This window comes from Camellia sinensis, chromosome 7, assembly GCF_055761805.1.
Source record: "Camellia sinensis isolate YWXY chromosome 7, ASM5576180v1, whole genome shotgun sequence".
NCBI lineage: Eukaryota > Viridiplantae > Streptophyta > Magnoliopsida > Ericales > Theaceae > Camellia > Camellia sinensis.
In genome coordinates this window covers 38263070-38407248 of record NC_138967.1, presented here as the reverse complement: position 1 = coordinate 38407248, position 144179 = coordinate 38263070, and the positions used below count along the sequence as shown (strand labels likewise).

General features: G+C 38.6%; 1 protein-coding gene across 3 annotated transcripts; it reads left to right on the top strand.

The window, feature by feature from the left end:
• The first annotated feature begins 68050 nt into the window (after positions 1 to 68050).
• Positions 68051 to 131801, top strand: LOC114283033 (uncharacterized). Of its 3 annotated transcripts, XM_082877785.1 has the most exons (7): positions 68051 to 68673; positions 79107 to 79256; positions 80033 to 80110; positions 86086 to 86268; positions 115864 to 116064; positions 130215 to 130531; positions 130684 to 131801. In XM_082877785.1, the coding sequence occupies exons 1-7, from the start codon at positions 68178 to 68180 to the stop codon at positions 131416 to 131418; spliced, it is 2160 nt and encodes a 719-aa protein (XP_082733911.1). In that variant the 5' UTR covers positions 68051 to 68177; the 3' UTR covers positions 131419 to 131801. The 3 variants fall into 3 exon arrangements, with proteins under 3 accessions (XP_082733911.1, XP_082733912.1, XP_082733913.1); XM_082877786.1 differs by lacking the exon at positions 80033 to 80110; XM_082877787.1 differs by lacking the exon at positions 79107 to 79256 and having other exon boundaries at positions 68057 to 68673.
• The last annotated feature ends 12378 nt before the right edge of the window (positions 131802 to 144179 follow it).

The following is a 144179-nucleotide window of genomic DNA, read 5'->3' as shown; positions in this document are numbered from 1 at the left end:
TTCATGTTTAAGATGGCTAATGCACCACATGCAAAATGCAACTAAGATAGACTCGGCTATTCTAAGATGGCATGTGAGATGCTACAACTAACACGTATCCAACTTGGAATTGAAATACAATGCAGTTAGTATGATGCGTCGAGCCCGGTGCATGCAATACGAATGAATGTGTGCAAACATGCTATCATAAGTATGCTAATTGAAACGTGCCCTAAAACTAACCATTGTAAGCTAGTAAATAAAAGGGAGAAAAAAGTGGGGGTTGGAAGACATGCATCACACACAAGCACGCTTATTACACAATTTGCCCTCTCTCAGAGGGACAGAATGAATAATGCAAATTAATCAACTAACAAGCTAATTAATTAATTACAAAACCACCTAACTAATTGACAAATTAATTAAGCTACTAAAAGCAGTAAAATAGCATCGGGAAGAGGGATGAATGTATGCATGCTCGGCTCCGCTCAGAAATCCATCGCCATGCCACAGTTGCCTCTGTTTGTACTGCTTTATGCCTCTGAAAATTGCATGAGTCCCAAGGACGGTTCTGGAACACTCCCTGAACACTATGGAAGGTCACCGGCCAAGAGGAATGGTCACCAGCCATGGAAAAGTGGTCATCGACCAGTTGTGAGGCTCTCGGCCAACAATGGATAGCCAGTCGGCACTGAAGATGGCCGGCTGGCCATCTCTTCCTGAAGAATTCTGTTTGACAGCAGCAGAGGGCAAACAGAGCATGGCAATGCATTTTCAAAGCAATGTATGCACAACCACCCTTCTTATCAAGTTTAAGACTCATGGGAGTATGGTACTCGACTCTCGGGCCACCAATCTCACATTTCCATGCATGATGGCCAAAGAGTCAAGTGTGCAATTCAATATGGAATGAAATGCACAAAACACATAAAGGGCCCCAACCTCTATCACGATTGATCAAGAGGCAAGGGATGCATGCTCAATGCTATGCAACCTAAGCATGCAAACAAACTAATGCAAAATGAGTATGCTAGCAAGCAATATGCAATAGGCATACAACCTAAATATGCAAACATGCAACCTAGCATACACAATGCTATGGACTATATGGCACACACAATACTATATGAACTATGGCATGCTCAATGCAACTAACCACCTAGCATGCACAATGCAAGGAGTGACATGGCATACACAATGCTAACAACAGAACATGCACAACACATTGTAACATGGCATACAAGCACAACTCTCAATAGCACTTAAAGCATGGAAACACATGAGATTATGGCGCAAGTATAAGCTCTGAAATATCATACCCAATGATGCCAAAACATGCAAACACCTCAATATAAGCATGCAATAGGCTTCAAAACTCAAGACTAGGCATGGCTATTACACTACAAGCATACATGGCATGTACCATTCGACCATGGGACATAAAAACAGAGCTAAGGCAGTCCAAAACATGCACAAAATCAGTTTAAGGCATGGCCAAAATATACTAGAATGGAGGGCCAAAATAAGATGCAATGTAAGCTAGTAAGCATGGTTTACACTACAAGCATATGGAGCATATGAGGGACCACCAAACCAGCCAAAAAAAAATTCATGGCACGCCAAAATATGACCAAATTCCCACTGAAATGTGTCTAATACATGCAAGAATGAGGTGCTCCTTTGAAAGGCCTTGAAAGGAGTTGTTCTACACATGCAAGAAAGACATCTAATATGGCAAAACCAGCTCTGGACAGAGCATATGCAGGTCCTAAAACTCACCAAAAAGGGCCTGAACCATGCTTGGGATGCATGGAAATATGGGCTCCTTTGCAAGGCTAAAAATGCAAGTAAACAAGACAATAAGGAGAGGGGATGGCCCTCTCCTTCTTAGGACCTCAAAACATCATCCCCACCACTTAAATCCCTCTAGATTTCAGTGGTGATAAGACCAATACAAGGTGGTCCCGAAGCTCACAAAAAAGGCACAAAAATGAGGCCAAACAGGGTCTAAGAGGGGGTAGACAACCCCAAACACAAAAGTGGTCTGAATCAAACATCAAAAGGAGCTCAAAATAAGACTTTTTTCAGTTTATGACAAAGCTCAAAAATGCTTGCAAGTGTGGCTAAAAGATGAAGCAAACTAAAGACCAAAAGAGGGTAAAGTGTGTTACCCTTGTAGCTTCAGCAAAACCAGCAGCTTTGAGACCAAAAAAACCAAACCTTCAACCTCTGAAAGTTGCCTCCATGATCCTTAGGTTGATGATGGAGGTGTTAGGCTAAGAGTTGGTGTGCAAAGGGGCCAAGAGCTTCACTCTTTCTAAGCCTAAGTGTAGAGACAAAGAGAGATATATGTGTATGCCTTAGCAAAATGTTTTGGAACCTTTTCAAATGAGGGAGAGGCTCTCTCTTATAGAGGAACAAAGGTCCAAGCTTCTCTTAGAAGCTAAAGCAAAAAGGGTCAAGCTTCTTGAGGAAGTTAGAGCAAAGGGGTCAAGCTTCCTCAAGAAGCTAAGAAAGGTTCAAGCTTCTCTTAGGAAGCTTGGAACAAAAGGGTCAAGCTTCTTGGAGAAGCTAGGCAAAGGTTCAAGCTTCTTCAAGAAGTTAAAACAAAGGTTCAAAAGCTTCAAGCTTCCTCAAGAAGCTAAGACGTGGGGTTCAAAAGGTTCAAGCTTCCTCAAGAAGCTAAAACAAAGGTTCAGAAGGGTCAAGCCTCCCCAAGAAAAGGTCTCGGCCAGAAAAAGTGGCCGATTGATCAAAACAATGGCCGGCCGACCAAAAACAATGCCGACCGACTAACACCTTTGGCCGGTAGCAAGAAAACAGGGCCGGTAGCCTCAGGCCATGGCCGGTGAGGTGTGGGGATGGCCAACAAGCCATTCCCTGCCCTTAGAAGCAATCACACAAGTGTTTGGTCTACAATCAAGCACAAAACAAACAAGTCGAGAGATCTCGAGGCAAGGCGCGTGGCCGAAACCTCTGAGAACTCAAGACGAACACGAATATGGATAATCATCGAGTGTTCAAACTGTGACGTCCAAGTCTTGAGGACAGTCAAAAATGGGGTGTCTACAGTTGCCCCTCTTTGACAAAACTCGAAAGTCATAACAATGACGGGAGTGATTGTCAAAGCCCAGAGATGACCCATTTTTGACGAGGCCGAAGACTTAGACAAAGCATACAAGCTACAGACAAAGATATGCGCCTGAGGGCAGGGGCAAAATGCAAGACAATGCACAAAGCCGAGCATAACTTATGATCATGCAAAGAAAGCTATAACGAAGCATAACATGCGACAGTTTTAAGCTAGAAAAAACCAAACTACATTACAATGCAGAAAGGATGTAAGAGAATTATGCAATTCTCGCTACGTCTCACACGGAGAATGCAATACCTGTCCGGCTCGTCTGGTCACGCCAGCCTCAAATGAACCGTACATACAATATCGTGCCTGTAAAAGAAAGAAACTTAACAAGTACAATATCGTTAGCAATATGCATAACAATGCAATCTAAAACTGCGTGACAACGCGAGTGAAATGTGCATGACAATGCAACCTAAGGGCGACGCATAACAATGCGGTATGGATACAAAACAATGCAACCTAGGTGTGACGCATAACAATGCGAGTATAAGATGCAAAATGATATGCGATATTACAAAACAATGTAATAATATATAATGTATTGAAACAATGTAAATGATATGCAATGCATTTGAGATGATCAAACCACAAGCAGTACAAAACCACACAAATATCATGAAAAGGATGGAGATACAACATAAAACTCCGTCTACCATAGAAAAGGTGCCGACACCCTCAAACCATAATCCCATCAGTGGAATAGGCGCGTACACATGCAGAACTATGTGTGTGTAGACGGAACACAAAATACAGGTAATTGGGTGGCATGATATAAGTGAGGAATGACCTGCTGAGGAAAGATCGTGATCCTAAATGCTGGATGCAACACACTGCACTATAATGCAATGAATGCAATGGATAAGGCGCGCGGCCAAACCGTATCTTGCCTAGGAAAGGCATGGACACAAACAAACCATGTTTAACACGGAAATGGTGCCGTCACCCTCAACACTAGGTGTGTACACATAATATCATAACCATGCTTCAACGTGAAAAGTATGGGCACATACCAACATGGAAAGGCGCAAGCCATAGATGGATAATGTAATAAATGCATGCAAACTACAATGCAATATATATTCTATATGCAATGCAATGTAATAGCTAAATGCGATGAATGGAATGGATAAGACACGAGGCCAAACCATATCTTGCCTAGGAAAGGCATGGACACAAACAAACCACGTTTAACACGGAAATGGTGTCGTCGCCCTCAACACTAGGTGCGTACACATAATATCATAACCATGCTTCAACGTGAAAAGTATGGGCACATACCAGACCAAGCTCAACATGGAAAGGCGCAAGTGATAGATGGAGGTGATGCAGTAAATGCATGCAATATGTGCTATGTACAATGCAATATACATGCAAGCTAAAAATGCAATGGATGCAGTGGATAAGGCGCGTGGCCAAACCAAATCTTGCCTAGGAAAGGTATGGACACACATAAACCACGTTTAACATGGAAACGGTGCCATCACCCTCAACACTAGGTGCGTACACATAATATCATGGCCATGCTTCAACGTGAAAAGTATGGGCACATACCAGACCAAGCTCAATATGGAAAGGCGCAAACCATAGATGGATAATGTAGTAAATGCATGCAAACTACAATGCAATAGATACAATGAATGTATGTAATGTATGCTATGTAAAATGCAATATACATACTAGATGATGCAGTAGAGAAATGCATGACAATGCAAATGAGATATGCATGACAATGCAAGATAGAGAAATGCATGGCAATCCAAATGGAAGCGAAACATGCGTGTCAACGCAAGTGAAGAGTGCACGACAATGCAGGTGGTATGCATAATAATGCATGTAAGGAAATGCATGGCAATGCAAGTTATTGGAATGTACGACAATGCAGGTTAAAGTGCGTAAAAATGCAATGCACTAACAAGTGCAGGTAGACTGCGCAGGACAACGCGAATGTAATACATTGCAATGCAAGTGCATGTGGGATGCGCAAGATAGCGCAAATGAAATAATGTAATGCACAAAACAGTGCGATACGCAAAACAGCATGAATGAAAATGCAATGAATTAACAAGTGCAGATGAGGTGCGCAAGATAGCGTGATGCGCAAAATAGCGTGATAATATGCATACACGATGCAAGTAAGGTGCACAAAACAGTGCGATTGAGGTACGCAAAATAGCGCGACTGAAATGCAATGCACAAAACAGTGCGATTGAGGTGCACAAAATAGTGCGAATGATGCAATGCAATGTAAGGTGCACAAAACAGTGCGATGCGCAAGAGAGCGCGATGTGTTAGACAACGCGAGTGCACAAGACAGTGCGATGCACTAGATAGCGCGATGCGCTAGACAACGCGAGTGCACAAGACAGTGCAAATGCACAAGATAGTGCGATGCGCGAGACAGCGTGAGTGCACAAGACAGTGCGAATGCACAAGATAGTGTGATGCGCTAGACAGTGCGATGAGTTAGACAACGCGAGTGCACAAGACAATGCGAATGCACAAGATAGTCTGATGCGCTACACAGCGCGATGCGTTAGACAACGCGAGTGCACAAGACAGTGCGAATGCACAAGATAGTGCGATGCGTTAGACAGCGCGATGCATTAGACAACGCGAGTGCACAAAATAGTACGAATGCACAAGATAGTGCGATATGCTAGACAGCGCGATAAGTTAGACAACGCGGGTGCACAAGACAGTGCGAATGCTATGAAATGTGAAAATGCACAAGGCAGTGCGAGAGAGATACAATGCACCAGAAAGTGCGAAGAAGGTGCACAAAAGAAGTGCGATAAAATGCATCTTCTGTGTAAGTAAGGGGGCATTTTCTATGCAACATGGAAAGCATATTCTATGCAATATTGAAAGCAAAGCATATTCTATGCTGAATCGAAAGTAAGCATATTCTATGCATGAATCATAACGATGCGTGGCACGCATGCAATAGAATTGTATATAAAAGTGCACATTCTATGCAATAGAGGGGCATCAAACATGTACTCTGGTGCCTCCGATTTATCTCTCAAAGGGCTTTGCAACACACTCAGCTCGAAAAGGGTACACCCTGTTTATATTGGCAAGAGATAACATCTGCATGTTAAAACCACATGTGCTACTTGGACTGCCATTCTGACTTGAAGTAGGCTTAAGCTTGGGGTAAAGATACACTCATACTCTAGAGAAATGTGAGGCCTGACAAGATGCACCTGGAATGCAGTCTCGGAATTTGCTGAAGTTGAAACATGCTAAGATGCTCCAAGTTTTCCCTCTTTTCTCTTGCTTTGCAGCCCGGAACCTATATAGCATCAGATGGGTCCTTGTTCTACTGTTCTCTCATGACCTAGGTTGAACCCTTGCGGTTTATGAAAGAAAGAATCTTATTTTGCACAAGTGTGGAGAATGGCACGGCACTCGGAGCACAAAATGATTTTATTTTTGAAATTGAGAGATGAGTTCTTAACCGGGTATTGAGCCTACAACTGAACACAGCGCACTACGACTCAACAACGGAGAATAAAAGGTAAACAACCTAAACACATCGACCAACACTCGAGATGACTCAAAACAAGAATCAAGACAAAACAAAAGACACGACACTCAGACGTGCATAGGGAGCCTATTTCTCCGGGTATTGTTTCCCACCCTTTCTCATTTGTGATTCTCACATCACTCGGTCCTCAAGCTCGGTTTTTCTCTCAAAACCTTCTTCTCACTTTCTCTCATCGCACATCTCTCTATTCTTCAATCCCTCATTTTTTTATCCCTCTCTTGGGTGGTTTGATGGATAAACAAAAGGTTGTGGGTTCATGCCCAACATTATTAGCTCGCGGCTATCTCCTCCGGTGTCATTTAGTCAAGGCCCTAGAAGAGGGAATGGAGTGACTTGATCCACTCGAGTTCGTGTTTCGCACTTGGCTTGATACCTCGTTGCTCGGAGGATACTAAGAGCTTTCGACCCTTTGTTGTTAGCTTCAACTGTGCACTTTTCTGGCAGGTAGAGTGCCTTTTCTGGCAAACGCATGGCTAATGGGGAAAGACAGGAAGCCTGACTCAACTGTGCCCCTAGTTCATCATTTTGACCCTTTTTTTTGTTTTTGCTTTCTACTAAAACAATTTTGACCAGAATGAGAGTTAGATTAACATGCTCGTTCAATTTTTGATTTGAAATCATGCAAGTTAGGCTATGAGCACTAAAAATTTTCCTTTTTTGGGTCTAAGAAATGGACCAGTTTTGGAAAAATGGGTTAATTTTCAAGAGAATCAGTCAACCTCAGTAAAAATTCTCAAAAACCATTTTGGCAAATAGCCACTGCTCAACGAGCACAGAACTTACTCTTGAGATGCACAACCTCAGATCGGAAGGAAAACTGCCCCTTGTCTAAAGGACACTGCATGGCAACAGAAAGTTGCTCCATGTTTGAATGGCACCGCAGCGCATTGAATGGCAACGGAAAGTTGCCCCTTGTTTGAATGGCACCACAGTGCATTGTAGTCAGTCCTCAGAGTGACGAACACAACCAAACTCTTGGATACAGATAAGGCAAAGATGACCAAAACCATTACATGGACATAATCAATTTGGAAGTGTTTGTGGCTGGACTTCAGGATGAAGTTCCCTATGAATCCCAAACATGGGAATCAAGCCTTACGTAGTTCCGGTTAAGGTACACTCGGGTATTAACCTCTTTTTACACTCTAACTTTTGCCAGGGCCGCCCTTTCTGGGTTTTCAACCTTGCGAGCTTTGTTTTTCTTTTCTTTTTAATTGTTTTCTTCTTCTTTTTTTATCTTTTCTTTTCTTTTCATTTTTCGCATTTTCTTCATTTCTTCTTTTTGCTTTTTCTTGCTCTAACTTTTGCCTGGGTCGCCCTTCCGGGTTTTCGGCCCAGCGAGCCTCTCAAGGGTAAAACTGTAGCTTTGTCCATGTCAAATGGTTTTGAGATCCTGAAGTCATCTGAATCCAAGAGAATGGCTGCTGTTCGCTGACGATGTAAGAGTCCATCCAATGGGGGGCTGAATTTGCCCCTTAGCGTTGCGGATAGGAACTCAGTTGTTCTTCAGCAATACCTTCTTCTTTCCTCCCTTCTGGGATTTGTCACTGTTGCCAGTCTTCATTGATTTGCGGAGTGATCCATTTTGGGCTCTTCGAGCGCGCATCTGACATTTTTGCCCCTAGTTCGAGGGGTGCTTCTGATCTAGCTTTGCAAGCTTCTTTTTATGGCATCTGATCTTCTTGGTCTGACTTCCCTGCCCCTAGTTCAAGGGCTGCTTCGAATCTGGCCACACAAGCCTCCTTTGATGGATGACCATTGAACATTCTGGATTTAAGTCCAAGGTTTGAAAATGAGGGGTTGAGTCTCGAGGCTGAGAGCGATCCTAGGCTGCACAATCTCAAGAGGGATTCCACACAAGTCTTCGCAGGACCACGCAAAACATTTTTTTTAAAATTTTTAAGAAAGCGACGAATCGCTCGTACTGAAGACAGTGCAGGACCAATCTGAATCAAGCCAGGATCCTTCTTAGTACTCACACCAATAAACATGATTTCATTCATTAAGGGCTTAGCATGCCTCTCTTTCTCTCATATGATCAAATTTTGCAAAACCCGAGGAATTCCTTCCTCTTCGTTTTCATCACAATGTTCAAAAAGCTTTGAAAAACTCAGGTCAATATAATGATTTCAAAGCACAGAAAAGACAGTTTTTAGTCAAATATTGACATCTCATTCAAAACTTCTGGCACAACAAGCTCAAAGTAGAAATAAGCACGAAGTATGAAAACCACTGCTACTTCATTCAGATCTTCTGGTGTAACTGGCTCCATCGTAGAAACAGACTCAAAAAGAAATCAAAATGACAAACAAAAAACAAAATAGTGGCATCCGAGGTAACATCCCCGGAATCACCCGACTCTAACAAAAGAGGACTGACTCGATACAACAAGATAGACCCAACTAACTCAGTATGAAAAGACTGGCTCTATACAACGGGACAGACTCAACAGGACTGACTCGATACAACAAGACAGACTCAATACCCAAGTCAGAAAGTAGAATAAACAGCATTCGCAAATTCTCAAAATAGTGCGTGCCATCCATCACCTCTGCAGTAAACTGAGCACCGATAGCAAGTGGTTCATCCCCTGATCACATAACAACACAGGTCCAGAGTACTCGAGGGATATCAGACCCTTCTGGAGCTATGGTTCCAAGACTACTTAGCAAGAGAGAAAACAGACAGCACCTCAGCCTGATTTCACCAAAACAGATATGAGCAAAGTTTAATGACTGTGCTCTCTACTGAATTCTGCCCAAAATTCTGCCTGTAAACTGATACCCTCAGGTAAAACTAATTCCACCAAATATTGATGCCCGCGGGCCTGATACCCAGACTTGGGAACTGATACATGCATTCCCTGTAGAGACACACTCTAAAAGCACATAGCAAGCAAGTAAGAGCCAAAACACCCCTATGTTGGGGTAGGGTTTCCCTGTCCTATTTTCTCAGGAGCAAGGGTTTCACTACGCACGCAGTGATTTCAAACAACCTAGAATCGGGTAAGTAACCTCTCCTAGTTTGGAATAGACATTATGGATTCTGAATATGCACTAGGTCGAATGGTCAAAAAGGGTGCCCTGGAAAAAATCGAGGTTTGTGTTCCCATCGTGGCGGAGCCCGTAACCGGTCAGCCTTATGGCACACTTCTCAAAGCGAGCCTCCGGCAAACCATTCAGGAATAGCAGACGGCAAACACGGTGTCCTAGGCGCACCGATGCAAATGCAATGTAAAGAAACACATAAGTGTAGTCCAAACAAGATATCATGAGTTCAAGTCAAGTTCTCTAAATCCCCAGCAGAGTCGCCAGAAACTATAGACGCGCCGAAACGTCCTGGGAGGAAATCCCGTTTTGTTCATTTGGGCTTACTACAGTTCAGGACTCAATGTTACGGTCCTGTATCTAATCTCGCAGAGTGCAATGCAAGACCGATGAATCATCAAAGAGTCCAAATTCGACTAATCGTTTTGAAAAATCAATTTTTTAGAAAGAAGTGCCAAACATGGACTGCTTTGCCAGATACAGGGTCGCCACTTAAATATTTATTTTGGGGGAATTTAGGAAACCCTGACTTGTTGCCTAAGGCCACGTGTCCGTCATCACCAAAGTTGCCTCGGCTCGGGAACTTGGGTACGATTGGGGAACGTCAGCTATGAGCACCCCTGCTCGCTCGATCAAAGATCAGCATCTACTAACCATGATATTGATTTTTGAAAACATTATGTGCTCTTATTCCGGTTTATTAGCCTAGAATTACTACGTGATGAGCACAGCAAAACAAGTATAGACTGGATTGCCTAAGTTGGAACAAAGCATCGTATATACGTTTGTTTCGAAAAATGGATTGAAGTTTGCTACTCGCAATTAGGCTAAACACGGGTTTCGACAAATTATTCCAACTCAAGCAACCCAACCTTCACCCACAGGCATTCAGACAGTTATATCACATAAGCATATAGCCTCATGGTAAGCATGCTATCATGGCAATCACTCACACGCATGCAAGGATGCTAAAGCATAAACACTTACCGAGTACTCCGAGCCAAAACAAAAACTAGTTAGAAATCAGTGTATGATCCTAGTTCATGTTTAAGATGGCTATTGCAACACATGCAAAATGCAACTAAGATAGGCTCGGCTATTATAAGATGGCATGTGAGATGCTACAACTAACACGTATCCAACTTGGAATTGAAATACAATGCAGTTAGTATGATGCGCCGAGCCCGGTGCATGCAATACGAATGAATGTGTGCAAACATGCTATCATAAGTATGCTAATTGAAACGTGCCCTAAAACTAACCATTGTAAGCTAGTAAATAAAAGGGACAAAAAGTGGGGGTTGGAAGACATGCATCACACACACGCACGCTTATTACACAATTTGCCCTCTCTCGGATGGACCGAATGAATAATGCAAATTAATCAACTAACAAGCTAATTAATTAATTACAAAACCACCTAACTAATTGACAAATTAATTAAGCTACTAAAAGCAGTAAAATAGCCTCGGGAAGAGGGATGAATGTATGCATGCTCGGCTCCGCTCAGAAATCCATCGCCATGCCACAGTTGCCTCTGTTTGTACTGCTTTATGCCTCTGAAAATTGCATGAGTCCCAAGGACGGTTCTGGAACACTTCCTGAACACTATGAGAGGTCACCGGACAAGAGGAATGGTCACCGGCCATGGAAAAGTGGTCATCGACCAGTTGTGAGGCTCTCGGCCAACAATGGATAGCCAGCCGGCACTGAAGATGGCCGATCGGCCATCTCTTCCTGCAGAATTCTGTTTGACAGCAGCAAAGGGAAAACAGAGCATGGCAATGCATTTTCAAAGCAATGTATGCACAACCACCCTTCCTATCATGTTTAAGACTCAAGGGAGTATGGTACTCGACTCTCGGGTCACCAATCACACATTTCCATGCATGATGGCCAAAGAGTCAAGTGTGCAATTCAATATGGAATGAGATGCACAAAACACATAAAGGGCCCCAACCTCTATCACGATTGATCAAGAGGCAAGGGATGCATGCTCAATGCTATGCAATCTAAGCATGCAAACAAACTAATGCAAAATGAGTATGCTAGCAAGCAATATGCAATAGGCATACAACCTAAATATGCAAACATGCAACCTAGCATACACAATGCTATGGACTATATGGCACACACAATGCTATATGAACTATGGCATGCTCAATGCAACTAAGCACCTAGCGTACACAATGCAAGGAGTGACATGGCATGCACAATGCTAACAACATAACATGCACAACACATTGTAACATGGCATACAGGCACAACTCTCAATAGCACTTAAAGCATGGAAAACATGGCAGTATGGCACAAGTATAAGCTCTGAAATATCATACCCAATGATGCCAAAACATGCAAACACCTCAATATAAGCATGCAATAGGCTTCAAAACTCAAGACTAGGCATGGCTATTACACTACAAGCATACATGGAAAGTACCATTTGACTATGGGACATAAAAACAGAGCTAAGGCAGTCCAAAAGATGCACAAAATCAGTTTAAGACATGGCCAAAATATACTAGAATAGAGGGCCAAAATAAGATGCAATGTAAGCTAGTAAGCATGGTTTACACTACAAGCATATGGAACATATGAGGGACCACCAAACCATCCAAAAACAGATTCATGGCACGCCAAAATATGACCAAATTCCCACTGAAATGTGTCTAATACATGCAAGAATGAGGTGCTCCTTTGAAAGGCCTTGAAAGGAGTTGTTCTACACATGCAAGAAGGACATCTAATATGGCAAAACCAGCTTTGGACAGAGCTTATGCAGGTCCTAAAACTCACGAAAAAGGGCCTAAACCAAGCTTGGGATGCATGCAAATATGGGCTCCTTCGTAAGGCCAAAAATACAAGTGAACAAGACAATAAGGAGAGGGGATGGCCCTCTCCTTCTTAGGATCCCAAAACATCATCCCCACCACTTAAATCCCTCTAGATTTCAGTGGTGATAAGACCAATACAAGGTGGTCCCGAAGCTCACAAAAAAGGCACAAAAATGAGGCCAAACAAGGCCTAAGAGGGGGTAGACAACCCCAAACACAAAAGTGGTCTGAATCAAACTTCAAAAGGAGCTCAAAATAAGACTTTTTTCAGTTTATGACAAAGCTCAAAAATGCTTGCAAGTGTGGCTAAAAGATGAAGCAAACTAAAGACCAAAAGAGGGTAAAGTGTGTTACCCTTGTAGCTTCAGCAAAACCAGCAGCTTTGAGACCAAAAAAACCAGACCTTCAACCTCTTAAAATGGCCTCCAAGATTCTTAGGTTGATGATGGAGGTGTTAGGCTAAGAGTTGGTGTGCAAAGGGGCCAAAAGCTTCACTCTTTCTAAGCCTAAGTGTAGAGACAAAGAGAGATATATGTGTATGCCTTAGCAAAATTTTTTGGAACCTTTTCTAATGAGGGAGAGGCTCTCTCTTATAGAGGAACAAAGGTCCAAGCTTCTCTTAGAAGCTTGGAGCAAAGGGGCCAAGCTTCTCTTAGAAGCTAAAGCAAAATGGGTCAAGCTTCTTGAGGAAGGTAGACCAAAGGGGCCAAGCTTCCTCAAGAAGCTAAGAAAGGTTCAAGCTTCTCTTAGAAGCTTGGAACAAAAGGGTCAAGCTTCTTGGAGAAGCTAGGCAAAGGTTCAAGCTTCTTCAAGAAGCTAAAATAAAGGTTCAAAAGGTTCAAGCTTCCTCAAGAAGCTAAGACGAGGGGTTCAAAAGGTTCAAGCTTCCTCAAGAAGCTAAAACAAAGGTTCAGAATGGTCAAGCCTCCCCAAGAAAAGGTCTCGGCCAGAAAAAGTGGCCGATTGATCAAAACAATGGCCGGCTGACCAAAAACAATGCCGACCGGCCAATACCTTTGGCCGGTAGCAAGAAAACAGGGCCGGTGGCCTCAGGCCATGGCCGGTGAGGTGTGGGGATGGCCAACAAGCCATTCCCTACCCTTAGAAGCAATCACACAAGTGTTTGGTCCACAACTAAGCACAAAACAAACAAGTCGAGAGGTCTCGAGGCAAGGCGCGTGGCCGAAACCTCCGAGAACTCAAGACGAACATGAACATGGATAATCATCGAGTATTCAAACGGTGACGTCCAAGTCTTAAGGACGGTCAAAAATGGGGTGTCTATACACCCAATGATGAAAATTATACTGTGTAATCTTTTGAATTCTCAGCGAAGAAATTTGGATTCAAGCTCTAATCCCAAACCTTGCACCCCATTTTGGCCAAAACTATTTTAGACCTTAAAACTCTTCTTTCAAAATATTTTTCCAAATGCTTCTACAATGTTCCGAGGCTCGCATTTCATTTAAAACATTGCATCTTTTGGTAAACCAAGTAAGGAGAAAATGGAAGGGAGGTGAACGCTTTGAAAAATATTTAAAACACCTTATTTGAAGGTTTGAAGTTGAAGGAAATAGGAGGGGAGGGAAGAAAACTAGTTTGGAGAAAGGTTGAGCATCAAACAGTTGAGAAAGAATGAGCAACCTTCACTAAATTAGGCATATCTTTTTGCATACTTAGAATTTAGATGTGAGGCCACCACCATTTGAAGTCGGGCCTAAAATGCAGATTTTTGGACCCAACCGAGTCCATTTAGAACCGGTCGTGCCCTATTTGGACCCAGCTGGGTCTCAATGAAAACTTTTCCGGAGTTCCTTTTTAGGCCTGGCCGTGTGTTTTTGGACCCGACTAGGTCTCAATGGCGAGAAACAGGACAGCTGGGGGGAATTCGCCAGCTGTTGTTTTTTGAAGATATTTTTGACCAGTTTGGCTCAAATTCTATAAATAGACCTCTTGTATTCAGAATTAAAGGTTAGAAGATTTTCGTAAGGGCTTTGAGGGAGATTAAGAGCTAAAACCATCCTCCTTGCTTCATTTGATCTTCAAACCTTCTTTATGAATACACCATTAGAGCTTGTTCTTGAAGCTTTTTGATAGAGTTTCAAACCATATTTCATGAACTTGACGGTGTTTGGAATCAAGTTTGATCAACAACCAAAACTTGTTCTCTTCAAGAGGCATAAGCTTGTCACCTTTTCCCTTCTTTTCAATTTTTTCTTGTGTTTTCCTACTGTTTTAGATCCATTCCAAGTGTTGGAACTTGGGGTTGAAGAGCTACCAAAGGTAGAGAGGTTTAACACCCTTTCTTACACCTTATCCCATAGCTCATGCCCTTTGTTTTTGCACTCTTTTCTTTGGTTTTTACACTGATTTTCAGAGTTTAAAAAGGCTGAAAAACATTGTTTAAAAGTCTCAAAAGTGGAGGGATTAGCCACCTCTCCTTAATTTTGCTTACTAGTTTTATATCTCTTGCTTTTGTCTATCTTTTTGTGCTCTTTAAACACACTTTTAGACACTGTTTTTGGGTTGTTTTGGGACTGCTTTGGGGCTGAAATATGTGATTTAAAATTGCAAAAAGTGGAGGGGTTAGCCACCCCTCCTTAGGCTTTGTTCCATAGCTTTTTGTCTACTTTTTTTACTTACTTTCTCTTGCTTTTGGCTACTTTTTTTTTACATTTTAGGGGCTGTTATGGGCTATTTAATTCATTTAAATAGTTTATGCTTTGAATATCATACTTGTTGTGTTGTAAGTCCTCATGGCTTCAGTTGTTTAGGCCTTAGACACCGAGTTATTTGAGTTGATAACTTTATTTACATGGTTTTCATGCGAAGAGTTTCATTTTAGATAATCAACTTCGCATAATCATTTATGCACCCTCCCTCCTTTCTTCTTTTCTTTTGTTCGAGAGCTATTTCAAACAACTGCTTGTTATTCAAGGGATGAGAAAGAAATCTATGCTCAATGGCTTAATCTCTACGGAGGTTCATCATCAATGTATAGTCTCTCTTTCATGCTATGGATCACTTCTCGTTTGACATATCTCTTCATTAAGTGGACTTAAATATCACCTTGGACAAATTGACTAAGAAATGGAAAGGTAAGTCAAAAAAAACTAAAATTGGCTTAAAATCAATGAAACCAACATAAAGAAGATGAATAAAATTGATTGGATTCGGTCGGACGTTATGTTGAGTCCATCGCTTCAAGAATTGTCACTTATCAATTCATGATATTTGGACGAAACTTGAGGCATGTCTATCTCCCTCTTTGATCCTCCATGATGAGAGAGAGAGAGGTGGTCGTCTTCATTGCATTTATCAATTGTTTTGTCCAAATTGTGCTTGAAATCATCAAGCCATCAACTTGTGCCAATTGATGGTTTCAGACTCAAATTCACTCTTGTCTTGAGTTTCATGATAAAGGAGAGCAGAAAGGACAAAAATGATTTAAAGTTGCTCTATACAGTTTTCACCCTTGAGCGCAAAAATAGATTTTTGCAAGAAACAAGGGCACGACTGGCCTCATTTGGACCCGGCCGGGCTCCAATGCTTGGTAAACAAAATGCTTTTGGAAGAAACAAAGGGCAATGGCTGAGGGTGAAACAGAGCAGTCTGGGCAGACAAAGTAGTCTCTGAACACTGTCTTCATTAACGCACATATGATCTTTATGCATTCTTATTGTTATTTATCTTAAATATAATTGTTGTAATTATGCTTGTTGTTGTTATAATATTATTGATGTAATAAGTTAGATATCTAGTTAGTTATTTGTAATAGGTAGTTTATTTCGAACACTTGGACACTCATTTGGACCCTCTTGTACGAGGGCAACATATGTAATAAATGTGTATGTCTTCCAACACTTATTTCTTTCTCCCTTTTATATAACCTTTATGATAGTAGCATAGAGCATCATGTTTACTTAGCATTCTCATGTTTGCATACACTCGTCTCACATGCATTTGGGTTCGGCTCATCATACTAACTAATGTCAATTTCGTTTTCATTGTTTGAACAGGTGATTTATCACATGTCTTGGAATTGGATCATATACCATGCTCATAGCCGAGCCTATAAAAATTGCATAAATGTATGCGTTGCGTTAGTCACATTGCATTGTTTAGGAACATGCATATTTTCTAATTATTTTGCTTTATTTGGCTTACCTTGGAGTACTAGGTGAGTGTTTATTACTTTAGCATCTTGCAACGCGTGTGATTGTTACCATATCGAGCATGCTTTCCATGAGGCTAAATGCTTAAGTGATATAACTCTTTGAATGCCTATGGATGAACGTTAGTTACAAAAATTGGGATGCATTGATTAGTGTACATACAAACTCACCTTTTCCAATTGACGAGTATCAAAAACAATTTTCAAACAAACACGAAATCAAAGTATTCTAATTTTTGCAAATTAGTCTATACTTGTGTGCAACACATAGTAATGTTAGTCTAATAATAGAAACAAGAGCATATAATGTAAATAAGAATCACATCATGATTAGTAGAGGAAGATCTTTGATCGGGTGAGTGGGATGCTCAATTCATGACCTTCCCCTCTCGTACCTACGTTCCCGAGCCGAGACACTTCGGTGATGCTGGAAAAGTGGCCTTTGGCACGAGGCACAAGTCACGAGTTTCCTAAATTTTTCAAAAAATATTTAGGTGGCGACTTTGAAATCTGGCAATGCAGTTGATTTTTGGCATTTTTTATTCAAATTGATTTTCCAAAAGAATTGCCAGCTTTGGACTTTTTTTATGTTTTCACTATTTCACATTACACTTGTGAAATCAAATTCAGAACCAGGGGTGTCCAAACCATAGGGTGTAACTCGACTTTTTCGTGCCCCCTTTTCGGAAGTCCAATAAGCCCTACAGTATCGGACTCCCACGGTTCCGAATTTGATCTCACAAGTGCAATATGAAATAGATATACACCAAAGAGTACAAATCTGATAAATCTTTTGAAAATTTGATTTTGAATCAAATTGCCAAAAGTGGACTGCTTTGCCATATACAGAATCATCACCTAAATATTTTTGAAAAATTTAGGAAACCCATGACTTGTGCCAAAGGCCACATGTCAGTAATCACCAAGATTGTCACTGCTCAGGAACTTAGGTACGAAAGGGGAAGGTCATGAATTGAGCACCCCCGCTCGCCCGATCAAAGATCAGCCTCTACTAATCATGATATGAATCTTATGTACATTATATGTTCTTGTTCTGGTTTATTAGGCTAGCATTACTATGTGATGCGCGCACACACACAAGTGTAGACTAAATTTGCAAGAATTGGAACATTTGATTCATGTTTGTTTGCAAAATCATTTTGAATATGTACCACATGAAAAAGTGATCGCATATGAACATTTACTCAAATTATTTCAATTCAGGCAATTAGCCTTCATCTACAAGCATTCAGGCAATTTATCATTTAAGCAATTAGTCTCATGGTAAGCATGCTAGACATGGCAACATCAACATGCGATATGCTAAAGTAAGTAAAGGCTCACCTAGTACTCCAAGCCAAAAGAAAAATGAGTTAGAAAAATGCATGATTTACTATGCAATATGACTAATGCAATACATGCAATAAGCAATTAATAGGCTCGGTTACTAATATGGCATATGAAGCAATTTGATAGCATGCGGTCTAAGCACGTATTCAAAGAATGTTTTACTAATAATGCAAGTTAAAATGATAAACCGAGCCTCGATGCATGCAATACAATTGGAAGCAAACATGAGATATGCTAAACAAAACATGATGTCCTAATCTAACCATCATAAGCAAATAAATAAAAGGGAGAAAGACGTGGGGTTGGAAGACATTAACATTATTACAATATTTCGTCCTCACATAAGAGGGTTCGAATAAACTAACTAGCTAACTAATTACCTAGCTATTACAACAACGAATGAATAATTTAGTTAAACTACTTAACTAATTATTAGAAACTAGATGAACTAATTAATTAATCAATCTAGCTAATTAAAATAATTACAACATGAGACGAATTAGCTATTCTAACTAATTGATTACAAAGCCACTATTTTATGCACAACACTAATATATTTACAACATGGATCCTGAGGATCGATAGAGGGCTGATGCATGAATGCGGTTTCCACCCGAAAAAGCCATTGTTTCTGCTACTGAATGCCTCTGTTGAACAGTAAAACATTTGCATTGATTTCCATCTCCAAACCAACTCTATTTTGCTTCAAGAGAACACTGCTTGATTTTGATCTGGTGGCTGGTAGAGGGCCTGCTGTCCACTGATGATGGCATGCCGGCCACTAATGATTGAATTTCCCTGCTGCAACAGAGAGTAAATAGAGCAGAGATAGTGTATTCTCAAGGGTTTGTTTGCACAATTTACCCCTCCTTATCATTTGAATAGCTCAAAGGAGTAGTAGGTTTGATTCATAAACCACCAATGGATGCAATTTCATTGCATAATTGCTCATGAACCAAGTGTGCAAGTTCATTGAATGCAACAAAACAAGACTCTCAAAACCACCTCCCTATCATGGAAGATCAAGAGAAGTAGTTGACAATGAATCTTGAACCGTTTTCATCACTAATGAATATGAAACAGCTCAAGACTCAAGGGTTCAATTAATGTCCGATTGAACCCAAACAAACTATTATCTTGTACATTTTTTAGCCTCAATTTTATTACTTCATTTTAGATTACCATCCATTCTTTAATCAATTGAGTCCAAAAGGTGAATTTAAGTCCTCTAATGGCAAGAAAGCTCAAACCAAGTGTTGCTTTGGGAATGAGAAAGACATCATACCATTGGTAATGAACCCCCAAAGGGATTAAACCATTAAGTATGACACCTCAATCTCATGCCTAAACAAACAAGTAGTTTGAAACCACTTTCAAAGCAAAACAAAAAGGCTAGAAAGGAGGGAGGTTACAGAGGTGCTTAAAGGTAAGAACAAGTAAGAAAAACACTAAATAAATGCAATCAACTCAAATAAGGTGGGATCTAAGACCAAAAACACCAAACTCATGAGGACAATTACACTACAAGCATGCAATATAAGGCTCAAATGCAATGAATACTTAAAAATAGCCCTAAAAAAGTGCTAAATAAGTCCTAAAACATGCTGGAATTAAGACAAAAATAGCTAGGACAATAAGCTAAAACATGGATCATGCTAGGCTAGTAAGCAAAACACAATGAGGGGAGGCTAACCCCTCCAATTTTGGACTTCAAACCATGATTTTAGCCATTGAAATAACTCTAAAAATTAGTGTTTAAAAGCTCAAAAAAAGATAGTGTAAAGGTGGGAAACCACAAGGCAAAGGCCTTGAGAGCAAGGTGTAAAGAATAGTGAACCATCCCTCAACCTTTAATGGCCTTAAACCATAAGTTTCAACCCAAAAATATAGGTTTTAAACAGTTCAAAAATCAGTAGAAAAGATGGAAAACAAGTGGTGTAAAGATGGTACAAAGGCAAGAAAAGGTATACCTCTTGAAGAAGAATGAACCCTTCAGTCATAAACCAACAATTTCACACTCTCAAGTGCTTCAAGAACTCAAATTCAAGCTCAAATCACCTCAGCAAGAAGCTCTCTAAGTTTGGTTTAGAGTGTTTGGGCAAAGGCTATGCAAGTTACAAGAGAGAGAGAGAGAATTGTGGAGAGAGAGGATATTTTTGCTCCCAAAATTTTTTCTAACCTTAAAACCAAGAGAAAAGGTCCTCTATATATAGAAATATATGAGCTTCAGTCGAAAATATCTATATAGAGACAGGTGAAACAATATGGAAACAACTGGCACAAATATATGCAAAAATCTGATTTTTTGACACTTGTGGCCGGCAGGCCACTAATGGTGGACGACAAGACACAAAAAAGGGCAAAAGTTTCACTACTGGCCGGCCAGTAAGGGTCGGCAGGCCACTAAAATCTATTTTCAATCCTGATTTCAAATAGCCATAACTCCATCATACGAACTCCGTTTCAGGTCATTCCTATGTCTAAATTGAATCCCCAAAGTCTAGTTTCCAATGGTGGTGGCCTCACATCTAAATTCTAAGTGTGCAAAGAGATATGCCTATTTTAGTGAAGGCTGCTTACTTTTGTCCTAACGGATTGATGCCTAACTCTTCTCCCAACTAGGTTTCTTCCCTCCTCTCTTATTTTCTTCAACTCCAAACCTTTAAATAAGATGTTTCAAAGATTTTTTCAAAGAGTTTGCCTCTCTTTGATTTATTTCCACTTTGTCCTTACTCGATTTACCGAAAAGTGTAATTTTCAACAAAATGCAAGCTTCGGAACATCGTAGAAACTTTTGAAAAAAATATTTTGAAAAAGAGAGTTTTGAGGTCTGAAATAATTTTGGTCAAAATAGTTTTGGTCCAAAATGGGGTGTAAGGTTAGGATTTAGAAGCTCTTCTTGTTGAAGAAATCGAACATTTGCACAACATAACTTTTATCAGTGAGTGATCAATCAGTGGCGCCTAAGTCTTAAGGGTGGTCAAAAATAAGGTGTCTACATAGGGCTAGTTGTATCTGAAATGAGGACGAAAAGCACGCTATAGTTTCACACGAGTGAAAGAAATCCTAGCTAAAAAGCATGCCTAAGTGTAGACGCGCCCGCGTGAGGCCCTCGTGCTACAGTTCGGACTCGATTTGTGTCACGGTTCTTAATCTGAACCAAAGAGTCCAAATCCGGCAAATCGTTTTGAGAAACAGATTTTTGAGAAGAAGTGCCAAACATGGACTGCTTTGCCAGATATAGAGTCGCCACCTAAATATTTTATTTTGGGGAATTTAGGAAACCCTGACTCGGTGCCAAAGGCCACGTGTCCGTCATCACCAAAGTTGTCTCGGCTCGGGAACTTGGGTACGATTGGGGAAGGTCAGCTATGAGCACCCCCTCTCGCCCGATCCGAAGATCGGCCTCTACTAACCATGATATCCAGTTTTGAAAACGTTATGTGTTCTTATTCCGGTTATTAGCCTAGAATTACTATGTTATGCGCACAACAAACAAGTATAGACCAAATCGCCTAAATTGGAACAAAACATTTCATGTTTGTTTTGAAAATGGTTTGCTACTCGCAAGTAGGCTAAAATGCAAGTTTTGCCACCCTCAAGTGGGCTTTTAGAAAAGGTGGTTTTGCCACTATCTAGTGGGCTTAAAATTCACAATTTTAATGCGTTATCCCAATTTAAGCAATTCGACCTCCATCCACAGGCATTCAAGCAGTTATATCACATAAGCAGCTAGCCTCATGGTAATCATGCAATTATGGCAACACTCACACGCATGTGGCATGCTAAAGCATAAAAGCTCACCTAGTACTCCAAGCCAAAACAGAAACCAGTTAGTAATCACATGCATGATCCTAGTTCATATTTGAAATGTCTAATGCAACACATGCAAAGATGCAATCCAAACAGGCTCGGCTATCCTAAACATGGCATGTGAAACGCTGCAACTAACAAATACTCAACTTGGAATTGAAATACGAGTGCAGTTAGCATGATGTACTGAGCCCGGTGCATGTAAGACAAATGTATGGATGCACGCATGCTAAGCATAAGGTATGCTAATTTAAATATGCCCTAGTCTACCATCATAAGCGGGTAAATAAAAGGGAAGAAAGACGTGGGGTTGGAAGACATACACACACTCACGCACACTTATTACACAATTGCCCTCACTCGGAGGGTCCAAATAAATATTACAGTCCGGATAAATAATACTAAATTAAATATTACAAAATTTCTAATCTAATTAACAAATTAAATGCAAAGAGAAGATGGTCGCAGCCCCCGCCTCGCGATGCGTAAATGATGCATACTCGGATTTATCTTGCCCCGAAAGCCCATACCATACCACTGCTGCCTCTGTTTACACTGCCCTGCTTCTCTGAAAACTGCCAAAATCTTGGGACAGGTTCCCTGAACCCTGTAGAACACCATCGGCTGAAGGGAATACCCACCGGCCATGGAACTTACCCATCGGCTGGGGTTTCACATTATCGGCCACCAATCCATGGCCGATCTGCACTCTACAGTGCCGGTCGGCAGAAACTCCCTGCAGAAACTGGTTTTTGACAGCACCAAGGATAGACAGTGTATGGCATGGAATTTCAAACAAATGTATGCGCGGGCACACTCCCTATCATGCAAGGGACTCGAGGGAGCATGACCTTTGACCCTTGGGCCATCAATTATGCATGATGGCCTAAGAGGCCAAGTTTTGCAACTTCGATATCAAATGAAATGTAAGCACAAAACACATCAAAGGGCCCCAACCCCTATCATGATTGATCAAGAGGCAAGGGATGCATGCTCAATGAAATGCAACCTAGGCATGGAGGCTAAGTATGCAACATGAACATGCAAATGAGCAATGTATACTAGGCGCGCAACCTAAACATGTAAGCAAACATGGCATGCAGCAACATGCGATGATGGACTTAAACTAACATGGATAGCTTGCAAGCATGCCAAAATCAGTGGCCATTAGATGAAAATGAGACTCTCGAAACGCGTGCACGCATGCACGCAAACCGAGGACCAAACCTAAGGCATAGTATGTAACTCTAACAAGGCATGGCAAGGCATGAAATATGGCATACAAGCATGTAATTCCTGCACTGAAATGTGATACAAAACAGCCCCGAATCATGGAAACATGGCACCCGATGCATGGAATGGCCCCGAAACACAAAACTAGGCATATGCATTGGCCTATAGCTATACAAAACATGCATTATTTTATCATGAAGAATGAAGACAGATGCAAGAAATTCCCAAAACATGCATATTTCCAGTTTATAACAAGCCTCAAAAATGAACACAAATAGGGCTAATCTATCATGCAAAAATGGCCCTAAATGAGAGGTTAAACACAAAGGGACAGCAGCTGGCCCCAAATGGCAAAGATCCCTTCAACAAAGTTGAAGATGGGCTCAAAAAAAGACACTTTATAGTTTACATCAAGCCACTAAAATAATCACAAATAAGGCCAAACTATCATGCAAGAAAAGGCCTAAAAGAGGGGTAAAGAGACAAGTGGTAGCTTCTGTTCTCAAACAGAGGAGAGCCCTTCAACAATGTTGAAGAGGGGCTCAAAATAAGATATTTCATAGTTTATGGCAAGGTCCAAAACAGCTCACAAGTAAGCCTAAAATACTATACAAAAATTGGCCTAAAAGAGAGACAAAGAGGCAAGTGGTAGTAGGAGACCTCAAACAGCAGGAAGTCCTTGATCAAACATGAAAAGGGGCTAAAAATTTGACTATTTCAAGTTTGGGTCGGAGCCCAAAAATGTAAGAAAAAGGGGCTAAGATATCACGCAAGATAGAGCTTCAAAGAGGGAGAAGAGGACTTACCCTTGTAGCACAGCAATGCAGCAGCTTTTGGTCCCAAAAATCAGTCCCTTAGCCTCTGAAAATGATCTCCAAGAACCTTCAAGCAATGGTGGAAGTGTGTGGTTGTGAGATAGTGTGTAAAGGGCCAAGAGTAATGGACTTTTGAGCTTTGGAGAAGAGAGTTATGGAGGAAGAAGGGTGTATCTATCAGATATATATATATATATATATCTCTGGTTTTTTGTTCAACCCATCAACCCTTAACAATGGAGGAGGAGAGGCCCTTAAATAGGCAATGGAAATGGCTCTAAGCTTATAAGACAAGCTTAAGAGAAAGGGTCAAGGGGGGCAAGAGGGCCAAGGCTTCTCACAGAAGCTAGGACAGCTGGTAAGCTTCTTGAGGAAGCCAAGATAAGGGGAAGCCTTGAGCAAAGGGTGCAAAAAAAGGGGTCAATGGCTCAAAACAACCACCTATGTGTATAGGGGGACGGGTTTGTGCATCCCAGCTGGCACAGCTGGCATGCACCATGCCTGGAAGGTGCAAAAAGGTCAAACCGGTCAGAAAAGGAGGTCGTCGGCCAAAATAAATGGCCGGTCGGCACAATAAATTGCCGGTCGGCTAAATAGATTGCCGATAGATGCTGCCATGGTCAACAAATGGCCAGTGGGTGTCCAAATTGAAGCCCCGGAAGTTAGCTTTCCAATGCCACAAACCTTGCATTAAAATTCCTCCTGTGAAAAAAGTTATGCCCTTTTTGGTGAAGCCACGCAGATTCGATCCAACTGGGATGATGCCCAACTTCAACCAACTATATCTCCCCCACCCAGACTTGGCTTTAGGAGATTCTTGAGTGCAAAACGAAGCCCCGGAAGTAAGCTTTCTGACGGTGGTGGCCTCATAGCTAAAATCCAAGTATGCAGATGAATAAGGCTGATTCAGCGAGGGTCGCTCGACTCTCTTCTACCCGGATCCTTGCCGAACTTCTTCTCCAACTTGTTTTCTTCCCTCTTCTCCTCTTTTCTTCAACTTCAAACCCCTAAGTAAGGTGTTTTGAAAGATTTTTCAAAGATTTCATCTCTCTTTCATTAATTTCCACTTTGTCCTTGCTCGGTTTATCGAAAAGCGCATTATTTGACAAAATGTGAGTCTCAGAGCATCGTAGGAATTTTATTTCAAAAATGTTTTGAAAGAGAGGGTTTTAAAGTCTAAAAACCATCCAAAATAGCTTTGGTCCAAAATGGGGTGTGAAGTTGAGATTTGGCTCTCTCCTTGCCGAAGAAACTGAACTTTTGCCCTGCACACCTTTCTCCACCAAGTAAACCATCAGTAACGCCCAAGTCTTAAGGGCGGTCAAAAATAGGGTGTCTACACTAAGCATGCCTCGCATGGAAAGAAAAAAAGGTTTAATAAAATGAATCTAGATCCAAATGCATTTCATACGAGAGAATAAAAAGTGTGATATAATAGATGCAACATGTTGTGCGATAAATGCACGAGAGTGGTACAATCATGCAATATATGCATGAGAGCGATCAGATTGTGCGATAGATGCACAAGAACGGTGTGATCATGCGATAGATGCATGAAAGCAGTCAGATTGTGCAATGAACTCACGAGAATAGTGTAATTGCGTGATAGATGCATGAAGGCAGTCGGATGGTGCAATAGATGCACCAGAACGGTGTGATTGTACATAGATGCATGAGAGCGGTCAAGTTATGTGATAGATGCACAAGAGCAGTTGGATTGTGCGATAGATGCGCAGGAATGGTACGATCGTGCGATAGATGCACAAGAGTGGTAAGAGTGTGCAATCGATGCACAAGAACAGCGTGATCGTGCGATAGATGCATGAGAATGGTGCGATTGTAAGGTAGATGGACAAGAATTGTGTGATTGTATGATAGATACACGAGGGCGGTGCGATTGTATAATAGATGCACAAAAGCGGTTGGATTGTGCGATAGATGCATAGGAACGGTGCGATCGTGTGATAGATGCATGAGAGCGGTTAGATTATGTGATGGATGCACAAGAACGGTGTAATTGTGCAATAGACGCACGAGAGCGGTGCGATTGTGCGGTAGATGCACAAGAATAGTGCGATCATGCATAGATACATAACAGTGGTCGGATTGTGCAATAGATGCACAAGAGCGGTTGGATTGTGTGATAGATGTACAATAATGGTGCGATCGTGCAATAGATGCACAAGAGTGGCTAAATTGTGCAATAGATGCACAAGAACGGTACAATCGTACGATAGATGCACAAGAGCAATCAAATTGTGCCACTATAACAAAATTGATTTTTTACGGCACCACATCAACGGCATACAATAAATGCATGCCATAGTTTCTCACTTTTATGATTTGCTTTTTTTACACATTGTAAATACTTTTCTAACCACGGCGTGTCTATTGCGTAGGCCGTGAATGGCAATAATGATGATTTTTTTACGGCTTGCAATGAACACCATAAATAATAAAACTTTCGACGACGTGCATATGGCGTGCCATTAATGCATCAATTATACACGACGCACATGCGCCAGTCGTGAAAAATGAATACTTTTCCTAGTACAGACAATGCCCGTCGTTAAAAGGATTACACTTTTTACGATGCACACATCGCCTGCTGTTAAAAGGATTACCTTTTTACAACGCACAATGCATGTCGTGAATTGTATGATAAAAATAAATAAAAATAAAAAAAAGTGCCAAAATAAAATTTGGGGCACCAATCACCAAAAAAAAAACAGAACAAAAATATTAGAATTTTTTTTTTTCAAAATAAGTATGTTGCTTTCCTCTAATTAGAATAGAACATCACAAGGGTTTCAATCTCTCTCTCTCTTTCTCTGATGATGATGAAGGCTGAATCAATTGCTAGGGTTACCAGGATCATCTCATCTCTTCTCTTCGGTTGTGTATCTGAAATCAAAGGTATCTATCGTATTAGCATGCTTCTCTTCTCTTCTTGGTTGTGTATCTGAAATCCCTAATCCATTCTTCACAAATAGGTTCTCTCTCTGATCTCCTTGCTCTCTCTCACAGAGTCACTACCGTCGTTCATCTCTATATCGCATAGGACCACATAGTATTGGTCAATCTTCCACCGTCGCTCGTTGTCACACATCATCACATTGCTACTGCCGCTCACCCACCATTGCCCCGACGACCACCACCACCATTGATATCACCATCGCAAACCAGCAACCATTCTCTTCTTATCTTGTAGCACGATCCACCACTGGAGCACTACCCCCAGGTATGCCCTTTATATTTTTCGCTCTGTGTGTGTATCTCTCTCTCTTTCTCTCTTCCCCCAATTTTGGCGTCTAGGTTTTTTTTGTTCCATTCGCATACCTTCACACAAACCCACCCCCAAATTGACCCATCCACTGCCATTGACGAATGATTGGAATTTTGAATTTTTTTTTTTTAATGATATGATGATCTTGATTCATGGATTCAAATATCAAATGGGGTTTATTAATCTTGTATTTGGTTGTGTTTTTTTACAATACTTCACACATGTTTGCATAAATTCCCCACTCAAACTACATATTATTTTTCTACTTCTGTTTATTTTGGTTAATTTCACTCACTATCTTCTTTAACTATTTGTATTGTTATTTCCCTTATGTAAAAAATTATTTGCAAAATTAAACCCTTTTTTTAATATATACAAGTCAACTAATTATACTAAATCTTCATATATACATATATAGTATATGAATTCTTAGCACCCAAAATGGAAAAATGTTGAAAGCATTTGATTGTTGAAGATTTTTATGGTTGGATTTTTTTTATTTATTTTTTTTGGGGGGGGGGGGAGAGAGGGGGTTGAAGTTTGTTATACAAAGAAGTTGCAAGAGTTTTGGGAGGAAAAGGGTGTACATACACTTATATATTATAGTATTCTTAGCACCCAAGAAGGGAAGAGGTTGAGAGCATTTCAGTGTGATGTATTAAATGGTTAAATTTTGTTATACAAAGAGCTTGCTAGAGGTTTGGGTGAAAAGAGTACTATTGTTTTCTCTGACGTAGAGCATGCTATTCTAAACAATAAGCCCATTTTGGTATTTGTAATTCACTGTTGACATTGTAATTCTGATACTCTTTCTTTAGACTTATGCTTAAAACTCCTTTTGTATTGTAGATGACCATTCACTTCAAGAAGTGTTCAAGTTGTTTGATCCGATCCACATTGTTACTACTGACCACAAAATCCTTACCAGAATTACTCAAGAAGTATGAAAAATTCACCTGTCCTTGTATAAAAGTTTTAATGCTCTACTCAAGATCTTATTCACTATTTTTTTCATGAGGTAGGTTGTCGAAGACTTTGCTGCAGAGAATGTGGTTTACTTGGAGTTAAGAACAACTTCGAAGGTACTTACTTACATCAGACCATTGGTGTTAAAAGAATTGCTTTTCATACTAAAATGTTATGCTAAATATTTATATCAAGTCACTAACTGAAGTAACTATGTCACTTATGAAATTGTGTAATAGTTGTTTTTAAATAAAGTAGATGAATGATGGTCATGTCAAGAAATTATGTTCAGGGCGCCCAAGTTGTGTGCGTAAAAAAATTTTGAGTTAATTTTAGGTCATAACTAACATAAAATAATTTAGTACCAATGAAAAGGAAAAAGAGATGTGATTGTTTAGATTGTTATTTGTAATGTTTCCAATGGAGTTCCTTTGATTTGACCATGTAATCTGGTTGTATTCTTAATGCAGGAGCCCCTCAAAGTTTCTAGACTTCTCAAGGAAATTATTAAAGCTTCTTCTGGTTATCATCACTCCTTTGCCATTACAGGTTTATATTTCTTGCTGGATGCTTCATTTATCATGGTTTCATTGGGCTCGAGGATATTTACATGTTTTTCAATCTATATTCACTGTTTAAGCTACTTTATAGAGTATTATAGTTAACATCTAATCAGTGTTTTAAGCTTGTGTCTTGTTAATATTATTTTGAACTCCCTTTCCTTCCACAATGTAAAATGCTACATATGCAAATTAAATCGATTTTCTAGTTTCAGTTTTGACTTCTCATTTATTCAAGTCTACTTTAACACTTAACAGCTATGCATCTTTGATTATTAAATTATTTTTGTATCTCTTAATGCCTAATGGATTCCTGTCATAGGAGTCATGATTCTTGTTCAACTTATAAGAGAAGATCTTGAAAATTTCATGTACATTTGGAAAGTGTTATAGTTCTTCTGTAACATATATTGTATAGATAAAAGCTTTCAAGAACTCTTTCCACAAGTGATGGCACTGATTATTGCACTAGAATGTGATGGCACTTAACTTTTAAATAGGAAGTTCCTACTATTTCTGAACTTTAATTTTTTTTATTTTTTTTAATTTTTTTGGTTTTTGAGTTCTTTTGTGATGGGATTTAATGCTTGGTTTGGTTTTCTGAGCAAGGGATCGAAATCTAATCACGTTAATGGTACTTTGAATGACAATTTTCTCAGGTTTCCTCTATTTGGTAAAGATTCTGCTATTTCTCTCCAACCAGAGCTGGTAGACAGAGCTGCTATTTCTGCTATTTTCAGTCCAAGAATTTCATACTTGATGAAGTGTGAGTTGAATGGATTAATTTCGTACTAAAGAATATGAGTTGAAATCCAACATGTAAGTATGATATAACTTTCGTTCTTTAAATTGCTAATAAACAATTTCTTTAGTTGGTTAGTTTTTTATTTTGTTGTACACTGGGGTGATCCTCCTGTTGTTATCATAGCAGCCACAAACCTACGGTGTTCCTCCTGTTAAAATTAGAATTGGATTTTTTTATGATGCTTCTAAAGTTTTTTTTTTTAAAAAAAAAAAGGAGGGAAAAAAAGAAAGACTCTAATTTCTTCTATAATAGATTGAAAGTTTCTTTTTAAACTTGTAAATAATATAGACTCTAATTTGACTTGGATTCTTTATTTTGAAACTTTCTGAGTTATGTTCTTGATCTCTGCTACCCATTTCCCAGAAGGCCTTTGTCTCACCCCAACAAACTTGCTTTTGTTGTTGTTGTTGTTGCCACCTCTATTTTTGAATGTCCTGCTGCTCTGTTTGGCACCTAAGAAACCTTCTCTTTGCTGTTTTTGGAACTGAAGTTCCATTATAGTTAAAAGTGTGTGTACGTATTTGCTGATGAAGAGAAGAGAATAAAAGAAAGGAAAGAGGGGAGAGAGAGAATTGAGGAGTGGGTGATATTCTACTTGAAAATTTAATTCATGAACATAAAGATGTTTAATTATTGATAAAAACATATTTGCATTAGTTGAATCTCCAATTTGTGATCACATTTGCTTACATTTGTTAAGTTATTTCTTATATACAATTTAGCTTGATAAATTCTTATTTACATACCATTTGATGTTTCTAATGGATGTCTTAATTACTTCTTAGTTGAAAGATCAATGATAAAAATAGTGGACTTATATTTAGAGATAATTTATGCTGAAAGTTGAGACATAGAAGAAAGAAAAAAAAAAGAACAAGACAAACTCCAAGATATCGGTTATCTTTAGAATAATCATCTTCCCGTACTGTGGCAGGTGCGACCTGTGGTAGAAACTGGATATGAAAACCAATTGCTTGTAAGGTTGCTGTTGGAGATAAGAGTTCCTTCTAATCACAAATCGTTGGTGTGTACCCACTCACTAGTAACTTGTATTTTGTTAGTTGAATTGATTAGCGCAGATTAAAAACAAAAAAAAATAACAAAAAAGTAAATAAAAATTAAAGATCAATTTGGGATATTTATATTCGCTTCTTTCAAATTGTTCTGGACCTGACTGCTGTGGTTTGAGATGTGAGGCTGCAGAGGGACTCACAGTTGAGGGAATATTGGAGAACTGGTCAAAGATAAAAACCTGTTATTCTGGAAGCATGGGATGAGGATAGGGATGCTTTAATAAAACTTTTTGGAAAGGTAAGGGATGAATGGATGGACAACGACTTAGCTACTTGGATTGGTACAAATAGGTAACTTACCTTAATTATTTGCATTGACATTGAGATACTATCAAAATTTACAATAGTTCTAATAAATCCGTTTGAAAATTCTTTTCTTGAATGTTAATTTCCGAAACTCTTGCAAACGAATGATTTTTCTAGATAAAATGAAAGGGATAGTAGAAGTAGTAAGTCTTGGACCGAAAAGTCTATAACCAAGTCCTAACTATAAGTACCATAGGATTTGGTGATTTATTGTTTTCCCTTCTAACATGCTAAATATGAATCATAAGAGACAAACAATTCTTCAAGGGATATTCTGTAAGGCCAATGTTAGTAATGGGCGCCCATGTGGCATGACCATTAAATTTGATTTTGAATCCTTATCCAAATAGGTTTTGATTTTGAAATCAAACCTATTTAGGATAACCACTCTTGAAACAGACGTTATCAGTTTGAACTGATATAGATAGATATAATATATATTAGATATTATCTGTATCTTAACTGATATGGATAGATATTATAATATATTAAATATTTGTTATATGGTTATGGGTAATCTAAGAGAAAAACAACGTTGAGTCTGTTTCAACCCATACACTGACTCTCTCCCAAAAACACAACGATCAAGTCTTTGACACTGTGGTTAGTGTGGGTGATATTCAATCTGTGATATCACTCCACTGCTGGGTTGGTTCATCAAGAAGTTTCCTGGAAGCACGTGATTTATCCAAGAAGGTTCTATCATCAAGAAGGTATGATCTGATCATTTTAATCCGCTGCATATTCTGTGTTTTTTGTTTTGATTTACATTGGTATCAGAGCCAATAATGGATAATTTCGTGCTTTCTTTTATCATGTGTATATTTATAAAAGATGTGGAGATCCAAAATATTTTATTTTTATGATCATTAATGTCATTTTTAAGAGCATAAATGATTTTATTTTGGAAAAAGGAGTCCGGCAGTACAAAAATCGGAACAGTCAGCACACTGGAAGGCGGCGCGTGGCTTTCACGCGCCACCACGCCGAAGACACGCGCGCCCACGCGCTTCCACGCGCCTACACGCGCCGGATGCCATGCTGACGCGCCTGCACGCGCTATCACGCGCGCGTCGGCGGTGCTGTCCACGCACGCGCGCCGCGTGCTGGAGCCGCGCGCCGAGCCGAGGCTGAGCCGCGCGCCGAGCCGAGGCTGAGCCGCGCGCCGAGCCGATCCTTGAGCCGACTTGCGCTGAGCGGCGCCGAGCCGAGCCGAGCCGTTTTTCCGCGCTGGCTTGGCTCTAAGGCTCTGTTTGTTTGTTTTTTAATTCTGAATTGCGTTAATTGGCCATAATTTATTCGTTATAGCTTTGTTTTAAGCATAGTTGGTACCCTTAGACTCAGAATTAATTTTTCTATATTATGTAAAATTTTGAAAATTTTACAAAAATATGTAATATTTTTCCTGTGTTAATAATGCATTTTTTTTTTGCTTTAAAATGCATCTGGTGTTGCATGATTAATTTTCTGGGGTTGAAATTTTTATTGTGGACTTCTGAAATGTTTTAATATCTACTGGTAATATTGTCTCATTTTATCAGTTTCTGGATTTTTTATTTCTAATTTTATGTGTATTTATTAGTCATTTAAAATTCCAGAATATTTCAGAAAAATTTCAGAATATTTCAGAACAATGTACATTTTAATTATGGCATAATCTGAATATTGTTTCTGTTTACTAGTTTCTGGATTTTTTATTTCTAATTTTATGTGTGTTTAATTAGTTATTTAAAATTCCAGAAAATACCAGAAAATTCCAGAAAATTTCAGGATGATGTACTTTCTGTTATGGCATAATTTAAATATTGAATACAGCATATTTTTTTTTTGGGTTTGTAATATGTTGTAATTAGAAGAGCATGATTATTTATTTATTTATTAGAATTCCATTATTAAATAAATATAGCATGAGTTATTTGTAGATTTACATTAAAATGCTATTGTATGGAATTTATCATGCTTTGTATATGCCATAGTCAGTGGGAGGTTATTCGGTTGAGAGAAATCTTTGTAGATTAACTCCCGAAAACCAATATTTTGCGCATAAATTAAACTAAATTTTGGATAATTGTCACTTGTGGCGCAAGAGATGATTACGAGCATAGCGGATTTTCGATCTTGCGACTTGTGTAATATTGTCACTATTTAATTTAGATTTTTGCGGCAAAATTATATTATGCTAATCAAATTAATCCCAATGCGAATTTCTCTCTAAATTGATTTAGCTTATGGAAGTTAATTTGGTTGACCTAGACTTAGTAGAGATGTTCAAATGTGAACAAACTAATCCCATTCTTTAGATGAGAAAAAGTCTTGGAGACTTTAGGTCAAACCTTAATTGAGCCAAAGTAAGGAAACATGACTCAAAGTCGCCGTGTTTTTGTTGCCTTGTTTGGCACAATAAAAACTAATGTGTGCGCTATAGTTAGCGGCACGCTACATAGTTTTGGTTGGCGAGTTTTGGAGTTATGAAATTAGTAAGCCCTCAATAGATCTGTATATGATCTTGACTAATGAGCTGCGCGGATTGACTTTGTAATTTGACTTGTAAATAATGTTACATCATTGGATGAAGTAACATTCAAGAGTCACGTCATCCAAGAAATGCGAGCTTAAATAAATTAGTCATTAAGTGTAAGACGAGTAGCCAGTACGAGCAGTGTTTTGCTCTCTACCCAATTATTGGGAGTGGATTGAGCGAAATTTCATGCACTATAATAGTGTGCGTTGAAATATCACGTGAAGTTAAAAGATTAGCGCTTAGAAGCTGCAAAATCTATTAACACTGAGTGAAAAGATTAGCGCTTAGTGGCTGCAAAATCTATTAGCATTGCCAACTTGTCTAAGTGTGGACACTTACTGTTTCCACACTTGAGTGTGAAACATGGATGAGGTGCTTCTTTGTGTGATTCCTTTACTAGGCTAACGTTTTGAATAACATTTACCACTAAGCGCAAACGTTGCAGCATAGTAATGAAAAGGTTAAGGCAGACAAGGTTGTTATGACTCTAAGAATTTAACGCATCGCTTGTAAGAGCATTGTGTTGAATTAGACTCTTTAGCCTAATTCGCGCTTAAGTTACTTCAGGAGCTATCATAGTTGATAGCTTATTCTCTCCTTCTTGTGGATAGTAGAATTAATTGCAAGTAACTATGAAGCGAGAAATAGAGATGGCAACAGGAGTATCGTCATCTTTCAACTAGATGTATTAAAGTGTATGGAGAATAAAATTGACTTGAAGGTGCAGGGGATTAGCACTTACTAGTTAAATTTGCGACTTAGGCGCAGTTGATATCTCCATGACATCTTTTTTATGATCTAGTGAATATGACTTAGTCGTGAGTCATTACCTAGTTGGGCCTAAACCTTTAAAACTTGTCTTCGAGAACTCACACATTAAGATGATTGGAATTAGTTTATGACATTGGTCATGAACCAGTGGCTTATTATACTTAATCACATTAATGAGATGATGACACGATGGTTTGAGTAGGCCTTCTCGGGCCCACTCGCTTATGACATCCTGCTCTCATGTGAATGTGTAACTTTGTTCGCAATGGGTGCGCACAAGTAAGTAGGAAAGCCGCAGAAGGTCATTTGTTTTGGCGCATTTAGTCCACTATGATATTTTGTGACTAGATATGTGTGAGGGTACAATAGCTAAGCCTCAATCTCGACACATTTATAGATTACGATACGCATCTGAGTCAAGACTATTTGATCTCCCATAAGTCAAAAGTTTTGAGATGATTTTTGACATTGCACATATGAGGTCGAGATCAATTAGATAAGAGTTTTTTGTGCTTTTAGTTTTGACCAAGGTGGCGAGTATCTATTTGAGTTATTTTTTCAGAAAAACTCTGTGAAGAGAGATGGATGCTTAGAACATTGATTATTCCTAGTACTCAACAACACACTGGTGTAGTAGAGATAAGGAATTAAATATTGTTAATGTTAGGTAGATAATGGCGCAAAATGTTTCCCAATTGGGAATTGCACTAGTTTGTTGCCTATATCCCTAACTAAGTGCCCTCCATATCAGATTTTACACTCCATTTTTGAGTAATGGGTTAGCAGAGAGCCATCTATGGGCGATCTGTAACCATTAAGCAGCTTATCTTTATTCTACTTCTCATAAGATTGCGAAGTTAAGACCTAGGGTTCTATAGCGCATTATTGTATGCTGTCTTGTAAACACAAAGGGTCGTGTGGCGCATTATTGTATGCGGTCATGCAAACCCTCCGGGTCATGTGCATATAGGTAAGCAGCTTTGTGGTAGTGTAACTAAGTCACATAAAGTTTTATTAGTAAAGGTGACGTGAATAGAGTTTTCGGAACTCTATAAGATGGAGAATTCCAAGCATAGCGCTCTATGTAGCCTAGTTGAGAATGGAAAGAAATTTCCAATATCCTAGGGACAGTGGGAGCGATGTGTCTACTAATGGATTACTCCATTAGAGCAGAATACTCTACATTCTTAGTTGCGTGGTAGCAAATGTGAAAATTTTCCACGTCATCACTGGGTGATTGAGAGGGAAACATTCATGATTGCTCCGCAAGATGATAAAGAGCCTAGGATAATGCCAAAGGCTCTAGTCCCCTGTTTTTAGAAAGTGGATCAATGTTGCGCAGTTTAAGACAAAGTCTTTGAGGATTAACCATTTTTATAATTTGGTTGACTTTCCATTATGACGCAAAACTGTTATAAAGTTATGCGTAATTTGGATAGTCATTGTTGAGGCATAAGGCTCGCTAGATACCGAATGGTCGCACCATTGAGGAAAGTGTTGACCATGAGAAGACTTCCTCCTGGGGAGTGAGGTTATTTTGACTTAGGCTATGATTGACATAAGTTCGGAACATTGATTTGTGGACATTGTGACCCGTTTTTTCATTAGAGAATTGGATAAGTAGATCCGTAAGGATTTACCTTCTGCTTTTATGGTGAAAAGTTAGGAGCGCAAAAAGGTTGCTGGTTCCAATAAATCTTTTACAGCCTAAAACAGTTATCCAAACAGTGGTTCTTAGATTTCGTCAAGCCATGATAGGGCAACGATGATCGATGAAGACCACTGAGGCATGATCAATGGTCCAAAAGAAGTTTTTCCTTACTTAGTCATTATGAGCCAGGAATTTATAAGGTAGTCGCCATCTAGGGTGGGCAGTCCTCTATTTTAGATATGATGGACATGGGTGATGTAATTTATATGCTCGGATGTACGATCCTTAGGGATTGTTTTAGGAAAATTCTCGGTTTGTCTTCGATGACTTACATAGAGAATATCCTAGAATGATTCTAGATGCAAAATTGCAAATCCATTGACTTACCTATCGGTAAAAGCCAGAGCCTTAGCTATTGAGTGAATCCTCGGATTGTCTTTGGGAGGACCTATATTCCTTGATTTTCTTTGTAATGGGAGCCTAAAGTACGCTATGTGGGCGTATTCGGCATGATAAGTGTTATCTTTGGTAAATGGTCAACTGAGTTGTTTAGACATTGACCTTGCTCATTAGACTGTGGATAAAATGCTATATTAGAAGCATTTTAATTTGCTCCTTGTAAAATTCAATGCGCTAGTTGGGCGCATCTGCGCTAGTTGGGCGCATTAAGAATAAACGCAAATTGGTCACCAAAAATATCTTTAGAGAGGTTATTGCGCAAGAGGTAGTGATCTTAAATCATTTCATGTGAGGCGCACATGGTGGATTCCGTTGTGTATACTTATCGCAAGAGGTGCTGATAAGGCTTATGTTTGAAATCCATAATTGCGCAAGCTGTGGTCAATTTTTTTTAAAATCGATCACTTATTTTGAGATGATGGGATGTTGACACTATTATGGTTTGTGTCATAATGATTAGCAAATGATGATGTCAGCAGGCAAGATTGGCTCACTCACACGAGCAATCGCCCTTGGCGCTTGGGAGCGAGCAAGGATGAGACTGGTGGTTTATTTTTATTTGGAGCCAAGAGAGGCTTAAATCATCCACTATGTATGTCGCCTTGGTTATAACCAAGATGAGGTCGTGTTAAGGACCAAACATGGATGTTAGTACCCACTTTCCATGTTGTGCCTGTTATGATTAGCCAGATGCGAGATCTCATTTGGCGCCTAGAAGGCGAGCAAATAGAGAATTCGGGTTAGACGCTAGAAAGCGACTAGACTAATATCTGTACGGTGTATCGAGTATGACGTCACTCTTTATGGAAGAGTTACTCCACCGTAGCATGTATTCATACTATATGTGCTTGGCGACCGAGTAATGAGGTGAGAGAATGGATCCCTGCTTCCTCACCGTGTGAGTCTTACGTGTCATTATTGATATGACTTTCATTTATGTACCCTTTTGTGACTTTTGACTATGTCATAAGGTAAGGGGTTGATGTTCTGCTACTTTGGTATGTTGCCTGCGGTCATGCATGATTCGGCCTTAAGGGACATCACTGGGAAAGCGGTCAATTCTAAACTAAATGGCATGAGTGCAAAGGGAAGATCATCTAGTATTACACCACTGTTGTATATTCACTGCCGGCAACTCATATCGCTCTGTATGGGAGACGAATTGAGTGTGAATATATTGCAAGAATTGAGAGGGTCAAACATGCTCTTTTTGAGGGATTAGAGATGTTTTTTGGACCGGTGTAATTAGATGGGTCTGGGGTATATGAGACACTATTTCTTTTCTTTTTTGGGTTGATGTCTCTATGCTGGCTCATTTTGAGTTTCTAGTATAGAGCTCCCACATGCAGGTGTTCTCAGCGGTCGCACGGTGCATTGGCTAGTATGAGATTGTTCGTTTTTGGGGAGATTGAGATAGAGATGTGGCAGTGTCATGCCAACTCATGTGCGAGTGGGAGATGTTAGTAATGGGCGCCCATGTGGCATGACCATTAAATTTGATTTTGAATCCTTATCCAAATAGGTTTTGATTTTGAAATCAAACCTATTTAGGATAACCACTCTTGAAACAGACGTTATCAGTTTGAACTGATATAGATAGATATAATATATATTAGATATTATCTGTATCTTAACTGATATGGATAGATATTATAATATATTAAATATTTGTTATATGGTTATGGGTAATCTAAGAGAAAAACAACGTTGAGTCTGTTTCAACCCATACACTGACTCTCTCCCAAAAACACAACGATCAAGTCTTTGACACTGTGGTTAGTATGGGTGATATTCAATCTGTGATATCACTCCACTGCTGGGTTGGTTCATCAAGAAGTTTCCTGGAAGCACGTGATTTATCCAAGAAGGTTCTATCATCAAGAAGGTATGATCTGATCATTTTAATCCGCTGCATATTCTGTGTTTTTTGTTTTGATTTACAGCCAAACTATATCTAGATATATTCTTAACCTAGTTTCGACGAAGATTGGTGCGACCTATAATGGCTAATAATCTAGATTTAAACAATTTAGCTGGAAGCTAATGCATCAATATATTCCTTAATATAGATTTTTGTATCGGAATTGAAGTAAACATGTGATTTGGGTTTTAGCAGTAATTATTTTGGGCTAAAGAGACCAAAATGATAATGATAGTTTGTGAATCTGCAAATTTTCTCATCTTTTTACTTTATGCGATATACCAAACCTGAAATATGTGTGTGTCACATGCTAGTTAAGAAAGAAATGATGTGCACATTGCTTGCTTGTTGCTATGAAGTAACAAACAGTTGAATTAGCATACTTGAAAATTCATCTTTGAGTCAAGCAAGAGTGTTGAATGGAGAAGTATATTACCATGTGCTATATATATAAGAGCATATTAGCTTAAAATAAGTAAGGACCTACTTCAAAGATTCTAACTGACTAATGCACCCTTAACTTGTTACTGTGACCTGTCCAACATTGGTTAGTTTCAAATTGATGAACATATTGTAAGCCAACTACGAACTATCTGAGGATAGCATTTGGCCCAATAGCTTGGGCCCTTGGTTGTTTCCTCACTAATCGGGATTCGAAGCCCGCCAATCCCCTCTTCCCTTGGAATAATTAATATATGATATTATGTCTTGTAAGAACAACCCCCCCTCCCTCCCCAAATATATATATATACATATATTTGTGAATTGTCTTGTACACAAGTCCAACATATTAGTTTCATTGCAAAATAAATCATCAATAAAATACACAATAAATACTTTCTTGAATATGTAAAGCTGGTTACAATCTTTTTTATTTTTTTGGGTACATTGGAATCATTAGCCTTGGGTAAGAAATCTGGTTACAGTCTTACAAAGTGTTATTTAGTACATCAAATAGATATTTCAAATATTGATACTTGATTGAATCAATCAACTCGATAGTACCAGTTAAAGTTGGCACCATCGTTTAGAACATCGTAAACCTTCTATGGAGTAGAATCATGGTTACTTTGATAGTTTGGTTCTCTTGTCAATTCTATGAGACAGTATGATACTATGATGCTGATGTAGTTAAGTTAATGTGAAACCCACAGAAGATGATAAATATTAAGTGATTAGTCTTGGTAGAGCCCTTGATTTAATCTTGCTGAATTTTCATTTTACTAAATCTTTTAGATGCCCAAGTGGTAGCTGGATAATCTCAGGACGTCGCGGTGGCAAATTCTAACCCAAGCCCAAGGTTCAAATTGAGAGAGAGAAACTGGGTGCTGACACTTCTCATCTAGATTCAGTTGAGTCCATTCCATGTCCACAACAAGCTCAATCAATTCCTTCTGAAACTGAATACATGAACGAGGGTTCAAACCTTGCATTCCCATCTATCAATATTGTTGATTTCCCATCCTTAAGGAAATATCCAATATTTTTTTGGATGATTTAGAACATTTTGGACGGTTTAGAACTTAGCGATAGTTTTTTATATTTAGAAACATAGTTTTTGGATGGTTTGGAATGTATAGATAGTTTTTGGATATTTAGAACTTATGGATAGTTTTTTATGGATGCTTGAAATAACATTTTGGTGTTTGATTAATGCTTACATATATATATATATATATATTTGTGAAACTTGTTTGTAATGGTTTCTTAAATTATAAAAAAAACAGGTGAAATATAACCTGTTGATTTTTTTTTTTTTTTTTAAATTTACATATTCTATGGCATGCAAAAAAATGCTGTGAAACTTGGGCTATCTACGACAAGAAAAATAGGTCATTGTATTAATTATTCAATGACCAGTAATGAACATCGTGGTTTGTCCCTTGAATTAATGGCATGAAAAAGTTGTTGTAGAAAAATATAATACGACGCACAAGATCTGCTGTTAAAGGGTTTTTAATGGCGTGCAAAAGTAGTCGTAGAAAAAGTAACAACGACGCACAAAATCTGCCATTATATAGTTTTTAATGGCGTACTATAGCATGTCGTAGAAAAAGTAAGGACGACGAACAAAATATGTCGTTAAATAGTTTTTAACGGCGTACAAAGTATGTTGTTGAAAGTGAATGACTTTCCATGACTGGTTATAATATGAAGCATGCTGCACATCGTAGAAGGGTTTTTACGGCGTGCATTGTGCACCGTAAAAACCTTTTTTTGTTATAGTGTGTGATAGATGTACAAGAAAGATACAACCGTGCAATAGATGCACAAGAGTGGTCGAATTGTGCAATAGATGCACAAGAACGGTCTGATCGTGCGATAGATGCACGAAAACTGTGCTATCATGCGATAGATACATGAAAGCAGTCTAATCGTACAATCGATGCACGAAGATGGTTTGATGGATGCACAAAAATAGTTTGATGGATGCACAAATTAATTTTTCATTATTTTGTATTTTTTTTGCATTTTTTTATATATGCACATTATATACGTATATACATACATACGTATACACTCTTTTCTCTTCCCCTGTTCTTGTCCCTCTCTTTCTTCTATATTTTTTTCAAGCGTCATGTCTAGCGCACGATTTTAATAAGTGCGGCACCTGATCAACAGCTAGGTCGACCCAAATCCTTCAATGATTACCTCGACTTCCCCCTTTGTCTTCTTTTTCTCCTTCATATTCTTCTAAGTCTGAAGCCTATGAGAGAGACAGAGCAGAAAGCTACAGAACAAATCTCTCTTTTCCCTTATGTAGACGCGCCCGTGGGCCTCACTACAGTTCGGACTCAATTTGTGTCACGGTCCTTAATCTGAACCAAAGAGTCCAAATCCAGCAAATCGTTTTGAGAAAACAGATTTTTTTGAAAGAAGTGCCAAACATGGACTGCTTTGCCAGATACAGAGTCGCCACCTAAATATTTTTATGGGGAAATTTAGGAAACCCTGACTCGGTGCCAAAGGCCACGTGTCCGTCATCACCAAAGTTGCCTCAGCTAGGGAGCTTGGGTACGATTGGGGAAGGTCAGCTATGAGCACCCCCTCTCGCCTGATCCGAAGATCGGCCTCTACTAACCATGATATCCATTTTTGAAAACGTTATGTGTTCTTATTTCATTTATCAGCCTAGAATTACTATGTTATGCGCCCAGTAAACAAGTATAGACCAAATCGCCTAAATTGGAACAAAACATTGCATGTTTGTTTTGAAGATGGTTTGCTACTCGCAAGTAGGCTAAAATGCAGGTTTTGCCACCCTCGAGTGGGCTTTTGGAAAAGATGGTTTTGCCACTATCTAGTAGGCTTAAAACTCACAGTTTTAATGTATTATTCCAATTTAGGTAATTCAACCTCCATCCACAGGCATTCAAGCAGTTATATCACATCAGCAGCTAGCCTCATGGTAATCATGCTGTTATGGCAACACTCACACGCATGCGGTATGCTAAAGCATAAATGCTTACCGAGTACTCCAAGCCAAAACAAGAACATGTTAGCAATCATGCATGATCCAAGTCCATGTTTAAATGCCTAATGCAACGCATACGGAATGTCACTAGAGTAGGCTCGGCTAGTCTATAAGTGACATGTGAATATGCACAAGTATCATGTATTCAAGTTAGATTTGAAATACTTATGCAGTTAGTATGATGCACCGAGCCTGGTGTATGCAATACTAATGAATGATGCACGCATGCATAGCATAAGGTATGCTAAAGTAAACATGTCCTAATACTAACCATCAAAGCAGGTAAGTAAAAGGGAGAAAGAAGTGGGGGTTGGAAGACATGCACACATGCACCCACACTTATTACAGATTTGCCCTCGCTCGGAGGGACCGAAAGAATAATACAAGTTAATTAACCTACAAGCTAATTAAATATTACAGGCCGATTAATTAATTAACAAATCAACTAATCTAATGAAAGCAGTAAACGGCCTCGGGAAGAAGGCCCAATGCAATGCGCGCTCGGCTCCGCTCGGAAAGCCACTGCCATGCACAAGTTGCCTCTGCTTTGCCCTACTATACTCCTCTAAAGACTGCCAAAATCCCAGGGTGTGCTCTCTGGATGCTATGAAGAACCACCGGCTGAGGGGATTTGTCACCGTCCATGGTAAATGATCACCGGCCACTGTTTGAGATATCGGCCATCCATTCTTTGCCGGTCGGCACTAAAAACTGCCGGCCAGCCAAATCTTCCTGTTAAATCTGTTTTTGACAGCAGCAGAGGGCAAAACATGGCATGGCAATGCATTTCAAGCAATGTATGCACCAATCATACTCCTTATCATGTTTATGACTCAAAGGGGTATAGGTCTCGATTCTCGGGCCACCAATTGCGCATTTCAATGCGTGATGGCCCAAGAAACCAAGTATGCACTTTGATTTTAAATGAAATGCAATGCATATAAACATACAAGGGAGCCTTCAACCTCTATCATGGCTTGATCAAGAGGTGAGGCATGTATGCTAATGTAACGCAACCTAGGCATGTGAACTAGGCATGCAACATGATCATGCAAGCAAGTAATGACGCTAGGCACACAACCTACGAAATCAATCATACAAGGCATGGAATGACAAGCATACAAGATGTAATGTGGGCATGCAAGTAAGCAAGGCATGTGACAACATGTTAGGCCAACTAAACATGCAATAACACACAAGCATGCAATAACACACAAGGTGAGCATGCATCAACATGCAAAGGAGGGACTTACACTAATTTAGGCAGCCCTTAAACAAGCCTAAAATAGTGGCTAATGCTATAGAAATGAGAGTCAACACACACACACACATGCATGCAAATGGGCTAACACTTGAGCATCAAATAAGCAACCTTTAAGCACACTTAAAAGAAGACAAACATGGACATATGGCATGTATCAGAAGCTCTGGAATTGCATGAAAGAGAGGTGCCAAACCAAGTAATCAAAACAAGCAAAGCATGCAACAATGGTCCAAGTACTTAAGGCAAGCCAAGGATGCTTAAACCAAGGGTAAGTCAACCAAGCCTCACAAGGCTAAGGGGACTTAAAACAGGTCTAATGCAGACCTAAACAAAGCTAAAGATGCACCTAGATGGCATCTAAGTGATCTAAATATGCAAGCATACAAAGAGGCACATTCATGGAGCATAAGGCAACAACCTTTTAACACATTGAAGAAGCATCAAATGCAAGCATGTAGACATATTATAAGGACTGAAATGATGCTAGAAGTGGTGCCAAACTACTGGAACAAGGTAAATAAAGCATGCTACATACTCACACACCTAAGGCTAACAAGCCAAATGGCAAGGTGGCTATACTAAGCATGTGATGGTCGACCAAAACAACCAAAAACAAAACTTAAGCATGCTAAAATCAACACAAAAGCTTCACAAAGCTTGGCCAAAATCATGCTAGAATCAAGGATTAAAACCTAAAGCATGTTAAGACCTAAGGAAGGCATTACAAGGCATGTATGCTAAGAAAGCATGGTGTACCAAAACCAACATACAACAATGCTATAGTATGACATAATAAGCATGAAAATCAGTCAAGGCATGGTCAATACACACTCAAACTATATGCTCCCTCAAGAGGCTAAAAATGGCCCTTTTCAAGGACAACAAGGAGAGGGGTGGGCCCTCTCCTTCTTGGGACCTCAAGGCACCATCCTCACCACTGAAATCCCTCAAGATTTCAGTGGTGAGGAGGCCCAAACAAAATGGTCCCGGAGCTCAACCGAAATAGCACAAAACAAGGGCCAAACAAGCCTTAAGAGAGGTCAAACAACCTCAAAGCTTAGAGCACTCTTAACAAACTATTTAGAGCACTCAAAAATAAGACTTTTCTATGTTATATGTTAAGCTCAAAAAAAGTTGCAAATATGGCAAAACAAGCTATGAAAACAAGGCTTAAAAGAGGTAAAAGCTCACCCTTGAAGCACAGCAGCAAATCAGCAACTTTTGGACCAAGAAAAGGCTTCAAATCACCCCAAAAATCACCTCCAAAGACCTCAGCCCAATAAAGGGAGTAGAGAACTAGGTGTTTGTGTGCAAAAGTGCAAAGAAAATGCACTTTTAAGCACAAACAAGCCCTAAACCTTAGAGAGAGAGGCAGAAAATGTAGAGACTGAGAGAGATTTTTTTGCTCCAAAAATCCTATCTATCTTTCTTCCTCTTGTATATATCTTCCCTTTTGAGAGAGCTTGATTGATATAGATATATCAATCTGCAACTCCTCAGAAGTCCCACGTCCAGGCATGGGCTGGGGTATGGCCTGGAATGACAGCTGCCAGCTGTCTACAGAAATATCTGTTGAAAACCACACTTGGCCGGCCGGCCATCACACTTGGCCGATGGCAACAATACATAGCCGGTGGCCTCAAGCCACGGCCGGTGGAGTGTAGGGATGTCCCAAAAGGCATTCCCTGCCCTCCAAAGCAAAAACACAAGTGTTTGGTGCAAAACCAGACACAAAACAGTCGAGTCGAGAGATCCTGAGGCAAGGCGCATAGCCGAGGCCTCCGGGAACTTAAGACGAACACAAGCATGGATGATTACCGAGTGTTCAAGCAGTGACGTCCAAATCTTGAGGACGGTCAAAAATGGGGTGTCTACACCTTACTCTGAAAATCTTTTTGGCATTACTCTCCTCTAACATGGCCTCTTCCCGTTGTTCTCTTTCTCTTTTTTCTGACCTAAACGACACACCGATAGAAATAACTAACTCTGACTCTTCAAAGCCTCCTAAGAGTGTCCTTGCCCCTGTTTTCAGTTTCCTTGAGATGTCAGTCAAGCAAATCATGGTAGCGCAGTTTGACATCGATGCCAACTCTTATACACTGAAATCATGTGTGGAGACCGTGACTACGATCTCCAACTTGTAAAGTAGAAGAAATAAGGTGCAACGGCTAACAGCATAACTCTCTCTATTCCAGCATATGTATCAAGACACACAATGGGAGATTAATCATTTTAAGATACAAAACAAGGAGTTGAAACGCTAGACAACAAACATGGAAAGATTTGTAGTGCCCTGGTGTTCCTCATTCGATGGCCGACAGGGGATGATTTCCTTTGAAAATCCTACAAATTTTGAGGCAGGGCCTTCGAAGCATTCTCCAGAATGAACATCTTGAGTCGAGGAAATTGGCAATGGAGTCGAGCAATGAAGCTATTTGCAAGTGAAGTCGGCCTTTGACACTCGCCGCCGGGCTGCTGTCGAAATCTGAGAAAATTCTCCCTCTTTTTTATTTTATTTTATTATTTTTTTTTATTTTCATAATTTTTTGTTTTTTCTTTTCTATTTTTCAATTTTGTTTGGTGTGAATGGCTTTGCACTTGAAATTGAAAATATTTTGGTTCTTGAACTTGAATCTAAGAATGATTGATTTTTAATGAATTCTGAAATGGACATTAAGCCCCCAACTAAACAGAAATCAAAAAATGACTCAATGAAAGAAAAACAAAGCAAAAGCAATCCAAACACACTTATTTACACTTGCTAGAATGAAAGGCACTCAAAGCATGACTTGAAAGAAAAAAACCATTAAGCCTACGCAAATTCTACAGTTTTTCATTCTGGATTGATACCAAAATTGGTCGACTAGCTAATTAATTGGCTGGCCGAATTATTAGCTGTCCAACTAGCTGAAAAATTGACAGGCCAACTGATTCATTAACAGGCTGGCTGAATGAACTAATGAGTTAGCTAAATAATTGGTTGGCCAGCCGGCTAAACAAGTGGCTGACCAGTTGAAACACTCAGGAAACACACTTAGAGTCAACAAAAAACTTGGACGGCCGAATGAATTATTAGCTAGCTAGCTGAAACATGTAACATAGGACTTAAGAGTGTAGGGAGAAGACATAATTCCTAACTCGACTATGCCCCTAGTTCTTTTCTTTGACTTTTTCTTTTTTCTTTTTTTTGCTAAAAAGATTTTGACCAACATGAGAGCTAGATTGGCTTGCTTGTTCCACTCTCTGTTTTGAAATCATGTAAGTCAAGCTATGAGCATTGAAAATTTTCATTTTCTAGGTCCAAGAAATGGTCTAGTTTTGCAAAAACGAAATAATTTTTGAAAAAATTAGTCAACTTCCTTAAAAGTCCTCAAAATCTATTTTTGTAAATGGTCACTATACGACTAACATGTAATCAATCCTTGAGATGTACAAACTCAAATTAGATAACCCAAGTAGGATATACTGCATTACCACTAAATCTGTCTTGTAATTGAACCCGTCATGAATAAGGTGAGCCAATCAAACATGGACAGGAACAACCAAGTTAAGTAAAATATACCAATCAAACATGGATGAGACAAGCAAGTTGAAAATGGTTAGGACCGAACTTCAAAATAAAGCTATCTATGTATCCCAAAGATAATAATCTGGTTTTATGTAGTTCATGGGGTTAAGGTTCACTCGAGTATTAACACTCTCCTTTTGTGCTCTAACTTTTGCCAAAGTCACCCTTTCGGGTTTTCGACCTTGTGAGCTTTTTTATTATTATTATTTTTTTTTTTTATGCTCTAACTTTTGCTTGGGTCCCTCTTTTGGGTTTTCGACCTAGTGAGCCTCTCAAGGATAGTACTTTTTCATCTTCTCCATATTGATTGGTTACGAGAACTCCAAACCATCCAAATTTATGAGAATGACTCCTTCACCTGACCAAATTGACTTGATGATGTAGGGACACATCCAATTAGGTTTAAACTTGCCCCTAGGGTCGTGGATAGGAGCTCAATTTTCCGTTAACACTAAGTTTCCTCCCCTCAAATTCTTAGATCTGACATTTTTATTGATTGCTTTGGCAATCTTGTGTTGATACCCCTGAATATGGTATAACGCCTTCAATCTTCACTTATCAAATAGCATCAGCTCCTTAAATCGGTCATGTTGCCAATCAGTTTCTACTATTTGACATTCAACCATAATTCTCAACGAAGGCACTTCCATCTTAATTAGCAAAACAACCTCCATTCCATATATTAAAGAGTAAGGGGTTGCCCCTATAGACGTTCGGATTGATGTCCTATATCCCCAAAGTGCAAAAGGCAATTTGTTTGGCCAATCTCTATAGGTTTCCACCATCTTACGCATAATGGTTTTGATGTTTTTATTTTTAGTTTCAATGGCTCCATTGGTTTGTGGCCTATATGTTGATGACTTGTGAAAAGCCACATCATATTTCCCAAGTAGAACTGCTACTTCTCCTCTAAAGTGTGAGCCATTGTCTGAAATTACTTCTTTTGGCACCCCATATCTACAGATGATGTTGTTCTTGATGAATTTGGCCATGTATGATGCTTTAACACTGAATACAACTGTGTTTCAACCCACTTTGTAAAATAGTCAATGGCAACCAAGATGAACTGATGCCTATTTGAACCCTTCGGTGTGACTACCCCGATAACATCTATGCCCCAGACTGAGGAAGACCAATGCAAAGTCATGTTGTAGAGTTTTGTTGATGGGATATTCATGTGATTGGCATGGATTTGACATTTGTGGCATCGCCTATCAAAGTTGATACAATCACTCTCCATGGTTAACCAGTAGTATCCTTGTCCAAGGATTTTTCTGGCTAGCAATATATCATTCATATGGGCTCTACACTCTCCTTTATGAATGGCTTCCATGATACGTTTTGCCTCTTCTTCCTCTACACACAACTTGTTCATTCCTAGATGCCCTCTCTTGTATAACTTATCTTTGTAAATGATGAACTGAGCGGCCAACATCGTATCCCCATTTTTTTCCTTGGCATTTGACCCTTGCGAGAATGTGTCACTCTTCAAAAAGCTCCAAATATCAAAATACCAAGTTTTTTCATCCTGCACTTTTTCTATCGCGCCTTTCATCTTGTATACAGGTGTATATCTCTGCTCTATAAGGATTGGATGCATATTGACCCTAATTTATATGTCCACCGTTGAGGAGAAGGTCACTAAAGCATCGGTAAACCACTTATTTTCTCTTACCAAGTGTGTAAATGTTAATCTTTCAAACCTTGGGATTAGAATATCCAAGGTTTGGTGGTAAACTTTCATCTTCTCCTCTTTGACCTTCCAGTCCCCATTGGCTTGAGAGACGACTACGTTTGAATCCCCGATCATATCTAACCTTATTACCCCTAGTTCTAGGGTCGCTTCCAATCCAGCAATGCATGCCTCATATTCTGCCTGGTTATTGGATACCTTCAATCGGAGTTTGAAAGCTAGGGGTATGTAGGAATCATCTGGTGCTATAAGTAACACCCCTATCCCACAACAAAATTGATTAACCGCTCTGTCAAAATATAATCTCTAGGTATCCTCATCGAGCTGCAAGATCTCTTTATCTGTGAATACATATTTTGTATCTTCTCCTCCTTCAACTATATGATCGGCCAAAAATTCTGCCACAGCCCTTCCTTTGATGGACTTGTGAGCAACATATCTGAGATCAAACACAAAAAGCAAAAGCAACCATCGAGCTAGCGTATCGATAAGCACTGGTTTCTCAAAGAGATATTTGACAAGATCAAATCTCGAAACTAGAATTACCGAATGTGCTAACAGGTAGTGCCTCAATCCTAGTAGCCCAAACCAAGGCTCAACGAGCCTTTTCCAAAGGAGTGTAACGGGTCTCGTATTCTCGTATCTTCTTGCTTAAGTAATAGATGGCATTCTCCACTTTCTTATATGATTCTTATGCAAGCATACATTCCATAGTTGATTCAGTCACTGATAAGTATAGGATCAGCGGTTTCCCCAGCTCAGGCGGTGATAACATAGGTGGATTCCGCAGATACTGCTTAACCTGGTCGAACGCAAACTGACATCGATCATCCTGTTGGAACTTCTTTCATTTCTTTAGGAGACCAAACAGTGGTTTACAAGTCAAGGTTAGCTTTGAAATAAATCTCCTTATGAATTGCACCTTCTATTCAGTCATTGGTGGCGGCATTTCTAAGATGGCTTTAATTTTAGATGGATCAACTTCAACTCCCCGTTGTGTGATTAGAAATCCCAACATTTTACTTGTAGTTACCCCAAAGGTGTATTTCTGTGGATTTAGCCTCAGCCCGTATTCACTAATTATCTCAAAGAATTTTTTCAACACGGTGTAATGGCCTTCCCGATCTTTGGATTTGGCAATCATGTCATCTACATACATCTCAACTTCCTTGTGGATCATGTCATGCAAAAGTGTGGTAATTACTCTATGATAAGTGGCCTCAGTATTGCTCAAACCGAATGGCATAACCTTGTAATAGCATGTCTTCCATGGTGTGGTAAATGCAATCTTTTCTCTGTTCTCTGGAGCCATAAAGATTTGGTTATACCCCGAAAAATCATCCGTGAATGACAGTAAGGCATGCCTTGCAATAAAGTCTACCAATTCATCACTATGTGGCAATAGAAACTCATAATTAGAGCTAGCCTTGTTCAAATCCCTAAAGTCAACGCAAACTCTAATTCTGCCATCTTTCTTTGGAACTGGCACAATATTGGCAAACCAAGTAGGATACTCTGATACAATCAAGAACTTGGCATTGATCTGCTTGGTAACCTCTTCTTTGGCTTTCAAAGCCCAATTCGGATGAATTCTATGAAGCTTCTGTTTGATAGGTTGGGCCTCAGGATCGAGGGGGATCCTATGTTGTATAATCTCAGGATCAATTGCAGGCATGTCTTCATAGGACCACGCAAAAATATCTTTGAATTCTTTTAATAAAGCAACTAATAGCTCGAGCTCCTCCAAAGACAATGTAAAACCAATCTGGACCAAGCGAGGATCTTTCTTAGTACCCACATTTACGGAAACAATTTCGTTTATTAATGGTTTAGCATGCCTTTTTTTCCTCCCAATAGGTTAAATTTTTCAAAACACAAGGAATTTCTTCCTCTTCGTTTTCATCAAAATTCTAAAAATTTTGGTCAACGCTATGAACTATAGGCACAGAGAAGTAAGCAAAAATCACCACATCTTTATTCAGAGCCTTGAGTTCAATAGTTGCAATAGACTCAAAAGAAAAAGAAAAAAAGAAATAAGACTTTGACATCCTAAACAAAATCGAATTTGACTCCAACCCTACAAGCCCATCAGACTTAAACTCAACAACCAATTCAAAACTCCCAAAAAAAATTTTTTAAAATACCAATTTGTTTGCGAGCCATTCACTACATCCACGATGAAGCTTGAGCAATCAACAAGTGATCCTTCCCCGATCACAGAAATGGTCTATCCCCCAAGTTCATTGGTTTAGCACTAGTATCAGACTCTTTCAGTAAATCAGCCAGTGTTGGACCCAGGACTTCCTCTGTACTGCTTTTCGAGCTGACTTCTCTATCTTGCCCATCATCAATATTGGATCCATCTACTCCTCGTCACTGTTGGAAAGCTGATGATTGAAAAAGATCTCGAACTCGAGGCATCTCTTCTTTTCCATTTGGTCATGGCTCGAAAAACCCATAAAATGGGAAATCCTCTCCTTCACAGACAAAGCGCTCGTTCAAGGTTTCACGAATTGGCTTATGGACCAACTCAAACTGTCGTCCAATTCTTTTTGCCTTGATCCTCTCCTTGATCTTTTCACTTTTCCTTTTCTAGTCATCTTTTGTAGGCGCATATCCTAGTCCAAATGCATATGGGTTATGAGATACTTCACTTGCTGTAGCGATACCTTTTCTACCACTCTTTCCTTATCCCATACTAGGACTATGACCCAATTTAGTCATGAAATAAATTAATTGTGCACTGACATATAGTCCTTCGTTCTCTACCATGACTATTTGAACTACCTGGGCATCTACCAATGTAAAGCCTGAGAGAAATACATCCTCATTTCCATGTTGTATTTCCAGTAATGGCGTTGTGACTTCTAGAGGAGGATAGATGGAAGAATTTCTGAAAACAGTAGCAATTCCTCCTTCATGTAGGTATTTCCCCATTTGATGCATTGTAGATATACAACTTTCATTTGATACAACCATGGTCTTCCTAATAATAAGTTGAATGTCGCAGGGACATCTATAACATGAAATTCAGCTTCATTCTCAGAAGGGCCTACTATTATCTATACCTTGACTATCCCCATGACTTCTTGGCTCGTATTATCACAAGCTTGAATCATCAAAGTAGTTGGTGTGAAATCCATCGATTTTAGTCCTATAACATAAGCAGTGCATAAAGGGCAAACATTGATGGCTGACCCAATATCAACCAGAACATCTAGGACCCATTTTTTCCGACACTCCAAAGATACATATAATGGCTTGTTATGCCCTGATCCTTCAGGTGGTAGCTCTTGGTCAAAAAATGTCACTGTGGAGACTATCTCTTTTAGGGTAATCAACGACACAAGTTGTTCCAAAGTTGTGTCAATCAACAGCTTAGCCTTACTTAAATTTATCAACATTTTTTATTGATGTTCTCGAGGTACCATGAGAAGCCCTCAAATAGAAATGCTTGCCTAGATCTTTTTCAGCTGTTTAAGTACCAAGTCTTCTTCCTCCTCTTTTTCTTCTTCCTTTTCTTTTTCGGTATCTTTTCCAGATGTTTCACCTTAATCTAGGTGTAGGAGTTTGAAGTAACGCCTGCTCCTAGTTAAGTGATCAATTTCATCAGAATACCAAGTATCATTAGGGACATTGGTACTCCAATCTTCATCAATGTAGGCAAAGTTTAGATCATCATCCTCCCAACGCTCTCCTTCATTTATCAACAGGCAATTATCTGGCTTAGCACGGATCATCCCCACATGATGATCATTACTTTTTGGCTTATAGGGTGATCTTAATCGAATATCTATGAAAATCTCTATCTTGCTTATATCTGGCCATGCTCTGCTAGCTTTCTCTTTTTCTTTTTCTTCTTTTTTTTCTTTAGAATCTTCTTCTTTGTTGTTTTCTTCGGCATCTTGTAATTTCTCTTTTCCTTTAGCATCCATTTTTGGTTCAACAGTCATTGTTTCTGCCCTGGTTTCTTTATCTATTTCTGCTTAAAAATCTTCATCACTTGTCCACCCGTGGCTACTTTCTAGACTGTTTGGACCCCACCACTGAACCTACATGTTCCCCAGATATAGCTCCGCAAAGAAATGGAGATTGTGCAAGTCTTATTCTAAATTAGTCCAATCATCCAACCCCTGTTCAAGTATATCCTCTTAGACAACATTAACAGAAAATGAGTTGGGCAAAATAACGTCAGGTTTCTATTGACCAATGGATATTATGTACTTGCTAGGATCATATCCTCTCTCTAGCAGCTTCCCAGACTCAGTTGCAGGCACTTCAATTGTTTCCTTTTTAGGTTCCACTACCACCTCCACAGGGCTCTTGTGTTTTAGTTTGGTTACGGGGTGGCAATGGGTTAGTGGTGGCATTGAGTTTTGGCGGTTGTGGTAGAGCTATCATTTTGTTATCAATGAGATTTTGAGTCTCATGATAGAGGCGAAAGCAACAATTGATTTCATGATCGTGCTGTTTGTGGAAAGCGTAGTCTTTGGTGGTGTCATGTTTAGCTGGTAGAAAATCGGAGAGAGGTCAGGGATCAAGGAGTTTAAGGTACCCCTTTTCTACTAGGATTTTAATGGCGCGACCAAGGAACATATAGAGTGGGTGGAAAGTTCTGCTTGGGGCTCAAGTTGAATTGGCAGCTGGTGGGTGGCAAATAGGTCAACCATTTTAGCAGTGGTGGTAGTGACCGAGTTAACCTCTGAAGATTTTTGTGCCATGTTATTGCTAGTGGTAGCATTAGGATTGCGACCAAAAGATTTTTGCGTAGGTTCCTTATCCTCCACTATAATCATCTGCTTGATGGCATCCTTTATCTAAACCCCCATTTCATGAAGTTCTTTGAAGGTAAAATGTAGGAGAACTATCATTTTTTGTAATATTTTTTCGTGAAAATTTCTTACCACCATTCAGATTTGATCTTTCTCAAGAAGCCTATTGGTCATTATTGCTGCCTTGGCCCTCTACCTGGTGATAAATGCTACAAAGCTTTCGTTCAGCTCTTGAAGAGTCACCTCCAGGTCCCTGGTGGTTACCTCTATCTAAGTACTATAAGAATACTAAGTGATGAAAGCCTCGACTAACTCCTTTTAACTTTGTTTTACTAAGTCTTCCAATTTAGCATACCAGATGGCAAGTACACCAAATTAAGTTCTTCCAAACAGGGAATGTTTTTTAGGCTAAGTCAGGCCCATGGGCTTTAGGACATCTGAAAAAAGGTGAATGTAGACCATAGGGTCACTAGCTCCATCGAACCTATCGATGTGTGGCATTTTAAACCATTCTAACAATTTGACAGTTGTGTCTGTATACCCATTTTCAATATCCAGAATGGAGTTGACCCATTGTGTCTTTCTGAACATCTTTTCCAGTTTGGCCATCTTTAGCATAGCCGGGTCAAGTTCAACGATGTCAATGGGGAAAGGCCCTCTTGTTGGCTATGCAAGGGGGAAAGGTCCTCCAAAAGATTGCGTATGAACCCTAAGATCTTCTTGCAACTTGGGTTCAAGAAGTTCCTCAGCTAGTGGAGGTAGATTTGGATGAGTCAATGGAGGTGGTTGAGTAATGGAATCCTTAGATGAGCATTGCAGTTCAGCAAGAGCATCACCGTGGGTGGCAACTGTATTGGTAATAATATCTATGCTTCGTTGAAGTGACATAAACATGTCTACCATATTACCTGGAATTTGAGCCATCACCGATTCTGGTGAGTTGAGTGGGGATGATATGGTTGGTGAATGAGGGGTACTCTAGACTGTTGGTGAGGATTTGACTCTTCTTCTTCGTATAACTAGAAATAAAGAAACTCACAATGGTTGTCCTTGAAACAAATCTGTTGTCTTACAGAATACCAATGCGAGTCTGCAAAACTTGGGGGATATTAGGTCGTTCTAAAGCTATAGTGCCAGACTACCTTGCAAAACCAAAATGGAACCCCCAATCAGAATTTCAGTAGCATTCTGGCTCAACTGATTACTGGTAAATCATGCTAAAAAATTGAACTCAACCCCACAAACTGAAATGCCTGAACCACTCATCTGAATTTGAGAATCCCTGCATAGATACCATACATTGCATATAGTAGAAAAGAGAACAAACACCCCTATAGGGGTACGGTTATCCTGTCCTAACTTTCGAAATGATCTAGGGTATCACTATTCAAACAAACGGTATCATACATCCTAAAAATGGGATAATATCTTGTCATAAGTTAGGAAGGTATTATAACTCACTATATGTACTAGGTTAGCTCTACTCTAGGGGTTGAAGTCAAGATGACGTCACAAAGAGTCCTTTGGTTAATAATCAAGTAAGATCTTAGGAAGTCGGAAAAGTCAATATAGCCTTTTTTCTGAGTCTAATACCCTTAGATAACGGAGCTACCTTTTTGACAGATCTTAATAGGAACTAACAGAAGGTCTCATAAGTAACATGGAGATAGGTATAGTGTCACAAAAGAGTTTGCCTATGTTCCCACCAGGACTTGTGCAACACAGGGACTTTAAGCGCACTTAATGTATGAAATGCAATGAACATATAATTGAAAATAGAAATCATATCATGGAGTTTGAGTCTAGTCAAGGTTTCTTAATTTCTCAATAGAGTTACCAGAAATTGTCACATGCCCCGGGGGTACCCAAGAGCGTTAAACAGTTTGGACCCACAATTTTGTTGATCTAGTTTCATGAGTGCAATGTGAAACATAGATGATAGTTCATATCTGACAACTTTGTAGAAAATCCATTTTTATTGCAAAATCGTTGCCATAAATGAACTGGATCTCTAAATCTCAGAGTCGCCACCTAATATTTTAGGAAAAATAGGAAACCTGTGACTCGTGCCAAGGCCACTGTTCATTGTAACCAAAGATGTCTCAGTTTAGAACTTTAGGTATGAGGGAGGAAGGTCATTAATTGAGCACCCTTGCTCACCTGATCAAAAGGTCGGACCCTACAAAACCATGATATGAATTTTATTAACTTTATACGTTTATATTCTGATTATTAAATAAATCCTAAAATTTACTATGTGAAGCAAACAAGTATAGACTACATCATTCATTTTGGAACAATCTGATTTCACGTATTTTAAATGAGTTTTGAATAATGCACAACTCAACAAAGAATGAGTTCACAAATATGAAAATCGATATTATCCCAAATTGAACAATATAACCTCCATCCATGGGCATTCATTGAGGTATATCACATAAGCAAGTAGCCACATGGTAGAATGCTTGACATAATAAAAAAAACACACACAAATGGGATACTAAAACATAAAAAATTACATATTTACTAGCATCCTGCGAACAGCTACAAAACAAAGTTAGCAAAATATGCATGATCTTATATATAAAATCCTAATGCAATACATACGTAAGATGCAAGTAGAGATTCGGTTACTAATAAATGACATTTGAATCATCTCAAAAGTATGAGGTAGTGCACATAGTCACATAATAATTGATTAAATCCACAAATGCAAATGAGTCGAATCTAGATGCATGAAATATAGATGCAGAACATGGATATAATGAAAGCGAAAATATGATGCTATTTATAGATATGGAAAGCAAGTAAATAAAAGGGATAGAAAGAAATAGGGTTGGAAGAGATGCAGAGAAGGGAATAGAAAGAAGAGGGGTTGGGAATTATTATGACATTTAATAATTACAAAACCAAGTAAAAGATGGGGGGGCCTGAGAAATTATTACAACACATGTTGAATCTAACAAATCATTAAAAAAATATAAAAAAAAAATACATCTGTCTTTATTATTCATCCATCGAAAATTGTTTTGTTTGTTGTTAAAAGATTGCTCTGTTTCTCCCAGGAAAACTCATTTGGTAGGAGTACTATTCATCTGTCGATTACTATTCATCCAGTGGGGTCCCATCTCTAACAACTTAGGTGGTTTCGACCGACCATTTAAATCTGTAAATTACAACAGTTTATGTAAAACAGTAAATTACAACAGATGTGTGGGTGGTGCAACCTTCTCTTTAAAGAGGTAAAAACAATTATATAAAAAAAAATAAATTACAACAAATATGTGGGTGGTACAGTCTTCCCTTTAAAGCAATAAAAAAATTATAGAAAAATAAATAAATAAATAAATAAAGTAAATTACAATAGATATATGGGCGGTGCAACCTTCCCTTTAAAGCGATAAAAACAATTATGAAAAATAGTAAAGAAAGTGTTTAAACAAGTTATATCACATTTTTTTTTTAATTAAAAGAAAGTTTGCAAAAATTCACCTTTCGAGGAAATGATGAAGTTTCTGATTTCCAAACTCCTTTCTAATCACCCTCAAGGTTCCAGAGTATATGCTTTGAATTCTCAAAGAAAAACTTCAAGTCTTAGCTTCAGTGGAGTTTTGATGGTATCTCTTCCCTCAGATTGTTTTGTTTCAATGGAATTTTTTTTTTTTTTTATAAATACAACTTCTTTTCTTTCTCAAGAAAATTCCAACTCTTCTCAAAAACTAACCAACTTCCTCTTCAAGAGAATGAAGAGAATTTGTAGGAAAAATGAACATCCTTTTCTAATGTTTTAGTCTTCTATTTTCGTCAAACAAAAATCAATGATACTCTTCCAATATTTTTTTCTCCTCTTTTTTTGAAAAACAAAATTAATGTCTCTACTTTTGAAAATCAAAGATCCTCTCAACAATGTCACTCTTGAAAAGCAAAGATCCTCTCAACAATGAAGTGAAAGCTGATATTTGATGGATTTTCGGATAACAAAATATCTAAAAAAAAGAAAGACAGGTGGACACAATATGTGTACAAACGGGTTTAAAATAATTTCGCCAAAACGAGTATCAGGTTGGAATTAAAGCTTGACTCTAACTTGTTTACTTAGAAATTCGTAAATACAGCATATTCCAATTTTCATCATCTAGTTTTCAGAAGAAAGAGCCCAAGTCTTCAGGTCGGTCAAAATTGGGTGTCTATAATCAAGTTTTTGGGAAGAATTTCCACACGTGTGGCACGGAGATAAGGCACAAGTGCGGGGCGCGTGTGGGGGAAGAGGTTATGTGAGTTTTGCTTCTGAGTGTGACTGCACATGTTGCCTAGGGCCACTGTCACGACCCAAACCCGCCCCTATAAGTTTTGCGTCGTAACCAGCCAGTAATCTTCGGATTACTAAAGGCCTCTAAACAGATTAAACAAAATTCAGGGCTAGTGGAAGCAAATACAACAAATAATATCCATAGAGCTATGTAGACATCCATGGGACAAAAAATTTAAAACTTGATTTACATAATTAAGACGTCATACCCATGTCACCATCTATATATATAGATAGACAAAAGACATGTTCAAACTTAACAAAAGAAATACAAAAATATCTATAACATGGTTCACAAAAACTTAACTACCTCAAAATGGGAACATCCTCAGGAGGCACTGTGGTTGGCTGACCAAAACAACTCTCTAGGCAGCAGCTTAGGCTTGGTCACGTGCCTACTCACCTACATACATAAATAATACAGTGAACTGGAGCCTGGTGAATAATAATAGAGTAAAGGTTTTAATAAATGATGTCCATAACAAGTTCAGAAATCAGAATTTAGATTAGAAATAGATTCATTTTCATACTCATAATCGTGTTCAGAGTTCACATATCTAAAATGATCATACATGGTACATCCATTTGCGCTAACAAATTCGATGACCCATAATTGGGATGGCCATAAAGGCATTCTGATGACCCATAAAGAAACGGTCATAAAGGCATTCTGATAACTCATGTGCATCGAGACGTTTCCGATGACCCATAAAGGCATTCTGATGACCCATAAAGGGACGCATATCATATGATGCTAAGGATGCCACGAATACATTTCAAAGAATTGGACCATCATTTACTTAATCTCAAAAGAGCATTTCAGGCAACAGATCATTTCATAGCATTCTTTTTAGAAACAGATCACATCGTATCATAATGTTCAGAAAATATTTAACATTGAACATAGCTTTACAAGTTATTACTCATAGATGGTTCCAATAGCAGAACGGATAAAGCAGACGGATCAGATAATTTACAACGCGTGACCTACACAAACACATAGCGGAAACACATTGAAACACACATTTGGAAAGCATTTAACTTGTTTCTTTTGTATCTTTGTGTGTTTCTAAACCTTGTCCTCGTTATTATGTCTTAATTAAGGCTTAGGAATGCCTAGGATGCAATGAGGATGCCAAAACGTAAATTGAAACACTTGGTCAAATTTTCAAAAACAAGGCAGTCCGCTCAAGCGCAACTTTAGTCGCTCGAGCAGTCTGCAAGGTCTGCAAAAATACTGGTTACATAATTTATACGCTTGACGGTAGCTCAACAGCCACTCAAGCCAAAGACGGAGTAAACAAGGTCCTCGCTCGAGTGCAACTTTGGTCGCTCGAGCGGTCTACAAAACTTGTAAAACTTCTGGGAGCTCTCATTTTATGCTCGAACTCAACTTCTTACACTAGAGCGAAGGCTGAAAAATAAGAGTGGTCACTTGACCGCAAGTTCTGTCACTAGAACCAACCCCCAAACTCTGCAAAAGTACAAGAAGCTCGAATTATTCGCTCGAGCGCATACTCTAATGCTTAAGCGGAGAGTGCAAATTCTGGAATTTTCAAATTTGTTTCCCAAGTTCAAAACTCAATTCCAAAGCAAAAAAACACATCCTTTTGGACCAAAACTTAAGAAAACTCTTGCAAACTTGTAAAACATTATGAATTAGAGACCATTTCGCAAAATCAAGGCCCAAAAGCAAGTGAATTGTTCAAAGTCAACTTGAAATTTTGAAAGCATAACATGTATGTATGATATGAGCTTCAACCTTCCAAAACATGATCAAATGAGATGTTTAGTTCAAAAACATGTTGAATTCTTATAACAAAACCAAGATAAGACCATGCATGTGGAAATTCTATTGAAAACAACCCAAGATGCTATGAAATATGCATGCATGTAGGAATTAAGTTATAATTCTCCAAATTTACCTTAATTCTTGTGATTCAACTCTCAATCCACTTGAAATCTAGCACTAACCAACTCAATTACATTACCAAAGGGTTGAAATCTTACTTAGAAGCTTCAATTCCTTTGAATTCTAGTAAGTCTAGCTTGACTCCTCCAACTTCTTCACAATTAGCTTGAATTTCCCTTTCTCTTGTTGATCTCTCTCTCTCTCTCTCTCTCTCCGCGTTTTTCTCCTCAAGAAAGATGATGAACAAAAAAAAAGTTCTACTATGTTTATAAGCCTTAAATAGGCTTGATTAGTGGGCTTAATTAATTTGAGTTGGGATAAGCAATTGGGATTATTTTATTCTAATTATTTGATTCCGAATCAAATTTCTATTAAACCTATCATAAAATTCTAAAAATTCTAAATAACATATAAACAGAGTCAATTTCATGACCAGATGCCGATAAGGCTTTCAATTCGCATAATGAAACAGAAACATAGACCGATATTCCTACCATGGGCAGATATAAACACAATTCACATATTTAATCCATAAATAACACGTGATTTCTCCTTAATTACCCATTATGCATTGTTAATTAAGGATTATAGGCTAATCACAAGTCGGGATTGTTACAACCACTACACGTGCAGAAAAGGCAGCCGTATGTGCCGCCCGCACATGCGGGGTTCCACTTTTTTGTCTCAATTTTTGAGCTCTTTCACCCTAAATTTGATCCCAAAACCCTTTCTCATCTTTTTTCTTTCTCTAGACTCGTCTTTTCTCCTCTGTCTCTTTACAAACCTACCCAACTCCAAACTTCTCTCTAAGATCTAGCAAGATTCACCAAGAGTTTGATAGGGGTTCCATATACCAAATCGAATAGGGCGACGAGGGCTACGCTTCTACCAATCGAATGACATTTTCTTTAACTTTGGATTTTAGGGCTTTTATCTCTTCTCCTCTCCATTGTTTTGGGGTAGGGATTTTATAAATATTGTTTGTGTTATTTAGCCTTATTATGTGTTATTTTGGTAGATTACTATCTAATGAGGTTAGGGTTTTTGATAAATTATTACCTATGTAGAAAAATGGGGTAACTCTCATGATTTCCTAAATGTTTTCAATCTTGAGATTTTACATGTTATATGGTACATGGGTTTTGAGAAATTTATCTTCAAAATGGGAGACCCCTAATTTTTGAGAAAACCTTTGATTCTTAGAATTGTTGAGATGTTGAGAAATGTTGATAGGATAACACATGATACTTTAAAATGTATGGAAATTCTTGCTAAACTCTTGAATTTGAAAAGAAAGGTGATTGGGGAATTCTTTGAAAAGAACATTGTGATTCTTGATTAAGTTGAGAAAGAGGAGTTTTAACATGTGATTGTTACTCTTATGTTGAAATAATTGAGATTATGAGTTATAATTGTCTCTTGAAATTTATATATTGCGTAGAGATAATGGTTTTGGCAACCAGTGGAGGGTTGTGTTGATTGTTATAGAAATTACATGTGAAATTCGGTAAATTGAAATCTTGTAAATTCATGCATAACATTAAACATTTCATAATCTCATGTTTTAACCTCACATTTGATTTGAGAAATTGATTTTCAAATTGATTCATTGGGAGTATTTGAAATGTGTTGAGATTGGGTAAATACTTGGTGAAATCCGGTAAGGGGTGTAGTTTGAGAATTAAGATGGCCTGAAGGTCCATAGTGAAAGACCGAAAACACACGCGGGATAGGATTGCCGTATCCTTCCGGTTAGGAGCTGATAAAGAGGGTTTTTGGTAGTGCCTTGAAGGGCCTACTTGCAAATACCTTGCCTAGGGATTTCCAATGTAATATTTACCGCCCAAGAAATTATCAAACGATCTTGGATTTTAATGTTGTTATCTCAAAGAAACGCATGGCACGTAAACTTTCAAATAGAAAGACCAGTATTTTGACATGGCATAGCATATGCATATCTCATGGTATTGTTGTGTTTCATGCACTTTATTTAGATTATCTCTGTTGGGCCTTGAGTTTATCCCTTAGTGGAAACCATTCTTCAGGTGATGACGGAGTGCCTCTGCCGAGATGATAGCGTAGAGGATCTTTTGGAGCACGAGGCTCTCTATTTTATTTGTTTTCTTTTGCAAGCCAAGGGCTAACATGTATGGGTTCTTAAGAACCATTTTTGTTGTAACCGGGCTAAGCCTTGGAACTTATAGCCACTAGGGAATTATCTTGTATTTGAATTTCTCTAATCACTCTTCTATTACATGCTATAGATTCATGTCGTAGGGATAATGAATGTATAATAGCATATGATCTCGTTTTGTAAAAATTCTTTTGAAAATCATGAATAAATGGAATAGATGTATAGCATGGTCATTGGTGGATGGATCATCTAAAAGTCAACGTTATGATTATTGATCATAAATGAATGGAATAAAGGTATAGCATAGTCATTGGTGGATGGATCATCTAGAAGCTCGGTGTTATGCTTATTGATAATGAGAATTTGACTTGTGAACGTTATAAATCTAAGGTTATCCGAGGTTATTATTTTAGCGGCATTACAGGAAAAACCACATCCGACGAGCCCCAAGTATTCAAACCCAGTAAGTTCTAATACCAAGTTGTAACGCCCCCAAAATATTGACATCTAATACATCTAGATTAACTCATATACATAGTCTAAACCACATTACTTCCAATTGTTTACATACATAAAAATTGAGTATTATAGACATTTCAATGATCAATATTCCTATTAGAACTCCATCATTCCATTAGTAATATTCAACATGAGATTTAGCAAAAGGGTGACCACATGCATTAATATTTTCATCATTCCTAAGATATGAATCTATAACATGTGATAGTGATAAGTTAAAACAATCTAAATACAAATTAATGCCTTAATGACTACAAATTCCAAGGCTTTGTCTGGTTCCAACAAAGTGATTTTCAAACCCATACATAGATAGCCCTTGACTTGCAAAACCAAAACAAATGAACAACCGAGCCTTGAGCTCCAAAAAAATCCTCCACGCCTTCACATTGGCGAAGGTACACCACAATCACCTGAAAAATGGTTCACACTAAGAGATGAGTATAAAGCCCAGCAGAGATAATCTAAATAAAGTGCATGTGTTTTAACAATATTATGAGATGCAATGCATATAAGATGCCAATGCCAAAAATCATAGGTTTTCTCATTTTGAAATTCTCATGCTATGCACTTGTTCAAAAGTATAACCAATCCAATCATCCATTTGATAAAACAAAGGGCGGTAAATATGACACTAGTAATCCCTAGGCTAGTGTCTACAAATATGCTCTTAAAGCACTACCAAAACCACTTTACCAACTCCTAATCAGAAGGCATGTGGTACCTTCTCCATGCGTGCTTTCGAACTTTCATCACAAACCTCAAGCCAACTTAATTCTCAACTTTACATCCCTTAACTGGGTTCACCAAGGTATTTACCCCATAACTCAACACATTTCAAAATATTCTCAATAAATCAATTTGAAAATTAATTTCTAAAATCCAATGTGAGAATTAAATCATGAGACTATGCAATGTTCAATGCTATGCATGAATTTGCAAATATTTTAATTTGCCTAATTCATATACAATTTCTACAACAATCAATACATTCTCCACCAGTTGCCCAAACAATTATCTCTATACAAAATATAAATTTTAAGATACAAATATAACTCATAATCTCATATCTTCAATATTTTTAATTATCACATGTTCAATCTCCTCTTTTTCAACTTAATCAAGAATCATAATATTCTTCCAAAATTTTCATCAATTTTTCCTTTTTATTCAAACTCAAGAATTCACCAAAAAATTTCATAATGCTAAAAATAACATATGTTTCTTTCAACATTTATCAATACCTCAATATGATAAATATTTTTCATCTTTCTCAAGAGTTCAATATTTTCAAATTAAACAATTTCCAAAATGAACCTCAATGGTTTCTAATATTCTCAACAACATGCTCATCAATCTCATCCCTTTGACCATCCACTTTCAAATTCTCATTTGTTCAATAAACACGTACTTTCAACATTTAGAGCATCTCCAATGCTTACTCCTTTTTTCATCAAATTTGAGTAAAAATTGGATAAAAGCTTCATCTGGTACCGAGCATTACAACATAAAATTTTTATTTTCCATCAAACCACTGGTCGACTGGAAGGACGACCGGGGCAAATGTCCAGCCAGTCAACCAGTTTGTGTAAATTGACCAAAACTTAAAGGACAATTTTGCAAGGAAGAGGTTGTCTAGGAGGACAACAAGCCCGACAACCGGCATGTGGTCCGATGTACCTACAACACTGAAGGCATCCTCAATTTGATGAAAAACTAAAGACATCCTTAATTTGATATGGGTCTGATGACATGGTTAGAGCATCAAACCTAGACTTATTTCATCAAATTTAAATTTGATGAAAAAAATAGTAAATGTTGAAGATGGTCTTATAAATTTCTCGTAAGCTTAGCGAAACATCTCGATTTCAACATTTAAAGTTCCTAGAGTTTTATCAAAATTTGGAGATTTCTCATTTTGAAGATAAATTTTTCAAATTCTTCGGTCCCACAACAAGCACATTCAACAAGTTGAAAATTTTGAAAAATATTTGAGAAATTTTCCCTTTTCATACATTAAATATATCTTTAATAAAAATTCTAACATCTTCAAGTGTTATATTATCAAAATAACACATAATAAAATTAAAACACATATTTAAGGTTTAGAAAATCCCTACCTCAAACCTTAAAAAAAGAAAAAAAGAAAGGCCCAATTTTTTTATGTCGTTGGATTTTGATCTCCACCAATTAAAATGTAACTCTCACCGTGCTCTACACTTTGGCCTTAACAACTAGGCTAAGATTTGACTCTGATGCTACAAGATCAAAGGAATTTATGCGATGAATGTAAAGGGAGGGAAAAAAAAAAGGAGAAAGAGAGAGGATCGAGAGGAAGAGGGAGAGGGAGAGGGAGGAAGAGCCGAAGTAGAGGGGAGTTATTCTGCCAAAGGAAAGGCAATGAAACGAGATAAGGGGAAAATGCATGGCATCTTCTGCAGATGTTGAAGGTAAAGAAGGGGTTATGGGATCAAAGTTTAAGGACCTTCGTGTGGAGGTTTCTTCCAGACCAAAAGTTGCTCCTAATGCGACATTGTCAACTCCAATGATTGGAGATCTTGAACTAGATTTTCTATGGATGAGTTTGAGTATTCCTACAGACAACGCCAATTGTAAGGGGTGGTTTTATGATACTCCTTCACTCCAAATGAGCTCTTGAAAGATCTTCACTCCAATACCTGAAACAGGAAAGTACCCCAGTTAGGGGTGCCAAAATTAGCACTTCGATAAGCAAGTTAGTATTTTCAAAGAGAGGAAGGAGACCTTGTATTTCTTAAAGAGTAAGTTATTAGAACATACCTTCTCATTCACAATTACCTTCCTTTTATAGAGTCATTCCCATAGATATTTTTTCATGTAGCTTAGCCTTTGATCATTGCCATGTTAAAGCTCATCCCCTTACTACACCTCCAGAAAGGGACAGCTTGGGCCCACTTAAAGTGGATTGCCATGCCGACTTCCCTTATATACTCAGCCCCAATGTACCATCTCTGTATTTTTCACCCACCATGTTCTTCAACCCATTTGAATTTACTCAGCAACGATTTGTTTGAGCCCAGTGGGTTTTGGCTGAATTTGGCCCATCTCCCACGGTGTGTACGAGATGCACAGGGAAAAAATGTTATGAATGCATTCTTAGATACTCATAATTTATTTCGAATGGATTTATGTGATGAAAATTAAATTAATGAATTATGGAGTTCATGAGTAAAATGAATTTGAACTATTAATTTATTTTATTTTTTGAATAAATTCTGGATTGATAAAGGTGGTGTGGACAAAGTGTATTTGTGATGAACAAAGCAATAACAAGTGTCACGATTCCAAACTATGATAATTTTAGATAATAATAAATAAATAAATAAATAAGTAAATAAATAAATCTCTATCGACTTTAAAAAAATTATTAGTCCTTTAAGATTTCCTATTAGACTTTTTCCATGTTGTTTCTTTTAAGTGACTCAAGTTTGGTTAAAATATTACTAAGGCCTCTCTACTTATGGTTAGGGTTGAGTCTTGGGTGATTTCTATTAGATCAAACTTCTACCCGAGTCTATTTTCTCTCCTCTCATCTCTCTAATTGTTTTTTTTTTTTTTTTTTTTGTCTTTTATTATTAAAAAAAGTAAATTCAAATTATCTAAATTTTCGATGCACGCTGTAAGGACAGTATGGGAATGTCAAGATTAATATTGTTTTGAGTTGTAAAAGTTTTTATTTCATTTTCATGAACATGGAGTCGCACAAAAATGATTTGAGCGAAGAGTCCACAAATATCTTCTGCTATTACTACTAGTAATTTCTTCTCTGGACCAAGTTGCTAATGAAACAAGATTGTAATTTTATTTTATTTTATTTTATTTATTTATTTATTTAAAGACTTATCATAATCACAACTTGCCAAACACGATTATTTATCAATATTGATAATAAGAGCACTACCCAACCTGCCAGCGTTTGTGATTACTTGTTTGGTAACATCTAAATATGTTATATATAATAATAAATAAAAAAAATCATTTTTATTTTTATTTTTAGTATTTTTTTTAAATTATGTTAATATTTTTTTTTAATTTTTTCAGTCTTTCTTATGTAAACGAATTTGAAAATTTAAAAAAAAAAAATTAAAAAGCCATAAAAGTTGCCATCATTTTTTACTCTTTTTTTTTTTACTTTTTTTATTTATTTTTTTTTATAGTTGATCTCATCGAGTAAAATTCAAAATTTTAAAACTTTTTGAATTATTTTTAAAAAGAATTTCATCATAGACAAAAATAAATTAATAAATCAGTGAAAATAAATAAATAAACTCGAAGGACCATATACAGTTAGAGTTGTGCAAAATACTGTTCAATCTGTTAAAATTCGCACCGATCTGCACCAATCCACACCAATCTGCTTTCAAAACTACTTTGCTCTGCTATGGTTAATATATATATATATATATATAACCTCAATATATATATATATATATATATATAATATTATGTAAAATTAGTTTGTGTTATATATATGAAAAATATTATACAAATTAGTGTTATATATTATGCAAATATTTGATTATTAGTTAAGAATATCTTCAATACACCCCAAACCGCTCAAACCACAATTTAATTATTTGTCAATCCGCCATTTGGTTTATAATTTTACTTTCAAATTGTCAACACCGTGCCGCACACAACCCTATATACAATATAACCTCTTTAAATTAACAGACTTGGAAGCACCAAAATTCTATTAATTTAGCGAGATATCAATTTGTTGATAGATTAATAATTATTAGTTTATAAATATATTCTTAGTTTTGTTGGCTTAACAGTAAACATATTATATTTATTCACTTATCAAGGTTGAAGAATTTGATTTATCACATCAAATGACCAAGTTATAACTATATTCTTAATTAAGATTCAAATTATATTCAAATTATATTTATTCTTAATTATAAATATATTCAAATTATATTTATTCTTAATTAAGTTATAAATATATTCTTAATTAAGATTCAAATTAATATAAGATATATCTCTATATGTAACAAATTAAGAGTTCATTAAATTATAATTAATATAAAGATCTAATGTATTCAACTTATTTAAAACAAATGCATATAATGTAGTGAATCAAAACAAATACTATTTAACCCAACACAATACCTTATTGTTTATGGTATCTTTAGTTCAACAATAACAAAAATGGATTGCCATCTCAAAAGTGTCAAGAAAAGAATCATAACAGATGAGATGTATTATGTACTTTTTAGCTAATTATTAATTTATGAAATATTTGTGACCTATAAAATATAAAGGAAATATTTGAAATCTATTATTATTATTATTTAAAAAATTTATTCATTTATCGAGTACTAATTTTTTATTTATTTTTAGATTGATATCGAATACTAATTTAAAGAGATTATATTGCAGTCCAAGCCTGCTAGTATTAGTGTGATTAACGTGTTTGCAGATAAAGAAGACCCGGAGTTTATATTAAAAAAATAAAAATAAATAAAAATCTAGCGTAGCATATGTTTTTTTCCTTAGAAATTTTCTGATCAGTGGTTTTTCTTCAAAATCATTACTAATTTATGAAAAAGTACATGATTTTGATTATTAAAATTTATGTTTTTCACTTATTTAAATTTTCTTTTGCAAATATACACTGAACTGCTAATTTCTCTTTGTCCTTCCTTGTCTATACAAATGTTTTCCTTTGCCAGAATTACTTATCAATGTAACAAAAAAAAACATACACAAACGTGGAGCGGTGCAAACAGCTTTTCACTTGCATTCCACCACAAAATCACTTGCAATCTCATGTGTTCGTAAATTTTTTTTTTTTTTTCTCCTCCAAATTCTCCCTTTCCTTTTCTTTTGGCTAGTAGGAAAAAGCAGTATACACCATACAATTATGCCCCCCTTTCCTTTCCTTTTCTTTTGTTATAGTCTCACTTCAAAAAATAAAAAATTATCATGTAATATTTATCAAAAAAAAATGTAATTAAATGCGTACGATATATTTACTTTTAAGACTTCATATAGTAACTTTTTTTGAACAAGCAATCCTCTTTAGTTAAAGCCAAAAGAAAAAGACAGCAAGTAGGTGAAGGAACGAATAATATTACTTATGTTTCACACAAACACGAGAGAGAGAGAGAGAGAGAGAGAGAACACATTTCAAGAAGCGGAGTTCTTTCGTTGGCTATATATATATATATGCAGAAGCTGGGCATTGTTCATTATAGTAAGAGAGTGTTGGAGGAACAAATAGTTTAATTGCAATGGAGGATATTAAACAGCAGTTGTGCACAAGTGTGATGAAGGGTGATTGGAAGAAGGCTAAGGAAATATATGGTGAGCATCGTGAGCAAGAAATTCAAGGTGTGAAGATCACACTTTTAGGGGACACAGCTTTACATATGGCTGTAAACACAAACATATGGGAAAATGTGGATGGGCTGCTTCACAATCAGAGTAATGATGTCGTCTTGGTCGATAACAAAAGGAACACTCCTCTTCATCACGCAGCAAAGTTGGGGAACGAACGAATGTGCTTTGAAATTGCTCGTAAGCAGCGCCATCTTCTTGAAGAACGCAATGCCAATCATGAGACTCCTCTTTTCATGGCAGCCCAACATGGTCAGATCAAAGCCTTCATTATTCTCTCCGTCATCTGCTGCTCCCTCAAAGACGGCTATAAGAAAATATACGAAACTGGCAGAAGGTCCCGCGACGGCAGAACTGTTCTTCACTGTGCCATCCACGGTGAATATTTTGGTAATTTTTCTTACTTCTTCAAACTCAAAGATTGCGTCCTTTTTATTACCCAAATTCTGAAAATTATTAAATATTCCAGAGCACCACATATCCATACTCCTTCACTAATAATCATTTCTTATCTCTCCTTATATTCGTTGATCACCCAACACAAAATTATAAATTCCATCATTTTCACCAATCATAATATCCTACAGCACCACGTCACCGTACTCCAAGAGTACCTAATAACTTTTTCCCAAATTCTATGCTACATACCCCGTGACTTATTAATATCTATTTTTGTCATGTAATAATTGTTACGTAAATTTAAACGCAATTTATTATCTGTGCGGTGTGTGTACCACAACATTATCCCTTATTATTATTATTATTATTATTATTATTATTATTATTATTATTATTATTACTACTGCCATATGTTATATGAGTTTTGCTATTATACGAGCACGAAATAATCTGTCTCGTATAATCTTGTTGACCAAGTTTACACTCCTTCAAACATCGTCATTTTGCTACCTGAAAACACAAGTGAGCTAGCCGGCAGGTGTGTGCCAAAAATCCTTTCAATATCTAAGTCAGTAAATAGACAATAGACACAAAATTTTTGTGTATTTGAGGGTAAGAACTGCAATACCTGTCCATAGGTTCTATCATGAGCCTTTATCGATTCCACCTGACACAATCCTAGTAGAACTCCAACTCTCCTTAGCAGAGCCCTCCTAAGAATCACACTCCCAAGGATAATGCTTATCCTTAGAACACCCTTCTCACTACCAAATAAGTGAGATGGTTCATACTCTCTTGCTTGGCTGTCTTTGCGGTCAACCAAGCTACCTCGGCTCGGTGCCCTCTTGGCGTAGCAGTGATAATCCTAACTATAGGATGGCGCCCTGCCGTGCTACACATAGCTCAGCCCCCTTTATTGACAACACCTCAGTCCGCTAAAGGACTGCCTTCAGGTAACTAGGTCTAGGCCCTAGCAACACATCTCTAACCAGCATAGTGTATACTTAACCCAAGATCGAGCTACACAAGCTCTTATCTCAGCCCATTGCGCTGCCCAACTTCCAAAGAGGATTTTACCTAACTTGGCCCTATTTGTCTACACAAATTACCCTCTCATTTACCCCTTAATTCCATCTATATCGCATAATTGGGATTACTTACCTTTAACCGAGCCAATAAATGCCCAAATTAATCGAGCTAAAACATTTGCTCCGTTCCACAAATTGCTCAGTCTTCAGAAGTCTTGTCAATTGTATAACACATCTGACATACCTGACACGTTTGAGACATGTTGCAAGCCCCCATTACGCCCGTATCCCTGCTACAACCATCATACACTGCCCAAATATTTGAATATTCCTGCCTTTACAAGTCGTATGTATATAATGCCTATATATACGAACAGCCCCATTCACTGTTCACTAGCTTCAACCAAACCCCAAAACCCATGCCTCCTTTCTTTCCACTGTTCCTCCATAGCCTCAGATCAAAGCTAATTTTTGCTCCTGTGAACTCGCAATCACTCGACGAGGCATCTCTATCGGCGGGAATTCCAACATCACGGCTAAACTTGTAAGTTCTTCATGTCCGTCACTATTTTTCCATAAATACTCGAGCTATCAAGTATTCCTAGCACAGAAATCCACTAAAATGTGTTTGAAATTAGATTGGGATTGAATCATAGCCTGTGGAAAACCCCTGGGTTTTCGTAAGATAAACACCGAATAACTGGGGTCAAAACTAGCAAAATTGTGATTTTGATCCAAAATCACACAACGACAGAACGGAAAAACTTGTTGGTATCACTTAGAGTGAAACCAACCGAGCTAGGAACATTAGTCATAACCACAAGCAAGCTAAGATCCTACCCCTAATCAGAGCCAAGCTAAAACCTTGCCCACATTCTTGGCCGAGCTAACACCTTGCCTGGACCAACAGGACTAGCTCATAACTACGCAGAAAGCCGCACACACTATCTTAGCCGAGCAAACTTTTAGTTTACATGCCTTAGCTCAACACTTAGGCATAACACCTTTAATTTCTCACTTTGCAGACTTGACTAGATTGGCCAGGCACTCATTTTCCTTATCACTTGGCGGTGTTACTCAATCCAAGCAAACAAATCGAGGCCAAGCTACTTTACCGAGCAGGCCTTAGTACTAAAGACCATGGGCAAACATTGCTTCATGGTGAGTTCGCCTAGTGCCATAGCCGAGTTCTGAAGGGATTACAACATACCCGCCGACGTGCACTTCACCTTGGCCGAGCTAGACACCATACCTTGGGGCAAGCCCGGTTCCTACCCCTTCACTGTGCTATCTATCGTAGAGGGTGGACTCTGGTTCCCAGTCCAACCCTTTATCTACGAATTCATTAGGCAAACCAGACTCTACCCTACCCAAGTCTCCACTAACACCTACTGAATAATAAACGATATAGTCGAATTAAAGTGCCACCTTGGTTTGAACCTAGGTCTGGCCGAACTATTCCACCAATACTTTCTTGACCAGAACGACGACGGTTGGTGCCATTACCTCAAGGTCAGAAGAGGCCGAGAGAAAATAGTCAACCGCACATTGGACAAAGACTTGCACGACGACGATTTTCTATGGGTCTCTGGCAATTATGAAGACTAAAAGGCCAGAATACCGGGCTACAACCTTGACTGGAACAAGGGATTTCCTAGTAAGAGTAGATCAGCTCTCTTTTGCTGTTTCGATGCTTCATACCTTGCTAACCTTTGTTCGCTTTTTGCAGATCTAAATCAGTTGAAGGCAAATTACACCTACGCTAATCAAGTCGCACTACGCGCCACGCTACGGTACAAGCATAGAGACTGGACTGAGCTACTGGGTGTTGAACCTTTCTATCGTTACAGCAGTAGAAGAAAAAGCAAGGTCACTGATTTCCTCCTAGAATCCTCCTCCGAACCAGATCTCAACCTCCCTCAAATCGACCTGATCTCACTAACTGAGGAACAAGAAATGGCAAAAAAGAGAGTCGTATGTGCCCTAATCACCGAACAAACTTCTACGTCTACAACCGATGTCTAGATCGAGTAACGACCAGCCAATCAACCGCCCAAAACCGCCGTCACCCTTCCAACCACCAGGGCAGCCTCATCTCGGCCCAGCAAGCGTGCTCACACTTCGTCCGCCGAATAACAACGCTTGGTTGATAAGGAAGAGACCGCACTACCTGAGGCCGAGCTGTCCAAATCACAACCTGTTTGCTCTAGCCAAGCTGGCCCTTCTTCCCCACTGGTGTGGGCACCAGTTATAACCTTCAAAGGTCGTGCTATGACCACCACGTACTCCGTGAGCACTGAGAAGGACCATACTTTGGCCTTCAATCTGTCCAAGAGCCTGTGTCTTTCCGCCAACATAGAGTGACATAATCAACTAACCGAGCTAAAAGCTATTCGGTCAGCTACCAAGTCCCTGGTGCTAGTAAGCTGTGAGCTCTGTATTTCTTTTCCCTTTCACTTGAACTTTTTTCTCGACATATTAAGCCATTTACTGGCCAAAATACAGGCCATGCAGAAGAGCCACGTTGTTCACCAACGTGTGTTTGAGCTAAGGAAGATAGCTCGGGTGGTTACTGCTGATGGTGAGGCCAAGGATACCGAGCTAAAGGTGCTCAAGGGAACCTTGGCCGAGCTGCGGGTGGAAAACAAAGAATTGGCCGAGCAAGTCCACAACGCTAAGGAGGCTAAGCAAAAAGCCCTCGCTGAGAAGAAAGATCGTTACCTTCACGAGCTAGCCTAGTTGGAAAATAAAAAGGATGCCAAAATAAAAAGACGATGGAGGATGTTGAGGACCATGGTTACACTGAGGTTGAGTAGACCTACGTCCAACAATATGAGGCAGCCAAAAATATCTTCTTCAAATGTGATTAGAAGGCAGCGGCAGAGAAGCTCGGCCAGGCCCCTGGCTCTGAGGTTTTCCTCAACCCGCCTCCTCACTACATTCCAAGCTACATGGCAATGTACGCCAGTGCTGTGCAACAAAAATTCTTGCAAGTGGAAGAGGAGGATAGTGTGGCACCAATCAATTTTCCTCCAGCTGCTGCTGACCTTGCTTGCCAAAGTTCATTACCAGCCCGGCCAGAATTGCCCAGCCCAACTGAGCCAATTCTGATCATAGAAGGGGGCATCACCAATCTGCCACGTAAAAACGATGCTGGAGCCAATCTGTCCAGAGGTGAAGTTGGTGCTGATCCAGAGACCGAGCTGGACAACCTTTTTGCGTCACGTTGCCATTGTCTTTATCTATTTTTTTGCTTTTGTTGTTTTCTTTTTCTTTCTTTTGCAATGTAATTGGGCTACATGTCCCTCCTTGTAACCACTTATTTGTTTAATGAAAAATTTCCAAATTTTTGCACGCTCATTGTGTTTCTTTTGAAATGTTTTACACTACTCTAAATGTATGTTCTACTAGGCTAACCAACTGATCCTACCAACCTTCTTTGGCCAAGATAACCATCTCAGCCAAAAAGTTTAAAATTTTGTTGGTCAAACCCACCAACCTTCTTTGGCCGAGAGAACCACCTTGGTCGAAGAGTTCAAAAAAGTTGTCTTGGTCAAACCTACCAACCTTCTTTGGCCGAGATGAACATCTCAGTCAAAGAGTTCAAAAGATGGTATTGGTCAAACCTGCCAACCTTCTTTGGTCAAAATAATCATCTCGGACAAAGAGTGCAAAAAAATTTGTGTTAGTCAAACATGCCAACCTTCTTTGACCGAGATGAACATCTTGGTTAAAGAGTTCAAAAAATAGTGTTGGTCAAACCTGCCAACCTTCATTGGCCGAGATAATCATCTCGGACAAAGAGTGCGAAAATTTTGTTGGTCAAACCTACCAACCTTCATTGGCCGAGATAATCACCACGGACAAAGAGTGCAAAAAATTTGTTGGTCAAACCTGCCAACCTTCATTGGCCGAGATAATCATCTCGGACAAAGAGTGCAAAAAAAATTGGTGGTCAAACCTGCTAATCTTCTTTGCCCGTAGGTCGGCAAAGATTTACATACAGACTGACATAAATATAAGTATTGAAAAATTTACCCAAAAAAATGACTACTTATTTTATTAAATGTTAAAGAAAATTACAAGTGCAAAGAACTAAAAATAGAATATCTCGAGATTGGTTGTGTTCTATGGCCTTGGGATAGCTCGGTCATCTACATCTTCTAAGTGGTAAGCTCATTTTCCTACTAATCCCATCACTTTATACGACCCCTCCCAGTTAGGTCCCAATTTGTCATCCTTAGGTACCAAAGTATTTCCCATTACTTTGCGTAGCACCCAATATCCAATCTTGAATTGCCTTGGATGCACCGCCTTGTTGTGTTTTCTAGACAGTTCTTGCTGATATGAGGCCACGTGGACTAGTGCCTTTTCTCTTCTTTCTTCGGTTAGATCGAGCTCCAAGGCTATGCCTCTCCATTCAAATCCGGATCAAACTTTTCGCATCTAATGGTGGAGAGGCCGATTTCCAAGGGGATTACTACTTCCATGCCATAGGCCAAAGAGAAAGGCCTTTCGCCGGTTGACCGCTTAGGTGTAGTTTGGTAAACCCATAAGACGTGGGGAAGTTTCTCAGCCTACTTTCCTTTCACTTTTCCTAGCCTATTCTTCAGACCATCTAAAACTACTTTGTTGAAAGCTTTAGCCTGGCTGTTGGCTTGAGGGTACACTAGTGTGGAGTTGTAGAATTCGATCTTGTGCTCTTCGTATGAACCCCTAAAGATTCTTCCGTCAAACTGGGTGTCATTGTCAAATATCAAGGCCTTAGGGATTCCAAACCAAGTTATGATGTTCTGCCTAACGAACTTTTTGATGTCGTTTTCTTTGATGGATGCAAGCGCCTCTGCCTCTACCTCCACCCATTTTGTGAAGTAGTCTATCGCTGCGATGAAGAACTTTCAGTTGCCCAGCGCGGTTAGGAGTGGTCCCACTATGTCTAAGCCCCATATTGCAAAAGGCCAAGAGCTGGTCAGAGGTAGAAGCTCTCCGGTTGGTTGATGGATTTGATGCATGAACTTCTGACATTTTTCTCATTTCTTGACATACTTTTCTGCGTCTACTTGCATGTACGGCCACTAATACCCTTGTGTTATAGCTCGGTAGGCCAAAGATCTCTCTCTTTGGTGACTTCCACAAATGCCCTCGTGAATTTCAAACAAGAATGCCTCGACCTTGCTAGGATGGACACATTTTAAGTACGATCCTGTGAAGGACTTTTTATATAGTGCTAGAGATGGGGAAAGCCAAAATCATTGTGACTTTGCCCTAATCTTGTTAGCCTCGTTCTTGTTTTCTGGCAGAATGCTATCTTTGTAGAACGCAACGATGGGGTCCATCCAGAAAGGGCCTAGCTTGGCGCAGCATACCTCAGCTGCTTCGGATTCCTCAATGCTCAATCTTGGCAGGAAGTCAACTAGCAATGGGTGCGGGATAGATATATCTGCCATCGACGCAAAACCAGTCAGCTCATATGCCTTGCTATTCTCTTCTCGATCGATTTACTCTATTCTAACGACTTCAAATTTCATGATTTCATTCCTGACCATCTCCTGATACTTGGCCATTCTGTCATCCTTCACTTCGTACTCACCGGATATCTGGTTGACTACTAACGGAGAGTCGTTGTACACTATTAGCTCGGTGGCCTTCATTCGGTAGGCTGACTTCAAACCAATTAATAATGCTTCGTACTCTACCTTGTTATTGGATGCTGGTAGTCTGAGGTTGATTGTCTATTCAATGGTCAAGCCATCTGGCAAGATGAAGACTATCCCAATTCCTGTCCCGTGTCTGTTGGATGCTCCATCCACAAAATGCTTCCACATCTTTCCTACGAATAGCTTCCAACAAGTTGAGGGGTTTGAGGGGTTTGCCAACACTTTTTCTAGGCTTTTGTCCATCATTAGGGTTTGATCCTCATTGCCTGACTGCCTTAGCATTTCACTTTTAGGCGCGTCCTTACAGATTGTGCTTGTAATTATGCGGCATGCTATTTTCCCCCTGATGTTGGGCTATTGGCACTAAATGGTTCGTTGTGCAGTTGGGCGATTTGCTGTGGGGGCTGCGCTATTCCCACTGCATTTCTCCCCCTTTGCTCTGTTTTCTCGATCAAGTCAACTGGGAAAACATAATGACTACCCGATGCAAACTCTGCCACGAAGTTTGCCAAACCTTGAGCCTTTATCGCAGTTCATGGCTGGAACTTGATGTCAAACTGTCCTAACTCCATGACCCACTTCAATATTCGCCCAGAAAAGTCTGCCCTTTCAAACGAGGCCTTTAAGGGGAATGTTGTTGAAACAATCACGATGTGAGCATGGAAGTAGTGCGATAATTTTCTTGAAGCTATCATCAAGGCTAAAGCCAGCTTCTCTAATGGCAAGTAGCTCGTTTCAACACCCAGCAATGTCTTACTTACATAAAAGATAGGCAAGTGTTGTATTCCCACTACGCATACCAACATTGCACTAACTGCATGTTGGGAAATTGCCAAGTGTAGGAAAAGTTCCTCTGCTGGTACTGGTATTGCCAACAGCAACAGAGAGGTCATGTATTCTTTCAAGCTTTCCAGAGCTCAGTCGCATTCGTCATCCCTCTCAAACTTGGCCTTAAGCGTTCAAGCAGTGGCTAGGCTCGTAAGGTACTGTAGTTCCTTAACTGTGTTGGTCCTTTTTAGTTCTTGAATGGCCTTGTTCTGAGAAGGATCGGCTTCTATACTGCGGTTGGTTACTAGAAAGTCAAGAAATTTGCCTGACCCTACGCTAAACATGCATTTGGATGCGTTCTGTCACAACTTGTGGGTCTTTAAAATTTGAAATATCTCAACTAGATCACTGAAATGGTCTGCTTCATTCTTACTTTTGACCACCATGTCGTCAATGTAAGCTTCCATTATTCTACCTAACAATGGTTCGAACATCTTGGTGACCATTCGTTGAAACATTGCCCCTGCATCATTTAGGCCAAAGGGCATGACCTTATAGCAATACAACCCCCTAGGCATTGTAAAGGATGTAACCTTCTAGTCCAGTTCATACATAGCAATCTAATGGTATTCACGATATGCATCAAGGAAGCTAAGTCAGTTATGACCTGCAGTTAGGTCCACCAATTAGTCTATCTATGGTAAATGAAAACTATATTTTGGATATGCTTTGTTGACCGTCTTATAGTCCACACAAACGCATCACTTGTCGTTCTTCTTTGGTACCACAACGGTATTGGAGATCCACTTGGGATAATGAACCTCTCTGATTGCCCCTGCCTTGAGCTGGTTTTCCATTTCCTCAACTACTATCTCAGCGTGGTGAAGTGCCGATCGACGAGTTCGCTATAAATTGATCTGGCGGTTGGGTTGACATTAAGTTGATAGCAGATGATGTTTGGATCAATGCCACGCATGTCGTACGGCATCCAGGCAAACACTTCAATGTTAAAGATCAAGAATTCCTTGATCTCTATTCTCTTAGTGCTGGACAAAGACGAGCCAAGCAAAAAGAACTTCTCTAGGATGTTTTCGTCTATCCTTACCTCCACTAGATCTTCCACTGCCTTCTATTCGGCTACCTTGCCGACATCCGCGAACAACTTGTTACTTTCTGGCTCCTCTACCATCTGCACGAACAACTCGTTGCTTTCTAGCTCCCCCACCATCTGCACGAACAACTCGTTGCTTTCTAGCTCCTCTACCATCTGCTCCTCTACCATTCTTTTATTTTTTTCACCATTAATTACATCTCTAATGAGGTGACAAATAATTTTGAAGGGAGAGACAAGAATTTAAAAAAAGTTGATTGGTTTGTATTATTTGTCCACCTCATTATGTGCAATTAGGGGTGATGACATTGGAGGAATGGGACATTTCTCATATTATATATTTATGTTAATTTATAGTTATACTAATTAATACATTTACAATGTTGATCAGATATGAGTGAATATTAAACATTAAATTATTGTTTGAATGCAACAAATTATAAACATAAAAATAAAATCTATAATAATAATAATAATAAATTTAATGAATTATTACACTACGATTCTTTCAATTATTAGTGAATATATCATTTTAATGAATTTAATACTGGTAGTATTGAAAGCTAAATTTGACTTTGTGTTGTAAATTTTTCCACATATTGCTATATAAAAATATAATATTGCTACATTATTGACCAGAATGATAGCCGTAGTGATATTTTTAATTAAGTCAACTTAAGATTGCTTGGTATCGCTTAAATGATCCGTTTATAATTTATTTTAATTTAGAGATTATTTGATGCAATTCTACTTGTAACTTTTTAAGCATAAATAATTAGGGGTGAGCATGGTCCGGATTGGATCGGATTGGGGTAAAATCAGGACCAATCCGTTATCTACGGTTCCTGAAAAATTGGAACCAATCCAATCCGTTTAAATCATGGAACCAATCCAAACCAATCCATTTAAATACGGATTGGATCGGTTTAGGACCACGGATTCACATAATTAAATAACAAAAAAAAAAATATATATATATATATAACACTTTAATTTTATAAAAATATAAACATAGCGCTATATTAGTTCCACAATAGCAACATCTATTTCTATAATAGCGACATATTGTTCTAGAATTTAAACAACCATAAGAAAATTGGTTTCACCATAAGTATTTAAACCATTACAAATTAAAACTAAAAACTAACAAACAAAAGTAATAAAAGAAGATATTATACGGTTTTAGGTTTGAGTTTAGATTTTATATAAAATAAGAGAAGATACTATGGGGGAGGATGTATAATAAAAATATATACTATTTGTATACGGTCCGGATCGGTTCCAATCTGGAACCGTGGGGTTCAATCCAGAACCAATCCGTATACTACGGATTTTTAATTCTTCAATCCGGAACCGAACCGCAGATTTAAAAAACCAATCCAAACCTATCGGATTGGACTGGACTGGATCGGATTACGGATTTTACGGATTCCTTGCTCAGCCCTATAAATAATTTAAATAGGTTAACAAATTTTTATTTTTTTATGAAGCTGGGGAGGGGTATTGTAACTTTTGTTTTTAGAATATCAATAAGTTGCACCAAATAAAATTAAAACCTCAGAGTTGGCCTAGTGATGTAGGCTTGGGATCTAAGAGTTTGATTTTCTCTAGATCTCAGGTTCAAAACCTCTTAGGTATTATTAACTCATGTATTGAGCCAGTCAATACAAAGCTCTACTCTGAATTTAATTGTGCGTAAACTGATCACTCGGACATCCTGAGTTATAAAATAAAAATTTGTCAAATTTTTACATTAATTGGATGTACAGATTTTTATTTTATATAGATATAGCATTACCCAATTATATATCATTATATATGGTGTTTTTTTGTTTTTGTGTGTGTGTGTGTGTGTGTCAGATCTGGCATACCAAATAATTGGTCGCTTCCCGGGCTTCATACACTTGGTTGACAATCGAGGGAATTCCGCAATCCATATTCTAGCCAGCAAGCACGCTGCGTTTACAAGTAGTAGTCGCCGGACTTGGCTACAACGATTCATTTATGGCTGTAAGCTTATCTGGACCAACCAAAACTCAACTCTTAATGCATACACTAATTTAATCATTATATTCATTCTTCCTTTATATTTCCTTCATCAAATGGTCCAACCAAATACAGCCATACTGTAATTTTCCCTGAAAGATGGAGTTGGATGTCTAGCAGTGGCAGGACTAGAATTTTGATTCATAGGGGCACTATTAATCTTTAGTGATATCAATTACAAAACTTAATTAAATCTATTTTTGATTTGGTGGTAAAGATTAATGTGATGTCAAAATTATGTACGTTAGATATGTTTTAATCAATAGATGATTTTTTTATTTGCTATTTTAGTTACTAAATATGATGATAATCATAATTTTAAAAAAAAAGAAAAGAAAAAGAAGATAAATGTGAAGAAAAATAAAAGAGAAAAGAGAGAGATATAAACAATTATAAGATAATATTTTGATAAAATTAAACATTTATAATGATAAATTATAAAGAATTTATTAAAAAGAAGGTGAGATATAAATATTTTAAAACTTAAAATTTAAAAAGGAATTAAGTGGGAAAAAAAATCTAATTAAAAATAAAAGTATAATTTTCAAAAAATGAGAGGGAGCCCCTGAACCCCTGTAACTCCTCTGTCCCAGTGCCAAGTCCTGTACTTCTGCTACGTAACTATATCAAAATTTGAATTGCCCACGTATATATATAATACAAATATAATATAAATAGTAAATATGAGTGCCACTGGAGCAGAGTAATAAACATCTATTTATTTCTTTCTGTTTTGCAAGTTATACCAATTGAGAAGCGAGAGGTGATGCATGACACAGAGGAAAATATGCAAAGCATAGAAAGCTTGATACTCGAAAGTAAGTACCCTCCGTTTCAAAATGATTGTCTCTTTCGGATAATTTAACTTTTTTTATAATATAATTATTACATTTTAAAAATATTAATTTTTAAAAATTATCTTTTAATAATATATTTTTTTGAAAATATCAATTGTCATAATTATATTTTTTGCGTTATTAATAAATTTAAAAAAATGACAAAATAAGAAATTTATATTATTTTAGCCTTTGATTTTTAAAAATGGACTAATATATTGAAATATTAAAAAATAGAATAAGGGACTAATATTTTGAAACGGAAAAAATATAAAAAATTATGATCGTTAATCAAAGAGTAATGTTATTTAAACAAAAAAAAATTAGACTTATTTTTCAAGCTCAACCAACTAACTAATCACTTTCATTTGTGATTTTTTCTTTCTCATATATTTTTAATTATTAATCAATCATCTCACTTGCATATTATTGGGTGTATTTTTAATTATTAATCAATCATCTCTCTTGCATATTATTGGGTCCAAAAAATGGGTGTTATAAGTGGATTTGTATATCATTTTTCTTAATGAATTTTTTAGAGACCAGCTTTTTTGACTTTTTTAGCTAAAATAATCAATAAAAACAAAAAAATTAAAATAATCAATAAGACAAAATGTCACATTTTATCCATCCATCAATCAATCAATTACTTCTTCTCTTACAACTATCTATTCAACTACAAAAAAAAAAAAAAAAAAAAAAAAAAAAAAAACTACAAACCATTCCAAACACAACTCTTTTTCATTTTGTTAGCCGTATATATCTATATTACCATATTGTGTATTATCATATTGTGTTTTACCATACTTAACTTTTCCTTCTATATTATGTTTTACTATACTTAGCTTCTTCTTCGCCTATATAAAAGAGTCTTGTACTCATATTCATTCATTGAAATATACAGAGTTATATTCTCTCTCTCTCTCTCTCTCTCTCTCTCTCTCTCTTAGTTTCTCTCTATTCTCATAACATGGTATCAAGGCTATAAAAAAAAAATTTCTTTGCTCATCACCATAATACAGAATATCTTTTCTGGTCCCAAGGTCACTATTTTTTTCTCACTATTTTTCTCTGAAACTACCATCAACCTGCTTGGAATTTCCAGACGATTCCCACGCCACCAAAATCATCTCCAACAGACTTGTTACATACCCTCACACGCCGCCTACATCACCGCGCGTCACATCCTTCCGTTGCCACTCTCACACGTGCCTGCACACACACCTCAACTCCTTGTTGACGTCAGCCTCTCCGTGTTGATGTCAGCCCTTAGCCACTGCTTCAGTCAACCGCTTTTGTCAGTCGCCGTTTCACTCCAAGCGAAGCCGAGCCCACTGCCATCAAGCCTAACGTCATCTTGTCTCCTGCGCACAGCGTCCGTCTATTGCTAACATAAGCTGCGCCCTTTCTGCTAACATGCACCTCGCATTGCTGACTTCAGCCATATCCTATATTTGGCATTGTTTCTTATTTTGGCTATTTTTCATCCCGTTTCGGCCTATTTTGATTGTTTTGACCCAATTCCTGATTAGTTTTGACCTTTCGGATTCACTAGTGCACTAAGTTTTACCCAGTTCTACTCTGACACCACCGGACCCTCTTTGTGAGTCATATTGTGCTCACTCCATGGATCATTCAAACAACTCTTGAGCACAATGGTTTTTCTAAACCACCTATGACTCATAGTCGGTATCACACTTCGACTCACTTTGCCTTGACTACTACTCATCACCAGCCACATACTCAACTTTCTCCAGGTCTCTCTTCTGCACCTTCACCAACCTACACACTTTATGATATTGAAGCCATTGTGAAAAAGGTTCTTTCTACTTCTACCTCTACATCTACCTCTGGTACACCCTCTACTGTTCTCTCAGTCACTCTAAGTACCCCTCTTCTTGGTATTTTGATTCAGCTTGTTGCAATCATATAACCTCTGACCCTACACTTTTTTCTTTCATTACATCTTCTTCTAATTTACCAGTTATTCACACTGCTAATGGCTCTCAAATGCATGTTAGTCATATAGGCTATATCTCCACTTCAAATATCTCTCTCTCACACACTTATCTAATCTGCAACCTTACACTTAATCTTATCTCCATTGGTCAACTATGTGATCTTAGCCTTACTGTTTTATTTTCTCCAACTAGTTGTGTTATGTAGAATCCGAAGACAGGACAGATACTTGGGATAGGTCGTAAACATGGTCGTTTGTACGAGCTCATTCATCTGCATATTCCATTATCCATTACTTCTCTTATCCAGACTGCTGCTCCTGCTACTACTGGTTCCCCTCTCGATTTATGGCATTCTCGATTAGATCATGTGTCTTTTGGTCATTTACAATCTCTAGTTTTGAGTGGTCAATTAGGTCCTATTCCAAATGATAAAGTAGACTGTCTATCTTGTCAACTTGCCAAACAATCTACTTTACCATTTCATACTAATACCTCTCTATCTCATGCACTTTTGATCCCATACACTCTAATGTTTGGGGGCCTTCACCTAATACCACTATGGGGGGGATCTAAATACTTTGTTATATTTGTCAATGATTTCACTCGTGTTACCTAGTTATTTCTTATGAAATCTCATTCTGAGTTATACCAACTATCCTATGATTTTTTACAAATGGTCAAAACTCAGTTTTCTTGCACCATCAAAATTTTTTGTGCTGATAATGCCCAGAAATATAAAAGAAACTCTTTTTTTGAGATTCTTTCATCAAAATGGTACACTTTCTCACTATTCTTGTCCTGGTAACTTCTAACAAAATAGTCGTACTGAGCACAAAAATTGACATATCTTAGACAGTATTCGTGTTTTTTTAATATTTTCTTCTTGTCCTGAAAGTTTTTGGTGGAAAGCTGCTCTCACAGTCATCTATACTATCAATCGTGTCCCTTCCCTTACCATCAACAATCAAACCCCATATGAGTATCTATATGGTACACTTCCTGCCTATACTGGTCTTCGTGTGTTTGGATGTGCTTGTTTTGTTCTTTTTCAACCTCATGAGCATTCCAAATTAGAACCCCGCGCCCGTTTTTGTTGTTTATTGGGATATGGAATTAAACATAAAGGTTATCGTTGTTGGAATCCTCTTTCTTGTTGTCTCTGTGTCTCTTATCATGTGGTATTTTGGGAACACAAGATGTTCTCTTTTGTGTCTAAATTTCATTTGTCTACTCTTCCTACTACACCATTCTTTACAGATCCTTCTCTTCTGTTTAATAAGTTTGATACAGACCCTACTTCCGACATGATGACTTTAACCCATCCTGAGGATTCTGCTCTGCCTCCTAGTCCTGCTACTCCACTTTTCTGATCTTGTTCCCACTCTTGCTCCTGTTCCTGTTCCACATCCTAGTCCTATCTTTATTCCCTCTCTTAGTGAGCCTCATGCATCCCTTGATTCTACGATATCATCTTCTACATCAGAGGTACCTCTTCGTCATTCTAGTCAGGTAACACAACCTTCTATACTTCTTCATGATTTCATTATTGGTTCTACTGCTTTTTCTTCTCATGAACCTACTTCCTATCGAGAGGCTTGCTATAACCCTTTTTGGCAGCAAGCTATAACTGATGAACTGCATGTTTTTTATAAAACTCATACCTGGGATGTAGTTGACCTTCCATCTAGAAAGAGTGCTGGTAGTTGCAAATGGGTTTACAAGATCAAACCTCATTCTGATGGTTCCATTGAGCGTTACAAAGCTCGACTTATTGCCCAGGGGTTTACTCAAGAATATGGGATTGATTATGAGGAAACATTTGCCCCCTGTTGCTCGTCTTACTTCAGTTCATAGCTTCCTTGACATTGGAGTCTTGCTCGCCAATAGTGATCTCACTGAGAAAGTTTATATGCAACCTCCTTCTGGTTCCTCAATTCCGTCCACCAAAGTTTGCAAACTTCGTCGTGCTTTGTATAGTTTGAAACAATCTCCTCGTGCTTGGTTTGCCAAGTTTAGTTCTACCATTCATGACTTTGGCTTCTCCTCCAATGTCCATGATTCTGCTCTGTTTATGCGCAAGACAGAGAGTAATATTATTCTTCTTCTTTTACATATGGATGATATGATCATCACTACGGATGACACAGTGGATATCTTTAGCCTTAAACAGTTCCTCTGTTGTCAGTTTGAGATGAAAGATTTGGGTCTCCTTAGCTACTTCCTCGGCTTGAAAATTTCTCAAGATCCTTCTAATTATTTTCTCACCCAGGCCAAGTATACATATGATCTCTTAGCTCATGCTAGTCTTACCGATTACAAGACTACGCATACCCCAATAGATCCTCAGACTCGTCTCACACCTCTTGATGGTCACCTATTATCTGATGTTACTTTACATCGTTAGCTAGTTGGTAGTCTTGTCTATCTTACGGTTACTCATCCAAGCATTGCCTATGTTGTTCACATTGTCAATCAATTCATGGTTGCTTCTCGTTTTCCACATTATGATGCTCTAGTTCGCATTTTGTGCTATCTCAAAGGCACTATGTTTCATGATTTTCACTACTCAGCACACTCTTCTCTATAGCTATACGCCTTTTCTGATGCAGATTGGGCAAGGGATCCTACTGACCGTCATTCTACTACATGGTTCTGCTTCTTCTTGGGTGAGTCTCCCATTGCCTGGCGTAGCAAGAGGCAAACTTTTGTTACTCATTCTAGTACTGAAGCTAAGTATCATGCTCTTGTTGACACTACTCAAGACTTTGTGTGGCTTCGTTGGCTTCTTTCTGATATGGGAGTTCCTCATCTTGCTGCCACCAACCTCTATTGTGACAATCAAAGTGCTATTCAGATTGTACATAATGACGTCTTCCATGATCGCACTAAGCATATTGAGATTGATTGTCACTTCATACGACAACATGTTACTAGTGGCACTATTCGTCTTATCTTTGTTACCTCTGCTGATCAGACAGTCAATATCTTCACCAAGGCTCATCCTCCAGGACGCTTTTCTGACTTACTTTCCAAGCTCAAGTTAATCTCTGCATTACCATCTTGAGCTTGAGAGAGGGGGGGTGTTAGCTATATATATCTATATTATCATATTGTGTTTTATCATACTTAGCTTCTCTTTCCATATTGTATTTTACCATACTTAGCTTCTCCTTCACCTATGTAAAAGAGTCTTATACTCATATTCATTCATTGAAATATACAGAGTTATATTCTCTCTCTCTCTCTCTCTCTCTCTCTCTCTCTCTCTCTATTCTCATAACATATCTCATAAAATAGTCAAAAAGCCAACTAAAATAGCCAAGTTTCCAAATAGTTTTTTTTTAAAATGTTTAACTGTACCTAAAAATAAAATATTTATGATTTTTTTTAAGTTCACTAAAAGAAAAAGGGGAAATATGCCTTTTTTTTTTATTTGTTTTCAAATTTCTTAACAAATATTTAACTTTTTAGGAGCATCTAAGACTAAAAAAAAAAAAAAAACTAATGAAATTAAAGATAGATCCAAAAATCAGGAAATATTAGTCATCCTTAAATTAATACAAAATATTTTCGAAGGAGTTGAATAAAAAATTTTAAAATAATATTGACTAAAATATAAATAAAAAAATATTATAAGAAAAAAAAATTCAAAAACTATATTTTAGTTTGAAAATCAAAGAAAGTCAAGGCTAAGAAAAACTAAAAAGTTGGGAATCACATTGAAAACTAGATGGTTTCATCTGTGTATTTATCTTATAAAGGATAATGATATTTTGCATACTCATTTTTTAGATTAAATATATTTAAATAAAATGATTAGTAAATGATTAGAAAAAAAATACGAGAGAGATTTGTGTTAGATATTTTAATATTCGTCACATTGTTAAATTTAAAAAGTGAATTTAATTTTTAAATTTAAGTACCAATACTCATCTCATAAATTAAAATTGCATTTTTACTTTTTGTTTTCTGATCTTATGAATATTGTTATTGAAGATTCCATAACTATAACGAGAACAATCAGAGACTTACCAGCCCCAGGGACTGATGTGGAGAATCCTCCTGCATCCAGCGATCCGCCCAGAAAGGAAAGTCAGCGTCGTCGGCGCAATGTTCGAGGGCTCCTCCTCATATGTTTGCTCAAGCTTATAGTTCGTTCGGTTTCTTTACTCCTAGCTGGTAAAAAATACCAACTCTTATACTATCCTTATTTTGCAAAATTTATCCAATTCTGTCAATGCTTTGTCCTTTTTCTTTTTCTTTTTTTTTTTCAATTATGTGATTACATAAGATTGATTATTAGATACTTTCAGAGTACAATTATGTAGTGTTCTATGGTATTATAATTAGTAAAAAAAGTAAGATATTATGGGTTCGTTTGGTTTATATTTCTGAAAAAATTTTAGGAAATTTTCTCTACAAATAAGTTTTTAAAAGTAATCAAACCAAACAAATTTTTCCAAAAAAATTTCTCAAAACTTGTAAACCAAACAAGTTTTCCAAACAAATCTCTCTCTCATACACATCAAATCAATCATTTTTTTCAAAACTCTCTCTCAAAATAATTTTTCAAAACATCTTTTGAAAAAAACCAAACCAAACAACTTTTCGTACTTTTTATCTCTAAAACACATCTCTCAAACACAAACCAAACATACCCATATGATTTTGTATTAAGTGATTGAAGAATATGAGAGGACATAGTGAATGAGGGCATTCTATTTGAACTCAAAAAAATATCTCAGTACATCCAATTTAAATTTATAAATTTTAATTCCTATTATATCCTAATGTAAATTTACCAATAAGGGCAACACATATTAAACCCTAAAATAATTTTTTTTTTCTCATGGTACACCATAATCTATTATTCCTATTCAAATCTCTACATCTTCTTCTCTAAGAGATCAGAGTTATTTTATCTTCTTCTTCTTCTTTCTCACTCCAAAACTCCAATCCACCTGTAATGCCCCCAAAATATTATATAAGTCTTCCATTCACAAGAATCATAAACATAATAGAAATGTTATATTTCATTCATCATAATTTATATTACAACAGGTATTACATGTAATTCCTTAATGTTAACAATAGAACGAGTGCCTTACGGGCTTACATCTTTCCAAGTTGTTACTTGGTTTCAACAAAAGTAGAGTCCTAACTCTTTTACAGATAAAGCCCTCGACTTGAATTTACATTTAAGAACAAAAATGATAACAAAAACAGAGCCTTCAGCCCCTAAACCTCCCAAGCTAAGTTCTTGGAGGCGGCATGTCACATGTACCTGAAAAATAGTTTCCCAAGTAGGGTGAGCCAAAGCCTAAACAGTATATGAGAATTAACTAAAACATATGTATCTGATAAATGTGCAACATCCCTGACCAACACATATTCTTTTCATATTCATTCAATATAATTAACCAATAACTCAACTCATTTTCATTCTTCCATTTCGGATAAAATCAATTAACCGAATTCATTATTATCAAACAACCAAAATGAGACTACAACTCAATGGTTCACAATTCAATACATTCATCAATCCAACACTTCTATTTCTTGCCATTTTACAGAACCACGTCTGAGGGAACCGGCACCCATAAATATATAAGATTTCGGGACTTTCACCCTGGACACTCCGGCCAACTTAATTATCAATGGAGTTCATCCCCTATCTCCTCCCAAATAATGGAGTACATCCCATATCTCCTCCCATTCAATGATACATATACAATGTATTTAAACACGTTGTCATATATAATGACTCATCAATTCACATATTCATTGGTTTACTCAAACCGTCATATTCAATGACATAATTCAATTGATCAGTTTCAATTTTCCTAATCCTCATGCATTTTCTACAACATTCACAGCTATCCTCCACCTATAGCCCAAAACAGATATTTCTAAACAGATAAATAAATCTTATCAACAGATAATTTATCAAAAACTACACCATTTAATCACATATTCCCCCAATTTCATAATCCCACATCGATTTCATTATTTATACAAAATAGTTTATTTAATTCAAACTAGGACATTTTTCCCCCTTTCCTAAATATTGCACCTAAAGCTAAATTTCACCCATTATACACAAACAACCCCATTTTCAAGATCTCACATACACATATGGAGTCCAAAATAAAAAATAAAAAAAAACCCCTTTTTCACAAATTCAAACCCAAACCCTAACTTCACCAAAACATCCCAACTCCACCATTTATGCAAAGATGACACACATCTAGGTTAAAACTCATAATAAAGAGTAGAACATCCCTACCTCAAATGGAGAAGCTCAAAGAGGAAGAAGGAGAAACTTGAAGATGCTCCAAACTTGAACTTTTTCGGATCAAAAGGAAGCCCACGCCAATCTCTAGCTTTTAACAAAGGGAGTAAGGTAGAATGACTCTAAATCATGGAGTATTTGTAGAGAGAGTGGGTGTTTTAGAGAGAGGCAGCCGGATTAGGGTTTTGAGTGAAGAATAGATCAAAATGTGATATAAAATCACGCTGTTGCGAACTAATATATGCGAGGCTTGCTCGAGCCAAGGAGTCGTCGCTCGAGCGTACAATGCAAAGCTTCAGGTCTGCCACCAACGCAGACGCACGCTAGAGTGCAAGAGTTCTTGCTCGAGTGAAGCAACAAAGAACACATGTCTCGCTTGAGCGCAAAAGTTCTCGCTCAAGCGAAAGCTTCGTCTAGGAAAGAAACCTGAGGACCCTCAATCCTTACTCGAGCACAAGAACACTCGCTCGACCGAAGAAGCAAATACCCAAGGCTCGCTCGAGCGAAGGAGTCAAAACCTGAGCAACAACCATTTGCACCAACTCATCACCAACCTGTTACAAACTCACCCAACACGACCCAAAACTCAATTTCAAAGAATTAAAAAGGGGATAACAAGAGGAGGATACGATATTCAACCACGGAACCCAAGTTCAGGACGCAAAGAAGGTCGCGGCAAAAATCGGGATCGCTATACACCCTATCAAAACTCACCATTATCATTAATATCATATTTTTTTTTTTTTTTTTGAAATTCTAAACCCTAAAAGAAAGTTTGAACAATCAAACAATGAATGAAAGTGATAATCAAGATAATTTTTTGAAGCAACCCATCAAATAGGAAGTAAATATTCATATAAAAATCAAAATATAATTATACATTTCTGTATTTTTTCATATGTCCCATTACGATGTTAAATCTTTCAATTTTTAGAATCATATAAATAGCATTACAGCTTTTAATAAAAAATTTGTCACGCCCCAAAATTTGGACAATTAAATATTAAATTAAGACTAAATCCCAATTAATATTTCATCATTCAAATCCTAGGGCTGAAACAAAAAAACTAAACACCAACTAAACCATCCACCATAATTTCATAACTAACCAATACCTTCAAGATTAAAGTAACAATAAATAGTCAAAATAACTTAAATAATGTAAGGTTACAAACCATGCCAAATTATCCAAATACTAAAGTTATAAAAAAAAATAATAAATACATAAACTAATATCAACCCTAAGCTCAAGAAAACAAAAGAAGTCCAAACGACATGTTCAAAAACTATAGTTATTCCACGTCACCATCGTAGCCCCAACTAATCCTGCAAAGGAAGCTCGGCCGCGCTCAAATAGAACGCACCCAAGTTGCCAAAAGACAAAACGGGTCAGTATACAAGTATACTAGTATGCGTACAAGATTTGTCACCCACATGTCCACCAGACACAAACAAAAATACATTTAATTATTGTTACGGGACATGACAAGTAGTTCCACTTGCACCGAGACGAATAGGTAGTTTTCCGCAATACGGTGGCATTTAGTTTCTTATCCGTACACAACTAAATATAAATTGAGTATAAAATAAACAAAATAAAAATAAAAATATGGTCGGTCAACCCTGCATAAAAAGTTAGTAAGACCCACCATTCTGCAAAAAAAATAAAGTTAATATAATTCAATCACAAGTAACTTGCTGAAGAAGTATAAAAATGTACCGTTTAATTCTTAAATAATTCGAATGGACCAAAACTCAAAAAACAAAAATTGTACCGAATCAAATTTCCTAAAATAACATGCGAACGAATTTATACAAACTGAACAGGTTGAGAGAAAATCTTGATAGAAGAACTTAGACAAAATTCAACCGAAAAATATGAAACTAAAAACGAAAAGAAACTACCTTGAGATGATTTTTTTTCGAAAAATTTCAAAACACGAAAAGTGTTCAAAATAATATTTTACTTCAGTTTTTGCAAAAATCAATAAAAATTAGCTCGTTCCATGGATTAAAACTGCCTCTAAAATTTTCATTGCTAAAATGAATCAAAACTATAATAACCAAGATCATCCGATTATCAGTTCTCATCGATCTTTTTAATAAAAAGTTAAAACAAAAAAATTGTCTAGAATCGCGTATACATGCCTCTGCTCAAATTTCATAATTTATTGTGGTCGTTTACTATTTTTCAACATGTACAAATCAATAAAATTCACACTATATCAATAAACTCAAAATTAAATTCTTTGTACCTTAACTCCACCACTTCGGCCTCCACTTCCGGCCTACACATATATCACATGTGTCTCACGTATACCTAACACCGCTCCGAAGTCAAACTTGTACAGGGATGTCGTCCCGAGTTTGACCGACACTCCCTGGACGGTTAGTATGTACGTAAGCACGTAAATCAAAGCACTAGTCTACTCATGAGAACGAGGCAACAATATATATATATATATACATAATCTCTCATTTACTCATGAGAATAAACATAACAATGTCAAGCCTAAAACATTCAAATAAATATCATAATTAAAACAACAATTCATGTTTTTTATGCATTCTTTTTCACCAACACTCAATTAAAACAATAATCCATGGAGTCATGGTAGAGTATAAAGAATTTATCTATGTGTTCTAAATTTATTTTAATTTCATAGATACATGAGTGTGATTACAACCATAAAATAAATCCATATAAAAACCCTAAACTTGGCAAACGCAACTAATCAAAATAATTAAAATCAATCAATCAATTAAAAATCCTAAACCTTACATACATAACTAAACAAAATAATTAAAATCAATCAATCATCCCCTAAACCTTACATATACAACTAATCAAAATAACTAAAATGGATCAATCAACTACATGCAAATATGAAATCAATTCAATATCAAATAAATAAAAACAACGAATTAAATATAAATCAAAGGAAATGAATTTTGTACTCACAATATTTTTTTAAAGGTTAAAGAATCAGTTAAAAAATTAATAGAGCTACCAAAATAAAATCATATCCCTTTTTTTTTTCTTCCTTTTTCCTCCCCTCTCTCTTTCTGCCGCCGTCTCCCCTTTTTTTTTCTCATCCCGTGGCCTTCTGCTACTGCTCTCATTTTTTTTTTTTTTTTTGTTTCTTATAAGCCTCTAATCTTATACCCTACTTGACATATTATATAAACACAACATAACTACACCACATATAAATATATATAAATATTTAAATTAATTATAAATAATTAACTAACAAATTAAATTAACTAAATAACACATTAAGTTCTTATATAACCATACAATTAATAAAGTCAAAAATTAAATAAAATAATAATAATCATAATACTAATAAATAATGGCTTACGAAAAATTAGGGTCACTACAATATACACACCTTAAAAGAATCTAGTCCCGAGATTCGATAGAAGAGAGTACCAGGCAAAAAGTTTCAGGTGCATACGCCGAACTTTCTTTTCTAATTCCCGAGTGATATTGTTCTCATCCTCGCTCCATTGCACTTTCACCAAGTTCACTTTCTTGCGCCGCAACTACTTTACATCTCAGTCTAGAATAGTAACTGATTACACCACATACGTTAGATCGTCACTAATCTCCAACACTTTTGATGATACTACTTGGGAAGGGTCTTGCACACAGTTCCGCAATAAAGATACATGGAACACATTGTGAATCATAGCTAAAGCAGTGGTAGAGCTAATTTGTAAGCCACATTACCAATCCTCTCTGTGATCTCGTATGGTCCCACAAATCTTGGTGCCAACTTTCCCTTCTTTCCGAACCGCGTGATACCCTTCATCGGTGAGACCTTCAAAACACAAAATCTCCAACATTCAACTCAACCCCCTTATGTTTTCCATCAGCGTAACTCTTCTGACGACTCTGTGCAGTTTTAATACGTTCTCGAATAATGTTCACCTTCTCCGTGATCTCTCTCACCAACTCTGGCCCTAACAATGGCACATCTTTTACCTCCATCCAATAAGCAGGTGATCGACATGGCCTCCCATACAAAGCCTCAAAATGTGCCATTCCAATACTGGAATGATAGTTATTATTATAAGTAAACTCCACCAATGGCAAGTGTTCTTCCCAACTACTATCAAGATCGAGGACACAAGCTCTCAACATATCTTCCAAAATCTGATTTACCCCCTCAATTTGTCCATCTGTCTGCGGATGATAAGCAGTGCTCAGGTCTAACCTAGTACCCAAAGCTTGCTAAAAATTCTCCTAAAACTCTGCCACAAACAATGGATCACGATCCGAAACTATAGAAACTGGTGCACCATAAAGTCGCACCACCTCCCGAATATACAACCTAGCTAGTTTATCCGCAGTTCGTTGAACACTGATTAGAATAAAACAAACAGACTTGGTGTGTCGATCTACTGTCACCCAAATAGATTCATTGCCTCGTTTTGATAGTGGCAATCCATCCACGAAGTCCATAGAGATGTACTCCCATTTCTAAGTAGCGATCTCGAGAGGTTGCAAAAGTCCAAACGGTCGTTGGTGTTCTGCCTTAACTTGTTGGCACACATAATATCGAGAAACATACTCTCCTACGTCTTTCTTCATACCTTCCCACCAAAACGTCCTCTTCACGTCATGATACATCTTAGTCCCACCAGGGTGAATGGTATATCGGGACCTATGGGCATCATCCATAATCTTTTTTCTCAATTCAACAATGTTAGGTACACACAACCTGCCCTTAAATCGCAATCCCCCATCTGAGTCTACAAACCAATCGGTAGGACAATCATCGATCAAATCCACTACAAGGTCATCGAGCTTGCTGACGAGGAACCCATCTAAATTCTGCATCTGACGAACGTTACTCAGTAACGTCGGCTGTATGGTCAAATTACCAATGTATGCTCTCTTAACATTCTCTATTGGTTGAATATCATGCATCGAAATTAACTCCAAGGACTTCTATTCCTGAATCATCAAAGACGCTATAAACCCATGTTGTTGACTAAGTGCATCTGTGACCACATTTCCTTCTCTCAGGTGGTAAAGGATCTCGAAATCATAACTACTGACGAATTCAACCCAACTCTGTTGCCTCATGTTCAACTCTTTTTGAGAAAAAAGATATTTGAGACTCTTGTGATCTGTGTACAACTCAAAACGCTCCCTAAACAAGTAGTGTCGCCACACTTTCAAAGCAAAAACAACTGCTGCCAACTCTAAGTCATGAGTAGGGCTTCGTCTCTCATGAGGTTTTAATTGTCGAGAAGCCTAAGATACAACCTTCTGATGCGGCATCAACACATATCCCAACCCAGTTCCACTCGCACCAGTAAACACTACTAACTTTTCCCCTTATACTGGTATAGTTAACACCGAAGCTGTAGTTAACTGCTGCTTTAACTCCTGGAAAGCTTTCTCATAATCATCTATCCATAAGAACTTCACATTCTTGCGGGTCAACTTGGTCATGGGTACTGCAATAGTGGAAAACTTCTCTATAAATCTCTTGTAATAACCGGCTAGTCCTACAAAACTTCTTACCTCTATAGGGTTTGTGGGCTGCTTCCATTATTTGACCACAACAACTTTTTCAGGATCTACCGCCATCCCCTGATTGGATACAACATGCCCCAAAAATTGAACTTCTCTTTCCCGAAAGTGGCACTTACTAAACTTAGCATATAACTGCTGCTCCCCCAAAGTCTGCAACACAACTTTCAAGTGTTCTTTGTACTCTTCCTCATTCTTAGAATACACTAGGATATCATCTATGAAGATAATCACAAACTTATCTAGATACGGTTGAAAAATTATGTTCATCAAGTCTATGAAATAGGCAGGAGCATTGGTCAAACCAAAAGACATTACAGGAAATTCGTATAACCCATACCGGGTCCAAAAAGCAGTAACCGGTATACTTTCCTCTGACACACCCATCTGATGGTAACCCATTCTGAGATCAAATTGAGAGAACATGGCTGCCCCCTTCAACTGATCAAACAAGTCATCAATTCTAGGTAGTGGATACTTGTTCTTGATAGTCACCTTATTCAGCTCTCTGTAATTTACGCACAAGTGAAGAGTGCCATCTTTCTTGGAGGCAAAGATCGCTGGTGCTCCCCATGGGGAGTTACTTGAACGTATGAACCCTTTCTGAAGCATCTCTTCTAGTTACTTCTTCATCTCCACAAGCTCTTTAGGTGCCATTCTGTATGCCGCCTTAGAAATTGGTGCAGTTCCTGGCACTAAGTCAATACAAAATTCTACTACTCGTCGAGGTAGAGATCCAAGTATCTTCTGAAATACATCTTTAAACTCACGTACCACGTCTACCTCACTAATATCCTGCTTAAGGATTTCTACCGAGCACAAAAAATTCGTCATCACCGACTCTTCTCCATTGCTAGAAGTATGCGAAAGCCGTAGCATACCGGGAATATCTATATTTACAGTGCTTCCAGCACAATCTAGAGTCGCAAAGTGTTTTCGCAGCCAATCCATACCCAAAGTATTAACAAACCCCTCAAACCCTAACACAATTAAGTCTGCATACAAGACTCTACCGCAAAATCAATCTCAAAAATCTTTACGCATCATATAAAGAGTAATTGCCGCTCCTAAAGGGGTCTCAACACGAATAGGTCTAAACAAGGAGGTAGTTACAAGGTGTTCTCTTTCTACAAACTGTCTAGATATGAAATAATGAGAGGCTCCAGTATCAAAAAGTACTCTAATGGGTTCTTAAAAAAAATTAAAGATACCTTCCAGCCATCACATTCAAGTTAAACACACAAAAAGAATTCGCTCATAAATATTTAGAATAAACTCAACCACCAAACTAAACCAGCTAACCCATGTTTTCACAATCCGAGGATCACCTAAACTCTCACAAGTCTAGGGTAACCTAGAGCTCTGATACCAAACTGTCACGCCCCAAAATTTAGACAATTAAATATTAAATTAGGACTAAACCCCAATTAATATTCCATCATTCAAATCCTAGGGGTGAAATAAAAAAACTAAACGCCAACCAAACCATCCACCATAATTTCATAACTAACCAATACCTTCAACATTAAAGTAACAATAAATAGTCAAAATAACTTAGATAATGTAAGGTTACAAACCATGCCAAATTATCCAAATACTAAAGTCATAAAAAAAAATAATAAATACATAAACTAATATCAATCCTAAACTCAATAAACAAAAGAAGTTCAAACGACATGTCCAACAACTACAGTTATTCCACGTTACCACCGCAGCTCCAACTAATCCCGCAAAGGAAGCTCGGTTGCGCTCAAATAGAATGCACCCGAGTTGCCAAAAGACAAAATGGGTCAGTATACAAGTATATTGGTATGCGTACAAGATTTGACACCCATATGTCCACCAAACACAAACAAAATACATTTAATTATTATTACGGGACAAGACAAGTAGTTCCACCCGCATCGAGACGAATAGGTAGTTTCCCGCAATACAGTGGCATTTAGTTTCTTGTCCGTACACAACTAAATATAAATTGAGTATAAAATAAACAAAATAAAAATAAAAATATGGTGGGTCAGCCCTGCATAAAAAGTTAGTAAAACCCACCATTCTGCAAAAAAAAAATAAAGTTAGTATAATTCAATCATAAGTAACTTGCTGAAGAAGTATAAAAATATACCGTTTCATACTTAAATAATTCGAATTGACCAAAATTCACAGAATAAAAGTTATACAGAATCAAATTTCCTAAAAAAATGCGCGAACGAATTTAATAGAAACTGAACAGATTAAGAGAAAACCTTGATAGAAGAACTTAGACGAAATTTAATCGAAAAATCTGAAGCTAAAAACGAAAAGAAACTACCCTAAGATGATTTTTTTCGAAAAAGTTCAAAACACAAAAAGTGTTCAAAATAATGTTTTACTTCATTTTTTGTGAAACCAATAAAAATGAGCTCGTTTCGTGGGTTAAAACAGCCTCCAAAATCTACATTGCTAAAATGAATCAAAACTACAATAACTAAGATTATTCGATTATAAGTTCTAATCGATCTTTTTAATAAAAAGTTAAAACACAAAAGTTGTCTAGAATCACGTATACATGTCTCTGCTCAAATTTCATAATTTATTGTGGTCGTTTACTATTTTTCAGCATGTGCAAATCAATAAAATTCACACTATACCAATAAACTTATAATTAAATTCTTTGTACCTTAACTCCACCACTTTGGCCTCCACTTTCGGCCTACACATATATCCCATGTGCCTCATGTATACCTAACACCGCTCCGAAGTCAAACTTGTATAGGGATATCGTCCCGAGTTTGACCCACACTCCCTGGACGGTTAGTATGTACGTAAGCGCGTAAATCAAAACACTCGTCTACTCATGAGAACGAGGCAACAATATATATATATATATACACAATCTCTCATTTACTCATGAGAATAAACATAACAATGTTAAGCCTAAGGCATTCAAATAAATATCATAATCCTCACTTTTTTTTTTTATGCATTCTTTTTCACCAACACTCAATTAAAACAACAATCCATGGAGTCATGATGAAGTATAAAGAATTTATCTATGGGTTCTAAATTTATTTTAATTTCATAGATCCATGAGTATGATTACAACCATAAAATAAATTCATATAAAAACCCTAAACTTGGCATACACAACTAATCAAAATAATTAAAATCAATCAATCAACTAAAAACCTTAAACCTTGCATACACAACCAAACAAAATAATTAAAATCAATCAATCATCTAAAAATCCTAAAATTTACATACACAACTAATCAAAATAATTAAAATGGATCAATCATCTACATGCAAATATGAAATCAATTCAACATCAAATAAATAAAAATAACGAATTAAATATAAATCAAAGGAAGTAAATTTTGTATTCACAACACTTTTTTGAAGATTAAAGAATCACTTGGAAAATTATTAGAGCAACCAAAATAAAACCCCAAACCCTTTTGTTTCTTCCTTTTTCCTCCACTCTCTCTTTCTGCCGCCGTCTCCCTTTTTTTTTTCTCTTCCCGTGGCTTTCTGCTGCTGCTCTCATTTTATTTTATTTTTTTACTAAGGCCAAGTTTGACGAGTTGAAAAAAAGTCAAAAAGCCAAAAAATTACTTAAAAAGTTAAAAAGTGATCACTATTCATCAAAAGTTAAAAATTATGGTTGCACAACTCCCAATCCTAATTTTTTCCTACACACTAATTTATACAATTTTTTAATACACATTTTTCTATAAAAAGTCAAAAAGTTAACCCAAATATTTATATTTTTTTCCTCAATTTTTTAGTCTAAAAAGACAAAAAGTACACTTATGTAGGACATCCCAAACAACCCCTAAGCCTCTAATCTTATAACCTACTTGACATATTATATAATATTATTATGGGGTACTTACGTGTAAGTCCTAATAAGTGGACTTATTATCTAATAGATCTTATGAGAAAAATTTGTCATAAACAAAAGTCACTAATTGTAAGTTTTAGCGACAATTTATAAAAATGATGATAAAAAAAGTCACTAATTGTCAATTTTTAGCGACATATATAAAAAATTGTAACAAAAAAATTATTTTTAGCGACAATTTCACTAAGATTTATTTTCAATAGGACTTGATGGGAATTAAGTCAAACTATTAGGACCTATTAGTAGTTTACCCTATTATTTATTAACACAACATAACTACACCATATATAAATATAAATATAAGATTAAATATATATAACCCCTTATATATATAATATATAAATATTCAAATTAATTATAAATAATTAACTAACACATTAAATTAACTAAATAACACATTAAATTCTCATGTAACCATACAATTAATAAAGTCAAAAATTAAATAAAGTAATAATAATCATAATAATAATAAATAATGACTTACGAAAAATTAGGGTCGCTACAAAATTCTTTGAGATAATCTTTGAACTCAATGATCATATTAGTATCCTTCACACAAAAAACAAGCTATATCTTGCGACACTTTTTAATAAGAAAAAAATTTTCTATCCTTTTACTCTTTCTTTCTTTCTGTTGAATTTTATGTTTGTTCTGGAAAAAAAAAAGGAAAGAAAATTTATTGTTTCTATTATTTTCTTCTAGCGTATTTTTTATGCACATATACTTAAATTGTGAGAAAATATAGAAGCAAATTCAATAAAAGAGGTAAGCCAAGCAAAATAGTAGAGTGTTTTCCCATTCAAGCATTTTGTCAAACACATAGTAATCAACAAATTAGAATAGCAAACTAGAAATAGAATTGTCAAACACATAGTAATCAACAAATTGTTATAGCAAAATCGCAAGAGAAGAAAGAGATACAAAAAAACAAAGGCAAGGAGATGAAACTTGTCAATGGTGACTCTGATTATGGAGTCATTTGTCGGTGCCTCCTGTGTATCAGTTTGAAAGGTTTTTCAAATACTTTTTTTTTTAAAATTTGATTATTATTTATTATTTGGGTTTATTAAGGGTAACTTAGGAAAAATTATAGGGTGTACTCAGAGTAATATAAAATTTTAAATAATTGAAAATGGTGTACTTAGAAATAGGGAGTATTTAATGATTTTTTTGGAGGTAAATAGAATCCCCCAGCAAATGATAATTGGCGAAGAAGTAATAAACACATGGTACTCTGAGAGTACTTAATAATTTTCTCTCAATATGAGAGAACTTGAGGGCCCATGAATCTCACCATAGGTCTCGTGTTAATAATCGGAATAGTTTATTTTGTAAGACTCCTAGGCTCCATTTGTTTTGGGGTGTAAAGGATGGAATGGGATTAGGATGGAGGTGGGGTTATGTAGTGTTGTGTTTGTTTGTAGAGTTGGGGAAGGGATTATGATGGAGAAAGGGATTATGATGAAGGTTGGAAGGGGGATTGGGATGGAGGAGGCGGAGGTGGTATTAGAAAAATAATGAGGGGATTAGAATTTTTATTTTATTTTTTATTTTTTACATATTGAGAATTTTTTTTTTGAACATTAATGTTTAATTTTTTATATTTTTTATTTGTTTATTATTTTATATAAAAATAATTTAACAATTCCTACACTAACAACTATCATCAAAACAAACACAATTTTACTTAATCCGCTCACTATTAACCCCCTCCATTCTACCTCTGAAAACAAATGGGACCTTAATATATATCATCCATAAAAATAAAAAATAAAAAATAATCAATCTGGTCTGATAATTGTGATTTTTTTTCATTTTATTATGTTTGTCTCTAAAATTTTGAATGGTCTATTTTTAAAAATATATTTGTCGTTCATTTTTTCGGAAACAAATGTAATAAAATAAAAATATTATAATTATTAGATTGAACTCATTTTTTTATGGATGATATATATTAATAACCTACAAATTGTATAATTTGGAAACAAAACCGTGGCTATTAAAATTCTTTCACGTTGAAATATAAACTTGAGTGAAATTCAGCCCATTGTTATTGAGTAAGCACATCATTATTTTGTTTTCTCTAAACACAGGTGGCCGCCTTTATGGATTAACTGGTAGGATCATTCTAAACATGTTAGTTCATGTAAGAAATAAATAAATAAAAATAGCGATACATTTAGGGGTGCAATTTAGACGGGCTCAGCCAGAATAATTTGAGCTCAGCCTTAATGTTTTTTAAAGCTTGAACAAAATATTTTTGAATTCGGTGTAGTTTTGGACAAAAATTCAAAAGTCCAAAATAAATTTGGATGGATTTAAACAAAAACACCAAACAATCTGAAACTTGAATTATATTGAAATAAATATATAAAAATATTAAATATAAATGCAAATTATCAGTTAAAAGATGATTTAAAATAATTTACATTATTAGAGCATATTGAATATATATTATAAAGACAAGTAACACAATATAAAACCATATAATTTTTTTTTTCTCTCTCAGATATTGTAAAGGCCATCGTAACAACGCATCAGTTCTGTAATTCTTATCTCTCTTACATCATATAAATTAATTGGTTTGATGTTATTATTGATTTTACAAATATATATATATATATATATATTAATAGTCTAATTTTAACAAATTAATTAACTTAGTTACTGTGGAAGGATAAAGTTGGCCCAAGCACAATTCAATTAGGCGATTAGCCTAAAAGAAAGAGGAGGCCCAAATGAGCTTTATAAAGAGCCTATTAGAAGTGATTAGCAGCAAGCTAGTGCGTACGAAAAAGGATTCGTAGGATGAAAGAGCAGTGTCGGATTAAGTTTCATCCAATGGTGGAAATATCAAACAACAAATGTAGGAGTATATTCAGGCCTACTAGACAATAAGTCTGTCCGATCAACTTGATCCGACGAATACAACGCTTGGCAAGTTGGCCACTACCATCTAACATAATCTAATTCATCCATAAGAGGATGATCCAATGATTAAAGGCAAAAGTAACTTGGTCACTTGCTCAACCAGAGCCAGGTACGGGCAAAACCCTTCGATCAAACATTGATCCAACGGATGGGATTCAAGTGAAGAAAATTATAAAAGGTGAAGTAGGTGAAACAAAGAAGACAAATCAGAGGTAATTTAAGAACCTTCTTTTAAATACAAAGATTAACGGTCAGATAGTATTCTAACTTTGACCGTTGGGGTGTCCTCCCGACCAACCTTGGTTGGGGGCGATCACTGACGTTTTGGTTTCTCTTGACAAAGTAATGAAAAGGACACGCCATCTCGCTTTCCCTATTTCACAATTGGTGTCATCTATGAGAACGATGAGAAGATGAGTGCCTATCCCTCTCTAGAAGAGATACCAAGGGTGCAGATGTGGTGTGGAAATACTCTCTGGATCTTGTAAGACTCTCTTAATCCTCAACTAGTCACCTGAAAATGAATGAACACTCCGGCCGGGGGTGCCGGAATTAGCACTCTGACGGATAAGTCAGTGTATACTCTCTTGGTTGCTTATATCTCAATTTAATCTTACTTGTTCTCATATGCCTTTCTTTGGCTGATGTTCCTCTATTTATATCTCCCTTTGGGCCCCAGGGTCGGGCCCACTTTTAATCTATTGCACGTTTATTTATTCGACCTTTGTTCAACTGGTTTTACGGCCGATTAGTTTATTCAGTTTTGGGATCGTCCAGGACGAAGCCGAATACAATATTTATCCTAATTATCCTCAGACATGTTATTCGGCTTTCTCATATGTCCATCAACATTATCCGGCGCCCACAATTGTCCCCCAAACATCTTATTAACGCCAGTTAGATGGTATGTTTGGTTTCGAACGGCGTGTTTGTTTTCAAACTTGAAAAGTCAAAGAAAAAACGGCGGTTAGCCTCATTCCAGCGTATGTCAATACACACGCTTTTTAGGCATCATTACATATTCTCATCCCTTCATATGCTTCCCTCATTTTAATGCGATTTGAAACTATGTTGTCCCTTCGAATGTATGTTTTTTGAATACTCAAAGCTTCTGGTCTGCCTTTCAATATACCTCCTCCATTTCGCGACCTCTGCAACTTCCTTCCATTTCTCATTGTCTCCTCTGCTTCTTGTAAGTTCTCTTTTCCTTCATTTCGAATCCCATTTCCATGTTTGTTTTTACTTTAGCATACTCCTTAGACTGGCTAGGATGGCAAAACATCTGAAAGACATTCTTTCTGCAGATCGAATTTCTAGCTTTCGACGCCATTTTTTCATCACCGACGATGTCCATATGTCACTCGTGGCAGACAGCACCCTTGATATAGAGAGGATTGATGAAAGTACAAACATCTTTCCTCTCCTATCAATTGCTGAGGGTGGAGTCCATTTCCCCATTCACCCATTTCTTAGGGCATCCTTCGCCATTGGGGTCTAATCCCTTCTCAACCTAATGTAAATTTTTTCCGAATCATAATGGGGATTGTAGAGTTGAACCGATGCCTTAGGATCAATCTTGGCATACCTGCTATTCGGCATTGTTATGCCTTGGCCAAATCTTCTGGCTAGTAGGGGCGCTATTTTCTCAGGGCCAAGGACACCGACCATCACTTGCTGACTATACTTGCCAGCTCTGGCAAGCGAGTTGATGATGTCATGGTCGTTGTCCGAGGTAACTGGCAATTCGGCGAAGGCGAAGATCGCCTAGATCTTGTTCCTAGACGGAAAGGTGAACCACGTGGCCATATAGCTCCTCATGTCTATCTACTTTATATTTACTCGGCTTTCTTTCCATGTACTTTATCATTTTATTTGTGCAGGCAACGATTTAAAGAAAGTTCTGGTTTCGGCTGACGACGCTGTGCTCGCGGAAATCAAAACCGCACTTAAGTTCTTTGGCCATCCAAACCTCCAAAAGCAAGGGAGGGCGGCCCATATACTTCTGAGATACGAGCCCACTTACACAACATTTTTGGTCGCGAACAACATTCCGATTCCACGGGGCGAACAGCAGCTCATGGCCCTTATTTTCCCCCGCTTCAAAAGCCTTAGGCAGATTGGTTTGGAAGCTTCTGATTTGGAGTAGGCCAAAGAACCAGTAGCCGAGGAAGTAGCCGAGCAGCTGAGTCAGTCCACTTTGGAAGCCGAAGAAGTTGACGAGACTTTAAACTTGGCTTTTGAAGAAGCCGGCCTTAATCCATCTAACCCGCCATCCACTACAGGTCGATGGGATGCCTCATTTGAAGACATTTTTACTGATTTAGAGGATCTCCCCTGTTCATATCCTGAGAACATGGCTAGGGAATCGGTTACGCAGCTGACAAGGAGAAAAAATACCGAACGGATGGCTGCCTAGAGGAGGGCCGAGTCTATCCGTTCTGAAACTGTTGCCGTGACTGAGTCTTCTCCTCCTGTTATCGTGGAAGAAATGGCTCAAATTGAGACGGCTGAGACGGAGCTGATAGATGAACGGTTGAGTCGGGAGGCTGACCAAAGGGGGGAAAAGCGTCCCGTCGAGAGAGAAGTCGGCCCTGAAGAAAACCCAACCGATAAACGGCCGTGCATAGAGGAGTCGAACTTGGTTGTGCCATTATTTGTTCAACCAAGGGTAAAAAACGTGCCGATTTCCTCTGATGTGTCGACTATGAAAGATTCGACCCTGGCATTGAGCATGGCTTCTTCAATTTCCCTGTTGGCTGACAGGGCGACTTTTCAAACGGAGCCAGATTTGCTGGCAATAACATTAGCCGCTCAGTCGGCCATATTAATACTTAACTTGATCCTTATTTGCCGTTTTTCGCCTATATTTTTATTTTTATTCTAATTCCTTGTTTTGCAGACGGCGAGAAGGATAGTTGAGATCGGCCGTCGTCAACACGATACTATTGAACAGATTGACTTTTTGAAAGTAGAAATTGAAAGTGAGAAGAGCAAGGTCGCGGAGGCCTCTCAAAGAGTCGAGAACGAGGCAGCGAAAGCGACTGTGGAAAGTGCAAGGGCCGACGCCAAGTCGGCAAAGGCAAAAAGCTCCGACCAGCTCACGTTGGCCGCCGAAGACAGGGCAAACGCGAGCGAAGACGCACTCAAGTTAGCCCAGGAGGTGATTTCCACACTAGAAGCCGATTTGGAAGAGTCGAAGAGGGCGAAGGAAATAGCTGACTCCGAACTTTCCAAAGCGTTCCAAGTTGGGAAGGGCGCCGCCTTGAACGACTACGCGGAAGAAGTGCCCTAGTTTGAGAATCGGGGTTTCAAACACGGCTAGCTCAAAGCCCTCACTGCTGCTAATGTGACATTGGCCCTGCCAATTCCATACGAGCAGATGGACGTTGAGCCGCTCGAGTCTGACCCTGATGATTGATTAGGGTGATAACTTGATTTTTGTGAAGAATCTTCCATGTATAGTTTTTGTAGATTTTTGTTTATTGACTTAGGTTAGAAGTTAAATGTAAGGTAATTTTCATATGTAAAAGGACTACGTTTGTACTCAATTTATTAATGAAAATTTCCTTTGTTTTTCTGTTTGTTACATGTGTAATCACAGAATGGGATTGTTGAAACAATTTAATAAGATAAACAATTTAATATGATAGATCGGTGGGCAAATGATTGCGTGGTTTTACAAGTAGGCCAAATTAGTTAATTAAAGGACCGAGGTTAGGCTGAATAGATCAATCAATCTGCCCTTGTCCCAACGGATTAGTGAACGTGGCCGCCGAATATCGGCAGTCCATGAATTGGCTAGGGCGGATTGTCGTTTCGGCATAAATTACTGATTCTAGGCCAAATGGATCAATCAATCTGCCCTTGCCCCAGTGGATTAGTGAACGTGGCCGCTGAATATCGGCAGTCCATGAATTGGCTAGGGCGGATTGTCGTTTCGGCATAAATTACTGATTCTAGGCCAAATGGATCAATCAATCTGCCCTTGCCCCAGTGGATTAGTGAACGTGGCCGCCGAGTATCGGCAGTTCATGAATTGGCTGGGGTGGATTGTCGTTTTGGCACAAATTACTAATTCTAGGCCGAATGGATCAATCAATCTGCCCTTGCCCCAGCGGATTAGTGAACGTGGCCATTGAATACCGGCAATTCATGAATTGGCTGGGGCGGATATCCGTTTCGACACAAATTAATGATTCTAGGCCGAATAGATCAGTCAATTTGTCCTTGCACAAATTACTGATTCTAGGCCGAATAGGTCAATCAATCTGCCCTTGCCCCAGCGGATTAGTGAACGTGGTCGCCGAATATCGGCAGTTCATGAATTGGCTGGGGTGGATTGCTATTTCGGCACAAATTAATGATTCTAGGCCGAATAGATCAGTCAATCTGCCTTCGCACAAATTACTGATTCTAGGCCACATAAGTCAATCAATCTGCCCTTGCCCCCGTAGATTAGTGAACATGGCCGCCGAATATTGGCAGTTCACGGCGCAGAACTTTGAAGAGATCGCTTTGGGAGCGATGCACCCGTGAGTAATAAAAGGGGTGGCTGCTTCGTGCATGTAGATTCCATTAGTATGTCCAAACTCAACTCAATCTAGTGCGTCGAACGAGGTTGGAACAGTGTGAATGTCAAATAGACTATTCTTCAACACTAGAGGGAAAGGCAGGACACTGGCTGAGCTGGACTTAGCTATGAATCGAGGTGGCAAACCTTCACGAATAGGAAGTAGGACGTCTGGGGAGCACGAGAGGTGTCACTCTCCCCGTCGTCGAAGCAGGTCACCTAGGAAGGAAAAGCGGCAGCGGGGGAACTCCCCTCATTTGCGAAGTGAGGCCGGTGGGCCACTGCACCCGTTGAGTTTTTCAGTCTTTATCGAGAACAAATCGATGACAAAGGCAGATTCGATTATCCGAGATCCACACGTGGCAGTTGAATTTGCACGATAGATTTTTTCGCCAGAAGTTCAGCAATCGATGGTCGGTCAACTGGATTTCGAAGTGGTTCGGGAGAGCGTTCATGGAGCGGTAAAAGGGCTATACACCGCCTATGAAATCGGCATGCGCCTACGTGCCGCGCAGCGGGAGATAGAGCAGAAAGATGAACGCATTTGAAACTTAGAAGCTCACGCGGAAAAAGTCGAACGTGAATTAAGAACAGTCAACACTGCCGATACGTTGTTGGCAGGTCAATCTAACCCGATCGTGGAAAAAGGGTGACCTAACGGCTTATAAGCCATGCGATTGCCGATCGACAAATGGAAAGCATGTTTGCGATAGAGGCTGCAAAGACCGGGGCCTATGAACAAGGCTTCCATGATGGCCGAAAAATTGGGATACAGAAGACGAAAGAAAAACTCGCCGAGGAGGTGTGTCGATGCGAGAATCGTGGATTCAAGCACGAGTGGATCAAGGCTCTCCAGGCCACGGAAGCTCTCCATGCAACAGGTGTTGATTCGACGTCGCTGTTATATCAAGGTCACAATTTTCCCTTCTCGGCCTTCGAAGTGGAGAAGAGTGACGACGAAGGTGGTTCCGAATAAAACTAAACACGTTGTAACTTTTTAACGCAAATTGGATGCGGACTATGTAATTACAATCAATTTAATGAGACATATTATTTGAAATGTTTGTAAGTTATTTCAGTCAATGTTTATAAATTAATCCATGATCATCTACCATTTTATGTCAATTGCATTGGCGTTTATCAATCACAGCACTCATGAAAGGAGCTCCGAATGCGGATGCTCGATCGTGCCGACCGTGTTTTCCACGAAGGGCACTTCGAATTTGGAGGCATTTTGCCTTGGGAAATCGTGTCATTCACGAAGGGTGCTCCAAATTCGGAGGCTTTATTCGACCTAATCGTGTCATTCACGAAGGGCGCTCCGAATTCGGAGGCTTTTTGTGTTGGCCAATCATGTCATGCACGAAAGGCGCTCCGAATTCAAAGGCTTTATTCGGCCCAATCGTGTCATTCAGGAAGGGCGCTCCGAATTTGGAGACTTTTTTTGTTGGCCAATCATGTCATGCACGAAGGGCACTCCGAATTCAGAGGCTTTATTCGGCCCAATCGTTTCATTCACGAAGGGCGCTCCGAATTCGGAGGCTTTCTCAAACAATCAGAACTCACTGGGAAAAAGGACATTATATTGAAAAAAGAAAGATACACAAGGCATAAAATCAAAACAGGTTGTCGTGCCGTACAAGTTAATGATAAAACTTGCGCAAGTGTGTGGAATTCCATGGGGCAGCAAACTTCTTCCATCCATGTCTTTGAGTCGATATGCCCCTGTTCCTGCGATTGAATCAATCTAATAGGGGTCGTCCCAGTTAGGACCCAATTTTCCGTCAGTCGGATTCTTAGCAGCGAGAAGTACTTTCTTGAGGACCAATTCTCTTGGTGTATAACGGCGTAGCTAAACACGTTGATTATACGACTTAGCGAGCTGTTGCTGGTACCGTGCCACGGATGCAAAGGCCCGGTCTCGGTGTTCTTCAATTAGAGTCAAGTCCAAAGCCAACACCATGTTGTTTCGGCCCATATCAAAAACTTTTGATTTCAAGGTTGGGAGGCTGATCTCCAGCGGGACGATTGCCTGGGTTCCGAAGCATAAAGCAAATGGCGTTTCCCCAGTGGATCGCCTCGGAGTACTGCGATGAGCCCACAACACACTAGACAACTCTTTGACCCATCTGCCTTTAGCTTTCTACAGCCTCTTCTTGATACCGTCCAAAATAACCTTGTTGGTGGCCTTCGCTTGACCATTGCTCTGTGGGTAAGCCGACGAGGAAAAGTAGGGCCGGATACCATCAGTGTCGCACAATTCCCAATACACGCCACAATCAAATTGGGTACCGTTGTCAGAAACAAGTGCTCGTGGTACGCCGAATCTTGTTATGATGTTTTTCCATACAAAACGCTTTACGTCAGAATCTCGAATATGTGTTAGTGCCTCTGCTTCGACCCATTTTGTGAAATAATCTGTCGCAACAATTAGGAATTGCCTGTTGCCCAGGGTCCGTAGCAATGGTCTAACGATATCAAGGCCCCATTGAGCGAACAGCCAAGGGCTAGTGATAAAATTTAACTCCTCGGCTGGCAGGTGATTCAAAGGGAAGAACTTCTGACATTGACCATATTTCTTGACATAACACTTGGCGTCAGATTGCATAGTCGGTCAATAGTACACCTACGATATGGCGCCGTGAGCTAGAGAACGTCCGCCTGAATGGGCACCACAGCTGCCTTCATGTATTTCAGACAAAAGTTCCTCGATTTTATCTGGGTGAACATACTCTAAGTACGGCCCGGAGAAAGATTTTTTGTAGAGCTTCCCCTACGGATCCAAATAGTATCGGAGGGCTTTGTTTCAGAGTTTGTGTGCTTCTTTCTTATCCATCGAGAGCTGTTTTGAAGACAGGAATGCGACGATAGGGTCCATCTAACTCGGACCTGATTCGATAAGGTTGACCTGAACTGTTTCTGAAGAGGCAACGCTCGGCTCGGGGATAAACCCTACTTCAATTGTTCGCTTAATTTCTGAGTTGATAGCAGAGGCTAGGCAAGCCAAGGCGTCTGTATGCGTGTTCTAATCCTGGGTTATTTGATTCAATTCATGATGGTCGAATTTTGCTAGCAAAGAATTCGCCGTTTTCATGTAGGCTGCCATACGCTCATTTTTGGCTACGTGTTCCTCCTTCAATTGGTTGATGACTAGTTTTGAGTCACAGAAGATAAGCAGACGCCGAGCACCAAGAAGAAATGCATTTCATAAGCTGGTCAACAATGCTTCGTATTCGGCTTCATTGTTCGATGCTTCGAAACCCAATTTGACAGCCTGCTCGATTATTGCCCCGTTGTGAGCCATGATCACTACGCCTGCCCCATTACCACGTTGGTTAGATGATCCGTCACAATACAACTGCCAAATGTCCCCAACGTAAATTCTCCAGTTCAGCTTAGGTTGAATTTGATCAGACTTAAAGTCGGCGAGACATCTAGTGAATTCGGCCACAAAGTCAGCGAGCACTTACCCCTTGATTGAGGTTCTGGGCAGAAATTGAATATTGTACTGGTCGAGTTCGAGAGCCCATTTTGAAACACGCCCTGATGCTTCTGCACTACAGAGTACTGACCAGAGGGGGTAGCCCGTTAGTACCCCAATGGTATGCCCCTGAAAGTAATGCATCAGTTTTCTTGCTGCCATGACGAGAGCAAGGACGAGTTTTTCCAACGGAAGCTAACGTGTTTCGGCGTCAACCATTGCTTTGCTCACATAATAAACTGGTCGCTGCTCCCCTAGTTCTTCCTTTAGCAGTACAGCGCTGACGGCCCAGTCAGAAACTGCCAGATATAAAATGAGCGGATCACCTACCGAAGGTGTTGTCAAGAGTGGAACTGATTGGTGGTAAGTCTTCAAACCGTCCAAAGCGGCGTCACACTCGGGAGTCCGTTCAAAAGCTTTACCCTGCGGAAGGGTATGAAAAAATTGTCGGCAGTGATCTGTGGAACGACTGATCAACTTGTTTAGTGCAGCAGCCATTCCCATCAACTTCTGAACCTCTTTGACCGACCGAGGAGAGCCGAGTTCTAGAATTGCTGTAATTTGCCTCGGGTTGGCTTCGATTCTGTGGTGGTTAACATTGTAGCGAAGGAATTTGCCGGATCTGATGCCAAATGCACATTTGGAAGCATTCAGCTTCATTTTGTATTTACAAAGAATGTTGAATGTCTCTTCCAGATCGACTAGATGAGTTTGCTCTTCTTTGGACTTGACCACCATATCGTCGATGTACACTTCCATAGTACGGCCGAGTTGCTTTTTGAACATGGCAGTGACTAGTCTTTGGTAGGTTGCCCCCGCATTCTTCAGCCCGAAAGGCATAACCTTATAGCAATAGGTTCCTATTGGGGTGAGGAATGTAGTTTTGTCTTGGTCCTCCGGATGCATGGCAATTTGATGGTAGCCTCTGTAGGCATCCAGGAAGCTCATACATTAATGATGTGTCGTTGCATCTACGAGTTAGTTTATTCTGGGGAGGGGAAAGCAATCTTTGGGACAAGCTTTGTTTAAGTCCGTGAAATCCACACAAACACGCCAACTTCCATTTTTCTTCTTCATAACCACAATATTCGACAGCCATGTAGGATAGGGCACTTCGCGGATTTCCCCGGCATCAAGCAACCGGTCAACTTCTTCAACAATGGCAGCAGCGTGTTCCGCGATTGACCGCCGGCTTTTCTGAATAATCGGCTTACATTTGGGATCAACGTTTAAGCGGTGTTGAGACACAGATAGATCCACCCCAGGCATCTCATATGGTGACTATGTAAATACATCAAGGTTGTCGAGTAAGAAGGAAATTAGCTCCTACTTGTTGACTTTATTCAGGGAAGCGCCAACCATGAAGAACTTGTTAGGATTCCCGTCAATTTCAACCCGATTCAGGGCTCCGGTTGCCTTTTCACTTGGGAGCTGCCCAACGTCATCGAGGCTCTCCCAATCTGGCACCTCAATTGAATTCACTTCCAACTCTCTTGGAGTCTTTGCAGCAAGAAGATAACATGCCTGCGCTAATTTTTGGGAACCTCGAATTTGCTCTATGTCGCATTCAGTTGGAAAACGAAGTAGTTAATAACAGGTGCTTGGCACGGCCTGCATGGTATGCAGCCAAGTTCGTCCCATGATGAGATTATACGGAGAAGGAAGCTTGACAACCAAAAATTCTACATCCACTGATCGGGAGCCCGCCCGAACTGGTAGTGTGATTTTGCCCAAAGAATATTCTGGATTAGCGTTGAAGCTGAATAACGAATAATGAGCTGGAGACAAGTCCGACTCAGTGAAGTTGAGTTTAACGAAGGTCTTGTAGTATGTAACTTTCGAAGTACTTCTCTGGTCAATGAGAACACGTTAAACGGTGAATCGATTTATGCGTAGTTCGATGACTAAGGGATCAATGTGGGGGAGCGTTATGCCGACCAAATCAGAATCATCGAAAGTAATACTCGCAGCTTCATGGGGCCATTTAGCTGGTGTGATTTGCTTTTGGGGGTTAGGATGTGACTGAATTGTATGTATCGCGGATGCCGTCGGCATGCTGTATATCATATGGATTACGCCGAGTGGAGGTGAATCCTGCCGTAAACCTACTGTTTTGGTTGAGTTGCTCTTTCGGACGTGTTGCATAAGCCGACCGTCTTGTACCAACTCCTTAAGGTGATCTTTCAACACATAACAACTGCCGGTATCATGACCGTGGTCTTTGTGATATTCGCACCGCCTATCCCGTCTCCTCGTGTCGGGAGGTCCCACCATCTTGGGTGGCTATTTAAAGAACGGAAGGTTTTGAACTTTAGACATAATCGCGCTGATCAGCTCCAATAACTCCGTATATTTCTTGTCTGCGCGCCTTATGCGCCTGCTATCCACTTGAAGTTGTTCATTAGCTTGGTGTGAACATTGGTCATTTGATTGGCGCGAATCTCGTCTTTTGTCTCGTTTAGCCTGATTCCATGGTTTAGGGCTCTGTGATGGTACAAAATTTATTGGCTGAACGATTTCAGATGGGGCCATCTTGTTGGCCATGGTCCCAGCTTTGACCCGTAGGGCATCATCTTCCATTTTGCAGTATTCCTCGACTTTCTTCATTAACGACCAGACTATTTTGGGGGGCCTTCTGGTCATGGAGCTACGAAAGGCACTATCAGGATGCAATCACATCTTAAAAGCGGTGATGGCCATGGAGTCATTGCAGGAATCATCTACTAGATTAAACCATTCCCAATAGCACATCGAATACGCACGAAGGGTTTCTCCTGGTTGGATTTTCATTGTCTAAAGAGAATCGGCCTGCTTCGGCTGGACCTCATTGGTGATGAACCTTGCCCTGAAGGATTTTTGGAGTTGATAGAAGCTCTTAATCGATGTCAGTTCCAATTTATAATACCATTTGACGGCCAATGGTCCCAAATTGCTCAAAAATATTTGACACATGAGGGGCTCGTCGACTGCGTGAAGCGTCATGGATTGCTTATAATGACGAATGTGAACAACGGGGTCTGATTTTCCATCAGATAGGGTGAACGATGGAGCTGTGAACTTTTTGGGTAGCACTGCCCTTGCGATCCGTCGCACAAAGGGGTCATGTTGATCCTCTTCGTCTGAATCATTTCTTCTTCGCTTATTCCTTGCACGCGGACTTCCTCCGGAAGAACTGGAGACTTCAACTTGTCCCTTGTTTTTGGATTCTAGGGATGATGAGTCAGAATCACTGCCACTATCATGTCTCCGAATTCGAGGTCGTCGACTATCCTTTCCCAGAGGTCGTCCCGGATCTTTGCGCGCTGCCTGTTGAGATTTTGCCACCTCCAAGGCCAAATCCTGTCGAAGGCGCTTGTTCTCAGCCATCATGTTTTCCAACCTCTGTTCATTTTGCTTCGCCTGATCCATAATTGCTTGCATTGTCTCATGTGCTGATGAAGAAGGTAAGGTCTAGGCAACTGAGTCAAAGTTCAAGGCCCTTCGTGCTACAATGTTCTCTAGCCCAAGCATGTTTCTTGGAGTGGTATCATCTTGTGGCGTAAGATAGTCAGTGACTATCGGAGGATCTTCCGTCACGCCTGCCATGGATGTGTTGGAGTATTCCCACAGATGGTGCCAATTGTGGAGATGTGATTTGGAAATACTCTCTGGTTCTTGTAAGACGCTCTTGATCCTCAGCTAGTCAGCTGAAAAGGAATGAATACTCCGGCCGGGGATGCCGGAATTAGCACTCTGACGGATAAGTCAGTGTATACTCTCTTGGTTGCTTATATCTCAAGTTAATCTTACTTGTTCTCATATGCCTTTCTTTGGCTGATGTTCCTCTATTTATATCTTCCTTTGGGCCCCAGGGTCAGGCCCACTTTTAATCTATTGCACGTTTATTTATTCGGCCTTTGTTCAACTAGTTTTACGGCTGATTAGTTTATTCGGCTTTGGGATCGTCTAGGACGAAGCCGAATACAATATTTATCCTGATTATCCTCAGACCTATTATTCGGATTTCTCGTATGTCCATCAACATTATCCGGCGTCCACACCAAGTGATTACCAGAATACCTTGGTCGGCAATTCACTTGGCCAAAATTTTGGCCATAACTCAAAAATGGCACCAATGGATTCAATAAGGAGAGTAACTCCCCCACCAGATGACGATAACCAGCAAACCCAGCTTGTAGATCAGCTCATAGCTTAGGTCAAATCCCTCAAGGAAGAGCTATAGGGCTTGATTGGGAAGATGGGTTGGGGTAAAAAGCCATATAAGACAAAATAGGCTATTTTAGCCCAATAAGACAAAGCATCACATCCAACCCATAATCATTACATTCTTTCTCTTACAAAAAATCAAAAAAGTCAAAAAGCCCTTCTAAACGAGGCTTTTTAGCCCCAGGCTAAAATAGTCAAAAAGCCAAAAAGCCAACCCACTTCCCAAAAGAACCCATAAATAGCGTAGAGGGCACCAGAAGCCCGAAGGAAGACAACCGAAGTGTGCAGCTATCACGATCCAAACCCGCCCCTAAATGTTAGGATCCTAACCAGCTAATAATCATGAGATTACCTCCAACCTCATACTAAAATGAAATCATATTTATTTATATGGGGCCAAAATATAAAATTTGTCTAATGAGCTTGTGCATAAATGGCATGAACAAAAACTTCTTATATATTAATAACTCACACCCATACATACATAAAGATCTCACATGTCCAAGATCATACAAACCAAAACTTACATAAACATGACCAACAAAAGAAAATAGAAAATCAAAAAAAAAAAAAAGCCTTGTACGTGAGGCATCCTTGGCTGACTTCATAAAACTCGGTGTTCCTTCACAGGTTCACTAGGGCTGAGGCTGGACATAAATAGAGTGAGCGAAAGCCCAATGAATCACATCAGAGTAAAGAGGTTATATAAATGAGTTCTAACATTAAATAAATCATTCTTATAATAGTTTCATATCACACGGAACAACCTCGGGTCCAATATATGACACAACAACCTCAAGTCCAACATATACAGAGCTACAGAGCAGAACAGATCATACTTTGTCAGAATGACCTCGGGCATTACGACCTCAGGTCTAATAAATTACAGTTGTATAATGACCATTAGGTCAACATATAACGGATATTCAGACTTATCAGATGTACAGAGAATCAGATAATCAGAACAACCTTAGATCCATTTTAGATATACAAAACGACCTTAGGTCCATCATATACATTCGTATCACATCAATCACATTTACAGATATCATGTTGATTGGACAGATATAAGGCTCATTCATATCACAAAATCATAAGTTCGAAAGACTTACCACACTAGAAACATTTAGAAAATAATGTATATGAAAATATCTTTACTAAGATATTACTCACAATGATTTGGTTGATGATACGTCCTCGTGGATGGTCCAACACAATTCAAATTGGATCACATTATTTATTCAAACCGTTCATTAACTTATTTAATTCTTTTAGGCTTCTTTCTAACTCTTTAATTCATTTAGGATACTCAAAACATTCCTAAGAGTGCTTAGAAAGGGATGAGAGCAGAGTTATGAACAGAATATGACTTTTCAAAATATGCTGAAACAGGATACTTCGCCCGAGCGCAACATTGGTCGCTCGAGCGGATCACATGGTCTACAAAAGTACTAGATGGTCTGAATCTAGGCTTGACGATCGCTCGAGCCAAGGTGTAAAATATAAAGGCAGTCGCTCGAGCGGTAACTCGGTCGCTCGAGCCAATTGCCAAGGTCTGCAAACATACTGGATGCATGAGATGTGCGCTCGAGCGACAACTTGTTCGCTCGAGTGCTGAGGTCAAATTCTGAGTTTTCCATAACTCAATTTGCACTTCAAAACTCAAGTTTAATGCCATGATATGTTCTTAAACACAAAAACACCATCACAAACATGAATTCAAAACCCACGTCAAACCTTATGCTCAAAACTTCAAAAATTCACCATGCATGGCCCAAATGACTTTAAGTTTTTTTTTTCAAAACTCTCAAAACATGGAATTAAGCTTCAAAACTGCATAATTCATGAATGCATGTAAGGTATGATCCTTAATTGAAACATGGATGACAAAATCATACTCAAAATAATGGAATTCAACAAAATTATACATACATGTATGAATTGACTTTATATTCTTCATGTTAAACTCATTTCTTGTGTTTTATTGGGTAATCTTCATGAATTCACAAATAGTTGACTTCAATTCACAAATTAAGGTTCAAATACATACCTAAGGTCTTCAATCAAGCTAAATTTAGCAAGAATCTTAAGTTCTTCTTCCCAATTCACAAGCCTCCTAGCCAAATCTCCAAGATTAAGCCCTCTCTCTCTCTCTCTCTCTCTCTCTCTAAATTGTTCTCACTCTCTCTCTAGAATGTAAATCTCAGGATTTTTAAGTGTAAAATGAGCTTAAATTCTCAACTTAACTTATATATAGGCTTAATTAACTTAACTAACTAATCAAGGATTAAGCTAATTAATTAGAGTTTAAGGCATAATAAGATATAACTTAACTTAATTGATTTAATCTAATTAATTTGATCTAAATCAAATTTTAATCAAACTTCTTATTAGGCTCTAAAAATTATGCTAATCACAATAGACTAATCAATTTTGGTTTCTGACGCCTTGAAGGCCTTCAATTTCAGGTTATATAGGAATCATAACAAATATTCCTACGATTGACAAATATGCACATTAATCACATACTTGGCATTCAAATTCACATTGAACACATAAGTACATGCAAAATTAGATAATTAAAAGCATAATACATGGCGGGGTTGTCATAGCAGCGTCCGACAAAAGAAGGCTATCTCCTAGGAGGCCGCCAGCGAAACTACCAACAGTCATCCCGATCAAACACAAAAGAAGCGCCAAGTCGCCAAACGGGATGACTCGCTAGAGCACCAGAAGAGCGACCCAAGAAGCTGGCTCGACCAACGTGCAAAAGGAAACCCCAAGCCAGACATTTAATAAAATATTTAATAAAAATTTTGATATTCCTAAAATTACTCATAAACTAATTGCTCTCTTTGGCCAGGAGTTGAGAAGATGAAGATAAACCGCTTGTTCCCAAAAGACCTAGTGGACATGAAAAAGAAGCACTTGTGGTCTACGATAGTCGTGAAAGTACTTTTTGATCATGCTCTTGCTTATGATTATAGATATGGTGGAAGCGACCCCAATAGTTCTGATGTCAGCATAGCTGTAAACAACCAACGGAACAACAACAGAAATAACGGTACTCACTTCATTGGCAAATTTGGTTATTAAGGCCCATTTTGGCAATTAAGGAAAAAAATAATTTATTAATTTATTTGAATCACATTATTTTTTTTATTTTTTCATATATTTTTCAACAAAAAAAAAACTAATAAATTAAAAAGAAAAAAAGTTACTTCTCAAAATAGGTCTAAATACAGTAATACTACGTCCATCGAATTTAGGTTTGTTCAAATTGTTCAAATTTGTGCATACCAATCGTTTGACAGATTATCCGGAAAGTCATTCGACCACTCATCCAGACGGATGCCGGTTGACAGGGGTGTCTTTCGTGGTTGATAATGGTAGTCACAGTTGACACAGATGACGCCCGTCATCCGGCATTTTTCATTAAATATTGTTTTTTATTTTATTTTATTTATTTATTTAGGGTGTTGAAATATTTCAATTTTAAAATTCTAGTTAAAATAAAGTGAATGATGTTTAAGAATAAGTGAAACTACAAATTCTAATTAAATTTGGATAAATGAAACAAGAAATATAGAAAGGAACAAATATACATAAGAAAGATAATATATAACATAACGGTTTACATTAAAATTATGTGTTAGGATTGATCCACTTAAGTGGGACTTATATTATTTTTTATTCAAACATTTTTTAATAAAAAAATGTGTAAAATTATTATAAAAATACATGATTTCATTTTTAAATCACAAATTATCATAACTCTCAGAAAATTACAAAAATATAATTTGTATTCAACTCACATATTTTTGTAAAATCATTTGTGTAAGTTTGTGAAAATTTATATAATTTTATGTAGAATTACATACGGTATGCATTGCACACCAAAATAATTTCCCTTTATTGGAAAATATATTGTCTTATAAGTCCAAAAGTGGATTTATGGCTCAAAATTCCTAAAAATTAAAAATTGCATAAAACAAAAATATGAAATATAAAAGTGACATGAAAAAGACTTTTAATAATGAGCATACATGTAATTTATCCAAACGAAGAGGTCCCCAAAACTTATCAGCCATGCCAAGATATTAAAAAAGAGTCGCAACTTTTACATAATATCGTTATGTAACGATTGTTGATGATACAGTTAGTCCCGGTGAATGGATCGGACTGGTCCAAGCTCCTCAAGCCCACCAGATAACCTGCAAGCAAGTTCAACGGGGAACGGGGAAGTCCCCCAGTGAACCCTCCGACGAGCAAGTTAGGAAGAGAAGTAGAGTATAGAGGGAGAGATTAGAGATAGAAAAACTTAACCTTCTTCTTGTCTTCAACGTTTGTTTATATCCTTTGGTAATCATTTCACTGTCCCTTCCGACCTACCCTCCTCGCCGAAAGCCTATGCTGTAGCTTACCTTGTTCAGGGTAAGGGGGTCCTGTTCCGACGGGGAGGTGTTGTCGTAATAAATGCTGTGATGGGCTGCATTAATGGTGATGTGCAGTGGCAATAACTTTGCAGATCTTTGTCTGCTGATGTGGCTCGTCCTTCTCTTGTCGCGTGTCTGAATGTCATTGGCTCTTTATGCCATGTTGGACTCCAGCTGTCCTGGACCTCACCAGCTGGGTTATGCATTGGGCTCCAAGTGATGGGCTTGGATTGTCCATAGGTGATTCGTGGCCTTTATGGGCTTATACATGTCAGTAGTTCCCCATTCCTGAGTGCAGCTTTAGTCCAACGAAGGAAATATTAATGACGTAGATGAGTGTGTTAGGGATTGGCAGGATAGAGGTCGCCCGGCAGGGATGATCGAGGGGGTGAACTAACCGGGAGGTGGTTCGACTATGCAGGGTGACCGAGTGGAATGGTCGATCACAGAGAGGACCGACCGCAAGGTCGGCCGAGTGGGATGGTCGACACCAAAGAGGGCCGACCGCGAAGGGGGGGCCGACCGCGAAGGGGGGCCGAGCGGGAGGGCTGACCGCAGTGTTGGCCGAGTGGGAGGGGCGTGGGGCTCGAGACGCGGCGTGTCACGTGGTGATTTGAAGTGAAAAAGACAGGGTAAGGAGAGGAGACAGTGGGTCGTGGTCGTACACGTGGCAACATCCCGTAGGGGGGAAGATTAGGCGTTGGATCAGAAATGAAACGTTAAGTCATTATGGGTGTTAAAGAGACAGTTTTGGCGGATGATTTTGAAAAGTTTTCAAACTAGCGAAAATTAATTGGGATATGGGCAAACCGTGGGCTTTTGGCATTATTCGATTCACCTACTTGTTTACGAAAAATCAAAATATTCCAAGTGTGAATTCCTTTGTTGCTCACAATGCACCTCTGCAACACTTTTTCGATTTCCTTGCACCAGCCTCGGAAGCGATTCGCAAACATACCACATAAATGGCCCAAGAAGGAACTGCGATTGTCAGGGTGGACCCACTTGGAGATGATGATGCGATGGAGTTAGCGCAGCAATACAGGATGGAGAGGGTGGGGGAGTCGACTGTACGATCCCACGGTTCCACCATGATAGCAGCTCCAAGGCCAATCAACCAGGCAGAACCTGATCACTGGCACACAAAGGCAGATAAATCGACGGTCACTGTAGCGGATTTGGAGGCTATTCGCGAAAAATACCAGGTGCCTGCCGAAATAGAGTTGTCGTTGCCGACATCGACGGAGAGGCCATCCGATGCCAGGCTAGGGCAGTTTGCCCTTTATGAGGAGGCATTGAAAGGAGGACTGAGGCTACCCCTGCCGCAGGTGGTAGTAGATGTCTTAAATCGCTTGGAGGTGGCGCCGGGCCAACTAATGCCCAACGCGTGGAAGATCTTGCTGTCTTGTGCAAATGCCTGGCCGAAGGCGAACGAAAAGGCGGCCATGACAGTAGACGAATTCTTCGTATGCTACAAGGCCTCGGGGCAGCAAGAGACTTGGGTCACTCAGCAGGCGGCTGCAGGGAAAGGGCTGGTGGCGGGTCTGCCGTCGTCGATCAAGGGATGGAGACCACGGTGGTTCTATGTGTCTGCCAGTAGTGGAGTTAGAGTGCGGACCGTTTGGAAGGTGCCCACCAAGTCGATGGAGCCAAAGTTGGGGGCAATAGCAGAGGAGATGGTGAAAAGGGTAAAGGAGTGGAGGGAGAAAGAAAGGGCCAAATGGGACGAGCTCGTTCAGCTGCCTGCATTATTTGAGGCAGGGCTCGGTCCACAGCCGAGCGGTGGGGACCTCGACCAAGCGGAGTTGAAGGCGAGGAGGAGGGTGCAAGAGGCGGAGGATCGAACCATCCTTGCGAAAGCCCAAAAATTCAAAGAGTCCCAAGCCGACCGACCACCAAAACCGGTTGCATAGGAAAGAATTCGACCTCGCCCCAAACCGTTGGGAAAGAAAGACTTAGGCAAATTTGTGCCGCGACCGCCCCCAATAGACCCTTTGAAGGAGAGGTCTTTGAAGGAGATGGAGGCGTTGGGCGTAGTGAAGAAGAAAAAGAGGGTGAAGCAGAGTGAAGAAAAGCCTGCCCAGAAGAGGAGAAGGGAGACGAGGGTAAAGGAGGCCAGTGTGGCAAAGGAGGCAGGGGGGGAAGTGGGGGGTGCTCCAAGAAGAGTGATTGCCTCAGAAGTGGTGGACATCGCCTCAGAGAGCATGGAGGTTGTACCAGTAGTGGCGGCGATCGTCGCAGGGGTTGCAAGGGCCGCCTCTGAAGGGCAAGTGGAAGATGAGACAACTGGCCCTGGGCCAAGGAGGGAAGAACAGCCCCAGGGGGGTCCTGCATCTCGTCAGTCTGACCACAGTGATCTACCATGCTCGTGTGGTGGCAGGGCAGCTGGAGGGAGAAGAAGGCCTAGCCAGGGCAGGGGCAGACCGCCTGGTAGGGATTATAGAAGAGGCAGCCTTGTGCTCGGCGTCTAGATTCAACGAGGCTGAACTGCTAAGGGGGTTATGCTCTGCTCAAATGGAGGTAACCACCTTAGCAGGGGCGCTGCTGAGGAAGGCGGGGGCTGCCAAACTCAAGGCAGACGAGGCCAAGGCTCAGCTTGCAAAGTTGAAAAAGAAGAGTGAAAGTTAGGAGAGTGCCCACGCTGATCTGCAAGCGGTTAGGGTGGAGCTGGAGGACACACGCCGCCAGGTTGTGTCACTCGAGTTCCAACTGGCTGGCGAACAGAAGAAGTTGGATGAGGCCCAAAAAGCTTGCGCAGTCGCCGTCGAACGCCATGAAGAGGCAATGAGCAGTAATGAAGAGCTCGTCAGGCAGAAAGATGAGGCAGATGTGAAGATTGGCGATATGCAGATGGAGCTAGAGGGCGAGCGGGCTAAGGCAGTGGAGGAGAGGAGGAGCCTTCAGAAAGAGTTGGAAGCAGAGAGAGCCAAGGCGACGGCGGAAAAAGAGGGCCTCAAAAAGGAGTTGGAGGAGGAGAGGGCTAGGGCTGCGTCTGAAAGGGCGACCCTGCAGAAGGAGCTGGATGAAGAGAGGGCGAAGGCAGCCTCTGAGAAGGCGGCCCACCCCAATCTGCGCGTCGCCGCGGTGGAGCAATTCAAAGGGTCTGCTGAATTTCAGATGGCGGTTGATGCCGCGGTCACCAGCAGCTTGGCTAGGCAAGAATCTGGGGGGGCGGGCCCATCGAGGACGACCGCTAGAGGTAGAACCGAAGCAAAAGTTATTGAGAGCTTCCAGCAGTCAGATTTCTATAAACACGAAATGGCTGAGTTCTGAGACAGTGGCTGGAAGATGTTCAAACGCATGGCTGAAGAACTGTTCCCAGACTTAGACCTCAGTAGTGTAACAATTGGTGAAGATGATGTAGCCCAGACCCCCCTGGATGAGGGTATTGAAGCAGAGGACCTCATCTCCAGTGAGGAGGAGTAACTGGAGAAGAAGAAGAAGACTGTGCACAGACATTGTTTTTGTTATTTTTATTTTTTATTTTTTTTTTGAATTGCTGTAATGAACTGTTGTACAAAGTTGTGGATAAATAAAATTTCAGTTGTGTTTTGTATTTCACTGTTTTTGCTTGTGCATCAGAAATGGATGAGAACTGGTGATAAAAACTTGTGATAGACTTGTGATAAAAACTGAATTTAGGAATTCCTCACGGCGGAGTGGGATTGAAATCGTAAGAAAAACTGAGTGCAGAGTGAAGTTAGGAACTCCTCAATGCAGAGTGAAATTGAACTGGTAACAATGCGGAGTGAAGTTGAACTTGTAATAAAAACTCAATGCAGAGTAAACTTGTAATAAAAACTCAATGCAAAGTGAACTTGTGATAAGAACTCAATGCAGAGTGAAGGTGAACTTGTAATAAAAACTCAATGTAGAGTAAACTTGTAGTAAAAACTCAATGCAGAGTGAAGGTGAACTTGTAATAAAAACTCAATGTAGAGTAAAGTTAGGAACTCCTCAAATGCAGAGTGAAACTTAAAATGTAGTAAAATTACAAGTTTGCGTTTGCCACACTGCTCAAGTAGGTTTGTGGTTTACGGAGTGAGGCTTGGTTTGTGAGTTTGATTTAGAAAAGCCAAAACCTAATTTGTGTAAGAACGGCTTTGGAATTTGACTGAGCAAAGAGTGGTCTAGAGATTTGGAGCTGGAATTGTGACTATGTGTGTCTACTAATTCCACGAGCATGGAATTTGCATAGGTGGCCTTGACCGAGTCCTGCATGCGTGCTCAGTTGGTGCAAGACACTGTAGGCAACTGAGTGTGACTCTGAAACTGTGACGCTCGGTCTGGCTGAGATTTGTCAAGCAAGCCGAGTACTTCATGTTCGGTCTAGCAAAGGCTATTAGTGCTTGGTCTGGCCGAGGCTTTTTCGTGCTCAGTCTGGCTGAGGCTTTTAGTGCTCAGTCTGGCTGAGGCTTTTTAGGCAAGCTGAGTACTTCATGTTCGGTCTGGCGGTGGCTGTTAGTGCTCGGTCTGGCCGAGGCTTTTTCGTGCTCAATCTGCTTGAGGCTTTTAGTGCTCAGTCTGGTTGAGGCTTTTTAGGCAAGCCGAGTACTTCATGTTCGGTCTGGCGGTGGCTATTAGTGCTCGGTCTGGCCGAGGCTTTTTCGTGCTCAATCTGGCTGAGGCTTTGAGTGCTCAGTCTGGCTGAAGCTTTTAGTGTGACACTCGATCTGGCTGAGACTTGTAATAAGTGCTGCAAATGAGAATGTTATTGAGACAACACATAGATAGCCAATGTATAGAATTGTTGTCATGATCAGTGTAATTCAGTCGATACAAGTTTACATTATGTAACAAAACAAAAAGAAAATACAACAACTGAGCAATACAACAGTAGGGACATATTGAAAGTAGCGTTTCAGGTGTTTAGCGTTCCAGGGGTGGAGGAGATCTCGACCTTCCATGTCCTGAAGTCGGTAAGTGCCCGGACGTGGTCAGGCCTTCACAACGTAAGGTCCCTCCCATTTGGGTGCCAGTTTACCCTCGGTCGGATTTTTGGTGGCAAGGGTTGCTTCTCTTAAGACAAGGTCCCCTACAGCAAACTCCCTTGGTCGGACTTTGCGGTTGTAATGTGTTCTCATTTTCTGTTGGTATGAGGCCAGTCTGACAGCAGTGGTTTCTCTGAGTTCTTCAATTAGGTCCAGGTCTGCCCGACGGAGCTCTTCCGTTAGTGTTGGATCCGGATGTAAAACTCTAGGGGTAAGCAGGCTGACTTCTACCAGAATAACCGCCTCAGCGCCGTATGTTAAGTGAAAAGTAGTTTTCCCAGTGGGAGTCCGCGCTGTAGTTCGGTAAGCCCAAAGTACATTTGGTATTTCCTCGGCCCAAAGCCCCTTGGCAGCTTCTAACTTGGTTTTGATGATCTTCAGAAAAGAATGGTTGGTGACCTCAACTTGGCCATTGGTTTGGGGATGTCCAGGGGAAGAAAAACATGGTTGAATTTGGAGGTCCACACAGAACTTCCTGTACTTGGCGTTGTCGAATTGTTTGCCATTTTCGGAAACAATGGCCTAGGGAATGCCAAATCTGCAAACGATCGACTGCCAGATGAACTTGGTTGTGTTCCGATCGGTAATGGTGGCAAGGGGTTCTGTCTCTACCCACTTAGTAAAATAATCAATGACGACAATGGCAAATTTGGTCTGGCCTCGGCCGGTGGGTAAGGGGCCAGCTAGGTCAATCCCCCACTTTGCGAACGGGTAGGGGCTGCAAAGTGTGATCAATTCAGTAGGAGGGGCATGGGGATATTGGCAAAACGCTGACACTTATCACATTTGAGCATGAAGTCAGCCGCATCTTAGTTGAGAGTAGGCCAGAAATATCCAGTGCGAAGTATCTTGTAGGCCAAGGACCTGTCGCCCGAATGATTGCCGCAGATACCCTCATGAATTTCTTGCATCACATAAGTTGCTTGAGTCGAATTGAGGCACCGCAGATAGGGGCGTGAGAAACCACGTTTGTACAAAATGCCGTTGACGAGGGTGTAATTGGACGATCGGGTCTTGACTTTGGTGGCTTGCTGTTGGTCGTCTGGAAGTTCCCCCGTTATTAGAAATAGAAAGATGTCTGACGCCCAAGGGATGGGCTCATTTTGGAGGAATTATATTTCATGCTGGTCGGGGGAAATGGCGGGGTGGGATAGGTATTCGAGGCGGACACCACTGGTGAGGTTGGATTGGTCTGCAGAAGCCAACTGGGCCATCTCATCTGCCTTAGAGTTCTCCGCCCGAGGAATGTGCTTGATGTGGAAGGTATTGAAGAGGCAAACAAGGGGAACTGCAAGATCTCTGCAAGCCCGCATTGTGTCCTCCTTGGTATCGAATTCTCCCGTGATCTGTCCGACGATGAGCTGGAAGTCGCTGAGCACTCGGATGTGGCTGACACTAATGTCCCTGGCTAGGCGAAGGCCTGCTATCAGTGCCTCATATTCGGCCTCATTGTTACTGGCCTCAAACAAGAAACGAAGTGCACATTTGAAATAACCACCCTCAGGGGTAGTAAGGATGAGGCCGGCCCCGCTATCTTGCCTGCGGGATGATCCGTCGACGTTGAGAGTCTAAGAGTGAGGGTCTTCTGGCTCGATGGGAGCTGGTGGGGGTGGAGAGGCGGTGGTTGGGGTAGGATTGGTGAATTCCAAGATGAAGTCGGCGATAGCCTGTCCCTTAATTGCTGTTTGAGGCCGGTAAGAGATGTCGAACTGGCTGAGTTCCACTGACCACTGCATGAGTCTGCTGGAAAGCTCTGGTTGCTGCATGACTTTCTTCAAGGGTTGGTCGGTGAGGACCACTATGGAATGTGCTTGGAAATAAGAACGGAGTCGTCTGGAGGCGGTGACCAAGGCCAAGGACAATTTTTCTAACAGTGGGTAGTTCTGCTTTGCTCCCCTGAGGGCCCGACTGATATAGTATACCGGTCGTTGGACAGAGCCATCTTCCCTGATAAGCGCTGCACTGACAGCGGTGTTTGATACGGCTAAGTAGAGGAAGAGGGGCTCGCCTGTGATTGCCTGTGAAAGGAGGGGAGGGTTGGCCATGCACTGTTTCAGCTGTTGAAAGGCCTTTTCAGATTCAGATGTCCATTCAAAAGTTTGCCGAAGAGCTTTGAAGAATGGTAGACACTTATCTGCTGCGCGGGAAATGAAACGGTTGAGGGCTACAACTCGGCCAGTGAGTCTTTGGACCTCCTTAACTGTTCTGGGTGACTGCATCTCGACCAAGGCCTTGATTTTTTTAGGGTTAGCTTCAATGCCCCGCTGACTGACCATGAAACCCAGAAACTTCCCAGATCCTACGCCGAAGGCGCACTTCTCTGGGTTAAGCTTCATTTGGTACTTGCGTAGGGTGGCGAAGGTCTCCCGCAGGTCGATCAGATGATCAGTGGAGAGTTTGCTCTTGACTAGCATGTCGTCGACATATACTTCCATATTCTGACCTATCTGGTGATGGAAGACGGCATTGACCAACCGTTAGTAGGTGGCCTCAGCGTTCTTTAATCCGAATGGCATTACTCGGTAATGGTAGGTACCTCGGTCGGTGATGAAGGATGTATGTTCCCGATCGGACGGGTGCATCAGGATTTGGTTGTAGCCAGAGAAAGCATCCATGAAGCTGAGCATTTGATGACCGGCCGTGGCGTCGACCAGCAGATCTATGCGGGGAAGAAGATAGCTGTCTTTGGGGCAAGCTCGGTTCAGGTTAGAGTAATCGACACAGAGTCGTCATTTGTCATTGTTCTTGCGGACGAGGACCACGTTTGACAGCCATTTAGGGTAGTCGACGTTTTTGATGAATTGGGCCTCAAGGAGCTTGTCGACCTCTGCGGCTATAAGAGTATTGTGCTCCGGATGAAAGATGCGTTGCTTCTTTCAGTAAGGACGGAAATGAGGTTCAATACTGAGACGATGAGTTATGAAAGAAGGGTCAATGCCTGGCATATCTGAATGGGTCCAGGGGAATACATCATTGTGCTCGGTTAGAAGGGCAGTTAGGTCGGCCTTAGCTTGGGGGGATAATTGGCTGCCGATCTTGGCAGTTTTCATTGGGTTGATGGGATCGATGGGAATCTCAACGAGCTCCTCCACCGGTTCGCCTCTGACCAGCTCGTCCTCATCTCGGGCGTCAAGTCTTTCAATGATCATGGCCTCCTTCAGCTTGACTTCCTTGAGTGAGGCGACATAACATTCCCTGGCTATGGTCTGCTCTCCTCGTACTGTCCCGACACCGTAGTCGGTAGGAAACTTTATGGCGAGGTGGTAGGTTGAAGTGATGGCTTGGAAAGCGTTGAGGGCGGTTCGACCAAGGATAATGTTGTAGGCCGAGGGACAGTCGACCACAAGGAAAATGAGCAAATTGGTAGTCTACTGTGGGTATTCGCCGATGGTGATGGGGAGATCGATGGAGCCAATGGAGGTCACCCGGTCACCAGTGAAACCGACCAAAGGGGTTTGGAGGGGAGACAGACTTTCCTCTCCAATTTTGAGTTGGCGGAAGCAGCTGAGGAATATGATGTCTAAAGAACTGCCGTTGTCGATGAGAACCCGTCTGACCATATAGTTGGAGAGGAGGGCAGAAATGACGAGAGGGTCATCATGAGGATAACGGATGCTAGTACAGTCGGTGTCCGTGAAGGTGATGGGTTCTGTCCACTGCTTGGGCTGTTTGGAGGGTCGGTCTACTATGGCCACTGCTCTGTCCGAGCCTTGCCTTATCTTCCTAAGCTCTGCCCTCTGAGCGGAGCGGGACGGTCCGCCACAAGCAAGTCCACCTGAAATGACTCGGATTTCACCAACTGACAGAGGGGGATTACCTAGGGGCCGAGGCTGTTGTGGGGGGCAGTCATGGCCTTGGTTAGGTTGGGCTGGCTACCGGGGTGGGGTACACCGGCGATTGTTTCTGAGGGGCTTGGTTCTTTGCCTCTGTTGTGGGCGAGTGTCCGTGAACCAGCTGAGACGCCCTTGACGAATGAGGGTCTCGACCTGATCCTTGAGGTTGATGCAGTCATCAGTGTTGTGGCCATGGTCCTGGTGAAAACGACAATATTTGGACTGGTCTTTCCGGTTGAAAGGGGTCCATGAGGGTAGGGGCCATTTGAGGGGGTAATCCCGTTGGATCTGGTGGAGGACTTGTTCCATGGGAGAATTAAGGGGCGTGTATCGCTCGAACAAACAGAGCGGTTGGGCTGGTGCCGACCGGTCAGCGGGAGGAGGTCAGTCGGTATAGTTAGGTGTTTGGCTGTTATGCTGGGTGTTTCTAGGTTCCGAGTCTTTTCTCTTTTCTCTGGGGGTCGGGTTTTTGGATATTGGATCCTGCCGAGCGGCTAGTGAATCTTCGGCATTCATGTATTTTTGGGCTTTGGAGAGTAGGGCTTCCATGGAGGTCGGGGGGTTTTTGGAGAGGGAGAAGAGGAAATCGGACGATCGTAGCCCGGCCATGAATGCCGTGAGGATGACCTTGTCGTCATTCTCCGCTACTTGTAGGGCTTCGGTGTTGAAGCGGGTAACAAAACTGCGCAGCGACTCCCCTTCGGTCTAACGAATGTTGAGGAGTTGGGTTGCCGGGCGGCGTTGGCGCTGGGCTCCAATGAAATGGCTGAGGAAGGAGTCGCTGAGGTGCTGGAAAGTGGAGACAGAGTTTGCTGGTAACTGGCTGAACCACAGTCGAGCCGACCCCTTCAGTGTCACGGGCAAGGCCCGACACATGATCTCGTCAGGGAAGACATGGAGGACCATGAGGGTGCGGTAGGTCTCCAAATGGTCGACTGGGTCCGTCGTACCGTCAAAAGATTCAATGGTGGGCATCTTGAACTTGGCGGGCAGAGGTTTGTCCCAGATGGAGGCAACAAATGGTGAATTTGTCGTGGTAGAGGGTTTATGCTGAATGTTCTGCATGACCCCTTGGAGTTAGAGCTTCATTGCTCGGAGCTCAGCGTCCCAGAGGGGAACGTGGTCACCATGGTCAGTCAATGGAGGCTGGACGCTGCTAGCTTCCCCTTCAGGGGCTGGTGCTACGACCGACGGGTGTGGGGGTGATGGTGGTGGATTTATGTGTGGGTGAGGAGGTTGCAAACCTTCCAAGTTGGGTGGATGGGGTTATGGAGCAGTATGGCTCGGGGCTCTTTCTTGGTTGGGCGGAATATCTGGAGGTGGTGGAGGAGGCATCGGAAGGTTTCTTTGGAGTAAAGCATTTATCAAGGCCTGGTTTTGCTCGGCCATGCGGTTAATGCTGTTGGTAAGCTCGATAAAATACTGCGGTGGGTTGTTTGGATTGGGGGGGTCGGCCTGATGGTCGGCAGCATTATTGTGAGAAGCCATGGATCTAGTCGTGACCATACACTTTGACGGGTAAGAGGAAAAGGTTGTTGGAGCGGGGTCTCCAGCGACAGTGAACACAGCTGGCACGAGGAGCAAAGCGTTCCCACAGACGGTGCCAACTGATGATACAGTTAGTCCCGGTAAATGGATCGGACTGGTCCAAGCTCCTCAAGCCCACCAGATAACCTGCAAGCAAGTTCAACGGGGAACGGGGAAGTCCCCCAGTGAACCCTCCGACGAGCAAGTTAGGAAGAGAAGTAGAGTATAGAGGGAGAGATTAGAGATAGAAAAACTTAACCTTCTTCTTGTCTTCAATGTTTGTTTATATCCTTTGTTAATCATTTTGCTGTCCCTTCCGACCTGCCCTCCTCGCCGAAAGCCTATGCTGTAGCTTACCTTGTTCAGGGTAAGGGGGTCCTGTTCCGACGGGGAGGTGTTGTCGTAATAAATGTTGTGATGGGCTGCATTAATGGTGATGTGCAGTGGCAATAACTTTGCAGATCTTTGTCTGCTGATGTGGCTCGTCCTTCTCTTGTCACGTGTCTGAATGTCATTGGCTCTTTATGCCATGTTGGACTCCAGCTGTCCTGGACCTTACCAGCTGGGTTATGCATTGGGCTCCAAGTGATGGGCTTGGATTGTCCATAGGTGATTCGTGGCCTTTATGGGCTTATACACATCAATTGTAGTAATTATCACAATCTATTACGGCTATTATAGTGGTATGATAAAAATTTACAACTATAATGACCGTTACTGTTATATAAAGGCTGTAACGACCATTACATTGCCGCTACAGTACCGTTACGATTGTTACGACCATTACACTTTTATTTTTTATGTTTATTTTTATTTTTATAAATTGCGTATATAATGTTATTTTCTCTTTTTATTTTCTAGTTATATAAAATTTAAGTAAAATCTTATCTATGGCTTCATTTGGGAAGAAGGATTGGGTTGGGTTGGGTTTGGGACTATTTTAGTCACAAAAAGACAAAATACACTTTTTAGCCCAATAAGACAAAAGATCACATCCAACCCATAATCATTACATTTTTTCTCTCACAAAAAATCAAAAAAATCAAAAATCTTTCCCAAACGAGACTTTTTAGCTCCAGGCTAAAATAGTTAAAAAGTCAAAAAGTTAACATACTTCTCAAATGAACCCTATATATGTTTTGAATATCTAATTTTCAAATTTTATAAGATTTTATTACTTTTTTTCTTAATTATATTTGAATACTAACTGTGAATCCGTACTATGCACGAGATACAAATAATAAATTTAATTATATTTTTTTAATGAAAATTTAAGTGATTTATTATTTATGTTTCAACGTTACACTAACAATATGATTTATATAAAATATTTTATATGTTGTTATTTTTTAAATTTATTAATGTAATAAAAAAATTTATTTTGCAAAAATAAATATTGCATTTTAATATAAATTTTTAAAGTAGTGTTAGTGTGTTTATAACTTGCAAACATATTAACTATACATTGAAAATTCATCTAAAAAATTATTTTTACAATTTTGAAAATATTTCCATATTTCCAAATTTTTCCTTTTGAAAAACATGTATTTTTTAATTATTACATTAATGTGTTAGCCAATTTGTTAGCCATTAATTATTTTAAAAATTATTTTTTAATTCAAAAATTTTTAAAAATTAGTTAGAAGTTTTGAAACTCCCACAAGACTCCTCACGAAAAGTCCCTTTGCTATAATATAGACTATATATTTACTTATATTCTATTTCTCTTATGCTAAATTTATTGAATAAAATTTAGATTTCATATTATATACTTTTATATTATTATTACATTTTATATTTTAAACTTATGTTTGTGATAATACTAGTAAAGTAAAGAAAATTAAATAAATCTAACAATAGAAAAATTATTCATAGTGATTAAAACTAATATAAAAAATAGTATATACATTAGATCATGTTTTAAAACTAAACAAAAATTTTAAAAATAATTGAGACGTCGTTTGGCATGTGTATGTTTTAACCTAATAGTTAAAAAGTTATTAAAAAAATCAAAAAGTCTATATCCTATACCAAAAAATTAAAAATTCTCTTTTGTCTCTATTTTTTGCACATCTTTTCGTAAAAAATTAAAAAGTCACTCTAAACATATATATTTTTTTTATCTCATATTTTAGCCAAAAAGTTAAAAAGTTACTAAAATAATATGTTCTCAAACAATGCCTGAATCTCAATAAATGTGATTCTGAAATAAAAACATATGTATTGATATATTTTCCTAAAATTGTGCGAAAAATTAAAAAATTCACGATTTTAGTTGCCGCAACCGTTATGCTACAACCATTACATTCCACAATCACGTCAACGCTACCTATACCGTTACAGTAACCATCACCATTATTTAAATCTTTGGCCATGGCGATATAGGAAATATTTTCCTGGTGAAGTTTTGAATTTTGAAGTTTGCAGTTTCAGAGACGCCAATATTAATAGCAGCAAAGAATGGTATCAATGAACTAGTAGATCGTATCCTCGTCGATTTTCCTGAGGCCATACATGATGTGAACCCAGAAGGAAAGAATTTGGTGCTCTTGGCAGTGGAAAATAGGCAACCTCATATCTACAAAACGTTGCGAGCAAAAAAAAATTTCACTGATAGTCTGTTGTGCTGCGTCGACAATGAAGGAAACAATGCATTGCATTATGCTGCAATGCTCAAAACCTATCAGTCATGGGTTGCTCCAGATGCTGTGCTTCAAATGCAATGGGAAATCAAGTGGTACCTGGTAAGAACTAACACGTCAGGTTTATGTATATGTTGATTTCACAAGATCACTATAGTTACTATTGGGAATTATTATATATATATATATGCATATGTTAGTCATCATCATATATAGGAGTATATAGATTTGCTTGAACTCTTTCTACTCTGCAGTTTATTAAGGAAACTATACCAAAGCAGTTATCGGCTAGCGAAAACAACAAAGGCAAGACCCCGGAAGAGATATTCATGAAGACACATAGTGAACTTGTGGATTTGGACACAAATTGGCTAATGAAAACCTCAGACTCATGCACCCTCGTTGCAACACTGATCGCAACAGTCGCCTTTGCCACTTCAGCCAGCGTCCCCGGTGGCGTTGAAGGAAGGAATGGGGAACCAGTTCTCAGACAACAGGGCATGTTTGAGGTCTTCGCCATCGCATCACTCGTGGCTCTCTGCTTTTCATGCATATCTGCAATCATGTTCCTCTCCATTCTCACCTCTCGACACCGAACCATGGATTTTGGTACCGACTTGCCCAGGAAGCTCCTGATTGGTTTAACCGCCCTCTTCATATCAATAGCTTCCATGCTTGCATCTTTTTGCGGCGGACATTTCTTCATCGTCAAAGACATAATGAGAGGCGCAAGTATTGCTGAATATTTTGTCGTACTTGTACCTGTGGGATTTTTCTTGGGCGCGCAGTTTCCACTCTACTTTAAGCTGATGTTAGCTACATTTACCAAGGTCCCTGAGCGTGGCTTCATGCTAGCTTCCAAGATCCAAGGGGGAGAGGCGCCAGGTCAAAAGAAGAAAAAACCCAAAAAAAAGGGCGAGAGGCACCAAAACCAGAAGGACAAACTTCCCTTAACTCCACTCCTACCAGCTCCACTCCAGCACCAGTAGTCCCACCTTTAACACATCCATCGAACCCACGTCCTATGTCATCAAACTCTGTTCCAGATCAAGTACTCCCAGCTTGAACACCACAAGCAAACCCAAGTTCTACCTCGAACCCGAGCCCGCAGCAGGTTACTGATTCCATGTGTGTCTTTGTGTTGTGTGTGTGTTTTCTCTTCTTGTGTCCCGACTTCTTTCCTTGAGTTTGATGATGATCATGAATAAACTTTGGAGTGATTTTTAATTCAGTACTTTAACAAGTGACCAAGGTATATGTATGTCTCGTCGTCTTAATTGGTCTGGCTAGTGAGTTGTTCTACTCCCTGTTTGCTTGTTTGGTTTGTAATAATGAAAAACTTTTCATGAAAATAATCATTAAAGTTTCGCGACCCTTCGATTACATTTAAAATAAAACACCACACACTAATCAAGGTAATCCAAGAATTATAAATTTTTCATGATCATTTTCATAACAAAATTTTCATGATCCCTAACTTTTCTCTTGTACCAATAATGCTGGTGCTCGGTCAGTCACATCACATCTTCTTCTACCCCTTTACCTCTCATATGTATCTGATTGTTTGATCATTAATAAATTAATTTTTATCTGATATGTATCTGATTGTTCTTATTCCCTGTTTGCTTGTTTGATTTGTAATATGTATCTGATTGTTTGATCATTAATGAATTAATTTTTACTTTATCCACCCAAAAACAAAACAAAGAAAAACGTTACACTTGAATGTTGTACTGTGCAAATAACTATGAATATAACTAAGGAAAATTCTAATATATATAGCTTTAAAAAAAGTGTATCATATATATTTTTAGTTATTTTATTTTATTTTTTAGTTATGATTAATTTTATTTTTTAGTTATAATTCATGAGTTCTTTAAATATGACTCATATTGTATTTACTTGTGACTTTTTTTTCTTTTTTTTTTTTACACTATTCAGAAAATTGAAATTATATCGTTTTTCCTTTTGATTATAAAGTACATATTTTTATTATAAAATATATATAGTACACACTCTTCAAAAAAGTATGCACCATAGTGTTTCCCATAACTAAAATAGTATTTCATTCGTGGACATTATTAATTAATTATATTAGCTTGGCATATAATTAGCAGCAAGAGCACCAATTTTATGAGGTTTTTCTTGTTCTTAACAAGGTTCTAAATATCGGCCGGTACGTTCCGTACGGGCCGGTTCGTACCGGAATATGCCACCACCGAGTCGAATACTCACCGGTATACCGGTGAGAATGAATTTCGCGTCCGTAACGGCCGATTCCCGCTACGTATCGGCCTGAATCCGATACGTGAGCGATATATTTCCGATACAGCCTGTACGAAGCAAAAAATAATCGACCAAAGCAAAGCAAAGCAGCTGTAAAAGTGGAGCAAAGCACCTGCAAAAGTCATGCTCTGTTTATATATAGAGAATGCATGCTCTGTTTATATATAGAGCAATGCAAAAGTCATGCTCTGTTTATATATAGAGAATGCATGCTCTGTTTATATATAGAGCAAAGCACCTGCAAAATATATAAACAGTTCGGTTTATATATATATATATATATATATGTTTTGCCTCTGTTTGCTTTGTATAAAGCATGCTCTTTTTTTTTTTCTTTGATGAAATTCACCTGTTTTTCTTCTGCAACTTCGGGTCAATATTTTGAGTGAGAGAGAGAGAGAGGTGGTTGTATTATGGTATGAAAGCCTGAGATTGAAGTGGATATATATGAGGTGCATTGGGAGTATGAGATTGAGATGGATAAGAAGAGAGAGGTATTTGGTTACATGGAGGTGGACAGGTTTATGGTGGATTTGTAAATTCAAATGTTTAAGGTTTTTTTTTTTTTTTCTATTTATTTGTTTATACACCTGTACCTCTATTTATATTAATATATATATATATATATATATATTTTCTCAATACAAGAAAAAATAAATATTCAAATCAATTTTTTTATTAAAAGTTTAACATATGCTAAAAATAAATACATATCATTTAGTTGAAAATTAGTCAAAAATGTTCCTACATAACGAAATTTTGATTAAAATATAACAAATTAAAGTTAAAAGAGTCAAAAAAATACATAAAATTTAGTTTTAGAGAGATTGTTAATGATTTTTAAAATTTCACGGTCGCGACGCCCGATTCCCGATACGTACCGGCCGATACTACCGATACCGATACTCCGCGATCGATACCGTTACGTCAGCCGATACCGCGATTTAAAACTATGGTTCTTAATTAGTTCTATTGTTAGTGCGGGAGGGAATCATGTAACTCGCACTTGTGCCTTTTTGTTAATTTTTTAATTATCAACTTATTTATAACTTTAACACTCAAGAAAAAAAAAAATTTGTGTGGGCAATTAATTTTGAACTTATAATTTCTTGCAAGTTTTGATAATAATATGATAATAGAAGCCAGTACTGAGTGGTTTTTTCCACCAACTATCAATAGAAAATGATCACAATAATGTTAAATCATGGTATAGAGATAGGCAAACGCGATTGAGATCCTCTTCATTTTTAAATTACAATAATGTTAGGAATATTTATACATTTATTAACAATTTTACTAACATACTCATAAGTTTTGATAAGATCAACCATTACTTGGTATGGGACTTACATCAATCTATGAGTATATTAGTAAGATTGTCAGTATTCCTAGCATTTTTTTTTAAATTATAATAAATAATTTCATTACATTATTTATAAATTTGTAATTTTTTCTTTAAATTTAGAATAGTAATAAATTCTTATAATTATTTCACAACTCTTAAACTATATGAGAAAGATTCTCTATTATAACCATATAATAGAGAGGATCTCAGTATGCAACACAGTCTTCATCATAGCTATAGAACTACTTCGATGAGGATTTTGAGTTTCTTCAATGTCTATTGAGCTTCCAAGCAAAGAACAGAGAGGACTATTTTCAGATGAACTAGAAAGAATGGGAGAGTGCGCGGATCACGTGACGGCATAGTGAGTAGGAGTCGTTTGGTAAATGATTATTTTAGTCAAAAAAAAATCTTTAAAAAAATTCAATGTATACAAAAAGAATTAAGAGAAAATTACAACCAAAAAAAATATTTCAGAATTTGACCTTTATAACAAAATAAGAAATAAAAAAAATTAATCTAAACTATTATCTATTTCTATTAATTAAAACTGAAAAAAAAAAATATTTTAGTCGCTAAAATTCATAAATAAATAAAAAAAATAGTATTTAAGACATTTTATGTATATATATTAGTTTAATCACTAAAATACTTATTATTATTATTTTTTTTATCAATTTTACTTAACAGAAATATGCTAATGGTTTAAGTTAAATAAATCAAAAGAATATGATTTAAATTGACAAAATTAAATACACAAAATTTATTTTGTTACAACAGTCAGACTCTAAATTTTTTTATTTTCTCAAAAATTAAAGATTCATTCACTTTACTTTTTTAAATATTTTTTTATAAAAAGTTATTTCGAAACATATATACTCTTTTTTTTTCAAAAACTTTTATAATTTTTTTGTAAAAATAAAAAATAGTTTGACTAAAATAAATACTAAAAATGTATTTTTGAATTTTGAAAAATTATTTCTACACTCCAAAAAAGATAAAACTACATGGAAATGATGATTTATTTTATTTTATTTTTTTATTAAATTGATTTTTGTTTCATTTTTTAAAATTTTAAAAAACAAAATTTGAAAACTAAACCAAACAAAGCGATTGCTTTTTGTCATCTCATATTTTAACTAAAATGTCATTAAAAAAAGAAAAATGCTTGGGAGCACTAATTAGTGCTCCCACTAATTAGGTGGCAGTAAGTCCCGCCATTAATGATGTGATGTTTTGGTCTTGGAGTTGTATTTTTTTTTTTTTTACTTTTTTAATGCATTAGTGCTATTAGTGGTGATGTTTTTAGTGGGATGAATCATTGTTGTTAAAAAAATCACTTCCAAACATGTCCTGAAATGAAAAATTATTAAAGATTATGTGATACAATAATATTACGTATCTATAAAAATTTACCCTTAAAAATATGTAAAAAAAAATAATCTTGTAATTTAGATTAATTGCAAGTGTGATCCCACAACACATAATATAATATGTACAACACATCAATTTTTTGGTAAGAATCATAGTAAATTTTCTAGGTGAAATTTTTTTCTATTGTGCAATATAATCTTTGTCATACTGCGAGTGTCATGTCCATTCTCGACAAATAAGAAATCTCAATGCACACTAAGGTAATGTTTGATTACAGGGCCGGTTGGTGTAGCTATATCAAGTTAAAAATTGATAATTAAAAGACAAATGAGAAATCTTAATGCATACTAAGATGGTGTTTGATTATAGGGCAGGTTGGTGTCGTTATAACAAGTTAAAAATTGATAATTAAAAAATAAAAATTAAATATACCATTTTCTTAATTTCTAAATAATTAATTTTTCTAAATTTTTTTTAAGTTATATTTTGTCTAATAAACCATCAAATAGTTTAACAGAGACTTTCAGAATAGACAAAACTATAAACTTGTCAAATAAGGTGTACCAAACCGTCTCATAGAACTGCTTATAGCTTCTTCTTTTTATTTTGAAATTTTGTGTCAATCTGTTTAGTGCAATTTCTACTTTCAATTTATGAAGTAAAAATAATTTAAATAAGCTAAAAAATTAATTATCAATAAACCAATGAAGGGATACTATTAACTTTTACTTTTAAATTATTAACTTTCAACTTTTGAAAATTTGCACCAAATAGATCATATGTGAATCATTGTTTGTGTTTTAACTACACAAAAAATATGAGTTACTATATCCCATTGGTAAAAATTTTCATTATGTAATTAGTTTGAAACACCATAATTATTGATAAAATCAAATGGTGTTATGAGATAATTGAATAATTATTCTTAGTTACTCAAATTCATATTAAATAACCATTACTCATTTTCTTACATAGCCGTTATTCCTACTCCACTTTACTCCAAATACACACCATTCTTGTCCTTATTATATATTATGAGAGTAGAAAGAGAAGAGAAAAGATAACTCTTATATTCAATTGAATTATGAAATACGAGAAGCCTGTATATATAGGCTGAGAAAAAACCTAGATAAGTATAGAAAAGGAGATAGAGATACATCAGAGATATAGATAGATAAGTATAAAACAATAATATATACATCTTACACCCCCTCCCCCTCAAGCTCAAGGTGGTAATGCAGATATCAAGTTGAGCTTGGAAAGTAAATCAAAAATCATCTTAGAGAATGAGTCTTGGTGAAGATGTCAGCTGTCTAGTCGGCAGAGATAACAAAGATAAGACAAACAATGCCACTAGTAACTTGTTGCCAAATGAAGTGACAATCAATCTCAATATGCTTGATGCGATCATGGAAGACACCATTATATGCAATCTAAATAGCACTTTGATTGTTACAATAGAGGGTAGTGGCAGCAAGATGGGGAATTCTCATATCAATAAGAAGCCAACGAAGTCACACAAGCTCTTGAGTAGTATCCACAAGAGCAAGATACTCAGCATCAGTACTAGAACGAGCAACAAGAGTTTGCTTCTTGCTATGTCAGGTAATGAGAGAATCACCCAAGAAGAAGTAGAACCCTGTAGTAGAGCGGCGGTTAGTATGATCCCCAACCTAATCTGCATCAGAAAATGCATGTAACTGTAGAGAAGAGTGTTAAATTAGTGAAGACCATGGAACATAATGCCGTTTAGATAGCGCAAAATACAAACTAGAGCATCGTAGTGTGGAGAACAAGGAGCATCCATGAACTGACTGACAATGTGAACAGTATAGGCAATGTCTGGATGAGTAACTGTGAGATAGACAAGACTACCAAGTAGCTGACAATATAAAGTAGCAGCAGATAATAGGTGACCATCAAGAGGTGTGAGACGAGTCTGAGGATCAACTGGAGTAGTAGCAGTCTTGCAATCGGTAAGACCAACACGAGTCAAGAGATCAGAGATATACTTGGCCTGGGTTAGAAAGTAACCAGAATGATCATGAGAAATTTCCAAGCCAAGGAAATAGCTAAGCAAACCCAAATCTTTCATCTCAAACTGGTGACTGAGGAACTGTTTGAGACTGGAGATACCCACTATGTCATCGCCAGTGATGATCATATCATCCACATAGAGAAGAAGAAGAAGAAAAAAAAAAAAAAAGGAAGAAGAAGACGAAGACGAAGAATACCACGCTCTGTCTGACATATAAACAAGGCAAAATCATAGGCACTAGATGAGAAGCCAAAGTCATGAATGGTAGCACTGAACTTGGCAAACCAGGCATGAGGAGCTTGTTTCAAACCATACAAAGCACGGCGACGTTCGCAACCTTTGATGGATGGAACAGAGGAACCAGACAGAGTTTACATATAAATTTCCTCAGTGAGATCACCATTGAGAAAGGAATTTTTGACATCCATCTGATAAAGACTCAAGTGGCAAGCAACAACAACTGCTAACAAGTTGTGAACTGAAGTAAGACGAGCAGCAGGAGCAAATGTTTCCTTATAGTCAATCTTATACTCTTCAATGAATCCCCGGGCAACAAGACGGGCTTTGTAACGTTCAATGGAACCATCAGAATGAGTATTGATCTTATAAACCCATTTACAACTAACAGCAGCCTTTCCAGGAAGAAGATCAACCACGTTCCAAGTATGAGTTTTATCCAAAGCCTGTAGTTCATTAGTCATAACTTGCTACCAAAGAGGGGTAAAACAAGCCTAACAATAGGAAGTAGGTTCATGAGACAAAAAAGCAGTGGAACCAACAATATAATCACGGAGAAAAACAGAAGGTTGTTTTACCCGAGTCGATGACGATCTGCTGAATGAGATAAAGGTAGGGAAGAAGAAAGCTCCATAGGAGATGATAGAAGAGGCTCCATAGGAGGTAATAGACGAGGTATGGGACCATCGTCAGATACAGAAACCTCATGATTAAAGGTAGGCCTAGGTAGCTATGAAGGCGTTGGACCGAAATCTGCATCAAATTTAAGAGACAACAACTCTATAGAAAGATTAATAAAAAACAAGAAATGGGTGGACTGTGGTAGGTGAAACTTAGACAAAGTAGAGAACATTTTGTGTTCCCAGAAAACCACATTACGAGAAATATGAAGACACTTCGAGACTGGATCCCAATAGTAATACCCCTTATGTTCTATACCTTACCCCAGAAAACAACAAAGACGAGAACAAGGTTCTAGTTTAGTGTGTTCATGAGGTTGAAGGAGAACAAAACAAGCAGAGCCAAAAACTTTAAAAGTGGTGTATGTAGGAGGAAAACCATGCAAACGTTGATAACGAGAGAGCTTGGCTATGAGAGGAGTAGGCACACGATTTATGGTATAGACAGCAGTGAGAGCAGCTTCCCCCCAAAACTTTTCAGGACATGAAGAGGAGATGAGAAGGGCCCAAGTAGTGTCTAAAATATGACGATGCTTTCTTTCAGCACGACCATTTTGTTGGGACGTACCTGCACAATAATGATGAGATTGGATACCATGTGCCTGAAGAAAGGAAAGAAAATCAGAATCCAAGTATTCTATAGCGTTATCAGAATGAAAGATTTTAATAGTTTAAGAAAACTGAGTGTGGACCATGGCAGAGAAATCATAATAAATATGTTTAAGTTCAGACTGATTTTTTAGAAAAAATATCCAAGTATAACGAGAAAAATCATCAACAAAAATCACAAAATATCTAGACCCCCCCATGATCGGGGTAGAGGATGGTCCCCAAATATCTGAGTGCACAAGAGCTAACGGGTCAGTAGAAATAGAATTACTTTATTAAAAGGTAATTCAGGTTGTTTAGCAATTTAACAAGGTAAACAATCAACATTTTCAAAACTAACACGACCTAACCGGCCACTAGAAACCAAAGTTTTTAAATGACTAAAAGAGACATGTCCTAAACGACATAGAAGTAGAAACAACAGAAGAGGCAACAAAAACAGCAGTGGATGACGGAGATGGAATACGAAAATGAAGAAGCTCGAACAAACGTCCATACCTCCGACCTATCCCAAGGATCTATTTCCTCTAAGGGTCCTGCACCAAACAACCATTAGCAGAAAAAGTGACGGTAAGACCAAGTTCACACAATTGAACAATAGAGATAAGGTTTAATTTAAGAGCAGGAATGTAATAAACATTAGAAAAAAATATAGTGGAAGTAGAAATTTGACCAATGTGACTAACAGACATATGAGAACCATCAGCAGTATGCATAGAGGAATAGAAGAGAAGGATGAGATAAAAGAAAATATAGTAGAATCAGAGGTCATATGATTACAGCAGGCGAAATCAAAATACCATGAAGGATTACCTGATGTGACTGAAAGAGCAGGAGAAGGAAGAGTACCGGATTTGGCAAGCACCTTCTGGATAATGGATTCAACATCATCCGTAGAAAATGATAGAGCAATAGGATCAGTAGAGTGGGAAGTGCAAGAACTCTCTAATGCAGCAGCAGCAAGATGAGAACCACGAGCAGATTTGAACTGATGCCCAGAACGTGAAAACCCTTCCTTAGATGAAAAAGCAGAGGGAGCTCGAGGACAATTGTTTTGGAGATGACAATGACCAGTCTTGTTTCAAGTCAAGCATTCATGAACTTGGCACTGAAGTAAAGAATGATTGGCAGGTAGGCCACGATTGCAACAATAAATGCAGGATCTAAAAGGCTGTAAAGATGAAGAACCTCGTGATGATGGCGTAGCAAGAACAAAATCCAAGTTTTGAGTTTTGAGCATCCCAAAATGAGTTTCTTCGGACAAGAGTTCGGTAATGGCTTGCTCCAAAGTCGTTAAAGACAGACGATGGAGCAAGGAAGCACGCACAGGTTCAAAGGTGCTATGAAGAGCCATAAGAAACTACAATAGCCGCTGATGATTCCTATGAACAAGAAATAATTGTGCATCCTCTAAATGTGCCTAAGTAGGTTTGGAAAAAGCCAACTGGTCCTAGACAGATGACATCTGGGATAAAAAATCATTGATAGACTGACCAGGCTTATGGCACATGTGATGAAGAGTTTGTAGGAGTTGATATTGGGGAACATGTCCAGTAGTCTGATAGCGTTCCTTCAAGAAATCCTAAATTGCCTTAGCAGGAGAGATAATGGAATCATCATCCTGAAAGCGTCCAAATTGAAGGTTAATGGAAAGAACATAAGTAGTCTGGAACCATGTGATAATCTGGTAGTTCTTCCCTTCCCATTCATCAAGACGCTCATCAAAAGCAGATGTAGTCACTTTTTCTTCCTAGACGGGTTTAGAAAGAGCACCAGTAATAATATGCCAAAGCCACTTCCCTTTGATGAATCCAGACAGAGCTTAGGCCCAGAGAACATAGTTGGACCCATCAAGTGTAACGGAGACAGAATTTATGTTGTCAGAACGATCCATGATGCTCAAACAGGGCAAAAAAAACAAGAAGGTGCTTTGTAGAGGCTAATTTTGCCAAGACAGAACACACCAGCAGATTCAGGAGGCCGAAAACAATGGGCATATGGCTAAACGGACCAAAAACACGACTAGAAAGGTAGTGAATCGGCTGGTCAAAGTGGGTTGACCAATTTGGTCAACTAGGGATGATGTCATAACAAGAGAGATGACATCAGCATGCACGACGCACGTTAATAGAGAGACGGGCGGTGCACAATAGCAAACGAAGCAGTTGCGGCGTATGGAACCAGGGCTAACGTCAGCTGACATCAGAAACACGCAGCTCACATTAGCAGATAAAGCCGCGACACACGATAGCATGAGACAAGTACAGGAGGTGTGTAGAAAACGGTATAGCGCGTGAAAAATTTTCGAGCGGCACGTGGCGGCCCGTAAGGCGTCGGATAAAGATAAGTCTGGTGGCGTTGAATTTGTCTTGAAGAGACGAAGAAGCTAGTATAGTCCAATCGTCGAAACAGGAAAGAACTAGATATGTAAAAACTAATGTGAAAATGAAACAATCTACCAAACAAGAAAGGAAAAAAAAAAGAAAGAAAGAAAGAAGAAGAAGTGATGTAGAAGAAGAGGAGGCTAAAAGAAAACCCTAGGCTTTGATACCATGTTATGAGAGTAGAAAGAGAAGAGAAAAGAGAACTCTTATATTCAATTGAATAATGAAATACAAGAAACCTGTATATATAGGCTGAGAATAAACCTAGATAAGTATATAAAAGGAGATAGAGATACATCAGAGATATAGATAGATAAGTATAAAATAATATATACATCTTACATTATACATAAAAAGGAGTGTATTTGAAGCAAAATGGAGTGAGAATAGTAACTATGTATAATAAGGATAAAGAACGGAGTGTATTTGGAGTAAAGTGAAATGAGAATAACGGCTCCCTTTTTTAATTCAAATCAAAAGAAATTTAAATATTTATTCAAATTTTGGCTTTCAAATTTACCACAATACCATTACTGAAACTCTTATGTTCTTACACAATTTTTTGATTGCTTCCATATCAAATGAATTTTTTACTCAAAAAATTAAGTAAAGGCTGGACATGGTATAACAACAATTTTAATTTGCATAATAATTTTAAGAAGCTACTTTGGCAAATATTTTTCCAAAAACTCATTTTTCTAGTTTAGGATAAAGTTTTTGCTAAAAAAGTTAATATACATATATATATTAAGATGTGATGTCCCAAGTCATTATACCACTTATTATTGTGTAATTTAAATTTATTACTTCAATTCTGAACTATTATTTTGTCCCAAAAATTTGTACTGTGTTTTAAAAATACTCTTTTCGAGCTAAAATTTTCAAAATCCAAGCATTAGAACGAAATGGGGGAGTGTGAATTGTCTTAGTGAAAATTTTACCTAGCAAGCACTCTCGCATATGCAACTCGAAAGGCCTGTATGTGCAGAACATTGCAGTGGAAAAACCAGGTTTCTGGGTGGGATTTTTGTATGTGCGGCAGTGGTTCTCACACGTGTGGCACAGGTGCGAAGCATGTACGGGAAAGAAACTAAGAGGGTTTAACCTTTGGGGGTTGCCACATGTGCAGTCGGGGGCCATCGCACGTGCGACCTATAGCTCCGCACATGCGAGATTACTCATTTTTATCTTGAAATTTGGACTCCTTTCACTCAAAATCTGATTCTAAACCCTATTTTTCTCTACTTTTCATATGTCTCTCTCTCTTTCTCTCTCTCTCTCTCTCTCTATATATATATATATCATATTCTATCTTTTTTATCATCTCTCTCTACATACCATCACAAAACTCTTCTTCTTCTCTTGATCTAGCAAAATCCATTGATTTCTTGATCCTCGTCCTTTGGGAAATCTTGGAGAGCTCATCTAGAGCTATACATTGTGAGGTGAAGATCAAATTTCAACACTATTGATCTTTGCGGCTTTTCTCTCTCTCTCTCTCTTCCAGAGCTTAAGGTACGGATTTTCTAAACATTGTGTATGTTATTCAGCTTTACTATGTGTTATTTTGGTAGATTACTACCTAATAAGGTTAGGGTTTTTGATAAATTATTATCTATGTAGAAAAAGGAGGTAACTCTCATGAGTTCCTAAATGTTTTCAATTTAGAGGTTTTACATGCTATATGATACATGGGTTTTGAGAAATTTATTTTCAAAATGGGAGACCCCTAATTTTTGAGAAAAACATCTAAATTCTTGGAATTGTTGACATGTTGAGAAATGTTGATAGGATAACACATGATATTTTGCAATGTTATGGAAATTCTTGCTAAACTCTTGAATTTGAAAAGAAAAGTGCTTGGGGGAATTCTTTGAAAAGAACATTGTAATTCTTGATTAAGTTGGGAAAGAGGAGTTTGAACATGTGATTGTTAATCCTATGTTGAAATCATTGTGATTATGAGTTATAATTGTCTCTTAAAATTTATACATTGCATAGAGATAATGATTTTGGCAACCGGTGGAGGGTTGTATTGATTGTTGTAGAAATTACATGTGAAATTAGGTAAATTAAAACCTTTGCAAATTCATGCATAACATTAAACATTTTATAATTTCATGATTTAATCTTCACATTGATTTGAGAAATTGATCTTCAAATTGATTCATTGAGAATATTTGAAATGTGTTGAGATTGGGTAAATGCATGGTGAAATTTGTTAGGGGGTGTAATTTGAGAATTAAGATGGCCTAAAGGTCCATGGTGAAAGATCAATAACACACGCGAGGTAGGGTTGCCACATCTTTCCGGTTAGAAACCAGTAAAGAGTGTTTTTGGTAGTGCCTTAAATGGCCTACTTGCAGACACCTTGCTTGGGGATTTCCAATGTTGTGTTTACTGCCCGAGAAATTATCAAGACGATCTTGGATTTTAATGTTGTTTTCTTAAAGAAGCGCATGGTACGCAAATTTTCAAAGAGGAAAACCTATATTTTGACATGGCATAGCATATGCATTGCACCTCATGGCATTGTTAAGTTTCATGCACTTGATTTAGATTATCTCTGTTAGGCCTTGAGCTCATCCCTTAGTGGAAACCATTTTTCAAGTGATGACGGTGTGCCTCCGCCGAGATGATAGCATGAAGGATCTTTTGGAGCACGAGGCTCAATCTTTTATTTGTTTTGTTTTGCAAGCCAAGGGCTAACCTGTATGGGTTCTTAAGAACCATTTTTGTTCTAACCGAGCTAAACCTTGGACTTAGAGCCACTAGGGCATTATCTTGTATTTGAATT

Coding starts and splice junctions, on each gene's coding strand:
- LOC114283033 (XM_082877785.1), top strand. CDS start 68,178: ATGGAGGATATTAAACAGCAGTTGTGCACAAGTGTGATGAAGGGTGAT. Junction 79,257..80,032: donor ACAACGATTCATTTATGGCT/GTAAGCTTATCT, acceptor CTGTTTTGCAAG/TTATACCAATTGAGAAGCGA. Junction 86,269..115,863: donor GGTTTCTTTACTCCTAGCTG/GTAAAAAATACC, acceptor CTCTTTGGCCAG/GAGTTGAGAAGATGAAGATA.